Source organism: Xenopus laevis, chromosome 7L (assembly GCF_017654675.1).
Source record: "Xenopus laevis strain J_2021 chromosome 7L, Xenopus_laevis_v10.1, whole genome shotgun sequence".
Lineage (NCBI taxonomy): Eukaryota > Metazoa > Chordata > Amphibia > Anura > Pipidae > Xenopus > Xenopus laevis.
Window position 1 is genome coordinate 36916972 of NC_054383.1, and position 118955 is coordinate 37035926.

The 118955-nt window shown below is 39.1% G+C and overlaps 2 protein-coding genes across 11 annotated transcripts; one reads left to right on the forward strand and one right to left on the reverse strand.

The window, feature by feature from the left end:
- The first annotated feature begins 17365 nt into the window (after nucleotides 1-17365).
- On the forward strand, nucleotides 17366-51264 carry anxa7.L (annexin A7 L homeolog). 3 transcript variants are annotated; one of them, NM_001096991.1, is given in 13 exon segments: nucleotides 17366-17437; nucleotides 31814-31865; nucleotides 32604-32820; nucleotides 32937-33224; nucleotides 33886-33923; nucleotides 37158-37263; nucleotides 37356-37450; nucleotides 38836-38949; nucleotides 40624-40794; nucleotides 40950-41120; nucleotides 41682-41757; nucleotides 49151-49263; nucleotides 50763-51264. In NM_001096991.1, coding segments are annotated over 12 exon segments (1563 nt in total). In that variant the 5' UTR covers nucleotides 17366-17437; nucleotide 31814; the 3' UTR covers nucleotides 50886-51264.
- Nucleotides 51265-58860: 7596 nt separating this feature from the next.
- On the reverse strand, nucleotides 58861-105862 carry ppp3cc.L (protein phosphatase 3, catalytic subunit, gamma isozyme L homeolog). Of its 8 annotated transcripts, XM_041568795.1 has the most exons (16): nucleotides 105298-105861; nucleotides 96654-96842; nucleotides 96143-96343; nucleotides 95096-95220; nucleotides 94179-94290; nucleotides 89367-89512; nucleotides 87013-87152; nucleotides 86854-86931; nucleotides 86685-86779; nucleotides 86103-86228; nucleotides 84598-84675; nucleotides 82941-82967; nucleotides 78285-78369; nucleotides 73992-74089; nucleotides 64178-64207; nucleotides 58861-60824 (listed from the first exon to the last, which is right to left on the reverse strand). In XM_041568795.1, the coding sequence occupies exons 3-16, from the start codon at nucleotides 96168-96170 to the stop codon at nucleotides 60649-60651; spliced, it is 1344 nt and encodes a 447-aa protein (XP_041424729.1). In that variant the 5' UTR covers nucleotides 96171-96343; nucleotides 96654-96842; nucleotides 105298-105861; the 3' UTR covers nucleotides 58861-60648. The 8 variants fall into 8 exon arrangements, with proteins under 8 accessions (XP_041424729.1, XP_018080855.1, XP_018080851.1 ...); XM_018225366.2 differs by lacking the exon at nucleotides 96654-96842 and having other exon boundaries at nucleotides 105331-105862; XM_018225362.2 differs by lacking the exon at nucleotides 96654-96842.
- Nucleotides 105863-118955: the final 13093 nt, after the last annotated feature.

Here is a 118955-nt window from a genome sequence, read left to right on the forward strand (position 1 = left end):
GCATCTACAAATTAAAGGGTTTCCACTCTTCTCAGATACCCATTAGCCAACAAAGTAATGTGCAATGGAGAAAGGGGGAAAGAGGAAAAAAAAGGGAGCTGAGGAATGGGAGAACAAACGTGCAATGGGGAGATTGGAAATGGATACAGGAAAATGTAAAGTGTGTCTAGATGATATTGCAATTAGTGTGGTAACATGGGAACTGATGAAATTGTGATGTATGAATATATATATAGAAGGGCACGGTGCAAGGACTTTAAGGACTACTACTAAGCCCAATTGTTGGGTTGGAGAGCTGTGGTAATTAGACACAATGCAGAAGGTAAGAAGTCTTGATGTGAAGTAGCCTGGTATACCAAGTTCATATTAAAGGAGACTAAAGCTTAACTAAAGAAGTAGGACAGAAATGTTGTACATTATGTTTTGGGCTTCTGTACCAGCCCAAGACAACCACGGCCCTTTAGCTGTAAAGATCTGTGTCTCCAAAGATGCCCGGTAGCTCCCCATCTTCTTTTCTGCTGATTCACTACATATGCTCTGCGCTTCTGTCAATTACTAAGCTTAGGAACCAATGCACAATTTACTGAACATACTGTATATAAATATTATAAATGTCACTATATAAGGCTGATTAGAAAATAATTCAGATTATTGGTACATTACAGCTCTTTATTTATCACAGGTAGAGTTTTAGAGGTTTGTGAGGCTTTTTATAACTCAAATGAACTCACAACTGGAATGTTTTCCGATTTATGTTTTCAGTGAAGTCATGGTGGTCATGGTGAACAACCTGAAAACTCAAATTAGTCGAGTTGTGGCTGAGCTATTTCCAGGTTTGGGGTATAATAAATCTTAAAAAAAAAATTACAGTTTTTAAAAAAAAAATTGAGTTTGCATAGAGTTGCATAATGGTAGATTTACCCCAGGAAAATGTATATTTTCAGAACTTACACATTCAGCTGAATACCAAACTATCTGGTAAGACCTCAAAATGAAATTAGTGAATACAAATTGCATATCTCACACCAGTCCCGATTTTGACAGCTCAGTCCGTAACATTTGGCACCCCAAGTACAAATAGAATCAGGGGCGATCCTGGCCCCTCCGCCGCCTGAGGCAGCAGTAGTTGCTGCTGCCCTCCCTCCCCTGGAAATTTGCTCTTAAAGTACCAGGAGCAGCATTTTTGCTGCCCCTGGTACCTAGTGGGGCGCTGCTGCCTGAGGCGACAGCCTCAACTCGCCTCATTGGCGAAGCACCCCTGAATAGAATTCCTTCTCCTTTAAGGCCAGTGGTGAAAGCAAGAATAAAAAGCATATTCCAGAATACAAGGCAGTGGTTAGGAACTCAAGAGTGAATCAGAAAAAGTGTAAAATCTTAGAAACTTGTTCAGGAATATCAGCATTGACCATTGTGATTAGGAATTTAAGGCAGGTTGGCTTATACAGGCCATGGATTAGACAATTGTTGGAGCTGGTCTTAACTGGACCAATTTAGACTTATCTGAGCTACAGATTGTAGAGGAAATATATCAGGATGCCATACTTAAAGGGATCCTGTCATCGGAAAACATGTTTTTTTCAAAACACCTCACTTAATAGTGCTTTTATATTCAATTTTGAAATCTGACATGGGGCTAGACATTTTGTCAATTTCCCAGCTGCCCCTGGTCATGTGACTTGTGCCTGCACTTTAGGAGAGAAATGCTTTCTGGCAGGCTGCTGTTTTTCCTTCTCAATGTAACTGAATGTGTCTCAGTGGGACATGGGTTTTTACTATTGAGCATTGTTCTTAGATCTACCAGGCAGCTGTTATCTTGTGTTAGGGAGCTGCTATCTGGTTACCTTCCCATTGTTCTTTTGTTTGGTGGCTGGGGGGGAAAAGGGAGGGGGTGATATCATCCAACTTTCAGTACAGCAGTAAAGAGTGATTGAAGTTTATCAGAGCATAAGTCACATGACTTGGGGCAGCTGGGAAATTGACAATATGTCTAGCCCCATGTCAGATTTCAAAATTGAATATAAAAAAATCTGTTTGCTCTTTTGAGAAATGGATTTCAGTACAGAATTCTGCTGGAGCAGCACTATTAACTGAATCATTTTGAAAAAAAATGTTTTCCCATGACAGTATCCCTTTAAAAAACTTCCAGGACAGGACACTGACACATATTCAAAAGATCAAGGGTTCTTGTCATTGTAGGTCCTGACAAGGAGAGGCAGAGGAGAAAAGAAGGAAAATGGGTAAAGTAAAGAGTACAAATGAAAGGCACATCCTGGGAAACAGAAAGTAGGATAGAAAGGGGGAATATAAAATTAAATTTACTGTAAAGGAGTGAGCAGAATTGTAACTGGAGACCAGGAAATTGTTATAAACTGACTACAGAACAATAGCCATCCTCATACCTTTTCCTTCAATAAAATAATCTACAAAACTATAACTATAAATCTAAAAGAAGAAGTATGCATACTTACTTACTTACTATATAAACAGTTTTTTTTTCCATTTTCTAACCACATTAGCCAAAAAACAAACATGTCACTGAAAGATCCATGTAGGCCCAGGCGGTCCCCTCGGCTCCTAACCATGTGGCCTATATCATGGTCATTCCTCAGTTCTGTATGGGAACAAAGTGGAGAAATAGATGAAAGGAGAGATAATAGTATGTAAAGAGAAGAGACTAGGGGGCAAATTCACTAAGCCAGGCGCAACTTCGCCGCACTTCGCCGCACTTCGCCGCACTTCGCCAGGCGTAGTTTCACCAGCGGTTCGCAAATTCACTAAAATCCGAAGTTGCGCACAGGGGTAGCGTAAGGTTGCAGAGTTGCGCTAGCGTTGTTTCGCTATATAAAGCGAAGTTGCGCTAGCGAAGGCTAATTTGCATACGGCGCGAAATTCAAATTTCAATGGAGGAACACGAATCAGCACTACAAATGCCTAGAAAACCTTCAAATCTGCAAATAAAAATTTTATTTTGCCCTACACATGTGCCCACTGTCTAGGTAAGTTGCCATGAGTCAGGAAATGTAGGGGGGAGGAAGGGGAGCCCCAAAATTTTTTCGATCTTCTTAAGCCTATCACCCGTCATGTAGAAAACACGCCAGCGTTTTTTGGGACTTAGAAAAAATGTTGACTTTTTTTGAAACAATCCCTATCTACTCTATTGCGCTTCGCCAGGTCTGAGGTGGCGAAGGAAGTCCAGCGTAAAAGGTAGCGTTCACTACACTGCGCAAGTTAGTGAATTTGCGTAGTTTCGTCGCTAGCGAAGATTCGCCTGGCGTAAGGTTGCGAAGTAACACTAGCGAAACTACGCCAGCATTCGTTAGTGAATTTGCGCAGTAGCGAAAATGGCCAACGCTAGCGAATTAACGCTAGCGTTCGGCGCTTCGCGCTTTAGTGAATTTGCCCCATGGAGAATAAAGAGATTAGGTGATAGGGGAGTAAAAACTGTTTGCAGTGTGGACATACAGTTTTCTGGTGGGCCCCTGTCATTGCAGTCGGACACTCATTTTATTGGTTTATAAAACTTTCTCACATTAAATACACAGTCCAGTTCATCTGAAGAATATTACTGGAACTGGAAAATGAGCAAAATTAAATATAGCTCACACATGGAATGCAAGTCTAAACAAAATTCCTAACAAAATACCAACTCTCCTTGTTATGTGTCCTTTTTGGCCTGGGTTTCTTTAGGGCTATGTCTAACATTTTGGATGTTAAGCAACCACTGGCTAATGTCAAACTTCAGAATTTCATTGCGAAAAATATCTGGCTCAGTATAACTGGGTCTCCTAGATGAAGCATATGAAGAACTATGGTTGGCCTATAGGTGTTTTCCTGGTTGTTGTATGGAAAGGAATTATTTCAAAATCCTGCAGTAATGTGATAAAACAGAAATAAATGTAGATGCTAACCTAAAAATACAGTGTTTGAAAAACAACTCTATTAATATATACATAAGTGTGATGAATAGTTATCAAAGCTGCTGGTAATGATGTTAAAGGGGATTTTGGCATGATGTAGTTATAGTGGAGTTATTTAGCTTTGGATTCAGTAGGTCCTCAGGATCAGTCTCAGCAATCTGGTTGCTAGGGTCCAAATAACCCTAGCAACCATGCATTTATTTGAATAAGAGACTAGAATATGACTAAGAGAGCAGGCCCGGACTGGCAATCTGTGGGTTCTGGCAAATGCCAGAGGGGCTGCTATAAGGTGCCATAGAAAGTCAGTATTTAGTGGGCTGGTGGGACTGATTGGGCCTATGTGTACCTGAAATGCCAGGGCCTATTTTAATTCTCAGTCCGGACCTGTAAGAGAGGGCCTGATGGCTAATATTCTAAATGTTGTAGCATCTAGAGCTACAAACTATAATTAGGCACTGCCTTTATAATAGCAATAGCACACAATTTGTCGGCAACTATAATGCAGGCGACACATGATTATGCATTTCAAATGTAATACTATTGCCAATTCAGATTGACTTCAATGGAAAGGTATTTCCAAACGTTTTGTTGCCTGTGCTGGAGGAGATATTAGTGTAGGTGGCAAATTGTCCCTTTGCCATCACCCTAAAATGCTGGTTGGTTAATCATGAATAAAGAGAGCAAAATATTAGTAAATCACTTGGAAATTATCAGAATTTGAGTTATTCAGTTGTAGTACATTACTTAGACGTCTGTGAGAGCAAAGCCATGCCCAACCTGAAACCCTAACCCACTTCCCAATGCTAAGGTTTTGCTCACATTATACCGAATGGGAGGAGATACACTTGTAACTTTAATAAGCTGGTTTGCAACACAGTTTCAGAAGTCAGAGAAGCCAGAAGTAAACAGCCAAAAACAACAATTTTGCCAGAGACACTGGCACGAAGCAAACAGATGATTAACACGGCTTTCCCTATATATACGACTCGGTAAGTTGCTATTACCCCCATAAGCATTATCGAGCTCATATTGTATTGCACTATTGCGGATCCCTTTTTCAGGTGTACCAATACCGGCTCGGTTTCTCCTACTGTGCGGCGTCAAGCCTATGACAAGCGATTAGCCAAGAGACCCTGTGTGAGTAGATCCGGTAATTTTGTATCTATTCCTGAAGGGAACGTACTTCACTATACAATATCTTTTACATCTAGGTATCTGGGGATTTACATACCAATTACTAGCGCACCGATCCTATTAAATATTTGTACCTACCTGGTGGACGAGTGGATCCACAACAACCAGGTGCTGCTGATTATTCAATCCTGAAGGACCTTTGCGCAGAGCACACATCAAGACTGCGACCTTTACTGAGATCAGGTATAATGTATATACTTATTTGTATGGGATTCCTAAGGCACATTCTAATATACATTACACTGAATTTGTTATGATAGACCGCAGTGAACAGTTGCTAGTTTTTTTTTAAAAATACACAGTTGTGCAATAAAAAGTACAGTAGAAATACTGTATTCCTGTTCCATCTTGTACATCCAGTTTCCTAAACATTTTACACAGAAAAATGAATTGGCTTCCTATCATTTTTGCTGTAATTGTAGTTGGTATAAAGGTCTGTTACAAACAAATGTGCATTTTATATGCTCTCTCCCTCCGCTCCCTCCCCCCCTCGCCGACTTACCAACTTACCGTCGGGAGGGGAGGCAGGATCACTAATGCGGAGAGCGCAATTGCGCTCTCTTGCATTAGTAAAGCTGAATTTCCGGTTTAAAACCCGGAAATTCGGCTCTTAAAGGTGCAGGAGCGGCTTTTTGCCGCCCCTGGAAACCTCTCCGGCGTTACAAGCCTGGGAAACCTTTAAAACAGCAAATTCAATTTTTATTTTGCCCTACACATGTGCCAATAAGGAAATGAGTGCTGCTCACCAAAAGTCCTTATTGGTTTGATTCCACGGGTTATCCTGTGTTCGATATCCCAAATCAATGTATCAAAAATGTAAATTGTTGTGGAACAAATCCAGGGCAGCAAACTCAACTGCAATATTCTTTATTGGGAAGCAGAGTTACACAACATGTTTCGGGCTATGCCCTTTGTCAAGTGTCGACTTGACAAAGGGCATAGCCCGAAACATGTTGTGTAACTCTGCTTCCCAATAAAGAATATTGCAATCGAGTTTGCTGCCCTGGATTTGTTCCACAACAACCTACACATGTGCCCACTGTATAGTTAAGGTGCCATGAGTTAGGAAATGTAGGGGGGAAGGAGGGTAGCCCCAAAAAAATTTTTGATCTTTTTCAGCCTATCACCCCTAAAAAAAAAGAAAAAACGCCAGCGTTTTTTGGGACTTAGAAAAATGTTAAACTTTTTTTGGAAGCAATCCCTATCTACTCTATTGCACTTCGCCTGGTCTGAGGTGGCAAAGGAAGTCTGGCATAAAAGGTAGCGTTCAGAAAAATGCGCACGTCAGTGAATTTGCATAGTTACGTCCGTTGCGCAAATTCGCCAGGCGTAAGGGTGCAAAGTAACACTAGCGAATTTATGCCAGTGTCCGTTAGTGAATCAGTGAATTAACGAAAATGCGATACGCTAGTGAATTAACGCTGGCGTTAGGCGCTTCGTCCTTTAGTGAATTTGCCCCTTGGTATTGCAGTTCGGGTTGCCAACTGGCCGGTATTTTACCGGCCATTTCCGGTAAAAATGATTGTTGATCCCAATCTTATTATTAGGGAAAAAGATAAATATTTATGAAGGCTGGTATTTTTTTCCAGAAAAAGTGGCAACCCTAATTGCAGTGCAGTGTTTCCATTTTCTCCTTGCCCAGTGCTGCTTGTGTGTGCCATTCTCTGCTTGCCCAGTGCTGCTTGTGTGTGCCATTCTCTGCTTACTCGGTGCTGCTTGTGTGTGTCATTCTCTGCTTGCCCAGTGCTGCTTGTGTGTGCCATTCTCTGCTTGCTTAGTGCTGCTTGGGTGTGCCATTCTCTGCTTACTCAGTGCTGCTTGTGTGTGCCATTCTCTGCTTGCACAGTGCTGCTTGTGTATGCCATTCTCTGCTTGCCCAGTGCTGCTTGTGTGTGCCATTCTCTGCTTGCCCAGTGCTGCTTGTGTGTGCCATTCTCTGCTTGCCCAGTGCTGCTTGTGTGTACCATTTTCTGCTTTCCCAGTGCTGCTTGTGTGTGCCATTTTCTGCTTTACCAGTGTTACTTGTGTGTGCCATTCTCTGCTTACTCAGTGCTGCTTGGGTGTGCCATTCTCTGCTTGCCCATTGCTGCTTGTGTGTGCCATTCTCTGCTTGTGCAGTGCTGCTTGTGCGTGCTATTCTCTGCTTGCCCAGTGCTGCTTCTGCTTGCCATTCTCTGCTTGCCCAGTGCTGCTTGTGTGTGCCATTCTCTGCTTACTCAGTGCTGCTTGTGTGTGCCATTCTCTGCTTGCCCAGTGCTGCTTGTGTGTGCCATTCTCTGCTTGCTTAGTGCTGCTTGGGTGTGCCATTCTCTGCTTACTCAGTGCTGCTTGTGTGTGCCATTCTCTGCTTGCCCAGTGCTGCTTGTGTATGCCATTCTCTGCTTGCCCAGTGCTGCTTGTGTGTGCCATTCTCTGCTTGCCCAGTGCTGCTTGGGTGTGCCATTCTCTGTTTGCCCAGTGCTGCTTGGGTGTGCCATTCTCTGCTTGCCCAGTGCTGCCTGTGTGTGCCATTCTCTCTGCTTGCCCAGTGCTGCTTGGAAGTGCCATTCTCTGCTTGTGCAGTGCTGCTTGTGTGTACCATTCTCTGCTTGCCCAGTGCTGCTTGTGTGTGCCATTCTCTGCTTGCCCTTTGCTACCTGTGGGATGTAAGCCTGTTAGGGGTTTGTTCTTGGGGTTTGTTAGCATTTGGAAATTGTTGTTAAAGGACAAGGAAAGGCAAAAAAATAAAATCCAATTTTTACTTTCTTTAATGAAAAAGAAACATATCTCCAATATACTTTAATTAAAAAATGTGTACCTTTTTTATAAGAAACCTGACTGTATGCAGTGAAATTCTCCCTTCATTTACTGCTGTGGATAGGAATTGTCAGATGGTCCCTAACTGCTGAGCAGGGAAACAATCATATTCATGAACAGCAGGGGGAGCCCCCACCTTACTTACCAGCCATGCAGAATTCAAGGAGCTTTGTTTATGACAATCCCTAAGCAGCCCCGACCACACTGAGCATGTGCAGGGTCAGGCAATGATGTTTAACAAAGTAACAAGATGACAGCCCCCTGTGGCCAACTTTGAAAGCATACATCATATGTTTTGATTAGGCTTTGTGGTGCAGTAAGTTCATGCTTATGTTTAGTATACAAAATACAGCATTTCTAGCCTTATTCTATTTTAGACTTTCCTTGTCCTTTAAGGGCCCCTAAGGATCATGTGTTGGGGGGTTGTTGTATTATCCACAGGGGAGGATGAGGCATATGGATTTAAGGGTATGTTTTAACATGACTTCAATTTTTCACATATGAGTGATGAGGGATTTCCCTGCAGTGAGCACCAACCATTTGGTTTTTTGGTGTGCTACCACCCTTAATGTGGATATGATCTTAAAAGTTCTTGTGGTAACATGGGTGTGGTTTACAGTGGGTGTGGTTTAAAAAGGGGAGTGGCCAACACTGACATCCATTATCGGCCCTCCACCACATAGGCCAGTAAAATGTTGGCCCTCAGTACCACAGAAGTTGGACAGCAATAGTCTATGCAATAGCCTGTGCAATTTATCTGTCACAAATCTGTCCCACATACTATCCTTCATACACAGTATTATCTTGACTATTTCTTCAAACTTCCTTTTTCTGCTGGTCTTACACCAGAACTGTGACCCTGATTGTCATGAAATACATATATATTGTCAAAGGCCAATAATGAGATGAATTATTTATGGGCTCTCACATACTATAAGGATTGTGGCACTTCTAAGCCTGGCATGTTTCTGCCCTTTGAAAACTGCCTCTTGAGGATTTTTCTGATTACAAATATCAGTTGCAGTCAACGGTGCTGGTTGGTTTGTTTGTGGGCTGAGAAGTGCTATTAGCCATAAGCTGCCCATTTATGCCCAGATTTGGTCAGGTTTTTTGTCTGATTTTGTTCCAAACGGTTCATCTGAGCATATAAATCACATCTGGGGTCAGTTTAGACAGTTTTGTTATTCCAGTTGCTCAAAGATTATCTAACCTGATTTCTATTTGTTGACCAAAAGGAAGTGAAGGGGAGTCACAGCTCTTCTTAACTGCCAGAGGTTCCGATCATTCGGGTGGTCAGCCCCAACCAACAGAACAATACATTCTCCAGTCCATAATGAACACTGCTGCGAGGCTCATATATCTCAGCAACCGCTCCTCCTCTGCCTCGCCATTCTGTCAATCCCTGCATTGGCTTCCGCTACCTTTCAGAATAAAATTCAAATTAATGACACTGACTTTTCAAAGCTCTTCATAACTCTGCCAAACCCTACATCTATGAACTCATCTCTATATACTCACCCAACCGCTTACTACGCTCCTCTGCTGACCTGCTACTCAACTCTTCTCTCATTACCTCCTCACATGTTTGCATTCAAGACTTTGCAAGGGCTGCACCCTCTCTCCCACAGTCTGTCCGACTTTCTCCCAACCTTTCTGCTTTCAAGAGATCTCTTAAAACGCACTTCTTTCGAGAAGCCTACCCTCACTCTGCTTAACTACCAAACGCAACACCACATACAGTACCACATTTCTCACCCACTTAATTCGATCTTACCCACTCCCACACCTTGTGTATTACTCCCCTCCCTTTAGACTGTATGCCTATGCATAGGACCTTCCTCACCTTTTGTACCTGTATTGATTGTGATGTATGTAACTCCATATGTTCTATGTATATAATTCATGTGATGTAGTTGTATAATCACATTTACTTTACAGTGCTACGCAATATGTTGGCGCTATATAAATACATGTTAATAATAATAACAATAATAATAATAATACTAATAGGGGGCTGTACATGTCTATGGCCCCTTGTACATCATTTATAACATTGGCCTGTTTGTTTGCTATTAAGTTGTTGGTGGTGCTAGTAACTTTCCCCTTTTTGTTTTGGCTCGTATCAGATTGCTATATGAAAAAAAGCATTTAATTCCTGAACATTCATGCCTAATACGGTTTTCCAGCATAGCTTAAATCATTTATCCTTGTAGAATAACTCCCTCTAGTGGTCATTATTATAATGATTCTTTTTTGTTAGTTATTTCTTTGCTTTGTAAAAAAAAAACAATGTCCCTATTTATAAGGTGTTAACATGATAAATACTTCAGGGAACTTAAATGGTTTCAAGGTAATAACTATTGCAGTGCATTGTAATGATTTCTTCCACTAAAGTTGGCTGTATTGTAAAATACCTTACCTGCTAATGATGAACAGGAATCAGGGAGATTTGGGGGGTGGGATAAAGATATACGGTTTTAATAATAATATAACTTTTAATAATTCTGTTATTAAAAGTTAATAATTCTATTAAGACATGTCATAGTTCACTGAGTGTTTTGTACTCCCCCTGCCTGATTTATATTCTCTTTTATTGATTATTGTTAGTCCCTGCAGGCTGCAGCAGCTTACATTCACACACATTGTGGTCAATATTCTCAAGAATCGGGAAAATGTTAGAATCAGGCTAAACACTGCTATACATTTATTTGTGACTGCAAGTGTTTTTAATTTAGGACACAGTTGCCATGTTTTTTCCCACAGTGAAACATTCCCCCTGCATTTTCAGGAAAATTGTGATCGCCATGGGTATTCACACCCCCCTACGGGGGGAGGGCAATGTGTCAAAACGGACACAAATGCATTATATTTTGATGTAAATTGGACGCAATTATGCTGAAAAGTTTTATGACTCTCACTTTACTGTTTCTTAACAATATCCAAATGGAACAGTGTAACTATTTTTGGAGACATTTTGTATATGTTAAGCAGTCAGTCTTGTATTTGTATCCCTTGCTATGTGAAATGATGGCACTATAATAAAAATATTAATAAAATATGTCCATTTGAAATCATATCTGGTGTGAGTGGGATGTGTCAAAGAAACTGGTGTAATATCGCCCTTAGTCGAATGAATTTCAGGTATCTTACACCCTTGCTCCCATCCAGAGCTTAAATCAGGAAAAAAGGATTGTGTAGGGGTAATGATACCAAGAAGCACAGAAAAACTGCTGCTCAAGTCTCCTAAAGGACACTTGAGCAGCAGTTTTTCTGTGCTTCTTGGTATCATTACCCCTACACAATCCTTTTTTTCTGAGTGGGATGTGTGTTCCCTATTCTTTTGGAGCAAGGGCACTACAGCGAATTGACCAAGGCTTCTGTGGGAGCTCTGGAGATACTGCCTGGTTTGGAGGTGACCAAGCTCCAGGGTTCCCTGCATCGATAACTGCTCATAATTCAGAACAGGAGGAAGGCAGCGGTGCCAAGTGTAACTATAAAGAAGTGTAAGAAGCACCTGTTTATGCAAGTACCTTTAATGAATAGGATTTTTCACAAAAGTGACTGCTGTCACTGACTGAGCTTAGGGACCAACTCATAATACACTGTATATACAGAATAGAAATGACACAATATAAGGCAGATCAGCAGAAAACTGCAACGGCCCAGGGTCAGGGCCGATCGTGCGCATTTCGCCGCCTGAGGCTGGCTTCGTTTTGCCGCCCCCCCCTTCCCCACGGTACTCACTTTTCCTGACCGAGACGGGGTAGGGGGGGGGTCCACGTCGCTAATGCAGAGCGCGCAGTTGCGCGCTCTGCACTAGAAGAGCCGGAAATTCGTCTCTTAGTTACCAGGAGCGGCATTTTTGCCGCCCCTGGTAACAAGGGGGGCGCTGCCGCCTGAGGCGAGTGCCTCAACTCGCCTCATTGGCGGAGCGCCCCTGCCCAGGGTTATACCAGTGATCACGACAGAGCGATCCTCTTCTTCTGCTTCGTGTTTCTTCAAATTTCCCAGGGCAGACGCATGTGCAGTTGAACAAAATAGCCCACTTTTTAGTTAAAGTTCAGCATTACGTTCTACTGCGCATGTGCAGCCGCACAAAGGAAAGAGGAAGAGTATCTCTCCGTGGTGCTCACTGGTATAACCCCAGGTTATGATTTTTGATGGACTCTAGTCCCCTGAGGTAAAAATATGTTCGAATGATATCCAAAATGGGGAGCTGCTATAAGAAAACTCTGAAGGCATGGCTTATTACTGTAATAGGGCTGCTGAACCTCTGGGCTGGTACCCTAAGTCTGGAACATAAATTACAGTTTTCTATCCACATTCCACTTTTTTGGGCTTTAGAGCTCTTTTAAAGGAGAGGGAAAGGTATATTAACTGGGGGTGCCAAATGAGACACTGGGCCGTTGCTCCTGTTAGCTGAAAATTGCACTCGCAAAGTTACTGGGCATGACATTGGTACAAACTGGGTGAATATATAATGTAGAGACGATGTGAGCTGTAGTCTAACAATACTTAGAGAACCACTGCATTCCTATGAGGATTTTGTCTGAATATTATTTATAATTTAGACAAATGCATATTGATTAGCACTAGGTGGCAGTATAGACTATGAAACGCAAATATTGAATCCTCAAAGGAACCTTTTTTAGGTTAAATAAAGCTTGCAATGTACTTTTATTGTTAGCCAATATAGGTATTTTTTTGCATGATTAATGGTTAGCAATGCTTTACTGGAATCCTAGTTAACATACTTACCACCACCTGCATGGAATTTGTATATTCTCCCTATGGTTTCCTCAAAGAGCTCCAAATACATCCCAAAGCCTAAAATCATACTGATTGGTTACCTGACTGAAACATGAAATCCATTTCACAGCCTACAACATACTGATTGGTTAATTGGCTGAACCATAATTCTGCCAAATTTTCTAAATGAAATCCAGGGACACCTACAAAAGTCTGGAGTTCATAGCATGTTGCACAAATGTTTATTTCTGTTATGCTCACCATTAGTTATATAGTGGGGCATTCTGACACATTGGTCCCTGTAACAAAATACACTGCTTGCATTTAATTTGTTCTTTAAGTGCTTCAACACAACATTAACCCAAGAAAAATTTATATTTTTGGACTATGCACCACTACACATTGCAAAATATTTGGGAAATTTTGCAATTTAAAAAAAAAATATTCCAGGAAACTGCCCTTATATCGAATTGGATGTAAATATGTAGCTATTTTTCTCAGCTTTTTAAAATAGTATTTTGCAAGTGACCACAACATGTATACTGAATTATTGCCGCAATTACCTTTGTGAGTGAATAGTTTAATTTCTTTTGTGAGTAAATATTTCAGTGATGTTGAAATGTCAACATCCAAAGGAAAAAAAAAATATTAGGACATAGAAGGAAGGCCTATCTTCTATGTCCTAATACATTTTTTTAGCTTTTATATTCATTTGATTGGAACCCTTTTTCTTGAAGTTTCTTAGTATACAATAGTAATTTTGCCCTTTATTGGACCACAAGTTTCTGTTTCCCTTTTCTCTTTACTATTTGATTATTTATTATCATTCTTTTTTTCTGCACTGTTTCAACACCTTATACACTTTTACAGGTATGGGACCCGTTATCCAGAATGCTAAGGACATGGCGTTTTCTGGATACCAGATCTCTCTGTAATCATTTTAAGTCTACTAGAAAATCATCTAAACATTAAATAATGGCTTGTTTGTTTCCAATAAGGATTAATTATATTTCAGTGTGGATCAAGTACAGGGTAATGTTTTATTATTACGGAGAAATAATAAAAAATATTTGGATTATTTGGGAGGCAGCCTTCTTGTAATTTGGAGCTTTGTGAATAACGTTTTTACAGATAATGGATCCCATGCTTATAGTTCTTTTCAAAGATTTAGTACCTCCAGGTTTTTCCTTAAATTATGGTGTATTCTAGTTTGTAGGTGTCACAGACCCTGTCAGCTATATAACATTTCATGTTATTAATACTGGCAGTATTAAACCTCATATTTTGTTTTATTTTTCAGTAGGTTTCATTTATATTTTTGGAAAAATGTTTTATACCATTTATATTGGGAAAACAAATTTCCACATTAACATGAATGTGAAAAAATTTGATAATTACAAAAACAAAAACCTTTGTAGTAAAACATGAACAGCGGAATGATATATTACTTTTTGAGAAATATACATATACAGCATAAAGAACAGTCTGAAAGATGAACTTCTTTACATATATAAAAACTGCAAAGTATCTGTCTCCACTAGTGTATGGTTGGGATTTATTAAGGATGTGGCCAAATATCTCCCAAAGGAAGAAATGTCGATGTCTCTGTAGAGACTGGTGGAATTACCTGAGCCTCTGAAAAAACTTCAAACTGTTCTTCATTAATAAGTGCTAATAACTTCCAGGTCTATGTAGAAAGCCAACGTCATCTGCCATTTGTTTCTTTTTGAAATGAAGAAGCAAACCTCCTCTCTTATCCAAAAGCTCTGTGATGAACCTCAATCATGAAAAGATAAAGCCACAATTCTAGGGGGATTTAAGGCACATGGGTAACACCCATAACCACATGGAGGGAAACAACATAAAACCTGCAAGACAGCAGCCATCATGCAGAAGGTTCATCATATCCATATATACAGTATTTAGAGCATAAAGTAAATGTGGTGAGAGCAAGCTGGAGATGTAGCAAACTGTCGCTACATCATGTCATTAGGAATATAGTACTAAAAATAAATAGTTTGCAGAGCAACTCACTTCAAGCATTTATCAGTACAAAATAATCACAGCAAACTACATCAAAAAGACATCATATTGTATTAAACATACAAGATAGTGTTCTACCTCTGTCAGCATACCTCATTGATATACAGCATCTGTAATGGGTTATATTGTTACGTGTGTGGAGGATGTCACTATCAACAAGCATATTGCTATAAGAGCAAATCAGGAGCCATGACTAACAGGTAGGGATGCACCAAATCCAGGATTTCGTTCGGGATTCGGCCAGGATTTGGCTTTTTTCAGCAGGATTCTGCCCAGCCGAACCAGATCCGAATACTAATTTGCATGTGCAAATTATGGGCGGGGAGGGAAATCGCGTAACTTTTTGTCAGAAAACAAGGAAGTAAAAAATGGTTTCTCCTTCCCACCCCTAATTTGCATATGCAAAGGAATCGGGGGTTCAGCTTAATCCAAAATAGTGAACACATCAGTTAATAGGGCTAATCCATCAGAATTCTGCACTGAAATCCATTTCTCAAAAGAGCAAACAGATTTTTTTATATTCAATTTTGAAATCTGACATGTGGCTAGACATTTTGTCAATTTCCCAGCTGCCCCTGGTCATGTGACTTGTGCCTGCACTTTAGGAGAGAAATGCTTTCTGGCAGGCTGCTGTTTTTCCTTCTCAATGTAACTGAATGTGTCTCAGTGGGACATGGGTTTTTACTACTGAGTGTTGTTCTTAGATCTACCAGACAGTTGTTATTTTGTGTTAGGGAGATGCTATCTGGTTACCTTCCCGTTGTTCTTTTTTTTGGCTGCTGGGGGGGGGGAGGGAGGGGGGTGATATCAATCCAACTTGCAGTACAGCAGTAAAGAGTGATTAAAGTTTATCAGAGCACAAGTCACATGACTTGGGGCAGCTGGGAAATTGACAATATGTCTAGCCCCATGTCAGATTTCAAAATTGAATATAAAAAAATCTGTTTGCTCTTTTGAGAAATGGATTTCAGTGCAGAATTCTGCTGGAGCAGCACTATTAACTGATTCATTTTGAAAAAATGTTTTTATCCCTTCAAGAGCAAATCTTTAAAAGGCCATTAAGGCAGCAAAACAAGCATATTCAGAAAAAATACAAAGCTATTTTGCTGATAATCGAGATGCCAGGCGTATGTGGTAGGGAGTATATGAGAAAAAGAAAAGTAGTAAAACCCCCTGTCATGATACAGGCCTGTAATAGTTAATAAAACAGGCCAAGGTATCATGAGAAATATTTCTGCCAACATCTAAATCAGACATATAACAGGCCTCTTTTCACTATGGTCAGAGGGGTCAGAGCTGTAATGCCCTCCTCCATGCCCTGGCTGATAAGAGCCATTCCATGGGGAGGGGGAAGCCCAAGGAGTGAGAACTTAAAGTTCCCAGCAAGACCCTCAAAGGTGAAGTGAAGGTCACATATAATGTATCCTTAAATATATTTATCCTCACAGAACCCATACCTGTTGTACCAACAGTATAAAAAACTGGTGATGGGTTCAAGGCAATTTCAGATTTCAAACGAGTCCAAACATGACTAAGTTTGGTACTCTGTGTATTAGATGTGGATATCTGGGCAGGGGCAGGTCACACAGTATTGATGTTTAGTATCTATGGAATCCCTGAGAGAATTAATAACCAATGAATATAATATCATCTCTCTCCTATGTTCCAATGGAGAGTTATGGTCATTATATTCTTGGTCCAGTTCCTACTCACAGGAGGTCATAAAAACTCAAGCTGTGTCCTGCTAGGCCACGCCCCTTGCATTCCTGAGGGAGGGGGGAATCTTTAAAATTTAACGTTTTTTTGTTAAATATTCATAGTTAACATCTATTGAATGAAATTGAGGGTTTATTTATTTGTTAATTCATTTGTTTGTTCATCTTGGTATTTTCCTTGGCTTTTCTCATAACTTGCTTTCAAACAACATTTCCACTTATGTTTTAACAACCAAGTGTGGTTCTACACGGCAGAATTTTAATTAACTCATAGCAACGCTAAAGGCATCGCTAACATCTGTTTTTTATTCCAAATGATTGAATTAAATTAGTGATGTCATTTCCTTTGAGAATTGTTTCAAAAAGCCGTTGAGAGTTTGTGTGAACTTGTGCCTATGACTACGTATCGCATGGATACGAAACGCGTCAGGACAGTTTGGTTTTAATGTTTTGAAATAAAAGCTGTATTTTACCCATTCGAAGTGACGTCCGGCAGTGCTTGCCTATTTTCCTATACTTGACAGTGCACACACCCCCTGCTACGGGTTCGGGGCGACGCACCCGGACCACTAAAGACTACGGGTGAGTGCTTTCCCATTTATACATCAGCGACTTTTCTTTTGACTCTTCGTTTAAGTGCTGGACCTGGGGTTTCTACACCCAGGTCAAGTTTGTTGCTGGGTGAGCAAGATTCTCTTTTCTCATCCAATGAGATTCCATTCATTTGTTCACATATGACCCTTTGCGAGACTGTGCAGCTATAAATTTTCTCGTACATTATATTCTTGGTCCAGTTCCTACTCACAGGAGGTCATAAAAACTCAAGCTGTGTCCTGCTAGGCCACGCCCCTTGCATTCCTGAGGGAGGGGGGAGTGTGCAGTTACCTGATGCCCTGAAATCACTAATAAATAGTCAGCTCTTCTGACTAAACTTTGGATTTACTTTGGAGGACCAATTGCGATTGGAAGTTATCCCGTTTGTTTCCCCTTGCCTCCAGGACCAGGAATTCTATATCTTTGGAGTTAAGTATAGGTTTTCCATGTTTTCCCTTTTATTTTACAACTGTTTGTAATTGTATTATTGAATGTATGTCTCTTTTTGTAACATATTTTTGTATATTGCACTGTTATACCTTTTATAATATTAAAGAGAATTTAATAAGATTGTCTTTGGTGCTCTAAACGAACCTAGCCTGAAAGAGTGTAACTGTGAGCCTTAACCCTCTGAATGCTGAAGTACTTGTTGAGTCAGTAGGAACTAACTGACTATAGTGAGAGAGTATTTAATGCATTGGTGTTGTGAGTTATTATCTGTTAGAGAGAACAGGGGAATAGTCACATTAGGTTTCTATCACCTGTGAATGATAGATGGTGGCAGCGAATGAGTTTTGTTGGTGTTTGGGGTGCTTTTGTGTTAGTCTAACCTGTGTGCAAGGTGGGTGAGAGACTGAGTGAGTGACTCCTGATAGCCACACCTAAAGTCACGTGCGGTTGGAAGTACCGTCTCCGTGACACCCCCACACTCTAAAGCACAATTAAATCTAATTTGCTTATGATTGATTGAATAACGTGCACCAATTAATATATTCCACAAGAGAAACACTTGAAATGGTTGTGTGTTTTATTTTGTATTTCACAACAATTGTTAATTCAAAATTGCGCAGTAAGGAGTACTTAAAGTGCCAGTGCTTAATTCTGAAGTATATATGTGTATAACTGCTGCTACAGTCAATTCATTATGTACCATATGAGAATCAATCAATCCATTTAAAAAGAAGGTATATATAACATCCACCAATGAATTCATACAAATGTATTATCATTATAAAGTGCTAGTGCCAAAACTAGTTGCAGTCCTTAAACGTGTGCGCAGAAAAACTCTCTCACTGCTTAAGCTGGCCATAGACGCAAAGATCCGATCGTACGAATCGTGGATTCGTACGATTTTCGGACCATGTGTGGAGAGTCCCGACATTTTTCGTCCGGCGGAGATCGGTCGTTTGGTCGATCGGACAGGTTAGAAAATTTGTCGCCTGCCGATAATATCTCTGCGTGTATTGCCGATCGTACGATTTTCAGTGGGAGACTGTCACTAGTGTTGTCAGACATAAGTATCGTACGATTGCTGTCAGGGGCAGAACATTGGGTGATCTGTTCTTATTTGATCGGAATGGTAAGGACTTTGATCTGAATGGTTAGTGGAGGGTCGGGAGATGGGAAAGTCCGATCGTACGTTGATTCGTACGATCGGATCTTTGCGTCTATGGCCAGCTTAATTGTCCGTTTAGTAGAGATTTTTTCCGCAAAATAATAGAGCCTGCCTTGTGTTGCTTAGCAACCATGTGGAGCAGCTGCCGGGACAATGTTTTGTATTTATAGTTGGCAATAATACAATTCAGCGTGCAGTGCTGGAGACTTGCATTCCAGAAAGCAGAATTTGCCAAAATAACATCCCCCAAACAATGCTTTGCAAATTTAATTTCTTATTACGCCCACTTCCCCAGAGAGTTCCCCCCCAGCCTTATGATCAATATAGCCCCGCCCACCCCTATTTACCGTCTTTCATTTGGAATGACGTAGTAAAAGAACACGCCCATTTTTCTTTCCGGGTTCTTTTGAGTCTCCGCCTTTCTCCTCCTGAGGGAGATTTAATTGTGTGAGCTCCATTTTGTCAGCGGCAGGCCTCTGTAATCTCGTCCTTCTCATACAGTTCCTGGAATCATCTAAACAAGGTGAGGGAAAGGGGGTCACGGCGGCTGAAGTGTAAACCTTAGTGTCCAAATGTCTCGTAGGGTTCTGTGAGTTGTAGTTTATTGAGTTACAGGCAGCGTTACTGTAGGTTAGGAATATGGCAGCGTTACAAGCAATATAGTGTATATATGTGTCTGTAATTAGGCTGTAGTTAGTTGTTGGAATGTTGCTGGGCAGGGAACTAGGAGCCTGAGGCTAGTGCCTATCACTAATGCAGGGCTGGCTGTTGGGTGTGTCCCACGCTGATCCTAAACAGTTAATCAGCTGAAACTACACACAGGAGGCTGTTTCCCCTTTACTTAATGTGATGCAACCAACTCTTGAATACACTTGCATTAAAGGGCACCTAAATATGCATTATGAAAGAAAATATACATTAGTTAACCTTGTTGGATTTAGAAGACGTCCGTTCTCTGCCAGGATTGTTAATAATCTGGTTTCTGCTACATTCTATCCTTAAGGTGGCCATACACGGGCCGATAATGGCTTCCCCGATCGAGATCTGGCCAAAGTCGGCCAGTCGGCCAGATCTCGATCAGATGGGACTAAAAATCCCGTCAGATCGCGGGCGCATCTGTTCGTTGATGCGGTCCCGAGATCCGACCGTCCATTACTATTCGTTAGGATCCGATCGTTGGGCCCTAAGGCCCATGATCGGATCAGCCCGATATTGCCCACCTCAAGGTGGGCATATCAGGTAAAGATCCGCTCGTTTGGCGACATCGCCAAACCAGCGGATCTCCGTGTATGGCTTGGGCTTTCTGGATAACGGGTCTTTCAGGAATGTGGATCGTCAAACCTTAAGACTACTAGAAAAACGTAAAGATTAAATAAACCCAATTGGCTGGTTTTGCCTCCAATAAGGATTCATTATATCTTAGTTGGGATCAAGTACAAGCTACTGCTTAATTAGTACAGAGAAAAGGGAAATCATTTTTAAAAAATTTGGATTATTTGATTATAATGGAGTCTATGGGAGATGGCCTTTCCGTAATTCGGAACTTTGTGGATAATGGGTTTCCGGATAACGGATCCCATACCTGTAGTAGTATATAAACAAGCTGCTGTGTAGTCCTAAGGCAGCCATTCCAAGGGCACAGGTTACATAGCAGATATCAGGAAAGCTTTATAAAATATAATGGCATTCTAGAGAGCTTATCCCCAGCAGAATTCTGCACTGGAATCTGTTTCTCAAAAGAGCAAAGAGATGATTTAATTTTGAAATCTGACATGGGGCTAGACATATTGTCAGATTCCCAGCTGCCCCCAGTCATGTGCTTTGAAAAACTTCAGTCATTCTTTACTGCTGTACTGCAAGTTGGAGTGATAACACCCCAAATTGGTGCACCCCAACTCAAAAAAAGTTATATTATACCAATGCCAGTTAAGAGAGTCAGGAGCTACATTGTTGCCTGCTATTCTGCTTATCAAGAAGCACAATATGCTAATAAATAATAATTCCACGTATCACACCCTAACAAATCAATTATAATAACATTAATATTCTTTATAAACCAATAATAAAATTCAGGAGTGGAGGAGTCCACCTTCTTTAGGGCAACAGGCAGCATTAAGTGGGCATTATAAAATCAAAGGGTTTGCCAATCATCTACTTCCAAACTATCTTTGTTATTTGCATGATGGAAACATTTGATGTTTTAAGGGATCATTGCTGGAGGGGTGCCCTTTCCTTGTTCTTTAAATAGCATGTTGCCGGCAGGAAATAATTTAAGGGCATTTGCTGGACAAACCATTACAACATTCATATTTAAATAGAATAGTTTTGCTTCATGTGTTACTGGCCCCTTTAATATTGCTTTCCTTGAGTTAATCAAAACCAGATATTTTCTGAATCTCTTTATTCGGCATAGATTTTAATTATGTCAGAGCGAGTGCTGGGAATTCAATTACAACAACTTCCGGGATTGGGAATGGTGCAACGGATGCTGCCCTGCCTCCAGTTGTTTACATTCTCAATCATTTCGCCAGTGTGCATAATCATTAGTGTACCGAGTGCTTTCATTGTGTAGCCTAGACACATTATCTGCCATGTGCTCCAGAAGTAGTAGGATACTGTGTTTAGAGGGGCTATAATATGACATTTTGGAGGGGCCCAGTTTAAATACAGCTTACGGTAACAGTGTAAATTTAATTTAAATGCTTTAAAGCAGCAGGGCTGTCAAACTGTAAGGTTTAAAGGCTGCATGTAGTACTTGAGGGAATATTTCTGTCGCTAGTAGTCTGCCCAGGGGATTTATAGACCTCTTTGTAGATGAAACCACAATAATGTACTATATAGTATAAAGGTGGATCTAATTTTTATTGATGCCTTCATACATTCATATACAAACTAGATAAGGGTCATAATCACAGAAAGAAGTGTTTGTGTATGCTTATTGGCTCGCAGAGACATTTGGCTGATTTCTTTAGTAGAATATCTGCATATATATATATATATATATATATATATATATATATATATATATATATATATATATATATATATATATATATATATATATATATATATATATATATATATATATATATATATATATATATATATATATTTATAATTTCTCCCATTTAGATTGTAAGCTCTTCAGGACCTCTATCCTTCTGTCTTCTTGACACTGAGCTCTTAATCTTTATTGTAACTGTACTTTATATTTGTATTGTATTTTGTACTTATTTGTATTTATTATTGAAATAACCCCCTGTTTGTTCTACTAATGTATTGTTCTGCTGTACAGTGCTTTGCTCTCAAGTAGCGCTATACAAATAAAAATATACATACATACATACATACATACATACATACATACACATTTAAAATTGGCAACCAGTTGGTAGTAGCCTATAGGAAGTCTGGGGGCTATGATACACTAGTATTAAAAATGGTGGCAAAAGTCCTGTATTTGTGTGTGATATTGTCAGTGAACACATTTTTTAAGGAATCTATTGCCTGTGAGGTGCTGGCATAAGCACTTTTAATGCAATTTTAATTTAGGTCTATGGGGGGCTGTTTCAAACATGATGGCACCATGGTTTTTAGCTGCTTAATGGAATAGTAACACCAAAAACTGAAAGTGTATAAAAGTAATACAAATATAATGTAGTGTTGATCTGCGCTGGTAAAAGCTTTGTGTTTGCTTCAGAACACACAACTATAGTTTATATAAACAGCCATTCAAGCTGGAGAAAAGGCACAGGTTACATAGCAGATAACAGATACATTGCCATTGTATTGGACAGGGTTTTATCTGTTATGCGCCATTTAAGCTGTTCCTTTTTTTCCAGCTTGAATATCTGTCCCCATGGCTACACAGCCGCTTGTTTATATAAACTATAGTTGTGTTTCTGAAGCAAACACACAGCTTTTACCAATGCATGCTATCAGTATATTATATGTTAGTTACTTTTTAATAATGAGACAGACTGCTTGAAACAGCCTCTTGGTTCTTAAATCATGTAAGAACTCGTGCTGCTTTTCTCCAAGTCTAAATACAGACACCAAGAGAGGATATTAGTGATGAGTGGGTTTCCTCACCTGCAACCACCCATTCTTAAACAGGTCCAGACAGTGATTGAAAATAAATAGTGACTGTGACATCTTTCAGCAGCCCCTCTGGAATTTACAGATTGCCAGTCCGGGCCTGTCCTAAACCCAGGCCCAACCCGTCCCAAAGTTGTGGTAATACTATCCCACTGGTATTAAAGTAAGTAACGAGAAGCACAGCTATAGAACATTGTTTTTCAACCCAATGTTTTGGGCTAACCCATACATATCTAGAGGTCATTTGGACATGCTAAATCTTCTCTGAATTTGTCGGAGACCTGCTGATTGTAACCTTCAGTGTTATTATCTATACACAGCCGCTACGAAGGGAAATACAACTGAGGAACTAATAATTCAGTATGAAATAGATATATCTAAACAGTTGTGCACCCACCTGCATCAATAAGATTATACTTAGCCATCTGACTTCTGGCAGTGCGTGAGACTAAAGCTGGCCATAGATGTAAAGATTTTTAAAAGATCCGATCGTCAACGTGAGACCACGATTATCTCGAAACGATCGTACGAATTGTCCATCAACTAAAAAGACCATTTGCCAGGAAAACAAAGGGGAGCTGCCTGCTTGTCCCTGCAGACATAGATAGAGTGCACTGGGACCGACAAAGATTTTTTAACCTGGCCGATCAATTTCCTGACCGATGTCTGCCGAAAAATCGTAAGATGTACGATCGTTCGAATCCCACTCACCGCACGATAATTTGGAAGGATTGGTCGGACTTCACTAAAATCGGTCGTTTGGCAAGAAAAATCTTTGCGTCTATGGGGACCTTAAAACTTGAATAATCTAAATTTAAAGCAAAAGTGTCTCGAATATCTTAATTCATTCAATTTTATTTGCTGAACTCCCAAATTAAATTCAAACCTTATAAAGAATTCATAAATACGATAAATGAATCCTAGAAAAACCAAACAAATTGTATATACATGATTTCATAAATAGTCCAATTAAATTCATTAATCTTGCAGAAATCGCAATAAGTTAATTAGCAGAATGTCCATGAAAATTGATTGTCTGTAAAATTGACTATTAATTCAACAATTTGTTTTAATAAGGTGCCGAGTTGGCACTGTTAGGTAGTCACAATTGTAGTTTCAGTGGATATCACACTCGCATCTGGTTTTGTGTTTGTGCCCTGCAGAACAGGTTTACAGAACAACAGGCAACATTCCTGAATGCTGCATCATTTAGTTGTACAGTACATCCAGATTTTTGGCAAAATACATTTTCAACTGTAAGCAATTTCTGATTTCTTTAAAGGGTTAGTTCACCTTCTAATTAGCTTTTAGTAAGCTATAGAATGGCTAATTCTAAGCAACTTTTCAATTGGCCCTCATTTTTTCTTATTTATATTTTTTTAATAATGCTTTGCCTTCTTCTGACTTTTTCCACCTTTCAAATAGGGGTCACTGACTCCCAACTAAAAACAAATGCTCTGTAAGGCTACTAATGTATTGTTATCGCTTCTTTTTATTATTCATCTTTCTATTCAGGCCCTTTCCTATTCCAGTCTCTTATTCAAATCAATGGATGGTTGCTAGGGTAATTTGGACCCTAGCAACCAGATTGCTGCAAATGCAAATCGGAGAGCCGCTAAATAACTCGTTAATAAAAAAATTAAAGCAAATTGTCTCAATATAACTCTCTACAATACATGATACTAAAAGTTAATTTAAAGGCAGACCCCCCCTTTAAAGGCAACATGTAAGGTCTCTTTCAGGCTGCCATTCTCAGTGTGTGTGATCTGAATCAGACTAACAAATAATGGATATGACAGCAGCTCCACTTCAACCCATGCCCTGTGGCTAATATCACACTCCTCTGCTGGTGGAAAATCACATGACGACGCCCTGTATGTTCAGGCGCTGACAGGATCCGTGTTCACCTATTACACCCGTGGATTTTGGCCAGAGAATGCTTTTGGGACTTAAAAGTTTGCACAAAATTTGAGCCATAAAAAGCTTTGATGTGACTGCTGGGAAGCAATAGGCTACACTTGCCTAGGTATTAGTCTGTTAAATTCTACCCCACCAAGTTTTGGTGGGGTAGAAATACATCTGCGAGTGCCCATGTAGTTCACAAGCTCTGGAATGTAAAAACAACAGCCATAATTATTGTGCAGTTTGTTTCATGTTTTGTGTTTGACTTTGGTGTCATGCAGGAGGGAGATTTCATTGCGTAATTCAAAAAGGAGATATTCATTTATATTAATACTCTCTACTTGAATTATGAAGGCAGGATTAAATTATATATAAAACAATATTTTAGTATGCAATGTTTGCAACATGTCCGCATTTCTTTAGAGCCAACGTGGAAATGTCTCTCATGTCTGTTTCAATTAGTTTGACCCTGCAGGTCAGCAATGACACGCACATAAGTGATCATTGCCTGGAATCCTGGTATTTTAGCTCTGACTCATGTAGACCTGCAGGGACTGTAGGAAACCACAACCTACACATTACCATTCGGAATTTTGTTTGCAACCAATATCCTTCAGAAAAGATGGCAAAAAGCATTTACTTGACTAGTACCCCTTCAGTTCCTTGTACTGTATTTTAACTTTAAGTATGCTGTAGAGCATGATATTCTCAGACAATTTGCAATTTCTTCATCATTTGTGGATTTTGATTGATTTAGCTTTTTATTCAGCCGCTCTCCAGCCCCATGCTAAAAGTTAATGTCAAGGCGAATCACAACTTTAAATGGGGACAACAGTTTGTTACATAGGCCCCACCTCTCTTGTTAGACATAACTGACTGCAGCCATGTGAGCTGGGAGGGCTGATAATAACTTTCAAGTTATGTATTTTCTCAAGCAGATATCTGCATGTGTTACTGATATTTATTATAAACTTGATTAAACCAAGGATAGAAAAACAATATATTTTATCATACCTCCCAACCTGTCCTTTTCATGGGACAGTCCTGACTTTTGTCAGCTCAGCCCAAAGTCTCAGATTGTTATTGAAATGTCCCAACTTTCTCTTGGATCTCCTGCACTGAACAGCCAGGAAAAGATACAAATTTTCTGAAATGTAATTAAATGAGATGCTCTTGGCAGAGAGCTCAGGACACTCATTGCCTGCACTTTGATACATTTGTAACAATTTTACATAAGCAAAAATACAATTGTAACTATTTAAGATAAGCCGATCTCTTGGGAGAACAACTTAAGGGTAAGGCCACACTAAGCGATAGCGCGGCGATTTGACTCGCCGCGACTATTCGCCGCGACTTTTAATCCTCAATCGCTGGCGAAACTTTGACGCTGGCGTCTATGGGGAATCGCTGCGTAAAAACACACGCGGCGATCTTTTTTCTATTGTCGCTCGAAATCGCCTCGCTAGGCGATTTCGAGCGACTATAGAAAAAAGATCGCCGCGTGTGTTTTTACGCTGGCGATTTTGCGCGATTTCCCATAGACGCCAGCGCCAAAGTTTCGCCAGCGATTGAGGATTAAAAGTCGCGGCGAATAGTCGCGGCGAGTCAAATCGCCGCGCTATCGCTTAGTGTGGCCTTACCCTAAAGGGGTTGTTCACATTTAAATTAACTTTTAGTATGGTGTAGAGAGTGATATTCTGAGACAATTTACAATTGGTTTTCATTTTTTGTTTTTGAGTTATTTAGCTTTTTATTCAGCAGCTCTTCAATTTGCATCTTAACCGATCTGGTAACTTAAAAAATGTCAGTAGCTCTTTAAGCATTGCATTACTTTGAGTGCATAGCTCCCCCTCCCCCGCAAATGCCCCTAACTTGTTAGTCACCCCTCCGTGCAGGCCCTCTCTTGCCAAGTTGCTGACCACATTCCAAAACTGTTTAATCAATGGACAGGACCATAAACAATGATAAATGTCAGCTTTCAAGGACTGACACTTTGCACAGGCATCGGACCAACCACCTTTTTTTCGTATTTCAGGAGAGAAGTACCCCCTGTGCAATATGGAAGTGACTTGAATTTAGAAATAATGATTTAACATGTAAAGTAAATAGTTCGTCTCTTGTGAGATATGGAATTTGTTGTAGCCATTTCCCTATAACTCGGTCAAAATCTCTTTCTGACATTGGGACTTTTAAAGGGGACATATACAATAATTGTTTACTCCTCATTAATCCATTCCTCGTACCATAAAATTGAAGGGAACATGTTTTATTATATATCTTTAGGGTCAACTTTAGGGTTAATTGTTTGAAAACTGATGTCTCCCCTCCCTCTCTCAAGACTCCCTGTGCTGCTGTCGGCCCTCTCTTTCTTTTCCCCACAATCCCCAGCTATCCACAGCCACTGAGAAGGACAGGGTGTGCAGGTATGGGCAGGGCTAGTTTCTGATGCTTTGCATGTTCACCCCTCCCTTGAAAGAAAAAAAAAAAACAACAAATTCATCTAATCCAATAGTCTGCAGATTCCGGACCAGTGCCTTCCCTTCTCTTACCAGCTCTCGCTCCTCTCTCTGTTACTGGCATTTGCTTCCTCTCCCTTACCAGCTTTCTCGCTCCCCCCTCCCCCGCCGGCTCTCACTCCCCAGTTTGCTAATTCTATGGCTCCCCTCCTCCTTAAAGCACAGATAACTAGATAGAAGAAACGCTTGACAGGTCTTTATTTTATGTTGCCTTTTCTCGTGTGTGCGTGAGAGTCTTTTGAAGCAGGCAGGCAACAAAAATCAAGATAGCGTTCCTGCTATGTAGTTATCTGTGCTGTAAGGAGGAGGGGGAGCTGTAGAATGAGCAAACTGGGGAGTGAGAGAGCCGGTCACGGTTACCCGGTGTAATTTTCAAAACCAGCCAAAGTCAGCCACACAACCAGCCCAAAACTAGCCAAGAGGCACATCAAAAGTAGCCCAAAAATAGCACAATATGTGCAGTGAAAAAAAGTGAGAGAGACCAAATTTTTCCATGAAGCAAAATGGGACAGATGGGGGGCCTAGGAGGTATAGGGTTCCCATAAGGCCCTAATACATGTATAATTTCAATAAATAAAACAGTTCAAACTTTTTATGTGGCCAGCAGATTTTTTTCCCAAAATTGTCTGAAATTGAGGAAAGTCACCAGAAAATGTGTGAATGCTTAAGAAGACTAGTGTACAGGGCCCAAAATCTGGTAACTCCCATTGCATGCTGGGCATTTTAGTCTTACATTGAACTTGGCAAATTGGTAAACAAAGCTACATTACCCAACATGCATTGGGAGATGCAGGCTTTTCACATTAGGGCAAGAAAAAACCTTGGCTGGTTTCCAAAGTACAAACCAGCCAAAGGCTGAAAAAGTAGCCCAAAGCTGTACCTTGGCTAGTTTGTACTTTCAAAACTGGCCTGGGCTTTAAATTAGTAGCCCAATTTGGCTGGAAAACTGCCAACCTGGCAACCCTGGAGCTGTTGAGGGAGTCGGAGCGAGAGCCAGGGAGAGAGAAAGCTGCTAAGTGAGAGGAGAGAGAGATAAGGGAGAAGGACTGAGAGCAGTAAGAGAAGGGGAGGGAGAGTCAAAGAGGGAGGAAGATACCGCAGGCAATACATTTTTTTTAAATTTTTATAACAACCCTCTGCAACCAATTGTCTGTCTATATTGGTATCAAGTAGTGGAATTCCACATTTTTTTAGTAACAACTTCCTGCGTCCACTTATTTCAGCACTGCTGATGATTTTTTAGTTACAACTAGATCAGGCAGCAGCAAAGTCAGCTATGTCCAGCTGGGGACAGGCAGTGAGAGGGGAGGGGTTCTCCCAGCCACAGCGGATTTCAGCCTGTCAGTCAGTGTTGTGACCATTTCCTGTTAGAGAATGAACAGACACTCCCACAAACACTCATTTCAGTCTAGACTCTCAGCTGTGAGGATCTCTACAGCTCAGATATAGTCACAGTTTTAGGAGGTAAATTGCTTTCAAAATGCTTTTCTTTCTACATCATTTGGGGGGATGGGTGACTACTATATATGAATATGAAGATTATATGAAATGTCTCCTTTTAAGATTTTATACAAGAGGGAGGTGGAGGGTCATATTGTGTCTGATAGAAATAGGAGATCCATTGGGTTGTCTACGTGCTGAGCTGGAATAGTGTGAGTCACTGCTTGCGCATAGTGTCTGACTTGTAAATATGAGAAGAAATCCCAAGTTAGTGAGGGGTGTATTGTTCTGAGAGGGAGTGAGGATCTGTGGAGTGCGCATTGTAATGTTTTTTTCAGACTTCAGCAGAACAGCACAGTGTGTGGCATAATGTGGAGCTAGTGGACAGTTTATTGGGAGGGACTGGAGAAATCCAAGCAGCCGGTTAGAGGGGCTGATTTATAAACATAGGTGCTAAATTGCATCACTACAGTTGCTCATACCAAGCAATAAAAGCTTTGCTTAACATGTAGTAAGCTGTTTAAAGTGAATTGCCATTTGGTTGCTTTTTGCAATCAGCCAGCATATCTAGTTGCTTAAAGAAACCGTAACAAAAATATTTTTTAATGCTTAATTCCCCCCCCCCCCAACAGCTATAATTAGTGTTGCCACCCAGCCAGTTTTTTTTTTTTAAAGCAAAGGAGCACCAGCTTGGGGTGACAGGTAAGTAATTAGAATCATTAGGGTTAGCTAAAAAGGTAGCCTTGCATATTAATTATCAGAGCTTTCTCTGAACCAATTTCCATGTTAGTGACAAGGCGTGTACCTGTGCTACCTGCTTGCTCAACAAATAGCCTGGAGGCAACAGTATCTGCTGTTCAAGCATAGTAACACCAAGGATCAGGTTGTAGTTTCCGAGTAGTCCAACCGGTAGTTCCAGTTCAGTGACCGGGCCACTGTAGATTTCTAATATCAAGAACTGGCCAGTTTAAACATAAGTTACGGGTCCTTAATCACACCTTTTGTCTATATGTAGTGGTGAGGTGGCTGCACATGTGCTTCTAACCTTACAAACTACTCACCTAGTTGCCACTCCCCTAGCCAACTGCTCTGGCTCATGTTTTAGGCCAAAAAGACAGGTAGAAGAGTTCTGGCTCTTGGGCTGATGTTCTTCTACTCATGTCAGTCACTGACTGCAAAGGTTGTCCATCCAAGAAGACATAGCCCCATGTATAGCCAGATTTAATCTCCTTTTCCCTTATAGAGCGGATTTATATTAAAGGGGTTTTTCACCTTTAAACAACTAGTTGGTTTCAGATAGATCACCAGAAATAACGACTTTTTCCAATGACTTTTGTATTTTCTATGTGTGACGGTTTTTCTAATATTGAAGTGTATTTTCTCTCCTGAAGCAGCCCTGGGAGGGGGGGTCGCCGATCCTGTAAACTGTTCTAAATGGATACATTTCTTATCTTTGTCCCTGCTGAGCAGAATCTCTGGGTTTCATTAGGCAGCTGTTAGAATTGATACAATAGTTGCTAATACTCCAGAGATGCTTTTGAGAAATGTATCAACTCAATGTTGCAAAATTGTAACAGTTTAGAGTCTGTGCCTGAATTACTGAGCTGCCAGACTCAAACACCAGAGACACGAACATTCAACTTTAAATTTAGATTTTGGAAAAACAGTAAAAAATAAATAATGGAAAGTAATTGAAAAAAGTCTTTATTTCTGGGGAACAATCTAAATACAACTGAATTGAAAAAAGTGTTTGGAAGGTGAACAACCCCTTTTAAATATGTTGGTAAACTAACAGCTTATCTAAAATGGAGAGTTTCAGAGCTCAGTAATTTGTAGCCTTTAAAGGGGCTGTTCACCTTTAAATTAATGATGTAGAGAGTGATATTCTGAGACAATTTGCAATTGGTTATCATTTTTTTTTTTATTTGTGGCTTTTGAGTCCTTTAACTTTTTAATCCGCAGTTTGCAATTTCAGCAATCTGGTTGCTAGGTCCAAAATTACCCTAGCAACCATACATGAATTTGAATAAGACTAGAATATGAATAGGAGAGGGCCTAAATAGAAAGTAATAAAAAGTAGCAATAACAATAAATCTGTATTCGTTAAAACAATAAATATGTAGCCTAACCGAGCAGTTGCATTTTAGATGGGGTCAGTGACCAGCTTTTGAAAGCTGGAAAGAGTCAGAAGAAGAAGAAAGCAAATCATTAAAAAAAACTATAGAAATGCATAATGAAGACCAAATGAAAAGTTACTTAGAACTAGCCATTCTATAGCATACATGTATGGGATCCGTTATCTGGAAACCTGTTATCCAGAAAGCTCTGAATTATGGAAAGGCTGTCTACCATAGACTCATCTAAATATTCAAAATTTTTAAAAATTATTTCCTTTTTCTTTGTAATAATAAAACAGTACATTGTACTCGATCCAAACTAAGTTATAATGAATCCTTATTGGAAGCAAAACCAGCCTATTGGGTTTATTTAATGTTTACATGATTTTCTAGTAGACTGAAGATCCAAATTATGGAAAGATCCGTTATCTGGAAAACCCCTTTTCCCAAGCATTCTGGATAACCGGTCACATACCTATACTAAAAGTTAAGGATTGTAAGGATAGATGTATTGCAGGAAGAGCAGAACCTCTAAATTTTCTTTCAAATATTACTTAAATTATTGTTTTTTATAGTTTGAACTATAGTTTATTATTACAAACTTGTTTTTTGTTATCTATTAAAGTTTCTTGTGAGAATTTATAAAGTGCAAGCATACAAATACTGGCTGATCCACATTAAAGTCACGCTGTACCACTTTTTTTATGTGACCCACCAGAAACAGTATGGAGACCCATTGTTTTGGAACCCATTCTGTTTATAAAACCATTGATTGAGCAGGAGACAATTCTATGCAGTTTAATTAACTGCTATGCAAATACTTTAGTCATGTTGTCACCTGAGAGGGAAGTGATGTCATGAGGGTGACAAAAGGCCTGGTGCGTTGACTTTACTAAGTATATTTGAATTTGTATGAGCATAGGCGCAAATGGATATCAAGGAGAGCTAGCCTCCCCACGTGGGGGTACCAGTATTAGCCCAGGGAATCTCTTTCATTAAAGTTATTTAAAAAAAAACAAAAAACAATGTGCACAGCATTGTGGGTACTTTATCCATTCAATCACAATTATGTTATTTTAATGTTTCCTATCTAATTGTTTTTTATTTATTTTTTTAGAATGTCGTACCAGTATCCTTCAGGCGGCTTCCCAGGATATCCAGGCTATCCTGTAAGTATCACAAATTCAGCTTTTAGCTTTTAATGGCTGTGACCTGCTCTCTACAGACTTAGGTTAGCTTTGCAAATACATATCATGCCCCCTGGACATGTTGTATACACCACACAGTTTCCACCCTGGGAATGGATGAAGATAGTGTGGATAATCATTTGAAAATAAAAATGCCATAGGCATGTGAGAAGCTCCACGAAGGCTGACCTAACTTGTGGTCTGAACTTATAAAACTACTTTCAGCAAACCGCCCTTGTTTGGGACATTGCAGGTTGAATATCAGTTGTTGACTTTCTGATTTATATCAAAAGCTTCCTTATTAATTCTGATAACCAAACCATTAACTGCTACAACTCCCAGCATCACCAAAAATGCCAAGCATTGTTGTAAGTTTAGAAAACGGTCGTTTTACATATGAATTACCAGCTCACTTTAGCTAGTTTTTATTTGTCATTGCTTGACGCATGTGATGTTCAGGAACCAGTGAAAATCTTAAGGCTTTCAGTCGACTAGATATCTTATAAGGGGGCTCCTTTTGCCTAGAAGATGTATTGGAGCTCATTCTATTAAAATCACCAGAAATCCTGTCTCTCTACATGCAGAATTTGTGCAAAATGCAATGATTTTGTTTGTACTGGAATCAGTTATTTGAGTGAGCTCTAATACATCTGCTAGGAAAGGGAAGCTTATATTAAATGTTCATTTTCACGATCGTAACCCTCGTTTTTTTTTCTCTAGGGAGGGGACCCATCATATCCACCTGGAGTACAACAGGGTTTTCCTGGGGGACAGTTCCCCCCTGCTGGGGGACAGTTCCCCCCTGCTGCAGGAGGAGGTGCATTCCCACCAGCATCTGGTGGGGGTTTCCCACCTGCTCCTGGCGGAGGGTATCCTCAGGCAGGAGGATACCCAGCTCCTGGTGGCTATCCTGGAGGCATGCCATCTTACCCTGGAGGTAAGTTATTAATCTAGTTTTTATTTTGTGATATTTTTGCTTTTATAGCCGACTGTAATTGTGGAATATGTGTATGCAACCTTTTGCAATTTAACTGTATTTTTGCTTATTTTCAGCACCAGGCTTTGGAGCACCTGCTGGTGGCCAAGGTTATGGTGCCCCTCCTGGTGCACCTGCTTATGGAGTCCCTGGGTATGGCGGGCCTGGTTTTAATGCTCCAGCTGGTGGATATGGGGCTCCTAATGCAGGGGGTTTCGGGGTACCCCCAGCTGGTGGATATGGAGCACCTGGAGGTGCACCAGGCTATGGTGGTTTTTCACAACCTTCATCTCAGAGCTATGGAGCAGGAGGGCCAGGACAAATGCCAGGACAAATGCCAGGACAAATGCCAGGCCAAGCGCCAAGTAAGTTAATAAATACTGTGAAAGTATCCTGCACGCTGCTCCTGTTGCTCAGTGGATCAGTGCTTATGCAGTAAGATTCTCCCATCAGAAAACGATAAGTCACTATTAACAGTCCTGTATAAGTCACATGCACCCAAACCCACTGTGCAGAAATATATAATTATGTTGTTGTATGCTTGGGACCTGGGGTTTTCAAATGTAATGTAATGGATCTTCATACCTTAAGTCTACGAGAAAATCATGTAAGCATTAAATAAACCCAATAGACTGGTTTTTCGTCTAAGTATTCATTATGTCTTAGTTTGGATCAAGTACAAAGTACTGTTTTATTATTACAGAGAAATAAGAATTCATTTTTAAAAATTTTGATTTGGGTAAAATGGAGATGGCCATTCTGAATTTCTGAGCTTTCTGCTTAATGGGTTTCCAGATAACCGATCCCATACCTATAAAATAAATAAATATATATACATCTCTTTTTTTTTTTTTTTTTTTTTTTTTTCATGTTTAAGGATGCATTTGTGCTATTTTAGGTAACACTGTATGTTTGTTTTAGTGGATTCATTTAATGATGCATAAAGCATAAACCTTTATTTCTTGATGCGTGGTGATGGAAAGACTGAGAATTTACTGTGACTTTCTTCCATTTCTGTACATATAGGTGGATATCCAAGTGGCCCGGCACCTGCACAACCTACGGTAAGAGCATGTGTTTTTTTTTTTAAATTTATTTATTTTTTACATTTCAGCTGTTTTCACAGAGGCTTGCAAATGTTTAGTTGAATATATTCCCAATCGTGTAATCTTAACAAAGCATATGATGTTAAAATGCAAAAATAGAATTATTGTGATGGTAGACATGTTTAATATTTTTAATATTTTATGCAGTGATTGAAGGGATGTTTTTGATAACTGGTACATTTTTTAAAAACAAAAATAGTTTTTGACCAATTTACTTATTTTCTAATTTACTTTTCACTGATATCTGATAAATTGGCACAAATCTAACCTTGCCCACTATTCATTTTGATTACTCCTTTAATTTCTGAGTTTCATTGCTTTGAAATACCAGTAACACAGATTATGGTATGTCAGAGTGGAAATTCTGAGTATTTAGAATGTCAGGAGTCAAAAATATTTCTCCAAGACAAAGCAACATTTTAACGCCAGGTACAGGGGAAGGGGGCAGCCCCTAGGAAAACTTTGCAGGGCTGCTAAGTCAAAATGGATGGGGATTTTTTTGTATTTTAAAGTGGACCAGTCACCCAGACACGAAAAGGTCTGACTTTAAGTGCTGTTTTTTTGTGTTCAAAATGTAACTTCTGTTCCTCACGATGTTCTCATCTGTACTTTAATGTCTTGGCACTTGGTGTAAAAAAGGCTGGCGAAACAAGGTGACTGCATGTGTGTTTTTTTTTTTTTTTTTTGTGATGTTCAGATTTACATTTTGCTTGCAGTGAATTCATTTTCGGGTGTAACGAGTTGTTCTTAAACAGTGGGACTAGGTGGGCTCAGGGCATCAAAGGGATGAATGTTTATTTGATGTCTTGGATACCCCTAGAACTATTTGCAGGGTGTCTATTCATGTAGTTGTAACCTTTGTGGTCTAAAGGGAGTACCCCCAAACTCTACATTACGACTAAAGGCGGAATGTATTGGTTGGGGGTGTCCAACATATATAGTATCAATCCAACAGTTGTTTATCTCCAAGTCATGTTCCTCCAGCTGTCAAGAGCTGTTGGGATGTACAAGGGTAAGTATGCTGAAAATATTTGTCCTGTACTATTTATATGTATGGGAAAAAGTTAACGTTAAAATTCACCTTGAGTGTAGAAAAAAAGTATATATATTGGTAGTATACCTTTTTTTTTTTTAAAACTAAACCAAGACATCATTTTACACAGTGAGGGGCCGAGTGAAGGATTCGAAGTAAAAAAACTTCGAATTTCGAAGTGTTTTTTGGGCTACTTCAGCCATCGAATGGGCTACTTCGACCTTCGACTACGACTTCGAATCGAAGGATTCAAACTAAAAACTGTTTGACTACTCGACCATTCGACCATTCGATAGTCGAAGTACTGTCTCTTTAAGAAAAAACTTCGACCCCCTAAAAAACCTACCGAACTCAATGTTAGCCTATGGGGAAGGTCCCCGTAGGCTTGCCTAAGTTTTTTTGGTCAAAGGATACTCCTTCGATCGTTGGATTAAAATCCTTCGTTTCGAAGGATTTAATCGTTCGATCGAAGGATTATTCCTTCGATCAAACTATTTGCGCTAAAATCCTTCGACTTCGAGATTCGAAGTTGAAGGATTTTAATTCCCAGTCGAATATCGAGGGTTAATTAACCCTCTATATTCAACCCTTGTTGAATCGGCCCCTTAGTCTTTTTCTGGATGATCACTGATAAAAAAAATATATCAGTCTTTACTGATGCCAGGCCAGAAGTTCATTCCATGCCTCAATCTTTGAGTTAAATTTTAGTATAATATAGAACGGCCAAGCCTAGACAACTTTTTCGATTTGGTCTTCATTATATTTTTTTCTTTTATAGTTGAATTATTTGCCTTCTTCTTTTGACTCTTTCCAGATTTCAAATAGGGCTCACTGACCACATCTATAAGGCTACAAAAATACATTTATTGCTACTGCTGATTACACATCTTTCTAACCGGGTCATCTTCAATTCACATTACAGTCACTTATTTAAATCCGTGTATTAGGGTAATCTTGACCCTAGCACATTAACCATATTTGGAGCGCACTCGGGAACCACCTTGAAGAACCGCACTATTCCAGATCACAGGCAAAACTTTTACCTGTGATCTGGAATAGTGCAGTTCTTCAAGGTAGTTCCGGAGTGCGCTCCCAATATGGTTAATGTGCTGATTGTGTTGTTCTTGGTGACTGACTCGGGGCAGCGGCACCCGGGTCACAGTGGCATTGGGGTAAGACTCTTATTTATATCTATTTTATACATTTGTCCCGTGTGTGGGGAGATCGGGTTGATTATACCGGCTCCAAGGTTCAAACGTGGTGTCTGGGGCGGGAGGCACCCGGACTAAAAGTTCCGAATGGTGAGCAGCGCACAGGCTCTGACGGCCATTTAGAAAATTGGAGTCTTACCCCATCTTTTGTATTTACATAGCCATAGTGAAGCCTGGAAGTAGCACTGGATGTATTTGCTCTGTAGCATAAGTATTTGCATAACTTGGACCCCAGCAACCAGATTTGCAAATTGATGAGCTGCAGAATAAAAAGCTAAACTCACAAACCACAAATAATAAAAAATGAAAACCAATTGCAGATTGTCTCAGAATATCACTCTCTACATCATGTCAAAATTTAACTCAAAGGTGAACAACCCATTTTTACACGGTCTGCCCTTCTTTATAGTGAGACCAATAACGGCAAAGTTACTAGCTAAAATAATCCTGAAAACCAGTCCAACAGACCAATTGAAGTATCAGTACAAGAATCACAGCATTGTATAACACTGATAACTGTTTAAGAAAAAATTCAAATAAGTATAATTGTATAATGAGGTCTTTTATATAATGTATGGCTAAAACTATGTAGATACATCTTCTAATTATTGGAATTGACTATTAAAGTCACACTCATCATTAGCAAAACAGGTGCCACTACACCATACAATGACATTGTAGACAATTCTGTGCTTTTCACATTTTGCCAGTTGAAGAACAACTTTGTTACTACTACTGGTTTAACATTGGTAGGGAGGTGTCCACATACTTTTATTTATATTTATACTTCATTATAAAACTGACTTAATAATCTGCATATGCAATGGGTAAACTCTCTTACTTGCAACATTGCTCCATGTCTCTGTCTCTAGGCAAATGTTATTACCTGATTCAGATTAAATGTGGGTAGTTTCACCAATATGATTTGTTTTTTGGTCTGTTTTTAAGCCTTATGCAGCAGCGATGACGGCCACTCAGGGCACAATTAAAGCAGCACCTAACTTTGATGCCCTATCTGACGCTGAAAAACTAAGAAAAGCAATGAAAGGATTTGGTATGAAAATTAAAAATGTTTTTTTTTTTAAATTACTTTTTACATTCATCATCTGTACCTACTTTATTAAAGCTGATCTCTTCTTCTCTTAGGAACCGACGAGCAAACCATTATTGACGTTGTTGCTAACCGTTCCAATGACCAGAGACAAAAGATCAAGGCCGCATTCAAGACCGCTTATGGCAAAGTAAGTCACTTGTTATGTGATCAAGAAATATCACTGAAAATACTGTTTCAAAAACTGGGTATAAATTAAATTCTCTCATAGCTGACCATGTTGCAGTTAAAAAAGCTTTTGGTTGGCTATATACTAAAATCAAGGGGCGGGTTAGTGGAAGCACTCTTAAGGCTAAATCAAAATATATTCAAGTATAATGGAAGTGCTACTTACAATGCACTTCCCTGGTCCCCTGTCTCATAGGTTATTCAATATAAATGCAAATGCATATGTTTACAAAACAGGGGTTTTTAGTTACAAAGTTATGATCATAAAGTTGAAAAGCCACCATACCACGTCAAGGTAAACCCCATATGGCGGTTCCTAACTTACTTAACTCAGGTCATAATATAAAAAGATACTTCTCTGCATAATAGCATTACCTGTACACTGTGTGTGTTGAGCATCGGTTTCAATCTGAAAGCGAAATCCTCCCCCGCCAGTAAGGGCTTTTAAGTGAGAGAGATTGCTCAAACCAACGCCCATATTTAAAAGCATAGGACCACCATTAGTATAAAGGGGTGGGTATGGGGTGCTATTAAAAACCACATAGAGCTGAGCCACAGCTTCAGGCGAATATACAAAAATCAAGGGGTGGGGGTTAGTGGAAGCACTCTTAAGGCTAAATCAAAATATATTCAAGTATAATGGAAGTGCTACTTACAATGCACTTCCCTTGGCTATATACTAACCGGTCTTTAAAGGGATAACATGTTTTCCGATGACAGGATCCCTTTAAGTCATTTAATTTTGATCACACGTACTTCAGCTACCTGTGTATACAATCATTCACTGACTGCATAGAGGGAAGCCAGCATATTATTTAACCCTTTATGTTCCAGGGTTCATAGAATCTACATAGTTGACTCTAAATTCTGCCTGTTCTGTAGATTCTACATATCCTGGTTTCTTCTTTTTATCGGTGTTGCATCAAGAGTTATTTTTATTTTATTTTATTTGAGAACTAGTTTTCTGCTGTAGGCCTTGTGCTCTAGGGTGGTCTGACCTGTTGGTTACTTATCACCTATGGATTACTGTACAATGCTTCTTCCTAAACCCAGTTGTACAACATTCTTAAAATCTTAACGCAAATAACAAGACTTGTGTTGTGCATATGAATGCATTTATTGCTGTCTGCTCCCCTCCAAACACATCTACAGTCACATATTTAAAAGAAAAATCCATCCTTCAAATTGTAGCCTTTATTTGATTTTCATTCCACTTTTAATTAGTTTAGCAGAAAATATCCACGTGGCACATAATCCTGAAGGTAGGAATGTTTTCTAGTGCTTGGTAAACTCAACAAGTCAAAATGACAAAGTATAGCTCTTATTTATTTAATTATTTTTTTTTAGGATTTAATAAAAGATCTGAAGTCAGAATTAAGTGGTAATGTGGAAGAACTCATTATTGCTCTTTTTATGCCTTCCACATATTATGATGCCTGGAGTTTATATAATGCAATGAAGGTAAGTGCCCATGTTTATTTTGATCTTAAGTGTAACTACTATTTTATTTTACCTGAAGTTAACAGGACTACCACTATGCCTCAGGTTATGTCTGTATATCTGTGGCCAGTAACTGTGCTCTACTGTACAACTGTCATTGAACCAGGTTTTACTAAAGGAGAACTAAACCCCCAAACTTATGAAAATCCCTATCCTCCATAGTACCCCCTCCCTGCCCCCCCGCACAGATGTTAATACCTGTAAATGCCCCTAAGTCTTTAATTACCCCTCGATGCAGAGTCAGCGCAGCAGAGCTCACAGGCTTTAAAGAAGAACTAAACCCTTAAAATGAACATGGTTAAAATTGCTATAGTTTATATTCTAAACTTACTGCACCAGCTATGATCCAGGTCTTTATAGTTATCACAGGAGCTCCAGATCTTGGATTACGTTAGAAGTGTCTGTGAAACACGCACATGCTTAGGGGTCGTCACAAATATCAAACAGAAAATGAAGCTGATCTGTCATGTAAGCTGATGATACAGGGCTGATGATTAAATTCTCACCCTAATTACACTGGTTTCAGAGCACAGGGCTGATGATTAAATTCTCACCCTAATTACACTGGTTTCAGAGCTGTCATGTGAACCTGAATAAATCACTGTTCAACCTTATATTGTGACATTTCTATTCTATGTGTACTGTATTTTATGAGTTGGTTCCTAAGCCCAGTAAGTGACAGCAGCACAGAGCATGTGCAGTGAATCGATTTTCGTTAATACAAGTATTTTAAGTTTTTTTTACCAGCTGGTTTTTCCCGCTCTTATGTATATTTAAGGCGGTTTTATGTTTGGTTTGTTACTTTGAGAAAGGCCTTGGGAAGGCCAAAACATTTAGTCCCATACAATAAATTTCTTTATTTTTTTATAAGTCCTGAGAGTGCGGACCTTCTTGCAGTTGTTACAGATAATTTATTGGCTCTGCACTCAGGCATAATCAACGACTTTATCGAGATACACACAGCCACACACACACACACAGCCACACACACACACACACACACACACAGCCACACACACACACACAGCCACACACACACACAGCCACAGGATGCTGATAGACAGTTGGTAACTGCTCGCTGCATAAGCCTAACAAGATGGTTTCTTTGTGATAATAGAAAGAAATCTGTTTATAAAATCTTTTTCCGTTTGTTAGGTGGAAATACTGTACTTTCCCCATCTAACATTAAGTTCGAATGGAAAAAATTCAGAAAATTTGAGGTTTTTTTTTTAACTATAAAATCAAGAATTTTTTGAAAAAACCCACATTTTTCGTGATTTATTATTCCCACAAGGATAAAAAAAATAAATCCAAAACGGAAAATCCGGCATCTCAGACCTACCGAGGTTGTATATAAGTCAATGGGAGAAGTCCCGAAGATATCTGAAAATGTTGTGGTTTTCAGGCAAAAATACAAAAAAAAATATTTGTTTTGGGGGGGAAAATCTGAAAAATTTGTTTTTTCCCGCCCTGGAATTTTGATAAAATGCGTTGATAAATAAGGGGAAATAACCCATGCAGAGTTGGTCAAAGTATATTTCAAAAAACAATGAGATAAATTTGGACTTTAATAAATAACCTTTAAAAGTACATTTACTACATTTTTTTTTTTTCTTCAATTGTCCATTTTTGTAGGGAGCAGGAACACAAGAGCGAGTACTCATTGAGATTCTATGCACAAGGACAAACAGTGAAATCAGGAACATCGTTGCCTGTTACAAACAAGAGTTTGGCAGAGAAATTGAGAAGGACATTCGATCAGACACTTCTGGGCATTTTGAAAGACTGCTGGTGTCCATGTGCCAGGTCAGCCATTGGTTCACTTCTTCCTTTAGGTTGTTCTTTGGGAAATGGGAAAAACTTCCTAGATAACAAAGTTCTGTAGAGATGTTTCAAAGACTAAAGACACTTTTTGGTTTTTCTTACTTTATTTTACATTTGATTTTGTTTCCTATCCTTAGGGGAACCGCGATGAAAACCAAAATGTTAACGCGCAGCAGGCCGAGCAGGATGCCCAGCGCCTTTACCAAGCGGGGGAAGGGAAGCTTGGAACAGACGAGTCCTCCTTCAATTTGGTGTTAGCAAGTCGAAGTTTCCCCCAGTTGAAAGCTGTGGCTGAAGCATATGCGAGGGTAATTTCAGTAGAATCCATTTCTGTCCAAATATCCTCTGTCTTTGAATTAGAGCCTTTTAAATTTTATAACACTGGGAGTTCAATATGTGTTTCCCAAACGATCCAATCCTGGTGTATTTTTGATTGGTGCTTGTATCACACAAGGTCCTGATGTTAATAACCATACCAGGAGTACACCGGCTGTTACACGGCAACATTTTGTTATAGGAATGATCAGTAACTCAGGGTAGTTTCCTCTGACATTCATCCCTTTCACTTTTGAATTGGGAAGTCCCAGGTACAGGGGCGATCCTGGCCCCTTCGCCGCCCGAGGCAGCAGCAGTTGCTACTGCCCCCCCTCCCCCGGAAATTCACTCTTAAAGTACCAGGAGCAGCATTTTTGCTGCCCCTGGTACCTAGTGGGGTGCTGCCGCCTGAGGCAACAGCCCCAACTCGCCTCATTGGCGAAGCACCCCATCCCAGGTTTTTCCATTCAATTTTGGGCGTATGTTGTACACCATATATCTCTAGCAAGCTTCAATAATGAACACTATACATTTTGTTTTGCTTCCCTGTACAGATATCCAAACGTGACCTGCTTAGTGTCATTGGCAGAGAATTTTCTGGATATATAGAAGATGGCCTGAAAGCAGTTTGTAAGTAAATGTTTAGAAATCTACAAGCAGTATCTTCAGTACAATTTGTAAGAGGGGCGTTATAGACTTGTGTTTAACATGGGGGTTGTGCTGATCAATGTACTGCAAATTTATTTAATACAAACATGAAATTATGTTTATTTTTTTTAACTTGTTTGGAGTTAAGTTAGAGTAAAACTGGCCATACACTGGAAATTGTGCCTTTATTTGATGAGGTTCCTAAATTATTTATTTGGCCACCCAATGGTTTCCCAATTCATTTGTCCTCTGTTGCGACGATTGAATGATATGTAGGACTAAACAGATCCACAAGGAGAGGACCTTTCTCCTGATGGAATATTTTAGCCTTCCCAGTCAATATCTGATTAAAGTTTGATCTGGAAATTTTTGACACTATTCAGTAATCGAAAGCCAATATTGGACAATGGAGAGCTTTAGTAAAAGAGTTTTATACACAGAGGTCCTACACAAAATTTCTGGTTGGCCCACCTCCTCAGTGATTCCTTTTCTTTTTAAAGGGGTGCACGCAACATCATGTGTTCACCTTCACATGCTTGTCATTCTGGATACAAGGAATTTGCAGCACTCCCAATGGTAGTATAAAACCGCCTTTATTCTTTTACATATTGCATAACAGCAGGAGCGACGTTTCGAACCTGAACTGGTCCTTTTTAAGCTGACAAACTCCATTGGGAATGCTGCAAGTTCCTTGAATACAGATAGGGTTGCCACCTTTTATAAAAAAAATTACCGGCTGCTGGGGGCGGGGCCTCAAAAGGGCGTGGCGTGACGTCAAAAGGGCGTGGTGTTACGTCAAAGGGGGCGGGGCCACGCAACGGAGACCCGCAGCTGCTAGAAGAGGCAAAAAACAGGATTTTTTGATACTCACCGTTAAATCTGTTTCTTTGTAGTCATAAGGGGGACACAGGGAACCATGGGGTTAAGCTCCATCCTCCAGGAGGCAGGACACTTGAATAATTAAATAAGGGGCGTGCCCATCAGGCTTTACCCCATACACTGTACATTCCTCTTCAGTTTGTTCCAAAAGCTACTATCGTAGTTAACTTCAAAAAAACTCTCCTAATAGGCAGAAAGTAATCAGTGAAACTGAACAAAAAACTCGACCAAACCGGTCAAAGCTCGTCAAGGGCGGGAAGCCCTGTGTCCCCCTTATGACTACAGAGAAACAGATTTAACGGTGAGTATCAAAAAATCCTGTTTTCTCTGTCGTCTTAGGGGGACACAGGGAACCATGGGGACTTAACAAAGCAGTCCCAAACAGCAGGGTGGGAACGATCTAACAGTAAAGTACGTGGTTGCAGAGTTAGGAAATCACTGACTGCAACACCTTACGTCCGAGGGCAGCCTCGGCGGAAGAAAATGTATCGACTTTGTAAAATTTAGAGAATGTGTGAGCGGAGGACCAGGTAGCCGCCCTACAGATCTGTTCCAAGGAAGCAGAGTTTCGCCATGCCCAGGAGGCTCCCACCGCTCTGGTGGAGTGAGCCCTGAGTCCTTCAGGCGGTGATCTTCCCTTTGCGGAATATGCTTGTTTTATGGATTCTCTAATCCACCTTGATATAGTCAACTTGGAAGCTGCCTGACCCCGACGGGGGCCGGATGGGATGACGAACAGAGCTTGAGACTTTCGGAAAGGTTTTGATCGTTCCACATACCATCTTAGTGCTCTAACAACATCCAGATTATGGATTCTACGTTCCTTATCATTCTTAGGGTCTGGGCATAGAGACGGAAGAACAATTTCTTGGTTTACATGAAACGCCGATACTACCTTGGGTAGAAATTCAGGAATCGTGCGGAGAACGGCCTTATCCTTGTGGAAAATTAAGTAAGGAGGAACACACGACAGGGCGCTAATCTCAGACACTCTTCTAGTCGATGATATTGCTACTAGAAACACCACCTTGTAGGTTATCCATGTATCAGATATTGCATGCATTGGCTCAAATGGAGGATCCAGCATTGCCTCCAGCACTACATTGAGGTCCCAGCTAGCAACCGGTGGCTTGAAAGGCGGCATGATATGAGCCACTCCTTGTAGAAACGTGCGGATCAAGTCTTCATTCGCTAACCGAGATTGAAACAGAATTGACAGGGCCGACACCTGGACTTTAAGAGAACTGAGCTTGAGACCCAGTTGTAGCCCCTGTTGTAGAAAGGATAATATCCTAGGCAATTGCAGTTCCAGAAACGGAAAATGTGATTCTTCGCACCACTTGGAGTAGGACTGCCAAACCCTGTGATATGACTTGGCCGATGAAGCTTTTCGAGCCTTCAGCATAGTGGTTATGACCTTCTCATCTAATCCTTGTCTCTGCCAAACGGACCTCTCAATAGCCATCCCGTCAAAGCGAAGAGACCCGGGTTGTGGTGAGCTATGGGACCCTGCTGAAGCAGGTCTGGCCTGCATTTTAGCCGAAGTGGTTGCGCTACGGACATCTCCTGCAGGTTGGTGAACCAAGTTCTCCGAGGCCAGTATGGGGCCACTGTTATTACTGTTGTTAGAGATTGCTTGATCTTCTTCAGAACCCTTGGCAGCATGGGGAGCGGCGGAAAGACATATGCGAGTTTGAACTGCCAGTGCTGCGTCATGGCATCCACCCCCACTGCTAATGGGTCTCTACAGCGGGCGAAAAACCTTGTTACTTTTCGATTGTCTCTTGATGCCATTAGATCTATGCTGGGAGTCCCCCATTGATCTACAAGCTCTTGGAATGTCTCTGGATGTAGTTCCCATTCCCCGGGGTCCAGCTGATTCCGACTGAGAAAGTCCGCTTTTGTGTTGGACACTCCCGGAATATGTATTGCAGACAACTTTACTGAATTGATTTCTGCCCATAGCAGAATCTGCCTGGCTTCCGTCAGCGCGGCCCGACTTCTTGTTCCTCCCTGACGATTTATGTACGCCACTGTTGTCGCGTTGTCGCTTTGAATGCGTATTGGGCATGCTCTGAGGTGATCTTCCCATTGAATTAGGGCCAGCTTCACTGCTCTCAGTTCCAGAATGTTTATTGGTAGTCTGGCTTCCTCTGGAGACCATCGACCTTGTGCTGACTGCTTGTCCCATGTCGCCCCCCATCCCTTGAGGCTGGCATCCGTGGTTATCACCACCCATTCCGGAATTGCCCATGATTGACCCCTGGCTAGGTTCTCGGGGCTCAACCACCATTGAAGTGCCGTCCTTGTCTGCTGCGACAGCGACAGGAGTCGAGAAAGAGATCCCCCTTTCCATGTTGCTAGGATACTGGCTTGAAGAGGTCGCAGGTGTATTTGTGCAAATGGAACTGCTTCTATGGCTGAGACCATTGTTCCCAACACTTGCATTGCTTTGTGTATCGTCGTGGTTTGACTGGTGATTAAAAAGCGAACTTGGTCTCTGATTCTGGTCTGCTTGTCTGTGGGTAAGCTCACAGTTTGCTCTATCGTGTCGAACTCCAGGCCTAGAAACATCATTCTGTGACTGGGCTCCGTGTTGGACTTGGACCAGTTGACAGTCCATCCGAAGCTCTGGAGTAATCGCACCGCCTTGTTCAGGTCCTCTTTGGCCCTCATCACTGAACTGGCTTTTAGAAGGAGATCGTCCAGATAAGGTGTCACTGAAATCCCCTGTAGCCTTAAGGTGGCCGCTGTTGCTGCCATCAACTTTGTAAAGACTCTGGGGGCGGACGACAGACCGAACGGAAGTGCCACAAATTGGAAGTGCTTGTTCTTGAAGGCAAAACGTAAATAACGATGATGGGGCGGCCATATCGGGACATGAAGGTATGCATCCTTTATATCCAGGGACATCAACAGTTGCCCCTGTTCCATCCCCCGAATGACTGATCTCAATGTTTCCATCTTGAACTTTACCGATCGGATGAATTTGTTGAGACCCTTGAGATCGAGCACTGGTCTGACCGATCCATCCCTCTTTGGCACTGTAAAAAGGTTTGAGTAGAAACCTGAGAATCTCTCCGTAGGTGGTACTGGACTGATTACTCCGGACCGCTCTAGTCTTTCTATACATTCTAGGAAAGCTAGTGCCTTCTGCGGACTGTGAGGAACCCTGGACATGAAAAATCTTTTGGGGGGCATGGTTTTGAAATCTAGGTGATGTCCTTCTGTCACAATTTCTTTTACCCATACATCCGAAGAATGATGTATCCATTCCTCCCGGAATCGAAGTAACTTGCCCCCTATTTTTTCCAACGATTCCGGAGGGAGTGCCCCGTCAGGCTGAGGCGGGCTTCTCTCCTGTGGGTTTGATGTGTGGCCTGTTGGTCTTCCATGTGGACCGACTTTTGTCTCCCGTCTTTGACCGAAAGTGAGATCGCTGTGGGGAGTTGCTTCGTCTATTAAATCTGCCACTTTGGCCACGAAAAAATTTTCCCCTTCTATTTGAGGTGGTTGCTCTACTTCTGGCCTGCGGTAGGAAGGTACTCTTACCCCCCGTCGCTTGGGAGATAATTTTCTCTAACTCCTCCCCGAACAGTCTTTGCCCCTTAAAGGGAAGTGAAGTCAGCGACTTCTTGGAGCTGACATCCGCCGACCAATTCTTGAGCCATAAAGTTCTGCGTGCTGCAACGGACAAGGCCGACGTCCGGGCCGTGACTTGTGAAGTGTCCAGAGTGGCATCACAAAGATAGCTAGATGCCTCAGCAATAGCCTGTGCCGATTCTAACAGCTCCTGTCGCGAGGTACCACTCTGAATGTCTTTAACCAGAGCTTCTGACCATGCCTGAACAGCTCTGGACACCCATGCTGACGCCAGACATGGACGCAGCGACGAACCTGCAGATGAGTAAATTGCACGTAAAAACCCCTCCAGCCGTCTGTCTGAGGAATCTTTAAAAGCTGCTGCATCTGTGACTGGCAGTGTGGTGGACTTTGAAAGTCTAGACACAGGAGCATCAACTACTGGTGGGTTAGACCAAACATTCACTAGTTCTTTAGGAAATGGATATAGTTTATTAAACTTTTTATTCGTCTGAAATTTGTGTTCAGGTGAGTCCCACTCGTTCTGAATCAAACTTTGGAGTTGGTCATTCTCCGGAAAACAAACAGAAGACTTGTGTTGTCTCTTGAATAAGTTTGACACTTCTGCAGTGTGTTTAGGCTTCTGAGAAATATTAAGCACCTCAAGAACCCCTTTGATTATGCCGTCTATGTCATGTAGACTGTCACGATCCTTTCCTTCATCCTGAATCTCTTCCTCATCAGCAGAGACAGACCCAGGAGACTCAATTTCCCCCTCTGACTGAGATGAAAGCAGCTCAGGAGATGAGTCGTCAGACGCATTAGGATTCCTAACATCCACACTAGCATCCTCCATTCGTCTACGTTTGCCACTAGTCCTGTGGTTTAGCCTCACTAGTGTTTTGCCTAGATTCTCCGCAATAGCAGGTAAACCTTGTAGCGCTGCCAATGACTGTGAGAGCTGTACTGCCCATAGGGGCGCAGGAGGCTCTGCTGCCGCTCCTAAGTCTTCCTGGGACATAACTGTTACCCCAGTTGCTTCTGCTGGAAGCCCCCCTGAAGCAGTGGTTTCCCCCTGCCCCTTGTTGCAGGACCTGCACAGCGGCTCCCCCTGTCCCCCTGGAATTTTTTGTTGGCATACAGAACAAGCTAGGTAAGTCACCTGTGCTGTTAAGGACCCCTTCCGTCCAGCCCTCGTGAACAGTCCCACTGACTTACCTTCTGCCATAAGGAAAGGTAGAGTGTATTGGGTACTGCCTGATAACACCTATGAGACTTTAAGCTGAGTCGCTTCTGTCTCTCTCTCTCTGCTGCTCTGTGCTGCTGCTGCTGCTGCTATGCTTTTCGCGACTCAAAATGGCCGCTGGAACGCATATGCGTTCCATTGCGTGCGCGCGCATGCGCACATGCGCTCCGGTTCGCGCCAAACCAAGATGGCCGCCGAACAGACTGGAGATGGAACGCAATGCGTTCCACTTCCTGCGCAACACGGAGATGGCTGCCAGCAGCGTCGCAGCCTGCAGCAGCCTCTCCCCTTCCAGCAGCCTGCCTCAATGCGCCTGCTACAGCGCACATCCTAGGAGCTGCCCCATTTTGCAGGGAACAAAAAAACGGACCAGGTAGGAGCCAATTCAAGCCCAATGATAGCCAGGCAGGGAGAGCTATAGGAGGGAGGACTAGGGTCAAGAGAGGGGGGGGGGGGAGAGGGGTAGTTCCTAAGAACTCTTAGGCAGACAGACCTGCTACAGTGCAGACATTGTGCCACTTACCCCCCCACACCGGCCAGACCCTCTGCTCTGAGACATTCAGGCAGGCAACGTCTAGGTGGTCTTAGCTAATGCTATTGTTGACCCCGGTGTGTAGCTCCTCGTAGGGGGCTGCCTCTATGAAAACAGGTAACCCTGCTTTTCAGGCCTCACCCCGGGTATCAGCTCAAGACTGAACGTAGAGACATGCGACGGTCCATCCTCCTGGGAGCAGGACACTTAAAAAACTGAAGAGGAATGTACAGTGTATGGGGTAAAGCCTGATGGGCACGCCCCTTATTTAATTATTCAAGTGTCCTGCCTCCTGGAGGATGGAGCTTAACCCCATGGTTCCCTGTGTCCCCCTAAGACGACAGAGAAAAAAAGGTAAGTTTCAGGGGATTGGGGGCAGGCCGAGGGCTCCTTTTGATCGTATTACAAATTTACCGGCAGCTACATTGCCGGTAAATTTGTAATACCGGCCCCAGCCTTGGTAAAATACCGGCCAGGTGGCAACCCTAAATACAGAGGTCCTATCCCACAATGACTTTGTGAGATACGATCGTATACTATAGCTAATGATACACCTTTTCCTCCACCAACAATTGCTCTGAAGAACCATAGAGGTGGGATCTACTGAACGTTATTTATTATTCTTACATAGACAGCAGGAGTCTCTTAACTTCAACTTTATTTGGTGATGTAGATACCTTGATAAAACGACGCAAGCATTTCACTGCCATTGTCCTTGTAATTTTACCCATTTGTCTATACGTTTTACTGAACGTTTATAGGAAAATAAAAGCTACTTTGAAACTTAGTTTGTCAGGGGTGTAAAATGTTGGCACAGGGGCTTGTTCACTTGTAAGCCAAAAGTTTGGCTTGGTTCGTGCATTGCATTCCACATTTTTACATTTTGTGGGACGGCAACACTGTTCAATTCTACTGAATCCAGTTTCCTGTCTTAGTGTTGTTTTATTCCTTTATTTAATTTACATATAGATCTACTCACACACCTGAATGGCTTACGCACAGTGAATGGTATAATAAAACTGCCTAACAAATCCTATAGTGTTTTTCATTGTTAAAGACTTGGGTTTGGTCTGAGACATTTAATCTCATCTGGATGGAATGCCTAATAGTACTAATGTCATTATTTCATTTTACAGTGCAGTGCGCTATCAACCGTCCTGTTTTCTTTGCTGATAGACTTTGCCGCTCTATGAAGGGAGCCGGCACTGATGATTCCACCCTGATAAGGATTATTGTCACCAGAAGCGAGGTAACTGCTTTGTTTTGCACCCAGTCCTAGGCCCATCAAACTGAAACTACTCCCATTTGGAATTGTTTTCACAGCCCAGCTTTTTGGAATACCTCTTTATTGAGATCAAACTAGCGATGCACCGAATCCAGGATTCGGGTTCATGATTCGACCAGGATTCTGCCTTTCTCAGCAGGATTCGAATTTGGCCCAGCCACACCCAATCCTAATTTGCATATGTCAATTAGGGAGGAGGAGGAAAATTGCGGGAATTTTTGTTGCAAAACAAGGAAGTAAAAAATGTTTCCCCCTTCCCACCCCTTATTTGCATATGCAAATTCGGTTCGGTATTCGGCTGAATCTTTCACGAAGGATTCGGGGGTTTGGCCGAATCCAAAATATTGCATTCGGTGCATCCCTGCTCCAAACACAAATCTAGTCTAAAGGAACAGGCAGTTGTCTGTCTGCCAGGATGCACAGATACAGAGTGGATTTATTCCATGTTTCTTTCCCAATACAGCAGCTGTTGATGTCTCTTTAGTTAGTGAGAGCATCAGGCTTGAAGTGTCCACTCTTCAGTTGGGGGGCATGTAGTTTGCTATATTGTAGCCCCCCTTTCCAGCCCCTCCAACCTTTAACTTGCTGCCTGTGAATTTGTGGGGGTGGGGTTGATCTTACTTTATGCCACTCTGTCCTTGCTAAATAGCCATGTAAAGGATACAAGATGATGGTTAAACATTGCGCTTGTTCAGTATTAGCCAGGAGAACAGTGGTCATAGCCCTGAACCTTCAGCCAAGGGAGTGGATCCAAATCGTAAAACAATTAGGCAGGCACTGAATGGAACAATCCTCCACACAGATGTGTAAACAAAATATACGTTTATTCGGTGTTCATGGCGCGTTTCGTATCATCACAGATGATTAAGTATCTATGAAAATACGAAACGCGTAAGGCTGTGCCATGAACACCGAATAAACTTATATTTCATTTACATACATGTGTGGAGGATTGTTCCATTGCGTACCTGCCTATATTATAAAATGCTAGTAATCCCAGGTCTTGTGTTTGTTTCACCAGCTAGTCAGAGGTACTGGGGCAGAATACATTTTTTTTTTTTTGTAGCCAATGTGTCCACTGATCATAGGAACATATTGCATGTGCTTCTTTATTGGACCCTATTCACAAAGTTGTTATGAATTCAGTCATAACTCAGTGGGGCTCATTTATCAACACTGGGCAAATTTGCCCATGGGCGGTTACCCATCGCAACCAATCAGTGATTAGCTTTTTAAAGCCAGCTGCAAGTAGAACAATGAATGCAGCAATTTGGTTGCTATGGGTTACTGCCCATGGGCTAATTTGCCCAGTGTTGTTTATAAGTGAGCCCCAGTGACTTTAAAATATACGAAAATACAGATTTCTGCTGTTTAACACATATCTGCATATGAATATATTTGAATGAAATGTTTATTAAACAGTGTTTGTTCCTAAATATTGCTTCTCTCTTTGCATTTTCCAGATTGATCTTGTGCAGATCAAACAGGCTTATGTACAGATGTACCAGAAATCTCTTTCTGCAGCAATCTCGAGCGATACCTCCGGGGACTACAAGCGCATGCTGTTAGCAATTTCTGGCCACTAGGATCTATCCTGTGAATGAAATATATGTCAGATAAATACTATATGTCCATATCTATATATAGATGCAAATGATATACTGCACTCTTCTAGGAAATGATCATGTCATTTATACCATAAACGTAATGTTTGTCTGTTACAGATTTTGTGCATATTTTTACACACATGCCGTATATATAAATATAAACTATAGAACTGCGTTTTCACTTCAACCAAAAATGTCGGCATAATATACACCCAGTGCCTTTGTTACTCGACAAATCTAAATCGTGGAAGAAAAAAAAACCTGATGTGACCAGTTCAGGAAGTTAAGGAATTTCTTCCTCTTTGCAATAATTGCATTTCATGTTACAATTTTGTTCAGTAAAAAAACCTCAAGCCTATAATGCATCAACTTGTTATTTTTCCCAGCTGATCAGACTACAAAGGACATCTTTTTAATCCTAAGGGCTCTTACACATGAGCGTTTTTACCTGCGCTCCCCTGCGTTCCGTTTTTCGGCGTTCAGCCGCAGGGGAGCGCAGAAATAGACGCATTTAATTATTTCAAATGGGGCTGTACTCACACAGGCGCATGTAGGCGCCGAACGCAAGAAAAATGCAGCATGTTGCGTCTCAACCTGCTTTCGGCGCCTACATGCGCCTGTGTGAGTACAGCCCCATTTGAAATAATTAAATGCGTCTATTCCTGCGCTCCCCTGCGGCTGAACGCCGAAAAACGGAACGCAGGGGAGCGCAGGTAAAAACGCTCGTGTGTAAGAGCCCTTAAGGTCTTTCACATCTGCTATTTTGTAGGAAAGCAAATGTGTTCAGCATAGATAATAATGAGGCTCTGTATAAACACCTGACAATGGTAACAGATGAGAAACAAATAAATATGGCAGCATGTCACGTGTAGTTTTGTAATGGATTTTTCCACACTGCTCTTTTATATTCTTTTAGTTTTTGTTTGAGGAACCTGACCCCACCCAGTCCATCTCACTATTTACACTTTATGATAGACCGTTGGATCAGTAAGGGAGAGAGAGATTAATGATAAGGTGGGAGAATTCTTTCATGGTGGGGACTGACAATAATGGACACAATATGGAGGTGGGGTGGGCCAAATACTGATGGACAGTAGAGATTATATAAAGTTGTGCTCCTCCTTTGAGATAGATGGAGAGATATTGATATAGAGATATTGATATTGATCTATATATAGAGGGAGGGAGAGATAGATTGAGAGCGAGATATAGATTGAGAGCGAGATAGATTGAGAGAGAGAGAGATAGATTGAGAGAGATAGAAAGATCGATCGAGAGAGATAGAAGTATCGATCGAGAGAGATGGAAATATCGATCGAGAGAGATAGAAAGATCGAACGAGAGAGATAGAAAGATCGATCGAGAGAGATAGAAAGATCGATCGAGAGAGATAGAAAGATCGATCGAGAGAGATAGAAAGATCGATCGAGAGAGATAGAAAGATCGATCGAGAGAGATAGAAAGATCGATCGAGAGAGATATATAAATCTAGAGCTATATGTATATTGGTATATCTAATATTGGTATATGTCTCAATCAGCCATGTTGAACTGGATGACTGCAGGCGTGGCCCTTGTGACTACCAGCATGGATCCTGGGCCTCATCACAGGGGCCAATAGGAATGGATAATCCCAATGTCCGTATCAGTTCTGTAAATACAAACCCAAGGGGCTTATTAATGGAAAGGTAAATAAGATCTTGGCACGTTGCATCTCAGGGAAATTTCAAACACTCTCAATTCGTTTGTGGAATTTGTAGGGACAAATTTATCAAAGGGTGAACTCACTTTTATCTTTGCTAATTATGCCCCTAAAAATAACCATACAAGTGAATAGAGGAAGGAAGAATAACCCCTTGTTCAACTTGAGTGCAATGAATAGGGCTTGTGCTGAACATAATTTGTGGCCTAAAGATTAAGTGATCACCCGTTGATGTAGGATCTTATGGTAGAGACCCTGGTTTGATTCCATTTTGGCAACTCCTTGTGACTCTGGACAAGTCAAAATAAACATTTGCGGTGTTCTGGCATGTGAGTCCTGGCTCTGCCCGATTCTTTAGGCGCAATTGATGCAGGGTGCTAAGGGAACCCTACAGCTGCCTCCTGGTCATGTGATGTTGGCTCCAGAGTTTGCACAGCTCCAAGATCAGCGGTTATCCATTCGGAACAGAAGGCGGGAAGGACTGATCAGTGCTGAGGGTAACTATACAGACGTTTGCATATGGACACAAGTATCTTTAATGAAAGTGGCTGTAGGTGTAACTCACTGCGGCGAAAAGCACAAGTTCCCTACTGTGTCTGCGGATGTAAATGATGGACCTTGAGAGATCTATAATTCAATGTACACTCCCCTTCTTTCACTCAGTTGTGACTGTTAACAGGAGTCCTTTATGTAGAAGGAGTATCTGTGCACTGGGAATCTAAATATTACTCTCACAAGCACCAACCATGGGGCAAATTTACTAAAGGGCGAAGTGACTAACGCTGGCGAATTTTCGCTCTGGCAAATGGACGTAACTGTGCAAATTCACTAAGATGCGGATTTACTGAACTTTACCTCTTGCGCCAGACTTGCCTTCACCACCTCAGACCAGCCGAAGTGCAATAGAGTAGATAGGAGTTCCATAAAGTCCCAAAATACGCTGGCGACTTTTCAGTTTTTCAGGGTGATAGGCTGCAATAGATTGTAATTTCTTTTTTGGGATAACCGGCTTTCCCCCTACATTTCCTAACATATGGCACAAAAAACTATACAGTGGGCTCATGTGTAGGGCAATATAACTTTATTAAGCTTCCCTGGCCTTGTGTAATGTATTTGCTGATTATTTGCTAATTAGCCAACGCTAGCGCAACTTCACTTTGCTTGCTGAATTAATGCTAGCGCAACTTCGCCATTGTTCGGTGCTCTGGACGCAACTTTGCATTTTAGTGAATTAGAGTTGTCCTGTCGATTTTTTTGGCATGCCGATGGGAGCGAAGCTGTCGTGAATTTCCGCAGGTTAGTGGATTTGCCCCCATGAGTAGCTCTGATTTCCCTGTTAAGCTCAAGGAATAAGAAAAACCATTGATTTTTAAGTGAGAGATGAAACTTTTACCCGCTCACCATGACTGACATAGCGCTATTTAATCAGACAATGGGGAAACTTTAGATTTCCAGGACCATTGTGGGTAGGGTTGCCACCTTTCCCTGTGGCTCCAGCCGGACAGGGGGCGTTCCCGTGACGTCAGTGGGCGGTCCCGTGATGTCACGGGGCGGAGCTATGACGTCGCGATCGCCGATTGGCCGATCGCGGTGTCAATCAAGCTAATCCCGCCCGGTTTTCCTTATTTGGAAAACCGGGCAGGAAGCATTGAACCGGGCAGCCCTTCAAAATACCGGGCTGTCCGGTTCAAAACCGGACAGGTGGCAACCCTACTTGTGGGTGGGGGGCATTAAATTGTTTTAACATAAGTTCACATTATTATAGTTGGGCAGCAAGGAATTGTTCTAATGTATCCACTACAGCAGGGATCCCCCACCTTTTTCAACTGTGAGCAACATTGAGATGTAAAAAGAGTTGGGGAGCAACACAAGCATGAAGAATGTTGCTGGGGTGCCAAATAAGGGCCATGATTGGCTATTGGTAGCCCCTATGTGGACTAGCAGCCTACAGGAGACTGCATCTCTTTTTTTTATGCATCAAAACTTGCCTCCAAGCCAGGAATTAAAGAAAAAAACACCTGCTTTGAGGCCACTGAGAGCAACATCCAAGGGGTTGGGGAGCAACATGTTGCTCACGAGCTTCTGGTTGGGGATCACTGCACTACAGGGATCATGAAATGGAATGTGGGTTTCCTTGGTTGCAACAATCTGGATTTAGGATACATACACAATTGTCCCGCAGACTTACAACCCCACCTGACCCCTGCACTGTCCCACTCCCCAACCCTAACATCACTACTGGTTACTTTGGCCCGACCCGGGAACCCACGGAACTTGAAGTAATATCATTGCTGGGTGGAAGTGACCACTCCAGAGGAGGATGGACCAGTTCTGGGGAAATATAAGGTTAGGACCAGATGATGTAGAGACTTTTATTGATTCTCCGCCTAGCTGCTCCCCTTAACTTCTGAAGGCTGGGCGGTCGGGTGAGGATCACAAATATGTCTACCTGCTGTACATCACAACTCTAAATGATAGAATGCTTGGATAATAACACTGATGTCCCTGCACTGTAAAACTTCTCTTCTACCCCAATTATCAGCTAGGCACCCACTTGAGAAAGGCTGCTCTAAGTGCTTAAAGGACAGGCAACAACATAGAGCGATTAAAATAAAAAGTTTGTATCTGTCCAACTAGCACCTACAAAGGAACTATATCTTGACAACAAACTTTCCATTTTAAATATTCATTTTTTTTTTTAATTCTGTAGTTTTGTAGAAAGCCATTTGACCCCCTCTCTCTCTGCGGAAGATCCAAGACCAATTTTTTTCTATTTGTAGCTCATTTATATCATCTGCATTTGAGATTCTTAAGCGTATTGGTACAGATTGGAAAAATGTCATATTGTGTGGTGCACAGAAGGAGGTGGGTGGCTGCAGAAATCTAAGAATTATTAAAGCAGGTAAAGCAGAGGATATTTTCCCCAACACCCACAGCCTTCAGCACCAAAAGCTTCATGAAGTCAACAGCTATCACTGTTTTGGGTTCTTACACCAGCACTGACGCAGATATCTGGGTGGGGCGGAAGGGAGCCAGCTACTTTGGACTTAAAGTAAGTTAGTCTCAGAGCCCCCCAAAAAACATAAAAATCAGGGGAAAGTGTGGGCCAATGCATAGTTTGCCCATTAATACAGTCAGGCTTGGTCAATGAGTTGTCTAATCTCTCACCCCCACCTGGATAACTGCAACTGTGTTCTGTTGGAAAAATCTGGAACTAGGCAGGGACTCCTGTGGTTAAGGGGTGGTTAATATAGAAGTTAATTTATAGTATGTTATAGAATTATGCAGCAATTTTGCAATTGGTCTTCATTATTTATTTGTGATGGGCAATTAAACCCACCAGGCACGGAGAATTTCCGTGTGTCAGCACTGGCGAATGTTTTCAAGAAACTGTGAAAAATCCGCCGCAACCAAAAAAAAATAAAAATAAAATACTGTTGCGCGTCAAAATTGTTGTGCGTAGAAAAATTGTTGCGCGTCAAAATAATTCAGACGCCCATTGACTTTAATGCATTTGGACAAAATTGTCGCACGTCAGAATTATTTTGACGCCCATTGACTTCAATGTGTTTGCAAAATTTTTTGCCATATGGCAAATTTTTTCGCTGTTTCCTGAATTATTCACCGAAATGGGACAGATTCACTCATCACTACTTGAACTGTTAAATTTTCTGTGGTCAGCCCAGGTTTTCTCTTCCCTTGACCAAGTCCTTTAGACTGTGATGTAGGTGACATTTGCTTTTTTCTCTTTCTCTCCTTCATTTTTGGTGACCTGGAAGCCTTACCATATAACTAGGGTGTTCGAATCCCATCCTTGCACTTAGACATATGCAAATTAACCTATTCCATAAAACCAGAGCCACTTTAAAAACACCAGTGGGCCCAGGGCAAAGGGGGCACTGATGGTCCCCAACAGCAGTCCTCTTAAACTGATGGCAGTGCTGCCTTAATTGTACTTAAGACATGTATTTTCATTAATAATAGATCCTCAACTACCAAGCAGGTATGCGGAGACCATAGCAAACTCAAGTAGATTTAATGGAAATCATTTCTGTTGGATGTGCCCATACAGTGCCTGCATTTTCTAGCACTAAGAATGAATATGTACCTGCTCTGCAAGTGCTTTGTGCTCCAGGGGAAAAAGCAGGGCTAGAGCTCTTAGGAAGTTATTTTCCAAAAGAAAGTAAATATAATAAAGAAATGAAATAATAGTAGCAATAATAAGCTCCTTATTAAAAGGGGCATAGAGTCAAGGGAGGAGGGGGTAATTCTTCCACTGTATAGAGCACTTGTAAGGCCCCATCTAGAATATGCCATACAGTTTTGGTCTCCATCACTCAAACAGGACATTATTGTATTAGAGAGGGTACAGAGAAGGGCAACTAAGCTGGTAAAAGGTATGGAAAATCTTAGCTGTGAGGAAAGACTGGCCAAATTGGGGATGTTCACACTGCACAAGAAGCACTTAAGGGGTATTATGAAAACTATGTATAAATATATAAGGGGATCATATAATAATCTCTCTAATGTTTTATTTACCAGTAGGTCTTTCCAGCTGACACGAGGTCACCCATTCCGATTAGAAGAAAAGAGGTTCCGCCTAAATATTCGGAAGGGGTTTTTTACAGTAAGAGCTGTGATGATGTGGAATTCTCAGTTGTACAGGCTGATACATTAGATAGCTTTAAGTAGGGGTTGGATGGCTTTTTAGCAAGAGAGGGAATACAGGGTTATGGGAGATAGCTCATAGTACAAGATGATCCAGGGACTAGTCCGATTGCCATTTTGGAGTCAGGAAAGAGTTTGTTCCCCCTCTGAGGCAAATTAGAGAGGCTTCAGATGGGTTTTTTGTCTTACTCAGGATCAACTGGCAGTTAGACAGGTTAAAAAAAAGTTAAAAGGTTGAACTTGATGGATGTGTGTCTTTTTTCAACCTAATTTACTATGTTACTATGTATTACAGGGCTTCCAAGCTGATTAAATTGAGGGGTCAGCCATTGCTTATGAACTTATACTCATTTTGCCATTTATTAAAGCAGCCCTGCATACAATATACAACAGGCAGTGGGATTACACAGCTCTCTGGGCACATGAATGTTCGGTACAACTATTGATCTTCTGGTACAATCCTAGATTTGCTTCCTTTGTTTCATTGTCTGGTCTTCGCCTTTTGTACGTCACTCTCGCCTCATGCACATCATCGGATGGCACTTTTTCACAGAATGGAAGTACCTTGGGGAAAGGGTATTTAATTCATTTTCTCTCTTGGTGCGCTTAACTGCCGTCTCATACTTATTAACCCGATATTTGATCTCACTCAGGAGCTCCGCAGTGTCCACTTTGGCTTCATATTTTAGTAATTCTAGCTGTACCTCTTCAACATCCGATTGTATAAGATGGTGTTTTTTGGTGTGAAAATCGATGATCAATTCCATTAATTTGGAGGAACAAGCGGAGAGTGTATTGTTCCAAGACTCAACAAAGTCTCTGGATATGTCTGAAAAGGCTGGGAACTTCCTTATACGTAACCCCTGGGTATACGTCCCACCTCAAGATCATTTTCAAGAGTAGATATGTGCCACCAGCACTAGCACCCAAAAATTCAACCCTGCCCGCATTAAATGAATTGGTTCCACCTTCCATGATATATGCAGTATAATAGTCAATAGAGTAAACGGAACAAGAGAATAAGTAAGATAAATGGCAGAATACTCACTCTCCTGTTCAGAACGCTCCTAAAGCCAGACAACATGCAGACAATTGAGAAGTTTTGGTGAATGCCCTAGCATTCATATTTAGGGTGTGATATCACCCCCTGCCTTTCCCCCAGCAGCCTAACAACAGATCAATGGGAAGGTAACCAGATAGCAGCTCCCTGGTAGATATAAGAACAGCACTCATAGTAAAAATCCAGGTCCCACTGCAACACCTTCAGTTACATTAAATAGGAGAAACAGTAGCCTGTCAGAAAGCAGTTCCATTGTGCAGCACTGACTTTCTGAAAGCACATGACCAAGAAAAATGACCCGAGTTGGCTGCCTACACACCAATATTACAACAACACCACGGAAATACACTTATTGGTCCAGGAACTACCGTAAATTTTATATCGTAGGAGTGAATAATTTGCAGTGTGAACAGTAACAGTGTAATTTAGAAATAAGAATAACACCATTAAAATCATGACAGAAACCCTTTAAGCTGGTATTAAAGTACTTCACGTCTACATATTCTATAAACAACGCAAGCCACGTTTATTTTTTAAATACATCTTCGTTTTATTGGGAAAACATCATACATTATCGCCGGAAATAGGTTGCATATTGTAAAGGAAGAAGTTTGGCAGTATAGAAGAAACATACATTTTGTCATAAAGGGCTTTAACACCTATAGAAGTTTCTTGGTGAAAAATTATGCTAAAAGATCTGAATATATTTTGCTGCATGATTGACTTTTTTTTTTAAATTTTTTTTTACAGAGAGGGAAATTTCATTTTTTTCTTTTTTTTAATTCTTGATTATATTAAAAAGCAAAAGGGAAAAAAACCATACAAAATTGACACACTGCTCAGAGCAGCGGCCCATGCACAAAATTTATTGTGTGCTACAGTTTATAAAATTCTTTAACAGTTCGGAAACATGCATAAAATCTCTGACCTGGACAAGGAGCTATGTACAGTTTGCAGTTGGTGGAAATGAAAAGGGACATGACCTGAACAGACTTAAGTTGCAAGTGATGTTGCAAACAACAAAAAAAAAAAGTGCAAAAATTTATACCAAAAATACAATGGAAATCAGTACTTTCATTATTTCTAGAACAAGAAAATCATTGGAATTTCAAATTCCGCAGTCTGGTTCTGGTAACTATCAAATGAAAAAAAAAGAAAAAGGGGAAGAAAAAAAGAAACAAATCCATGCAGTCTTTATTTTACAGAGGTTGGACAAAGCAATTCCTTATGTTTTCACAAAACATACGCTCGGAACATATTTTTTTTAGTCTTTACAGAATTCAAGATAATAAAAATTCTTGCAGCTATTCAGTCGTGATCAGCCATTGAAGCAACTTTAATAATCACAATAAACTAAAAAGTATCAATAACATCTATGTTCCCTATAGATGCGCTTCCTGTACATCATAGGTTTATATATTAAATATCTGCAAAAAAAGAAAACATGCATACACAAAATACAATGTCAAGCTTTACAGACTTGATATGAATCAAAAATGTACTTCAACATAATATACAAAGCTCAATTAAAGTACCCAAGAAGGAACAATCCTGATTTGCTTTTTTTTTTTTAGGTGGAAAAAGGGTAGGGGGGAATCTCAGAAAATATTGGGTGCGTAAGAAATAAAATATTTGTTTGATCTCCGTTCAAGTAATAAATGTTCCTATGTAGAAATCGTTCCAATATTAAGAGATTTGGTGCAATTAAATATGATCTCCTCGCCACCCTATATATAATAATAATAATAAAAAAAAATGACAGCATATAATACATAGATCGCAACATCGAATTCATACAACTATACACCTGAGATTACAAAAAGCCATTTGCCTGGCGTTGGTTTGCAGGTTTTTTTCGAATAAATTTTGCAACCTCGGCATGTTTAAGACAATCCTTTTAAATAAATAGCTTTAAGGGATGCACATTTCTGATCAGAAAAGGGGGGAAAAAAAATCTAGTGAACGAAAACAAGATTTCCATTTGTAAACTTAAGTGTCAACAATGATAAGCGTGAGATGCAACACTAGAAGTGCTTTCATGAAAACAGCCCCATACTTTCCCATGATCCACACACACGTGCGCTTGGTAGCGGCAAGTTCGGAACATGCCCAATGAATGTCCAAATCGTACAAAGAAATGTTGTAGTCTCATGGAAAGCACTGAAATGTACACATAGGGATCGCTGCATATTCCACGACCTTTCACAGTCTGTAGGTATTTTGGATCCCAGTGGCTATTGAAGCTGTTCTCGGACAAAGCTTGAATCTAGGGACTTCTCAGGCAGGGTGGGAGTAAGCGCTTACCTAGAGCAGTCATTGGACATTGTTGTTGCCAGTCCCGTTATTTTCCTTGGCGTTTACGTTTACTGAATTAATACCGTCTTGCTGCCTCGCATCTTTTCTCGGGGGCATCCTTTCATTGATCCTATCCAATCCCTTTGCTTCTTCAAAACTGCAGATTTTATGCTGCGGCGAGAATCCTCGTATTGCTTAAAATGCAAATGGAAAACGTTAGAAGCCTGGAAGAGTCCGAGCAATAACTACATATGTAAGTAAGAAGTGGATGCTTCCTGAATCTGATCTTCCCAAGTCTTGTATTGTAAATGAAACCCAAGTAATCTGTAGCTTTCTTTTCATTGGCTGAGCTGACTCTACTACTCTTAACTGGTCTCCTCAAATGTTTTTTCTCCAATTTTCCTTTGGGACTAGTGTATAGAAATACATTAACCAGATACTTTTCCCTGGAGAAAAAGCAAGGAAAAGACATTTCTCATAAAGACCGTGGATTCAGAACTGCTGTGTAGCAGGAGGTCCAATCTGTAGTCTTCACAAAGGAAACTTCTGAAACTCAACAGATGGAGGGCTGCAGGTTGTATAAGAGAATAACATATAAAGCTGCATATGAGGCAGCTGACAGATAATGTTGCACTTTGTCACCAGGAAAAGCAAAGAAATGCCGCGAATTGCTTCCCAATAATAACCAAAGCTGTGCATAGACAACAGTATCAACTCAAACACAAGGGGGGGCATTTATCAATACTGGGCAAATTTGCCCATGGGCAGTAATACATGGCAACCAATCAAATTGCTGCATTCATTGTTCTACTTGCAGCTGGCTTTAAAAAACTATTAGTTAATTGGTTGCTATGGGTAACTGCCCATGGGCAAATTTGCCTAGTGTTGATAAATGAGTCCCAATGAAAGTCCTTGAGATGATGATGCTGCCCCTATGCTATAGTCCTAGGTTAGACCATTGTGAGAGGCAATCTATGACAATTCTCCTTGCTTTTGAGTGAACGTGTTACATGTGACATTTGGCACAGATAAGGGTGGAGCTCTGCACACTGTACATCAATAGTTTTTTTGTGTTGATATGGAATAGAAAGTTAATGCATTTTAAGAGGCCATACAAAAATGTGTCTATATAGTAGACCTTTCAATGCATCACTGGGGTTGATTCAATTGGGTTGTAAAAGACATACATTGTGTGATTTGCCATCACGCTGTCCCACCTGATCTGAATGGTAAAGGAGAAGGAAACGTTAAAGTTAGCCTTATCAGAAAGGTCCACCTAAATATACCAGTGAACCCTCAAAGTAGTGCTGCTCTAAATCCTTTGTCAAAAGAGACACTGCATTTCTTTCCTTCTATTGTGTACACATGGGCTTCTGTATCAGACTTCCTGCCTTTAGCTTAAGCCTCTTTCCCCCGGGCATGAGCATGCTCAGTTTGCTCCTCTCCCCCTCCCCTTCTCTGCTGTAATCTGAGCCCAGAGCTATGAGTGAGCAGGGAGAGACTCAGGCAGGAAGTGATGTCACACCACATTAATACTGCAGCTCCTATCCTAAACAAACAGAGAGCTTCTAGAGCTGTTTACTTGGGTATGGTAAAACATTCTACAGAATAAATATAGCATTCTAGCTTGCACTATTGCAGCTAATCTATTGGCAATAAAATGTCTCCGTAGCTTTCCTTCTCCTTTAAAGGGGTGGTTTTTTAAACATTTGCCTTATTCTAACACTTGCCAGCTTTCACATGGGGTCACTGACCCCATCTAAAAAAAAATTCTCCATAAGGTTATAAAAATGTATTATTACTACTTTTTTTTTTTTTATCATTAACCTTTCTACTCAGGCCTCTCCTATTCATATTCCAGTCTCTTATTCAAATCAATTGGGTAATTTGCTAGGGTAATTTGGACCCTATCAACCAGATTGCTAAAACTGCAAACTGGAGAGCTGCTGAATAAAATGCTAAATAACTGAAATACGACACAATAAAAAAATGAAAACCAAGTGCAAATTGTCAGAATATCACTCTCTACACATACTAAAAGTTAACGCAATGGTGAACAGCCACTTTAAGTCTTGATCAATGACATGGTTTCTCAGTCACTTTTTTCTCCCTTCAAAAAGCCACATTTCCCTGAATATTTGCGTTTACTATATACAAATCTTTAAAAGGAAATCCTACTCAAGAGTCTAATTCGGATTAACTGATGAATAACCAAAACAATGTAAAACGTGGGTTTACTCCTGTTCTACAGCAGCAGCATCACACAGAGCACATCTCAAACCCTTCTATTAGTCACAGTAACGTCACTTTTCTCCAGTGTTTCACAACCTATTTGGATGGGGCTCCCATCATGCCTGGGAGTCGGCTTTCCACCAGCATCTAGTTCAGATTTAATGGTTTCATCGCATTTCAATCGCTCTCTTCTGTTTGTTGTTGAGGAAGTTAGCTAACAACATGCCTAGCCTAAGGTGTCTGACTAGTTAAAGGGCGATCAGGGCCCGCGATTGGATCAGCCTGATATCGCCCACTTCAATGTGATGCATATCAGGGAGAAATCCGCTCGTTTGGCGACAAGGCCAAACAAGCAGATCTCTATAACTATGAACACCTTGATGGAGTTCATTCCCTCTTAACTTGGCCCCTTATATCCACTAAATCTGCCTTTTAAAACATGGAAAATACAAAACACCTCAATCTTAAACGCACAAGTAACTTTTAATTAATAAATCGTCACTGACGTCTACATGTAGTGCAAAAACGAATTCTGTATTCAAAAGCTGCTTTACACAAACTATCGACATGAGTGTAGAACTGGGCCTCCTGGGTCCCACAAGAGAGCCTGACATTGATGGAACCTCTCTCACAACAATAAGCTGTAGATGGTGCTAAGTGTGATATTGCGAAGTCTAACAGTGTAAAATTACAAAGAGCTGATGGAAATTATTCTGTTCTGGTTCCATCGGGCACCTGAATTTGTACTATGTCCAAATGAATCAACCCCAATGAAAGGCGAGGAATAAATTACAAATACACAGTCCTTATTGGAAATCTAGAAGCAGCTTAAATGGGACATGGGTAAAGAGTTGTTGATTATTTGTGCCAAAGTCTGATTTTTTTTTTTGTTTACATCATGTCAGAATGAAGGCAAATCTTGCACTACCAGGTAGTATGTACAACCAGTGAAAGAGCAACACAGCAGAGGGTACAATTTGGATCATGCACAAATCATATTTCAAGATGACTGTACGGACTAGAAGTAGATATTCTCTGTACAAACACATAACACCAGACATTCTACTTAAATGTAAAATAAAAAGGTCACAGACTGTTGGCAAGAAAAGGAAAACCACTTATGACTCTACAATACCATGCTACAGGCAAGTGCTGAAACACAAACGGTTACAAGAGTTAGGGTTTTACATAGAGGGGACAGAGGGATCCATCTCTGGTTGTGCAAGTTTGAACCTTGTCACAGTTACACATAATTCAATTCCCAACCCCCAAAAAAACACAGATCTCTGCCAAAAGGCAAAGACTCTAATCATACCTTTATCAGCCTCAATTGCCTCAACTGTGGCTGTACAGAAGTGAGCAGATGCATGCAAAATGAATGAGAAAGATGAGAAGTGTAATATTGCATAACAAAAAAAAAACCCCGCAGTGACCAACTTAATATACAAGGCTGCCCAAGTCATTATTATCCACCCACATTCTTACAAGGCAAAACATTTGTTTGGGCTGCAAATACAGAGAGAAAAATATGAAGGCATCAAATCTGTAGTATTAAAGCAAGCAAAATGAATTCTTAGTAATGTTTAAGCTGAGAAATGGAGAGTTGCACACAATCTACCCCAGGGTTATTTGACAGAAGTTGCTGGCAATGAAAATTATATGCAGAACAGATTTTATAGGTAGTCATAATGTTTTATGTATTTATAGTTTGGAGTACAAAAGATTAAATGACAAATCTTATACAAAACCGCTAAAAAGTTAAAAACAGGTTTCAGTAACAGTCAGTGTGGTTTCTAACAAATTAACAATTAACAAAATACAGACTACAAAATGTATTTACAAGCAATAAACATGAAACTTCAGCTATTTCTTATGGAGAAAATTAGGGATTGGAGCTGGCATTGCAGGTTAAATTAAAATGGAAATCTCCCCCATGGATGCATGTATCTTAAGTACAAATTTTTGTACACGCTTGTATGTATATACAGCTGAACTGACTTTAAATTTGAGAAGATTCTGTCTGCTTCCTATTCCAGTGTCAGAAGAAGAATATTCTCTGCCGGCAGACACACAACCTACTCTCCAATAAGTATAATAAACTTATCACTGTGGCCATAAAACTGCATCAGTTCATATGTATCATGCACAGATAATATTGTAAGAAACTAATTTTTGTACGATATTCGGTGCATGTATGGTGGGAAAAGAGCCAACCGAAGACTTGGATATCGGTTGGCTCATCGATAGGGCTGGACTGAAAATTCTGATCAGGTGCCTTTGAATGCACCCAAACATCGGCTATTATTAGTGCTGAATTGTCAGATACAGGCAGAATTCTATTGTTTCTACCAGTATATCTGATGATTCAGCTCTGCATGTGTGTATTGAAACGAAAGATTGTAATTGTTACGTCTATGGCCACCTTAAGTGAAAACTGCAAGCATGAATGTTAGCTAATCAGTAATGGAATCTGCAGTCTGAGCATGTCATGTGATCCTTTTTAGGGTATTGGCAAGTTGGACTGTTCTGTGCCCAGGCGGGTGTTAACACACTCAAAACCGACCCCCGGCTTGGAGGCAAGTTTTGGTTGTATAAAAACTAGGTGTACTGCCAAACAGAGTCTCCTGTAGGCTGCAAGTCCCCATAGGGGCTAGCAAACAGCCAATAACAGCCTTTATTTGACATCCCCATGGACTTTTCCATGCTTGTGTTGCTCTCCAACTCATTTTTACATTTAAATGTGGCTCACGAATAAAAAAAAAAAAAAGGCTGAGGTCCCCTGGTCTACATGGTCATGGAAGTCTGAGGGGACTTCTAAAATTCTTATGTACAATAGCAGCTGCATTATTCCCTATTTAACAATACAGGGAGTCCTCGAGTTACATACACCCGACATACATACAACTCACACTTACAGACGGGGCTGTTACAGTAACATACTATGGTTTGCTTGACTTTTATTAGCATTTAGCTTTAATAAACACCTGCCCCAATCCCTTCTGGTGTGTGTTGTCTACTGCAGAGCACAGAAAGGTAAAAATAAATACTATGTTAAGACAGACATCTGTCTTGTTGCATTTAATAAGTTAATTAATATAATATATATATATATATATATATATATATATATATATATATATATATATATATATATATATATATATATATATATATATATATATATATATATATATATATATATATATATATATATATATATATATTCCAAGGGATGCCAGCACTCACGATAAAGCAAAATAAACGTGCCTGGGTGCGCGATCAGTAAATAAACTATACAAAGCAAAAAAGATCAGCACTCACAGGTCTTAGAAAAATAAAATAAAAATGATTTATTAAAGAGCATGGACTAACGTTTCGGCTCTTCCAGAGCCTTTCTCAAAGTAGCAAAACAGACAATGAACATTGTTTAAATACATACACTGGCGGGAAACACACAGCACTGATTACGTATATGTATCGTCATATGTTCAGCGACTATAATTAACCCATCACACTGATGTTGCAAACTTTAATCCATAAGGAATTAAAACTTACCCATATGTACCTAAATTGTATCATAACGAGTAAGAATAAAAACAACCATATGTAACATTCTTATCTCTAGTAATTAGTAACTTTGTATCATTTTTGCAGAAAAATCATTCTTTACAAATAAACTCCATAACCTGTGTTACAATATGTTAAAATGAGAAAAAAGATCTAATACATGGCCCATGGGTATTCCTCTCCCATTCCTCGAGTTCTCTACTCTCCAAAACTACTTTTTGTAGCCCAACTAAACCACTTATAAAAGCCCTGTCCGTATAGATACTGCATATCTTTATTTTTTATTATTTATTATTTATTTAATTAATGCCCTTGTCCTACTACCCTGATGGTTACCTACAGTCTTATAAATTGATTTATACTTAGTTGCCTTTATGCTATTAAATGACCGTACTTGTCATTGATTTATTTACAAAGTTGTATTTATGCTACTAAATGACAATATTTATACTATCATACCACTAGGGGTCTGCCTCTGAGGAATGCGCTCATATTACAAAAGCTCCTCTGTCCTGTGTACTTTTAGGTAATAAACCATTATAACTGTTCCATGATAAGCCCATAAGTGATGAATCATTCCATTTAAGTGTAAAGCTAAAAACGCACTCATGTTATAATCACTCCTCTGCCTTGTGTGTTGTTAGGTGATAGACCATTTACCAATTCCATAATAAGGTTACCCCATATATCATTAATCAATCATTCCATTTAAATGTGAAGCTATATCCCTAAAATATCTCGTCTATATATACATAATAGGAAGATCGTGTAGACAAATCAAATACTACAGAAAATTTGCATCCATACCTACAGATAAAAATATTATCCCCATAGTATCAATTATTGTAGTACTAAGTCAAACACCTAAATAAGTGAAAAATTAGAAAAAATGTTAGAAAAAATGAAAAAGAGGATTTACACCTGATCCGGAATGTGTACTGATAACAGACAATTGTATAACAACTGATTGACAATCACGATTACACCAATGGTAATCATTAATGGTTTTTGACACATACAAAAGGGTTAAAAAAAATTTTGTTTTTCTTTTCTTTCTTTTTCATTTTTTCTAACATTTTTTCTAATTTTTCACTTATTTAGGTGTTTGACTTAGTACTACAATAATTGATACTATGGAGATAATATTTTTATCTGTAGGTATGGATGCAAATTTTCTGTAGTATTTGATTTGTCTACACGATCTTCATATTATGTATATATAGACGAGATATTTTAGGGATATAGCTTCACATTTAAATGGAATGATTGATTAATGATATATGGGGTAACCTTATTATGGAATTGGTAAATGGTCTATCACCTAACAACACACAAGGCAGAGGAGTGATTATAACATGAGTGCGTTTTTAGCTTTACACTTAAATGGAATGATTCATCACTTATGGGCTTATCATGGAACAGTTATAATGGTTTATTACCTAAAAGTACACAGGACAGAGGAGCTTTTGTAATATGAGCGCATTCCTCAGAGGCAGACCCCTAGTGGTATGATAGCATAAATATTGTCATTTAGTAGCATAAATACAACTTTGTAAATAAATCAATGACAAGTACGGTCATTTAATAGCATAAAGGCAACTAAGTATAAATCAATTTATAAGACTGTAGGTAACCATCAGGGTAGTAGGACAAGGGCATTAATTAAATAAATAATAAATAATAAAAAATAAAGATATGCAGTATCTATACGGACAGGGCTTTTTTATAAGTGGTTTAGTTGGGCTACAAAAAGTAGTTTTGGAGAGTAGAGAACTCGAGGAATACCCATGGGCCATGTATTAGATCTTTTTTCTCATTTTAACATATTGTAACACATGTTATGGAGTTTATTTGTAAAGAATGATTTTTCTGCGAGAATGATACAAAGTTACTAATTACTAGAGATAAGAATGTTACATATGGTTGTTTTTATTCTTACTCTTTATGATACAATTTAGGTACATATGGGTAAGTTTTAATTCCTTATGGATTAAAGTTTGCAACATCAGTGTGATGGGTTAATTATAGTCGCTGAACATATGACGATACATATACGTAATCAGTGCTGTGTGTTTCCCGCCAGTGTATCTATTTAAACAATGTTCATTGTCTGTTTTGCTACTTTGAGAAAGGCTCTGGAAGAGCCGAAACGTTAGTCCATGCTCTTTAATAAATCATTTTTATTTTATTTTTCTAAGACCTGTGAGTGCTGATCTTTTTTGCTTTGTATGCTTTATATATATATATATATATATATATATATATATATATATATATATATATATATATATATATATATATATATATATATACATATATATACATATATATATAGATATATAGATATATAGATAGAGATATAGAGATATAGAGATATAGAGATATATATATCTATATCTATATATATATGTGTGTGTGTCTCAACTTACATACTAATTCAGCTAAAGAACAAACCTACAGACCCTATCTTGTACGTAACCTGGGACTTCCTATACTGCAAACAGAGTTGTTTGATGTTTTTAAAGGGGGAGACCAAGTATCGAGGGTTAATTAACCCTCGATATTCGACTAGGAATTAAAATCCTTCGACTTCGAATATCGAAGTCGAAGGATTTAGCGCAGATAGTTCGATCGAACGATCGAAGGATAATTCCTTCGATCGAACGATTAAATCCTTCGAATGGAACGATTTGAAGGATTTAAATCCAACGATCAAAGGAATATCCTTTGATCAAAAAAAGTTAGCCAAGCCTATGGGGACCTTCCCCATAGGCTAACATTGACTTTGGTAGCTTTTAGATGGCGAACTAGGGGGTCGAAGTTTTTTTTAAAGAGACTGTACTTCGACTATCGAATGGTCGAATGATTTTTAGTCCGAATCCTTCGATTCGTAGTCGAAGGTCGAAGTAGCCCATTCGATGGTCGAAGTAGCCCAAAAAAAACTTCGAAATTCGAAGTTTTTTAACTTCAAATCCTTCACTCAAAGTTAGTGAATCGGCCCCTAAGTGTGTTATAGAATGGAAAGTTCTAAGTAACCTTACAATTGGTCTTCGGTCTATTTTTTTTAGTTTTTATTTGCCCTTTCCTTTTGACTCTTTCAAGCTTTCACAGCCCATCTAATGAACAGATGCTCTGTAAAGCTAAAAATGTTTTATTATTGCTACTTCTTATTACTCCTCTTTCTATTCAGATCCTCTTCTATTCATATTGCAGTCAATTATTTAAATCAGTGCATGGTTGCTAGGATCATTTAGACCCTAGCAACCAGATTGTTTAAACAGCAAACTGGAGAGCTGCTGAATAAAAAGCTAAAAAAAACTCAATAACCTCCTCCCCTAAGATGAAGATCAGAGGCACGAACACCCAGACTCCCACTAACTTTGGTAAGTTAACCCAAGTTTTGATCTCTAATACTGGATACCCTTCTTAAAAAAATGTTTTCAAAAACCACAAGTACTAAAAAATTAAAACCGATTGCAAATTGTCTCAGAATATAACTCTCTACATCATACTAAAAGTTCATTCAAGATGAGCAAGTCTCATGCATATTTTTTAGCTGACAAATTTAGCAATTATAGTGTATTCCACCAATCAATGAGTTAATAATTAAAACAAAGCTATTTGTAACTGCACTTTTTGGAATGCCTAAAAACTATAGCTTTAGAGATACAGGTATTGGCTCCATTATCCAGAATTGTGTGCGACTGAGGTTTTCCAGATAAGAGAAATTGCATGATGTAAAAAAGGTACTAAACCCCAAATAAACATGAACAAATCCCCAATACAACTTCTTTGTCATAAACATAGATTAATGTTGGGTTGCTTAAAGGAAAACTATACCCCCCAAATAATGTAGGTCTCTATTAAAAGATACTGAGTAAAACCGCTCATGTGTAAAATCCTGCTTCATGTAAATGAACCATTATCATAATAATATCCTTTTTTAGTTGTATGTGCCATTGGGTAATGATAAATAGAAAATTACCATTTTAAAAAATAAGGGCCGCCCCCTGAGATCGTAAGATTCACTGTGTACACATACAAACCACATGTAAGGTCACATGAGCCAATTAACAGACAGAGTTCTGCCTTTTGCTTCCTCACTTCTTCCTGTTACAGTTAGTGTTGTAGTATTTCTGGTCAGGTGATCTCTGAGGCAGCACAGATAGAGTCACGAAATGGTGGTTCAAGGCAAGAGATGTAAAAGGGCAATATTTATGTAAATATATATTCCAGTTTGGTAAGATTCTTTAATATGTCATTCAATTTGATATAAACTGTTGCGTAAGTATTCATTTTGGGGGTATAGTTTTCCTTTAAGACCAGTGATAATGCTATCACAGAGGAACAGCAAATGTGGGAAGAATAAAAAGTTATTTATGTTATGCATAAAAAGTTAATTTCAGAGATTTCTGGATAATGGATTCCACACCTGTAGTACAGTTTTAAGGTTTTAGTTTATCTGCTTGACTGCATATGCTGATTTTAGGCACTGGGGTTTACTGGCGCTTACTCTTCCTGATAAAACAGACACCATGTTTATACACCACCTCATGCGGAGAAGCGGAACAGTTTGTATTTCAGTGTGGAACAGAAAAAGACTATTACCTGAGTTGAAAACTTAAAATGCCAAACACCATAACATGTACATATATCTTAAAGGGCTGTTCAGTCTAGCTGAATAGGGCATATTTGCAAATGCTTGATATTTTTGTTTGCATGAAATGAACTTAAAAGAATCAAATTCTTCTTAATTTGTTTTTTAGGGCTGCTTCTTCAGATCAGCAGGCAGGGCCGATTAGAACTGTTCTGATTTACAGCCCTTTTGCATCCTTTGTTAAAGGGTGAACAACCGCGCAAATGAAAATTGAATCTAAGCTTCAGCATACTGAAATAAGAAGTTTTCTAAATATAACCAATTTAAAATTCTGTACTGTTTATGAAATATTGTAATGTATCTTCACTATTCCTCTCTCATCATCTGTTTCTCTTTATTCTCTCTTCATGCAGCAATTGGGTGTCATATATTTATCGACAGTTAGATCCAATATATCTTAAAGGGAGGCTCCTTTTGCCTAGAAGTTGTATTAGAGTTCACTCTATTAAAGGGATACTGTCATGGGAATTTTTTTTTCCCCCCAAAATGAATCAGTTAATAGTGCTGCTCCAGTAGAATTCTGCACTAAAATCCATTTCTCAAAAGAGCAAACAGAATTTTTATATTCAATTTTGAGATCTGACATGGGGCTAGAGTTAGACACATTGTCAATTTCCCAGCAGCCCCAAGTCATGTGACTGATAAACTTCAATCACTCTTTACTGCTGTACTGCAAGTTGGAGTCATATCACCCCCCTCCTCCCCCCCAGCAGCCAAACAAAAGAACAACGGGAAGGTAACCAGATAGCAGCTCCCTAACACAAGATAACAGCTGCCTGGTAGAGCTAAGAACAACACTCAATAGTAAAAACCTGTGTCTCACTGAGACACATTCAGTTACATTGAGAAGGAAAAACAGCAGCCTGCCAGAAAGCATTTCTCTCCTTAAGTGCAGGCACAAGTCACATGACTGGGGGCAGCTGGGAAAATGACAAAATGTCTAGCCCCATGTCAGATTTCAAAATTGAATATAAAAAAATCTGTGTGCTCTTTTGAGAAATGGATTTCAGTGCAGAATTCTGCTGGAGTAGCACTATAAACTGATGCGTTTTGAAAAAAAAATGTTTTCCGATGACAGGATCCCTTTAAAATCACCAGACATCCTATCTCTCTACATGCAGAATTTGTGCAAGAGGCAGTTATTTTGTTTGTACTGAATACATCTGCTAGGAAAGGAACTTCTGCATAAGATATATTAGATCTACCTGTCAATAAATATCGGACACCCAACTGCTGCATGAAGACAGAATGAAGAGAAACAGATGCTGAGAGGAATAGTGAAGATGAACTTGATTATTTCAGAAACAGTGCAGACTATTTAATTCATTGTATTTAGAAAAGTTTCTGATTTCATTATGATGAAGCTTATATTAAATTTTCATTTCCGCGATAGTTCCCCTTTTAAAAACACAACAAAGCAGTTTCTGAATGATGCCCACCTGTCACAGCCAAGGCATTTCATCGGCAGAAAGCAGCTATGTTTGTTTTATTATCCAGGTTACAACTGATCAGGAATATTTGAATGCTGGGTTCCCTGGAGGGCAACATGAGAATAATTCAAGTCTCTGGGTACATGACATGCAAACTAAAAACAAAAATGTTTGTTGACAATGTGCATGAACAAACCCATGCGGACAATTTTCAGACTTTCTTTTGGGGACCTGAACTGCTCCTTAAAATTATGTGCAATAAAGTACAATTACAGTACAATATATTTTTCTGAGAAACACTATTCAATTAACAGGTATAATCAATAAGCAAAATACATTAATTTAAAGTTTATTTTTATGTGAAATATATTACTATGGTGAATATACCCTAATGTGGTTTTAGAATACATTTTGTACATACTGTATTAGTACAGGTAAAAGCCGATACAACATAATGCAGAACAGAATGCGAACACCAGACACACTCTTTGCGGTTATAGCATAAGACAGACACAAACAAGAAAGACAAGATTTACAAAGGAACCTGCTGGAAGTGTAGAGGAAGAAGATTAAGATGTTAATTACACACATTACATTAAACAGAGGGTATGGCTACCAGGGTACAAAATATTGAAGAGGCTAGAATAGTAAGCTAGTCTGTTAAATACTAAGTTTTCTATACAAAGGGATACATCATTTTGTATATCTTTTTAGTTATAACCAGATTAAAGGAAGACTATACCCCCAAAATGAATACTTAAGTAACATATAGTTTATATCAGATTAAGAAGCATATGAAAGAATCTTACCAAACTGGAATATAAATTTAAGTAAAAACTGCCCTTTTACATCTCTTGCTTTGAACCACCAGTTCGTGATGGTCTGTGTGCTGCCTCAGAGATCACCTGACCAGAAATAACACAACTCTAACTGTAACAGGAAGAAGTGTGGAAGCAAAAGACACAACTCTGCCTGTTAATTGGCTCATGTGACCTAAGAAGTATAGTTTATATGGTGTGTATGTGTGCACAGTGAATAGTACAATCCCAGGGGGCGGCCCTTATTCTTTAAAATGGCAATAATCTATTTATGATTACCCAATGGCACATACTACTAAAAAAGTATATTATTATTAAAATGGTTTACTTACATGAAGCAGTGTTTCACATATGAGCTGTTTTATGCAATATCTTTTTATACAGACCTACATTGTTTGGAGGGTATAGTTTTCCTTTAAGACATTGATACTAAAGCTTTAAGAAACAGCATCAATATAACGTACTTTACACATTTGTACCCTGGTATACATTTTCAGCTCCCGCAGAGTAACCGGACAAGATACTACACCACTATCACAATCACCAAGACAAGAGCTGAAAAGCTAAGAAATTCCCAGCATGCATGAGTTGTAGAATTAGCAAAGGGATAAGATGTGCCCCAGTCCATCTGGGGTACTGCAAGCTGCGTATCATTACCACTTTGTAGAGTCTGTCGTCCTCCAGCCAGTACTCCGCTAGGTAGCATTCCGGTGGGTGTTAAACCCTTCAGTGTCAACACACTTTCACTTTCTTCCCTGTTAAAAATGAAATATAAAAAAAATACAAAACGCATTAAAATATATTTAAGGGTTATGGCTGGATTACACAAAACAAAACCCAGAAAAATAAATGATGAATGTAAAAAGTCCAGGATAACAAGCAATGCATTCTCCTTAAAACAAAAACTGGAATACCTGGAAACTGTAGAATACCACTAACACACCATGCTAAAAGAGTTTAAGAACCAAGTACATCAGTCAAGTGAAAAACACATATACATATGGCAATATTTAAAAGCTTTTATTTGTTGAATACACTATAAATATGTGGAAACAATTGACTACAGTTTAAGAATAGAAACCGATAGATCATCTAACATTTATACATAAAAAAAGGTTTCCTACACTTAAATGCTGCTCAGTCTCAATAAGTTGGTAACAAATTGCAAAAAAACATAAAACAAATGCCCAGTATAAATACTTAAAGGGGAACTCCAGCTTCTAAACCAAAATTTGATAAAGAGGCCCACATAACATAGAAACCCTAATATACCCATCACAGTTTCCGGTTTCTTCATAAAGTATGAATAAATGGCATTTTCTATGCTGAAATCAACTTGTTTAACAATTCTTTTCTTTCTGCATAATTTGAAATCCTGGCAGCGAAGGAGGGACTTAAACACTGATGTTACAAATTCTAACAACTTCTCCACAGCTTACAGACAGCATGCAGGAACTACATAACCCACAATCCATTGCACTATGATGTTCCGTTCATTATTGAAATCACATGTGCTGGGAATTGTGGGGTTTGGAGGATGCAGGCTGAGGACAGATGGTTGCGGATACAAAGTAACAGTTGTCAGCCAGCTCAGCAAAGTAGTCAGACAGATCAGCAGGGGGCTAGACTTGGGGAACTGTTCCAAACCCAAACCATTAAAAATCATGAAAAGTCTGCACATTTATAATTGATGCATATTGCAAAGTTGCTTGAAATTATGTTAACTTTTCAAAAAGCTTACGTTATGTTTGTGTAGAGTTCCCCTTTAATTGACAACTATCAGAAAAGTAGTTTGTAGGATTCATGCCAGAATGTCTTAATGTACACGGAAAGCATTAACAGTTCATGGAATGTAGAAGTAAAATCAAAAAATCAAATATGCAAAAAGGATCCAAAAGAAACACAAGCATGCACAGCAAGAGTTCAGGATATGCTCCTAATACTTCTATTTTAAGCATTTCTGAACTTTGTACCCACCAAAATGCTGCATAGCTGGTAACTGCTGATAATAACAGCGACCGCATGCTGTAAAGAATCCATCGATGGCATCCCGCACAAATTCAATTCTCAACAAACTCCAATGTAAGTACCCAAGGAAAAATACATTATTTTTGTGTTAACTACGCTATATTATTCAAAATATACTTCCGCCAAGAATTTGTGGGGGGAAAAAAAACATAAAAGCAAGCAGAGACTGTTCAAATATTTTTAGGACAGGATTTTGAATTGGATCAACTAGCAGTTAGGCAGGTTAAAATTGATGGGCGTGTCTTTTTTTTAAACCTATGTTACTATGTTACCCAGGAGCTATTAGCTGGCCACTCACCTGGCATTTTTTTGAAAGACATGGTTCTGCTCCTACCTAGCTACCATATCACTTGCTGAATGTAACAGTACTGTGCTTAATGTTGAATATAATATGGGGCTCAAAACCTGCCCTTACCTAATCTGCCATAAAAGAAGACTTTTTAGAGAATGTGTTAGGACTGAACTGTTAATTTCACATTCACTGTATTTTCAGAGGTGCACAGTCATACTAGAAGGTTTCTATAAGAGCAGGTAAGGTTGGGCAGGCTTTGAGGTACACGGTATTCATCATTCATGCTGCACAGTGGCCAGATGTCAACTGCAAAATATATGGTGTGTCTTGAAGATGAACTAATCTCCTCTTCTGTTTTATCATATGTGGAATCCCTATCCTACATGTTGCTGAATACATGGTGCTGGAAAAGAAGTAGAGTATTAGGATTTACTCTCCATAGGAAATCATTTTAGGAGGAATATCACCTGATGAAAGGAGTTACCTTACTAGTTAATGGACCATACACTTTGTCAAGCACCTCAAATTATTGTTCCCTCTAAATCTGCAGATTTGGACAACCAAAATTAGTAAATCTTAACATAAATATGAAAATTTAGCACGTGTGGCTGAACCTGTGGCATGGAAAAATCTTTAAACTTGCAGAAAACACAATGGTAGAAAAACATAGGGCCACGGAATTGCATTGATCAAATGTGTACAGGTATGGGATCTGTTATCCGGAAACCAGTTATCCTGAAACCTCCAAATGAAAGAAAAGCCATCACCCTTAAGTAGGGTTGCCACCTTTTCTGCAAAAAAATACCGGGCTTTCTTTATATTTATCTTTTTTCCCTATTGCCGTAATAACATTGGGATCAGCTATCATTTTTACTGGCCAGGCCGGTAAAATACCGGCCAGGTGGCAACCCTACCCTTAAGAGGGAATGTAATATGCTTTGTTATCGACAAAAAAGCTTGCAATGACGATTGCGCCTGTTACCGACCATGTTTGCTCCATTTTAAGAAATCAATGACTTCCTTGCAAAGTCTGCCACCAAACTGCTTTTGTGAATGTTCACAGTGTATGCGATAAAATTTCAAAATCGCAAAACGTTTGTTTGCAACAAAAAATTTAACGAAAACTCCAGAGCAAGTGTTTAAGGTTCAAAATCGCAATTAAGATTCGCAATGAATAAAAGCCTAACAAATTACATTGCAAATTTTTTTGCAATACCCCCCATAGACTCCATTATGATTAAATAACCCAATTTTTTTTTTTTTTAAAAAAAAAAAAGGATTTTCTCTGTAATAATAAAAAAGAAGCTTGTACTTTATCCCAACTATACATCATCCTTATTGGAAGCAAGCAATTTGAATTGGTTTATTTAATTTATTTTTAAATATAAGGCATGGATATACCCATTATGTCCAGAACATTCTGGCTAACAGGTCCCATACCTGTATTATTGCAATGATGACATTTTAAAATTTGCATTTCCATATACACTATGCCCAACTATGTCAGTGATCAAATAATGGGCCTAAATGGAGTGAAATGAGCAACTAAGGGCAAGTGCTGCACTTTAACCAAGACAGGTGAACTTGCAAACTAATGGTTACTGGTGTGACAATGATCCAAATTAAGCATCAACTCATGGCTACCTGGTGCAAAACTTTGAAAACATATTTACCACTTGCAATTTAAAACCATATATATTCACAATGCCTTCGTGGGCACAGCATTGGCTACACTGGTGTTCTATTAAACCAGCAAATAACCGCTGTGTTGGAGATACCTGAAAAAAAATGCTTGTGTTTTTAAAAAAAATGTATCCTGTCCTTTCTAGGTTAAAGAAAGAGCTACAATACAATATACTGGGTAACACATTACAGAATAAAGACTAAAGCTGGCCATACAGGGGAAGATCCACACGTTTGGTGAGGCTGATCTGCTTGATTATTTCACCCAAACGGACCAAAAAAACCTGATCATTAGAGTCCTGTACAGCGAAGACCCAAGTCCACATCTCAATATGATCTTTGGCCGACAAGATTGTCTAGTCTATATTTGTACAAACCATCACTTTGCATTGTCTTTATTGGCCGATCTTCACATTAAGTGTGTCCAAAGGTATTAAAATGCCTCCACCTATATAGAAAATAACTAATGTAATTTCCAACTAGCCAGTTTGTGTTGGCCCAGAAGTTGCCCAACACCTGGACAGTATTGAGATTGAGCCAAACAGGTCAATGATTCAGTCATTGCGGGGATCCTAACTGTGTACTTCTTCAGCTTTCCACTGTATCTGGCTGCCATGGCTACTAATCGGAGTTATTTAAAACACTTAATACAAACGTATAAATAAAATAGCCATTAATAGGCTGATGTGCCTGATGGAGAATTTGAGATGGACAAGAAATACAGATCCATTAATTCACGTGATTGGATGAATGAACAGATCTCAATAGAAATGTAGGCAATATTGTCTTAGGGAAGCCCTGTCTGCCCATGTTCCAGATAACGGCTTTTGAGGACTAGTTTCTCCATCTGGACAAAAATAAGGTCTATACCATTCTGCAAGAACTCATTAAGCTTACTGTATGTAAGAAATATATAAAACACATACAAGAGAAGAAAAAACGGTTACCTAAGCACAGAGAAGACTCTTGCCATCTTGCCAATAGCCCGAATTTTATTCCTGATAATTTCTTTTCTAGCTGCTGCTGTACCTACTTTCAATGGAAGAAAAAGAATCTCAAGCTCAGGGATAAAGAAAACCATCCTATAAACAAATGGCAAAGACATGTAATCACGCACTTAAAACGTCTTCATAATAAAGTGGAAAAAACACAAGTTTGAAAATTAAGAAACATAACATAAGAAAACAAATGCAAAGAAACACCTTGGGAATACATAAACTTTAAGTGAAATTGTACATAGCGGTTATATATAAATATATATATATATATATATATATATATATATCTTAAGTAGCCTTTTCGCTACGGCGTGGGGGTGACAGAGCGAAAAGGCTACTTAAGAAGGAAGCCTCTTGGATTCGTCGCCTTGAAACCCTCACGCCTAATGGCCTAAATAGAGAGTATGAGTTACATACTATTTTATGAAAAAAAGATATCTAGTTGGTTTTTATAGTATTTTTTTATTGTTGTGTTTTTACAGGTAATTGACCCCAGCACATACTATTGAAGAAAAGCTGAATAGCTTTTTTTCCAAGTGGCTACATTTAAAATGGATACAAGTATGCTTCATATTATATACAAATTGCTGTTACTTTGTTGCTACTATGTCAACAGATGGCGCTGTTTTTACTTGCTTAAAAGGAAATCTCTGTGACCAGGTGTGTTAGCTTGATAAAGAGCCAGAGATGGCTTGAAACGTTGCTACTATTGGTCTGTGCCATGTTTGAATAAAGGCCTTTTTATCATATTAAGAAGGTGCTGTTCTCGTTTATACTGAATTGTCTACGATGTGGGGTGGCCACCATTGAACGTGCACCAGAAACAGTAGAGGAGTTGTGTGCTGACACAGAATCACTAACTGAAATTTGAGAGCACAACTTTAAACTCGTGTTCCTAGATGTTGCTGGACTATCATACTAAGGTAAAAGCAGATAGAGCGTTGTAGTCCAGCAACATGTGGGTTTCAGTGATTCAAGTGTACCAACACAGCTTTAACTATACTTAGCATCAAGGATATCATATATAATAGGTTCCAAGGCCCTTGGGATACATACATGCTACATTTATACAGAACTACTGATTTGAATCTGGAAATTCAAACTGCAGGTGTCAATTTGACAAAGACATACTTACCAACATCATTTGGAGGGGTTGAACTTGATGGACTTTGTCTTTTTTCAACCCAAATTAACTATGTAACTATGTAACTATGTAACATTTCCCAAAGACAGGCCCTTCTACAGTTATGAGATCCAGAATCAAGTCTGAGTGATATTCTTTGTGCAAAACAGCTTACGGTAAACTATAATATATTCATATATTACACACACACACAGTGGTAAACATTCCTCAGTCTTATTCAGTGAATTAACATAAATTTGGTAGGAGCAGACTCTGAAGGTGAACCCACATTCTAAATAACACTGCATTTTTCATGGCAAATAGGATAGCAAATACAAAAATAAAATAAGATTTTGGACACTGACTTCACAGATGAATCAACTAAATGCTATAAGCAGTATTTTTTTTATTTTCTTAACATATGCATTTGTATATAAGTGGACTTCCTTTATTTTTTGGTTTAGCTATTATTTGTGATTAAGACCTTTAAGAGAGAAATAGGCTGAAGAATTAATGGGAATTTAAGTTTTTTGTAGAGTTAACCTTGCAGGTTATTTCCACTTGAATACACTGTAAAGCACAGGTTCAACATTGTAAAGCATGCACAAAGTATATAATCTTTGTATATTTGCAAATATACAAATTATTTATTTAAAGCTCACTAAAAACCAAATGCTTTGAGACTGAATAGATGACGAGTATAAGACAGATGAAAGGTGGCTGCAATTACAGAAACACATTAGCAAACATTCTTAAGTAAAAACTTAATTAATTTAGATTTTACAGGTCCGTTAAAAACCTTAAGATTGTACTAGAGAACATGGGTTCTGATTCACATACAGTCACACATACAGTGAATAAAGCTGTATCAAAGCTTGATACTGAATTTATCATAACTGTACTGTATATGCATACAACAAATGCATGTATGTTTCATCCCAGAATTAGAGCTAAAAACTAAAATTTATATATATTTCAGAAAGTACCCGCACTCTTTCGTAGTCCAGTGGTGGGTGCTTGGCCAAGAGTTTAGCATACAAAGTTCAGATTGGACTAGCACTCCAATTGTGTTTTAATTGATTTTATTAAATCGTCACTCGTATTTTCCAACGTTTCGGCCCCCCCTTTGGGGCCTTTATCAAAGATACATATATAAATTGGCAGAATGGAGTGCACAACCATAAGTTTATAGAAAGCCTGGGTGCTAGTCCATAGGGTATATAGAAGACTGCAGGAATTGACAGCACTCCAAGGAAATAATTCACCGCTGTGAATTATTGCATTGGAGTGCTGTCAATCCCTGCAGTCTTATATTAAAAAAGGAGAAAAGGAACAAGCTACTTAAAGTAGGGGTCCCCAACTGCCGGGCCGTGGCCAGTCTTGAAGTGGACCACTGAGCCTAGGGGACAATTAACGCGGTGCGCCGAATTGGACGCAGGCACTCCAGAATTGGATGTCGGCCTCTCCCGACCCCCGGGCCAAAAAAGGTTGGGGACCACTGACTTATAGGACCAGTAACACTAAAAATTATTCAAAATGTATTCTATACCCCTCTAACAATGCATCTACCCTGCACAATGTTTCCTATTTCAAGTGCTTTATGTACAATTACCATTAAAACATTTTTCTTCCTGTTCTCTATAAAGGCGATAGGGCGACTTCAGTTGTGCCAGACAACTACATGAGCTCTCCGCAGCAGCTCCCGACATCACCTCCTCAAACCGGAAGTAAGTTGCTAAAACTTTAGAAAGGATTTTCTTTTCCCTGCATTCCTGCAAATTACGTTCAGAGGGGAGGGTGTACATTGGCGTTGTTACTTTCATATTGCTGTGCTGTGAGTTAAAGGGGTGGTTCACCTTTAAGGTAAATTTTAGTATGTTATTGAATGGTTAATTCTAAGCAACTTTTCATTTGGTTTTCATTATTTATTTTTATAGTTATTTGCCCTTTTCTTCTGACTCTTTGCAGCTTTCAAATGGGCGTCGCTGACCCCTTCTAAAAAGAAAATGCTCTGTAAGGCTACAAATGTATTGTTATTGCTACATTGTATTGCTCATCTTTCTATTCAGGCCTATCTTATTCACATTGCAGTCTCAATGCATGGTTGCTAGGGTACCTTGGAATTAAAATGCAAATTAAAGAACTGCTGCATAAAAAGCTAAATAACTCAAAAACCTTAAATAATAAAAAATGAAAACCAATTGCACATTGTGTCAGACTATCACTCTCTACAATAGCAACTGGCTTCCGGTTTGAGGAGATGTCAGGAGCTGCTGTGGAGCACGCACGCACGTGTCTGACACAATTGAAGTCGCCCTATCGCCTTTTTTAGAAAACAAGAAGAGAACTTTTTTAATGGTAATTGTACATAAAGCACTTGAAATACGAAACATTGCACAAGGTAGATGCATGGTTAGAGGGGTATAGAATACTGGTCCTTTAACAGATAACAGATACACTCTGTAACAAAGTAAATCTGTTATCTTATACGTAAGCTGAGCCTTGAATGGCTGTTCTCATGGCTACACAGCATCTTGTTAATATAAACTATAGTAGTGTTTCTAAAGCAACCATACTAGTTGTACCAGTACAGGGAAACTACATTATATTTAAACTATTTCATTTTTTGGTGTTACTGTTACTTTAAGGGGCACTGGCAAGCAAGAAGATTTTTCACCTGGGGTAAATATGTGCTACTAAGACAATAAATTTCATAAAAATGCCTTCCTATTGCAAAATCTTAGGGTCGCTACAAGTAAAACACATTACGGCGTTCAGCTTAATTGAAGGAAAATGTGAAGACAGTTTACCACCATTAAGCTGGATGGTTACAAGTATTGTAATGTGTTTTAATTGCGGCAATCTGAAGCTTTCACAAATTAGCAAATATAAAGTAGGATCCAAAAGGTATCTCAAAATGTATACAATTTGCTGTAATCTTGTAAGGATTTAACAAGTTTAGCCCACACCATTGATTTGGGGGTGCAAGTTTCACTATTACTTTAAGCAGAAAACTCCCATAGCACAAAAAATGAATGGTTCAACATGAGTCTATAATCATGTTAACAGTTACAACACTTCACATGCACAACTTGAAAATAAAATTACCAACAACCACCATTGAACATTAGACAGACAAATGAAAATGCCCCCTAGTCATGCAGGTCCAGATATATATATATATATACGGAATGTTAGAAACAAATAACGAGAATGGAAATTTACTCATGAAAAGAATGGGAGGAAAATAGAAAAATGCCATGCACAGAAAGACAGATGTCTAGAAATATGACTTCTGAAAAATGCATAACGCAAATAGTTTTTAAATGCTCATGGGAAAAGTAAGAGCAATAAAAAAACAAATACAAATGAAAAGAAATTTGCTACATGGAATATTCACATGTAACATTCCTTAAATAGATTGTAATCCCCCAAAATTGGAAGTCATATTTCAAAACAATGGTGCTCTGTCTGGTCTGTACCTTTTTTATTGCCATATATGAGTCGTTCTTCAGATGGAGAGTCCAGAAAAAAGGAAGTGAATGATGGAGAAATAGGTGAGTGAGACAAATAAAAAAAAATAGATATTTTACTTGGCAGTGGCAAGAATGAAGGTGGATACTCTATAAATAAAATAAAAAAAATAAGGGATGGGCAAATTCTGCAACTAGATCTTTAAAGGCGGATTTAATTTGCCTTAAACCGGAATGCTAAACAGATTGGGACAATTCCATGTGATGAGCGAAGAAAGGACCTAGTCATTTTAACTAACAGATTGCCCTACGATGCACTTTAAAAGTGAAAGAATGAAAAAAGACAGAATAGTAAATGTGAGGCAGAGAGTTACAAAGGTTAAGTAATTCACATGCCATCAGCAAGACAATGCACTGGGTTACAGATAATGCAATGTATGTGTTGAAAAAGTATGTGTGCAGTCTGTCAGTCTCTCATACAATCTCTAGATACTACATGAAAGACATATGGCAAAGTTACACAGTGTAAACTAAATGCTTGGAAAACATGGACAACAATGGAAAATGAAATATCTACTGCTGCTTTCTGTAGTTTGAGAATTGTACAAAAGTTCAACAATGTACACAGAGCAGGAGAAAGTCACCATGATAATGTATATATTCTTAATAAAACTTGGAACTTGTGTGTTTAAAATCACTCTAAAATTGGCAAATGCAGGTGTCTCCACTGAATGAATAGAAAGCAGCCCCTGATCACTAATGTTTCCAGTTCAATTTTACTGCAAAACCACAATACATATTCCTGTTTGGAGAGCTGCAGACAGGTCCACGAGGAGTGTATAGAAATTTGCACGACTTATGAATGCACTTTGGGAATGTTATATGAAGTGTGTGTTAAGAGAAAAAAATGTTGTACATAAAATGTATAGTTTGCAAATTTAATTGTACGCCTATTTTTCTATTCCATGTGCAATGTCTATTTCTTCAAATGTATAAGACTATTTGTAACAAAACCTAAATACACATCGTAGTTCAAACAAAGACTGTTGCTAATCTAATCTAACCCAAATAGCCCTGGACATGATTGCTACTTTTTTTAATGCTAATATGCCTTTTTAAATGCTATATGTTAACTTCATAATCTTTAGCAAAGTAGACTAGTCTACTAAAAATGTTTGTACAGGTATAAAGAAGGAATGTCTCTCACAAAGCAATGGTAGCATTATGGTTTGTGGCAGGTTCTCGCTTTAAATAATTCTGTAAAAGCATTTAAAATACATTAGCAATAGGCTATAAATTTTAAGTACAACATTGATATGATCTACAAGGCACCTATTTTATTTTCTTAATATTGCCCAGGACTGAATAGAATGCAGTCCAAGATATCACAAGCCTTGTGAGTAGAGCATGGCAAAACAAAGTTAGAAAATGTAAATTGGTTAGGGTGCTATGCAGTCAAAATAAGAGAGGATTCATAATGAAACTTTCTCTGCCGGTCTATATATTTTTTTTGGAAGTTATTTGAACTGTAAATGACTTAACTAATTGACCTGAATAATTATGTACACACTTTGTTACATCTCCACTAGAAAATGTGTATTAAAACTAAATGGTATCACGAAATGTCTAACATGAAACAGAATTAGCAATATTAAAATAATCCTACCGTCAAACTGGTCTTCACCCTCTGTCATAAGCTCATCATCGGAGCAAATACTCAGAACATTCACCAACATTTCTGTAACTGTTCACAACAGAAAAAGTGTTAAAAATTACATAACATTATATAATATACAGTATATAAGACTGCATTGGCACGTAGATGCATTCTTCTCCCGACGGGTTTCCACAGCATAATTTAGTGATGACCTTGCTAAAACAAATCTTACCACAAATGCCCAATGAATTAAATTATTCTCTGAATTTACTGCAATTTAACTTAACTTATTACTTATAATGTATTTTAAACAATTTTAAAGTTGTCAGTGCCATTTCTATCAAAAGAAAAAAGTCTGTCCCTACCTTGCTATTCTCTGGATTTACTGCTATTTTCCAGGCTTTAAAAAACCATACCACAGCAAAATGCCATAAAGTTTGTGAATTCTTTGGACACCAATCAGGGCAAATATTTTTTGCCTCTTTTAAATAGGTATCCTTAAGGATACCTATCGCAAACTCTTTAAAGGGGTTGTTCACCTTCCAAACAATTTTTTAAATTCAGTTGTTTTTAGATTGTTCCCCAGAAATAAAGACTTTTTTCAATTACTTTCCATTATTTATTTCTTACTGTTTTTCCAAAATCTAAGTTTAAAGTTGAATGTTCATGTCTCTGGTGTCGAGTCTGGCAGCTCAGTAATTCAGGGGCAGACTCTAAACTTACAATTTTGCAACATTTAGTTGATACATTTCTCAGCAGCATCTCTGGAGTATTAGCAACTATTGTATCAATTCTAACAGCTGTCTGTAATGAAACCCAGAGATTCTGCTCAGTAGGGACAAAGTTAAGAAATTGATCAACTAAATGTATCCATTTAGAACAGTTCACAGGGTCAGTGACCCCCCTTTCCCAGAGCTGCTTCAGAAGGTGAAAAATGACACTTCAAACTTCAATATTAGAAAAACGGTCACATATGCAAGATAGAAAGTCATTGGAAAAAGTCTGTTTCTAGTGATCTATCTGAAAACAACAACAAACAGTTGTTTGAAGGTGAACCGCCCCTTTAACAATGTTAGATGTATGGTCTTAATATATATTGTATACCAATCGTAAGTACTTAATTCCAGTTACATTTTTTCCCACAATTTATTGGGAACTGGCTGTGCATGTTAATGGAAGCATTGGAATTGTTTGTAGGTGTAAATATTACAAGCATGAGAGATAGTAATCTGGTATATTCGCTTAGGTTAGGTGTAGTAACGTTACTTGGAGATGGGATGTTCAGAATGGCCACTTTTTTTTTTTTAGAGAGAGTTTTAGGTCTTCCATATTTTCAAGGTTCTACTTTCTTTCTGGGTGCCAGTTTTGAACATGTTTAAATGATTTTATGAATGAGAATTGGTGGCAGCCTTTGTTTATGCATTTTACTTCAGAGAAAATGCACGTACGCTACAGTTGCAACACAGAAACGAGCAGCTCAGCAAATAATAAAACTTCAAGGATTTAAACAGTACCTTTTTCACCAACAAATGGCAATGACCACGTAAAGACGTCCATAAAATTTGGTAGCCAGTATGGATGTGGTGAGCAGTTGAACTGTCTGATATTCATGACATTGTTTTCATACTTTAATACAGCAGCTGGAAAGTTAAGTTTGAAAATTAGAAATATTTTATCCCTTAAAATTCAAAACACTTATTCAAGTATTAATGAAACATTATCAAGCATCACGCTGGATAGAACTGAAAGCTTCTAGAAAATTTGGGAACCACTGCTGACAAACCAACACTCAAAACCAACACACAGTGGGTGTGGACTGGGCACTCCTCTCTTCTTAAAATAAGTTGCTCATATTCTTAAACCGCTATAGCATTGTGTAAACCTTCCTTTGTCAGACCCTCTTAAATGAATGATTGCCAATCATTATGCACTGGTCACTACAGAGTTCTGGTAAACAAGTACAGACTACAGTTCTGTGACAAGAATGTGATATTCTCAGAACTTTTACATTTTTAAAAAGAAGTAAAATATTTGCTTATTTGCACAAAGCGTAAATAAATAGATAAATAAGCACAAACATATAATTAACTCATTACCTTTATTGTTGTACACATCTAAGTAATTGGGTGCTGAAAATATTGTTATTAAAGAAGGAAACCCTGTAGTTTGACTTTTTCTGTACATTCGGTAACTAAAAGAAAAAACAAACCAGTAAGTACTACTGAAAAATTGTATCTCAATTGATAGGAGTGTATTTATTCTTACCCTGCATCTTGGGCTTCATGTGCTCTGATGATTGACAACAAGTTGTTATTTTGTAGAAACTCACAAACTGCTGGGTAGCTGTTAAAAATAAAATAGAGTGAAAACATTATGCGTGTTCTACATGGATGATACACAAGAGATTTGTTTATATCAACTCACCTATAGAAGTAAGAGCAACCTCTAACTGTATTGTGACTGAAATGTTCCTGTGATTTTTCATTACCAAAATCTTCTGAAGGATCGGACCATAATAGGTCACACATAGGGCCAAAAGCAGGAGGCTCTTTAAACCTGTCTAACTGTATTAAAGAAAAACAGCAGGATTTAATAAAAAAGATGCAAAAATATGCATTTGCATAATTTGTTGCACAGATGTTTTTACTAGAGGATTATGAACACCCTGGTCTACCAACTATGCACTCATTTTGTAAACCAATAAATTACTATGAATTGTATAGACATGATCAAAAGGTAGTGAAGACAGAAAAGTCGAACAGGTGATATAGTACAGGTATGGGATCTATTATGCAAAATGCTTAGAACCCGGTGTTATCAAGATAAGGGATTATCTTAATAAATAAATAATTAAAAAAAACTATTTTAGTAATCACATCAACATTCAATAATCCCAACTGGATTATTTTGCCACCAATAAGGACTCATGCATTTTAGCTACCATCAGGTACAAGGCACGGTCATTGTTAAAAATTAAAATGATTTGCTTGCTATGGACTCTATGGGAGATGGTCTTCCTGTTATTCAGAGCTATCATGATAACAGGTTAGGGGATACCATATCTGTAGTTTAAGGGTCAGGGCATATGCTCATATTTGGAGAAAAGAATCTGCCCGAACTGCCTCCCGCCGGGCGACGAATCTCCCCGAATCTGAGCGTGTGCCCTGACCCTTAAATAGTTTTACATCCTGCATAGGGCTGAATAGCAAAGATTACCCATTCATTTGTACCATCTTTTTCATTTATCTTATTTATCCACCATTTTTTTGTGGTCCCACATATATATTATGCATTTCCCCAATATTGCATTATCCCAGATTTTACAGCATCTTTTCTGGTCCCCTGAAAAAAACGTAAAATTTGAGTTTTAATGTAAGTATTTTTAAAGAACACTTTACAGAATGTTAGGCTGCTAAAAGTGGAGTAGAATTAACATAAATAGTAAAAGTAAAAAGTGTCCGTCTCTGTGTGTGGAGAATTTACTGGCATGTTATCAGTGGATTATTGCAGAACTAAATAAACAGGGGAGGGTGCAGTGGATTTTTCTTTGGATGTGAAAGATAAGCAAGAGGCTGAGAAAGTACTATGGCAGGAGTGTCCATACTTTAGTAATCGTATTGCCGATCATACGATTCTCAGAGGGAGACTGTCACTAGTTTTGGTTGGACATAACTTTCGTTCGATTGCTGTCAGGGGCAGAACATTGGCTGATCTGTTCTTTTGTACTTTATTTGATCGAAATGGTTAGTGGCAGGTCGGGAGATGGGGAAGTCTTTGCGTCTATGGCCAGCTTTAAGGTATGAAGATCAGAATTATGGAAAGATCAGTTATCTGGAAAAGCCCTGGTCCCGAGCATTCTGGATAACAGGTCCAATACCTGTAGTTGCAAAACTACCATCAATGAGGAATAGATGAAGCTCTTACATAAATGCTGCAGAGATAGAGTTTAAAAATGGTTCAGAATTAATTCTTGTAATTGTATTTTTAATCAAGTTAATCAAGGGGCCAATCGGATTATACTCTTACTGTCTTCTCTCACTTTGGTCCTCCTTAAGCAGACTGCTGCATTAAATAATTACAAATTCCAGAGCGCAGCAATGCTTCAAGTGGCTGCTAAGACTGAGTTCTTAGTATGACCAGTGCTTAGAGAAGGAAACATGAAACAGGTAAGACCTATGTTGTGACTATTTGCAAGCAGGTCAGCCATTTTTCACTAAATTAAACTTTATACACTGGTACAAAATCATCTAGGCCTTCCAAGATGACAATGCAATGGGAACTTTTGCTATAAAACAGCAAAGGTTTGGTAAACACTTATATTTGATTAGCTTATTATATGCTATAATTTAAGATGCATGTTTGGATTTACACACAAGAGGAACACCTAGCCACTGGCATCAGAATTCTCCGTAGACTTCTAGAACTGATCCATCTAGCTACCAATCTGATGGTTGTGTTAAATATTACAAAAACTACATAGAGGTATAATGTAAGTCAGTTTACAAGAAACTATATACCGACAAAATAATACTTAATCAGATATGCCTTCACAATACTCTATGCATTTAGAAGAACAAATGGAAGAATAGCACTAGTTATAAACTGTAAGTTTTCCGTTTAACAGATTCTATTATAAAAAAAAGCAAGAATATTTAAAAAAAAAAAAAAAAAAAAAATGTTTAAAATATTACATTACCATAAGATATACAGTATATGAACCCAACAACCAATCCTGCAAACACAAGAAGAGGCAACATTAAAACCAAATATATACTCACTCTTTTAATGTCATCTAAGGTATGTATTTCTGGGGACAGTCCACCATGAACACACAGAAATTGTTGGTTTAAAAGTGCAGCTAACGGAAGACAATCAAAAGCTTCCATACAGGCCTCATACACTCTTTCCGAATATTTTATTTTACCTAGACAAGAAAGAGTCAAGTTTTAACATTGGTGTTTGAACAGAACTATCACTCCAATCATGATTTGCAGAGTCCATCCATGAGCTGCAAGTGTTTGTTATCTCACAGAGACCACCACATAGGATTCGACTTTGACTTACATAATACAGTTGAATTAACTATAATTGAAGGTTTCTATTAGGAATGCACCGAATCCACTATTTTGGATTCAGCGAATGCCCGAATCATCCACGAAAGATTCGGCCTAATACGGAACCAAATCCTAATTTGCATATGCAAATTAGGGGTGGGTAGGGGAAAATTTTTTACCTTCCTTGTTTTGTGACAAAAAGTCACACGATTTCCCTCACCACCCCTAATTTGCATATGCAAATTACGATTCAAATTTAGTTCAGCTGGACAGAAGGATTCAGCCGAATCCGAATCCTGCTGAAAAAGGCCGAAACCCGGTAGTTGAACATATGGCCACAGGTTTTCTGACAAGGCAAGTACTTTATCTGCCTATTACTTGGCAGCTTACTTTGATCATATACAATAAAAACGCAAAAAGAACTGTGCACTCCTGCAAACTGCTTTGGATTAAGATACAGCTTCCACTAAATATAGCAAAAACACCTATTTACTTAAAGAAAATCTGCATAGTCTATGTTTTTAAAAGCAAATATTGATTTTGAATTACTTTTCCTATTCGCCATTTTTGGTTTACAAAAGATTCAACATGGCCTAGTGTTGAAAAACACGTTAGCAAGTATAAGTCTGTCCCTCTCTTTTTTTAGTTCTGTTATTGCAAAGCTACCAAAAACCCCATCTTGGCACCAAAGGGCAGAGATGTCAGCCAAGATAGACTGTAGGTTTATTTTTCAAACCTCAACAAAAATGGTGTGAATTAAAAATGCTTATGCTTTTAAAATTAACAGGTTAAAGGAGAACCGACATGACCCTTAAATGTCAGAAATTATTCCATTCAAGTCTCTGAACAAAGTAAAGTAACAGCCATAACTGGTGTTAAAGCACCTATGCAGATATAAAATGGAAAGAGGAGGTCAGAATGCCTTGAGTGCTACTAGGTTTAAGTGGCTTGCAGTTTTACCTGCCATTAGCTAAAGCAAAATTCGGCTATAAAATATTAAGTTGAGTGTAACATGAAAAGGAAGAGCAAACATAACAAAAATCATTGGAACAATAAAGATTTGGAGTTTTCATATTCTACGATCTCAGTTCTGTAGACTACGGTGGGCATGTTTTTGATTAGGCACTGAAAATATAACTTTAAGCGAAAACTCCATTACATATATGTAAATATCCAAACTAGGCTTGCCAATTTTTTTTGTGCCATTCCAGCGTCATCAGAAAACAAGGCTTGCGTAAAAACAATGCACAGTATGTGTAAAGTGTCATTTGCTTCACTGCTGTTAAAGCTCTGGAACTGTATGTCTGCATGGAGGAGTTCAATACCAGGTACTGGTGTCACCATTTCTTTTTCTAACAAGTTTTTGCACTTTGACAGGACTGTTTAGGATATACACTTAGGATCAGAGCCTAAATTCCACAGAATAAAGCGGTATGAAACACAAAAATCTGAAATTATGTCTCGACCTATTTTAAAAGTCAAAATAAATTTTTGCCTGAGAAAATATATAATTTTAAATATTAATATAATAATAATATACTAAGAAAATGTAAACACTGAATATTTATTTGTAACTGCAATTGCTATAATCAGTAACTTGCTATTTTGCACATCAAAAAGTGAACGTTTTTTACGGAACATGAAGTGCTTATAGACCTTCGATATTTACCTCCACCCAGGACATTATGGTTGAAAGTTCCTCGATCAACGGACGACTCTTGGTGCCTCCTTGTCTGTGTACATAAGCCATGGCCGTGGCATTGTCTGAACGGATCCTCACTCATTTGTGGGCAATTATTTCTGCAAATGCCAAAAGAGCTAATCTTATGGCCCTCAGCTCCAAGACATTGGATGGAAGAGGAGACAACTCCCACTGCCCTTTGACAGCCATATCTTCTAATTGCTCCCCAACCTCTTTGAGAGGCATCCGTCGTTATTGTCACATAATCGGGTTCTGTTAGTGGCATCTCCCGGGATAAATTCTCCGGAACTAGCAACCAGTCCAAACTCGCTAGAACTTGTTCTGGAATCTGCAGGAGCTTTTTCAGATTCAATGGATTGGTTGCCCCTGATCTCAGAAAGAAAATCTGAAGAGGTCTCATGTGCCACCTCACCCAACGCACCACTTGAATGGTGGAGGAGAACACCCCCCACAAGAGACATACAATCCTTGACCGAATGACGGAAGGGATTTACTCTGTCTATATCTTGAGAGACCTTTTGCTCTGGAAGCGACACGGTCCCTTGAAGAGTGTCCAGGTTGGCACCCAGAAAGATTATGTTTTGTGTTGGAACTAAATGACTTTTCTGCCAATTCACTATCCAACCAAAGTGTTGCAGAATTACCACAGCCTTGTTTCTGTTTTTTACTGCTTCTTCTACTGAATTGGACACTAGCAGGATGTCGTCTAGATAGTGGAAGGCTGCCACCCCCTCCACACTCAGAAAGGCTATCACCGTCACCAACACTTTTGAGAAGGTACTGGGAGAGGTGGATAGGCTGAATGGGAGGCAAGTAAACTGCACATGCTGACCCTAGAACATGATCCGCAGATATTTCATGTGTGGCTTGTATACTGGCACATGGAAGTATGCATCTTTTAGGTCGAGGTTCACCAACCAAGCACGTGGTGGAATCACCACGACAATAGAGGTCAGGGACTCCATCTTGAATTTCCTGCAACGAATAAATCGGTTTAAGGGACGAAGATCCAACACTGGTCTGAACATTCCAGAGGCCTTTTTGACCAGAAAAAGCTTGGAGTAGAACCCCTGCCTCTGTTGCTCTAAGGGTACGCGTTCGACCGCACCTATCCTCAGCAAACTGATCTATGTATTCTTGAAATATTTATTTTGCACCTTGAACGATTTCGAATATCTTCGGCCCAAGCCTCCCTGAAGAGTGCTAGACGCGCCCCCACTTCGTCGGTTTGATCTCATTGTAGTTTGTTTGAAGAGGAGGAGGAGGAGGAGGCGGCACCAAAGAAGGATGTTTTCCTTGCTGACTGACGTGTTTCCCCTTTAGTGGATCTCCAGGAGGACTGTCTATCCTGTGATCTACCTGGCTTGTATTGCCTTGAGTTTCGAAAATTCCTATTCCCTGGAGAATGAGGTCTGGAGCCTTGACGTCAAAACCTTCTTTCCTGTGGAAGAAAGACGCTCTTTCCACCGGATGCCTTCTTGATTATCGAGTCAAGATTTTCCCCAAATAGTCCTTCAAAAGGAAGTTGACACAGATTTATCTTAGATGCAGAATCTGCTAGCCACGGCCTCAGCCATAAGGCTTTTCTCGCTGAAACAGAGCGCGATAGACCTAGCTGACAATTGTATAAGATCCAGTGAGGCTTCAGCCACAAAATCCGCAGCTATCTTGAGGTCAGACAACATCTCTTTCAAAAGTGATCTTTTAACATTTGTAGAAATGGCTTCCTCTATGTTATTGACCCAAATCTTTATTGCTGTCGAAGTCTAAGTCAATGCCATAGCCGGCCTACAAGATGCCCCAGCAGGCACAAAAGATTTCTTAAGATCGAACTCTATAAGTTTCTCCATTGGGTCTTTAAGTGCTACTGTGTCATCGACCAGTAAAGTAGTCTTACGAGCCAAGCGTACTACTGCTACATCAACCTTAGGTGGATTATCCCACAACTTCGCATTGGTTTCATCCATCGGATATTTCTTTGCAAATTTCCCTTGAACAATAACCCTCTTTTCAGTCTTTTTCCACTCTGAATTAATCATCTCTTTGATTGAACTATGTACCGGAAAAGTACACAGACGGAAATAATTTATCAGCTTTTCAGCAATTCTTCCGTTAGATTAAGCATCTTCCTCACTGCCTTAATCAGTCCATCTATAGCTGAAGAATCAAAGGCAGATTCATCATCTGAAAGGACTTCACCTTCTTCCGATAGATCAGACTGAACATCTACAGGGTCATAGAATTCCTCCTCAGATATTTCAGAAAGAGAATCATAATGCACTTCCTGTGACGCATATCCGAGTATTGAAGCTTATTGGCACAATTACCATTGCAGCCCACGCGTCCGGAAGCCAGCAGTGCATAGGACCGCACTATACCACCATAGATTAAGGCTGGATGTTAGTGTGTGGGGAGTTAACCCTTTCCTGTCCAGTGACCTGAGAGGCAGGGAATTCTCATGTTGGTGAAGAGCTGCCATGGGTGGCTTGGGAAATATGCATCAGTTTATATCATCTTTAAACATATAACTCATACTCAATGTTTCTGTCATGAGGTCTACAATTGAAAGGGTTGCAAGTTTCCAAAAACAGTGTCTTTTTGCAATAAATTTAAAAAAAAGCCTGTGTCTATATGTATAGTGTACTTTTTTTCATTTCATCCATGTTACTGTGTAAAACCTCTGGGATTTAGTCTTTATAAATTTAGATCTCCAGCTAAAATTATGCTAAAGTCATTTCTTTGGCATAAAGGGATTATTAGCATTTCTTTCAAATATGCAAATATAAACATTTTCAGAAATTAGTTATGAATAGTTTTTGTTCGATATTACTTACATTCTTGCTTAAAAGTGAAGTATTCTGTAAGGTGCCTGCATTCATGATTGCCTCTTAAAAGAAAAAGCGTGTTGGGGTACAGAATCTTTAAAACCCATAAATACAAAACACACTGTTGAAAGATAAAAGCAAATAAAATAAACAATGCAGCAAATCAAACATTTTCCTTTTTAAATTGGTAACAAACCTGGGTTTACAGGAGAACTGAATCTTAAAAAGCAATATGGCCAAAAATGGCATTTTATATGCTGCACCTGCCTAAAGGTTTAGCAATGGTCCAGGTCTCCCAGACAGCTTATTTGCAGGAATGTAACTCATGAGGGTGAAACTGGTGGTTTTTCACCTAGATCTGGGGTTTGATGCTTGAAATTATATTCAATGTATGTAGCCAATTAATTTTTTAAAAGTTTAATACACATTACACTATTATTGTCTCCCTTTGTTTCTAAAATCATACTGATTGATTGTGAAGCATCAACTTTTATTAAGAAGTATAGTGAAACAAGAAGTGTTTCTTGTGAGTACCCATCTAAATATGTTTGTGAACATGGAGGACTAGGATGGTCCCTCACCTTCCTTATTTTTCTTTGATCACTTGTGTTGTGCTATTGGCCCTGTTTCTTGTTATCAGTGGGTTACTCATTTTTTGCTCAAAATTGAAAGTCAGTGTTTTCATATTGTTTTTCTTGGTAGTACAGTGGTAAGAAAATTGCAGCAAACAAAACACCCTGTGTGCCATTGGCCTTAGGGTAATGGCACACTTGGAAAACTGTAGTGTTCTGTTGCCTCAGTGATTTATCGCTCCAAGAAAGGAGGGCAAAAGCCCAGTTAACTTTAAGTTACAAAACTATTAAAACGATGTAAGGCATTCTTAAAAACATTAAGCAAATAGATGTATTCATATAGTATTTCTTTACCTCTATACTAAAATAACCTCTGTCTACATAGTCCCCTAGAAAGAGGTATCTTGTGTTAGCTGGTGATCCACCCACTTCAAACAATTTCATCAAGTCAAAGAACTGCCCGTGTATATCTCCACAAACTGTAACAAAAGAAAAAAAAAAAGAAAACAGTATAAACATATACAGTTATAGGATCTGTTATCCGGAAAGCTCCGAATTATGGAAAGGTCATCTCTCATAGACTCCATTTTATCCAAATCAAAATGTTTTAAAAATTATTTCCTTTTTCTCTGTAATAATAAAACACTACCTTGTACTTGATCCAAACTAAGATGTAATGCATCCTTACTGGAAGCAAAACCAGCCTGTTGGGTTTATTTAATGTTTACATGATTTTCTAGTAGACAATGTATGAGGGTCCAAACTACGGAAAGATCCATTATCCAGAAACCCCAGGCTCCGAGCATCTGGATAGCAGGCCCCATACCTGTATACACTTTTTTTCAACAAAAGCAAAAAATAAACAATGCTGAAATACTTAATGCTTCCTTTTAACTAGAAATAATATGAACAACCTGCTCTCTTCGTCCTTTTGTTGTGGTTTACAGGTAAACAGAAATCTATTATTCACTGAGGTTATCTCTGCCCTGGTAATCTACCTTGCAAGAATGCAGAAACGGGGTTTCTTTGTTTGGCTCCAGAAATAGAAAAATTATAGATTTTAATTAAAGCCATAGGCAAAAAGAATGTTCGCTATAAGACCCACTAAACTGATGTTAAACATGGGGGGGTTTACAACTTTAAAGGGATCCTGCCATCAGAAAACGTGTTTTTTTTCAAAAAGCATCAGTTAATAGTAAAGGATTTTATGTTACACTGTGGTTAAGCTTGATAAAGGGCTGGTTACACCCAAAACGTTGCTTCACTTGTTGTACAAATAAATTATATTTTCACTAAACCGGAGTGCTGCTGAAATATGCTTTGGTGTTTCAAAAACAACAACTACTGAGAGCAGAGGGAAAGCATGTGTCCACTGGACAGGACATCTAAAATTAGTTTTACCTGTAATTGGAGCTTCTACTTCTATCATAGTCTTTTCATGCCGCAAAATTGCAGCTCCTTCGTTTATAATCCTTAGTGCAATTTCTTCATCTACACGACCTTCTTTTATTAAATGGTTCTTCAGAATATCTACCCTGGGCTTTCCATCAGTGTCAAACACGTCTTCAGATGTTAATCGATTAGTTGGGGGGAAAGGTACAGCTGCCATAACAAAATAAAGAAATTGTTAAATGCTTATAAACACTAAACATATAACATAAAACATATTTTTACATACAAACATTTTACAAAACAATGTATTGCCCCTCCTAAAAAAAACAAAACAAAACATAAATCAACCATTAATATTTGGTATTGCTGTGAAAGCTATGCAGCAAAATATGGAATTGCATGCAAAACAGTTTTGGAACCATACAGACTTTTGCAACAGCTAAAAGAAGAAATGTAATAATATGTCAAGCAACGTGGCTGCTGGGGCCTGTCCAGCCATAACTTACAAAATCATTATTACCCTTTCTTATAAAAGGCTTGTGTTTAAAGCAGCAAGAATTCAGCCGATACGGAATCTTTCTTGATTTGTCAGTATCCAAAATCAAGACTCTGCTCAGACTCTGGTTGCTTAGGCACGAATCTTACTGAACATGACTAGGATTCCCCGGAATCCTGAACCCAATCAGGGTTTAGTCACATTTAGGCTATTCTAAAAAAAAAACAAAAAAAAACAGGATTTAAACTGTTCTTAAACGTAAATCTCAGGCACACTTGCTATTGCAATGACTTTATGCACCTCACCTGTAGACAAACCCAAAATCTGTTTACAAAATATGTGGCAGGCACTCAAAGAGATCACTTCAAACCAGGCTGGTAAAAACAAAACAAAAATTCCTTAAGTGTAATGTGTTTTTAGTGCTGCATCTAACACTTATTTATAGGCAAGACTTATTGAGATTTTCAGCTTGGACGACTAGAGTACTCTTCACCTCTTGCATTGGTTATAAAGTAACTTATATGTCTGATGTATACAACCTTGTATTGTACAGCAATGTAGAACATGTTACTGCTTTAGAAATCTGTTAATACAGGAGAACCATCATCTTTCAAACACACCTTGGCCACTAGCACAAACCAAACAAACAACTGTTCATTTTTTTTTTATCTACTTTTTCACTGTCCTAGTAGACCTTGAACTTTATTTTATTTTTACAGAAAAAAAAATCCATGTTGGTTGATTTTGCTGATGTCCTAGGCATTCTGTATAATTAATCCCACACCTGAAACTAATTTCAACACGCACACTGTATACCAGATTGCAGATAAGCATATACTGCCCCTTTAAAGCTTAAGTGCTCTTAGCTTTGGTCTTCAGTTAATCTTATTTCCTCAAAATAACGGACCAGATCAGTGATCTTAAACCTTTTCTTCTAGATTAGCAGTAAATCCCAATAAAGCGGTTAGAAGAGTTAAAATTAATTTACCCAACAGTAAACAACAGTTTTTTTGTATTAAAAGTGATGGCTTTCAATTGTGTGAAATAAAGTAACTGAGGAATTTCATAACCATACAAAAGCATGAGAGCAGGACGCTTATTATCCAGTCACTCAGTGTTATGTTGTCCATGTAGTCAGAGACATTTACATGTAATTAATATAACTTGGAAATTGCAATTGCCCAAGTGTAAAAGCCTTATTTTCTATAAAATACAGGTATAAGAATATCCAGAAAGTATGTGGTTTTCCGGATGAGGGATCTTTCCATCAACACAATGGCCATCCTGTAATATATGGATAAAAGGATTCCAGGCATCCCATAACTGTACTGCACTTATCACAGAGCATCTCAAGAGAACATTAATACTATGGACAATTGCACCTGAACCTAACCTGCCTTAAAGGGGATGTAAAAAGGGAGGCAAAAATATAAAATCCCATTTTTACTTTCTTTAATGAAAAAGAAAATCTATCTTCAATATACTTCAAAAAATGTCTACTGTTTTTATAATAAACCTGACTGTATGCAGTGAAATTCCCCCGTCTTTTACTGCTGTGGATAGGAATTGTCGGTCCCCAACTGCTGTGCAGGTAAACGATCATACTTTCAAATGGCAGGGGGACCCACCCACCTTACTTCCCAGAACTCGAGCAGCCTTGCTGGATTCACTTTAGAGATTTGTATCCAGAGACTCAGTGCAGTCTTTATATTCTGATTATTTATCAGTCTTGCTGTATTGGCTTCTATTTCAGATATTATTTGACTTGTGCTGTTTTGATAAATTATGACGATCCCTAAGCTTAACCTCCCAACCGAAGCCCAGACCACACTGAGCATGTACAAGTCTTGATATTGCAAAAATGTCTAACAAAGTTACAAGATGACAGCCCCCTTCGCCAACCTTGAAAGCATAAATCATTTGTCTTATTAGGCTGCTGGTGCAGTAAGTTCATGTTTATATTTACTATAGAAAATACAGCATTTCTAACATTCTATTTTAGACTTTAGTTGGCCTTTAAGCAAATGCACACTTGCCACTGGCTTCCATTTATATAACTGTGGCTGGCCTGCTCCATCTTTGGCATCATTGGAGGGAGCAGGACAAGCGCTAGTGTAAAAGCCAGTATATAAGCCAGTCCCGCTCATCACTTGTTGGGCCTGACTCATTGAAGAAAGGACGTAAGAGCGGCAAACCTGCTATCACTACTTTTTTTCCTGAAAAAAAGGGGAACTGAACTGGGCCCATTAATACACCATATACAATGCAACTGTACAAGTGATGGATACATTTGCTGCTTGTGCCTTCTGTGGTGCAGAGCGCTGGTACATGGGAGCACGGCAATAAACACCTACCTTAACCATGAAGTAAGCACAGGGCTCATAAAACATCTGTGTGTTGCACCTCTAGGTGCTTGTTATGTCATCTAAATTACATGCATTCGAAAGGTACTGAAACATGCACACAGTCATGTGTCATTGTTCGGACATGCACACTCATCTATCAATTTCTCTTCTTTTCCATTATAGTTATTTTACGATTGTTGTATTTTTTTGCCTCTAAAATAGAATGTGTTACACCAAAGGGATTCTTGAACGAAAGTTCCATCATCCTCTCCCATTGACTTATACAGGACGTCAACAGATCTGAGCTGGCAGATTTTTGCAGCATCTCGAAAAGTTCAAGCAAATTCATGTTTGGCATCATTTAACAAAAGCAGGCACTTGAGAGAATCACACGAACACAGAAACATGAGTGCACAATATATGACCCAAGTCTGAAACCGCTGATTACAAGAGAGCAGCAAGCGTGAAAACATCAGGCCATAAATTAATTTTTAAATATTTCCTTTTTTAAAAATCTAATTTGTGCTGGACAGGCTTTATGTTATGGTATAGGACACCTTTTTCTGGAAACCCCTTATCCAGAAAGCCCCAAATTATTGCTTTCCTGTAATAAAAACCTTGTACTTGATGGAAACGAAGTTGCAAACGTGGCAAAACAATCCTGGTGGGTTTAAGGTTTCAAAATTTTATTTAGGTCAACTTAATATATGGAGATCCAAATTACAGAAAGATTTCTTATTTTAAAACTCCAGGTTCCAAGCATTCTTATAGATCCCATTCCTATACCACATAGGCAGATTTAATAAAATTAGTTGGAAAGTTCTCTCCCTCACTCTACTTAATAAAGATTCTAGCACATCATTCTTTTTGATCATTGTCACTTGTAGCAGTGACCAGAATGTATTTTGTGCCACAGGACTAATCCTTTTAAATACTCTAAATCATGCCGTGATTATAAGCCTCAGATAAGATCTTTGACTGTACTGACAGGATGACCTGTTGTAATGGCCACTAGAATCTAAGCCATAAAACAGAATTAAATGGTTTGGGTTTTTTTGTTTTTTTTTAGAGAAATTAGGATGAAGCCCTAGAATTACGACTCCCTATGCAAGCATAAATGTTTTTCAATTTTATTGTATTATCACTGCTACTTCACGAAGCATTAAAGGAACAGTTACATAAAAAAGTGTTTCAAAGTAATAAAAATATAATACAGTGTTACCCTTGCACTGCTAAAAAACTACCATTGTTTATATAAATAAGCTGCTGTGCCAAGGGTGCAGCCATTAAAAAGAGAAAATGCTCAAGTTACACAGCAGATAGATAAACTCTGTAGAACATAATGGTGTTATCTGTTTTCCACTATTTAACCTGTGTCATGTTCCTTTAAACAATGTTTCAGGAAAAAATGCCTTTTTTTGATTCCAAGACAGGGGAAAAGTGGTATGGGGGCAAAAAAAAGTAATCTACTGAAAAGAATGGAGAAATTGTAAATGCATAAAAGAAAAGTCTGAATTCCAGAAAATAATTAAGGATTTAAAGATAATTTGTACGAGTATGCACCAAATATTTTTAGACTTTCTACTCTCAGGCCTGCTTTGGATGGCAACATTAAGTCAGGTCTTCCTTAAATTATAAGAAAGGCACAAGAATTGAGCTGTAACAATCTCTCCTGGCATATTTCAGGCAAAGAAATAAAAATTCACCTGCAAATTTCACTGACTAGCCTTCAACTTGATGCTTGACAAGTTATGATGCTTGACAAGGTATAGAAACGTTGATTTTCTGCAAATAAAGACGCAAGGGTGCCAGTGTATTTGTACAATTGACTCTTGGGGAGGGTGCTGATCCCTCTAACACCGAGCACCAGGCTTCTACTCTTGAAGGCCAGGGTGTGTGAGCAAGCCATATTGTCTAATATAGCCTTCAACCGGGCCACCCCCACATTGGGGGTAATTACGAGGGATAGCTGCATGTAATGTACACAGGATCCCTTAGGTAATCTGTAAACAAATTCAAAGTGGTTCCGGTGATAGGTGCATGTTTCATTTACTAAAAATATGTCGATCACATGACAGCGGAAGTCATCCTTAAATGGCCAGTTTCCATGGCACAGTTACCATAAGGTATTGAAGCAAACAGCTGAGCAAAGCTGGCCATAGAAGCAAAGATTTGATCGTACGAATGTCAGTTTTGTACGATTTTCGGCCAGTGTGTAGAGTGTCCCGACATTTTTCGATAGATGGCATCCGGTCGTTCAGTTGATCAGACAGGTTAAAAAATTTCTGTTGGCTACGGATATCTCAGCATGTATTGCCGATCTGACGATATCAGTGGGAGACACAAACTTTTTTCGGACGTAGATCTGGATCTACCAGTAGACCTTTAGGTGGTAGATATCAGTAGATCTCAAGACTTGTCTAAATCATTTTATGCTTTTCATTCAGATATTTATTTTGTTATGGTTACATAAGAAATAGTGGTTTGTCAAATAAAGCAATATACTGTATATTATCTCATAAATCAATATTTAAGTCATTCTCCATTTATTTTCCATGGAAGAGATTGCCAACAATGCTTTTATGGATGTACATCATAATGGGACAACATCACGAAAAGTAGACCTTGCATTAAGTATGGGCACTCCTGATCTGAATGGTTAGTAGCAGGTCGGGCGATGGCACTGAATGATCTGTCGTCCAATATGAAGGTAAATCTACACGTCTATGGCATAAGGGGTGCCAAGACTTTACCAACTTATGGTTGGTAACATAGACCTCCTGGATAAAGGGGCTGTATACTTTTTCAACACAAGATCAATGAATAGGGTGTACTGAACACAATATGTGCCTATTGTTTTAATTTAGAAATGTTATTTACTGAACTAAGCAGAGCAACCGAACTGAAAGCAGTTTTACTTTCCAACTTCCTGTGGTACTTCGGAATAAAGGGAAACTAATCAAAATTTCAGCCCTCTGCATAAAGAGCTCCTCCTTATCCAATATAAAGGGATGAGTTTGTGTATGGAGAATGTATTATTACTAAAAACATCTATTGATTTTATTATTTATTATATATAACAAACAGGTAGAAAATGTTTTTGTTGAAATAAGTTCTGTTTATTGTGTTTATTTTCTCTAGGTGTATACTGCACCTTTAAAGGAGAACTAAAGCCTAAGAATTAGGCTAGAAATAGTTATGTTTTGGGCTTCTGTACCAGCCCAAAGCAACCATAACCCTTTAGCATGGAAGATCTGTGGCTCCAAATATGCCCCAGTAGCTCCCCATCTTCTTTTCTGCAGATATGGAGAAATAAATATAAGACAAAAAGAAACCTGTAAAGTTCGATGTGCTCAAAGAGGTAGAACAGGACATCAGAAATGTGATACTCTTAAAAAAACAATTAAATAGCTCAAAATAAAGTACAGCCCAGATTTTAGATTTCCCATGGGACAGTGGCAAAAGTGTAAATTCCAGGTAAACACAAGATCGGGAAAAGAAGATGCCTGTATGGGACCATGAAAAACTGGCGTCAATTCTGAGAAAGCCTAAAATCCAGATACATAGAATGCTGCATTGCACAATGAATGCACATCAATAGCTAGAACATTTTAATTCTGAAGAATTCAGGGTCCAGCTTAAAAACTTATAATTAATAGGTTTACAAAGGCAGAAACCCACCCTATGGCAATGTTACTTTAAACTACTGTGAACCAAAACATTAGAGTTCTCTCATTCAAATGGATGCTGAATGCATCAAAACCATATTGCGTTCAATATTATTACATCAAAAACGTTACATCAAAAGCACAAAAATAAAATCCCCATTTGAAAGGCCGTATCAGTGGTCTTCTGTCTCCACTCTACAAGGTGGCATGAACCAGGATGCTTCAATACTAAAACAATGCTGATATTTGCACATCCATACTTTGCACAGTAAAACATACATGCCATAGACCACCAGTAATCAATTCCTTATACCATTACTATTTATAGCTCAATCTGGTTTTGATGGTCTACAAAAAAAAACAGTCAAAGCAAATGAATCTGCTAAGCATTTCTAGCGGACAACATGCTATTATTTTAGTTTAGTATCACAGACAGCGACAGTGGTTGCTCTTTTTAAAGGAAAACTATACCCCCAAAATGAACACTTAAGCAACAGATAGTTCATATAATATTAAGTGACATATTAAAGAATCTTACCAAACTGGAATATATATTTAAGTAGATATTGCCCTTTTACATCTCTTGCCTTGAGCCACCATTTCGTGATGGTCTCTGTGCTGTCTCAGAGATCACCTGACCAGAAATACTACAACTCTAACTGTAACAGGAAGAAGCGTGGAAGCAAAAGACACAACTCTGTCTGTTAATTGGCTCATGTGACCTAACATGTATGGTTTGTTGGTATGCTTGTGAGTACAGTGAATCCTACGATACCAGGGGGCGGCCCTTATTTTTTAAAATGGCAATTTTCTATTTATGATTACCCAATGGCACATACTACTAGAAAAGTATATTATTATGCAAATGGTTTATTTACATGAAGCAGGATTTTACATATGAGCTGTTTTATGCAATATCTTTTTATAGAGACCTACATTGTTTGGGGGGTATAGTTTTCCTTTAACAAGTGCTTCACGTTTCAAATGTTTACTCAACAAGGCTCATTTGAGTATGTATGTTTATATACACATGTACTGGATTAACTGCATTTGTGTTTATTGATCTGTTCAGGAACACACCTTAACTTGTTTCTGTTGATAGATAATAAATAAGAGTCCAAGGTGGTGCACTCCACGACGATGAACTGTTGTGCCTGTGTGCTGGCATAAAGGAACGCAACAATCTAAAACAGTTTGGCACAACACTGGGTAATAGATTATACAGAAAGCTATGAATAATGGAAAGTAGTGGTGTGGGCCGACCCGATAACCGCGGATGGCGAGCGGATGCGGGTTGAGCTCTTTTCCTGCTCTCCCCACCACCTTCAAATGCCGGCTTCCGGTTTTATAGTCTCGCGTCTGCTCACCCCGCCCCTTTTGTGACGTCATCGGTGGGGCGGGGCGGCACGGGTCTATAAAAGGACGCCGGAACCACGGGTGCGGGTCAGGAAAACCCTGACCCGCACATCACTAATTGAAAGGTCATCTTCCAGTAGACTGCATTTTATAATCAGTGCATCATGAAAGAGACCAGTATTTTCGCAACAATGTTACACGTATAGTTGACAGACCATCCAGATGCCAATAATCACATCTTTAAAGTTGGACGCTGAATCTAAGCGTGGTTTTAGTATCTATACAGCACTGCAGGGTTGGTGGGTTTGTAGCCAAATTGGGCTAGTTTTAAAAATTAGTGGTGGGTTTTAAAAGTAAAAATCCGCCAATGTATTTGGATTTGGGCTAGTTTATAAAGTTGCCACGGGTTTGGACTTTCAAAACCTGCCCAATTTTTTTAATGCAAATTAAGCGTGTAAGCCTGCTGCTAGAGAGGTGGGTGTGTGTGTAAATAAATAATAAATAGATATCTGTGCCAACTTACAGGGAAAATGTTAACTGTCCTCTAATGTAGAAAAATGTAAGGAAAATTGATTTAATAACCTTACTGTTTTACTTTATACACTAATTCCGTTTTTTCAGTGTACAAATTAAGCTATTTTTGGGCTACTTTTTTGATAGCCTTTGGCTGGTTTTGAAATATAAGCAACCCTGCTCACCGGTGCATAAAAGCCTCTGTATGAGGGTTAGTGATTTGCTTAAAAATCTTGGTCGTTTATAAAGTTACAAATCAGTTACAAAGACTGCCCAGAATAAACAGGTGCCACAGGTAAACATAAACCCCCTCCCCTCAAGGGGCAACGTATATGACATGGATTACATCACAAGTAAACAGCACACAAGACAGACATTCTGTATAACGTTGTACTCGTTCCAAAACTACAATTCCCAGAATTCCAGTGGAATGAACAGCTGCCTATATATAAGCAGTAGGCACTTCGCCACCACCAAGAGAGAACTTTGCTCTGACAGCTGGTTGACAGAGAAGAGCGGGGTTGTACTGGGGCTGTGGGTATAATACGGTGTGGGCACGGGAAAGCACAGAGAACCGACCAAAGCTGCAGGCCAAGGCATCAAACGCTGAGTGCAGCTTCAAGCCGCCATTTTTATTATCGCAGGAGAGAAGCTAAAGGAAGGAGGAGGAAACACCGAGAGCTGTCACACAGAAAGGCTGGCAGGGGAGGCCGGACTTCCAGCAAGAAGGGAATGTTAGAAGCTAAGCTGCTCACAAGGGAGTCAGACCGACATAAACAGACTCACATTTAACCGCCCGCTCGGTGGTGGAGTGTTTACCGTCCTTGGTGGACATGGCTCGGCTGCAAACAAGCGGGACTGCTCCCTGCTTTCGCCGCGGCTGCCTCCTCCTTCTTGCGACTCCGCACCTGGCCCACGGGAAAGGAGAAGGCGGAGGGAAGGGGGTCGGGGAAGACACAATTACAGAATGTTGGTATCGGCTGCAAGCAACATGGCGGCTACAGCGCAGACTCTGCTACAGCTCACTCGGCGCGGGAAAGGGGTTGTCCCGACCCAGTGTGCACCGCGCCGGCTCTCCCAGTCACACACTGTGGGGGCGGCTCTAGCTGGCAGAGAAGTCTTCGATGTGATTGTCACGAACCAATAAACCTGACTGAATCTCTAGCTCCTTGTGTTGTGTACTGAACCAATAAACCTGACTGAATCTCTAGCTCCCTGTGTTGTGTGCTGAACCAATAAACCTGACTGAATCTCTAGCTCCCTGTGTTGTGTGCTGAACCAATAAACCTGACTGAATCTCTAGCTCCCTGTGTTGTGTGCTGAACCAATAAACCTGACTGAATCTCTAGCTCCCTGTGTTGTGTGCTGAATTTCAGCGGAGAGTAGCTGAATCTTTTTCCTGATACATTATAGGGCATGGCAGTTGTATGAGTCAGTAAACCTGTGAGTTTTAGGATCAGCAACATTTATCTGACTTTTATAGGGCAGTTAAAATAAAGTAAAAACGTATTTCTCTTTCTGATTGGTGTATACAGGGCCGGAACTAGGGGTAGGCAGAATAGGCACGTGCCTAGGGCGCAAAGCTGAGGGGGCACCAGGCACGTACCTGCTCTGTCGCCTACCCCGTGTCCGATCCTGTGTCTCCCTGACTGGTGTCGATAATTTGTTTTAAATGAGCTTGCGCGCATGCGCGTAGTTTCACGCATGCGCGCCGGTGCGGATTTTCGCGCATGCACACCAGCACACACTAAGCCGGCGCGGCGCCATGCCCGGCCAGGTTGCCTAGGGCGCCTGGCCGGGTTGGCCCGGCTCTGGGTGTATATAACTAGGTCTGTACTGAGAAGCAAAATTGGCACAGTATTTCAAGTACACCGAATCTCTAACAGCCGCTCAGGCCTAATTCATAGCAACTGTCCATGGCACCTTACAGCAGCCCCTCTCGCACTTGCCACTTGCCTTGCTAGTCTAGGTCTGTATATAGGGTTGTCACCTGACCGGCATTGATGGTTGATCCCAATGTTATAGGGAAAAAAGTTAAATATATAGGAAAAGGTGGCAACCCTATCTGTATACAGGGCCGCCTTTAAAAATCACAGGGCCGTACAACAAATTTTTAGGGGAGCCTGGGCCCCACCCATCCTAAGACCCACAACCAAGCCCCACCCCAGATCCCGCCTACCCTACACCACAGTTAAAAGACCACACAGACATAAGCGCTAAAATCGGTACCCCCCCATACACACAAGTTATAAAAAGCCATTTAAAAAAAACACTGTCGCGCCAGGCCCCCCGCCATAAACGTTTTTAAAAAAAGAAAAGTAAAAAAGAAATGGGGCCCCAGAGAATATTCTTTAAAAAAAACATTGGTGGCAGGGGCCTATAGAGTATTAAAATAATACATTGGTGGCTAGGGGTTTAAAAAAAACATACACACATTGGTGTTCAGCAGAACTGAACTCGTGGCTTCAGGACGTCAACTCCTTTCGTGGCTTTGGGTCTTTTTGCTGCTTCAGGACTTCAATTTTGGCTCTTTTCATGACTTCAGCTCTTTTCACGGCTTTTGGACTTTGGCTTTTCGGCTATTCGGGACTTCGGAAGAGGCGGCACAGCTTCAGCGCTGTTAAGGGGGCCGGGCTATTTAGAAGAGTGCAGCACAGCCGGGCCCCTCTTTAGGCCCGGGCCGGTACAGGAGTACCCCCTGTGCCCCCCTAATGGCGGCCCTGCCTGTATATACCTGTTGTGCTGGAGCGATCCCCCCATGTTAATCTTTTCAGCATCGAAGGGGGGGCAAGGCCACAAAGGCCCGGACCAAGGCGGCAAAACTTTAGGGGCGGCATGCCTCCCAGCTGTATTCTAAGGAGCACTGGGGATGCACAGTTCTTTTACACACCTGTATGTGTAATCCCCAGTGCTCCAGCAAATGTCAGCGCATGTGCTAGCGAGGCGTTGCATACTTGTGACAGCAGGCACCAGGGCCCTGTGGCCTAGGACAGCACAAAATTGGAAATCTGGGCCTGCTTGAGGAATATTTCTCACGGCGCCCCTGTTGGGGCTCCTGTGTTGGGACCACCCTTTACTAAAAACTAGAACGTCAGCAGTGGCATAACTATAGAGGAAGCAGACCCCGCAGTCTTCTATAGCTAAAAAAAAAATGTTCTCTCTTACCTTTGAGGAAGGGGGAAGCAAGTTGGGCGGGAGTGAGCAGAAGCGGGTCATGGGCTGGACTTCCTAAGGCCCACCAGAGAACCTTTCTTCCAAAGCCCACTTATGCAAAAATAAGGTGAAGACAGTGCCAAAGTTCATAGGTTTTTTTATACACAGAATGCCTATAGGCCAGTAAAATACCAGCCAGGTGGCATCCCTATTGGTGGGTAGTGACCTATGAGATCCTCTAAGGTTCAGGCTCTGACTCTGTTGGTGGCTGCCCCAGGGTCCTCCATAAAACAACAAAACATTTTACAATTTTTCTAATTTAGAACGGTTATGTTAAAGGGCACCTGTTGGGCGACTAATGTAGATAAAGCAATTTTCTGTAGTGCAGAGGTCAAAGGATATAGGGTAAGTATACATGGTATGTTTTATTGCTTAAAATTATATATGAAAATGCTTTCCTATATATTGGACACGGGATGGGAGATGTTTTTGTGCGGACAACAATACATTGGGTTGTTACCCTAAAAGAAGAGCTCAGATGTAACCTCTAGACCAATATACTACAGAACAAATCTCCAGTAAATCACTCTGCCTGCCATTATCATTGCATACTGGAACTATATTACATGTTTTGGATCAGGTCATTCAGAGAAAAGCTTGTAGCTGCAATGTGCAGCAACAGCATTGCTGAAACTACAAGGCTATAATGCTGTTTCCAGTAGCACAATAGTTTTGATTGGACTCAGTGCAGCCCCATCATTTCTGTGTAACATCTCGACTGAAAGAAATAACTTTTTGTCCTCACCCAAGCTTTCTGCTAATCACACAGGATGCAGCACTAGACCCCTGAGTGGGTCCAGCCTATCAACAGAGTGCTGTATCATTTGCATGCAGCGTAGCAGTCAAGCAGAACATTTAAGATTTAAGCTTTTGAAAACCGTTTGGACCAATATTTTCTGATAACATAATGACTAATAAAGTACTACTGATTGCTCTGAATGTTTTCAGATTGTTCAAGAGAAACAGACTTTGTTTTCAATTAGTTTCCATGTTTTATTTTTGACCATTTTATCAAAATTGAAGTTCAAATGTGCAGAATTTGAACTGTTACAATTTGCTACATTCAGTTAATATATTTCTCAGCAGCATCTGTGAAATATTAGCGACTATTGTATCAATTCTAACAGCTGCCTTTAAAAGGGTTGTTCACCTTTAGGGTAGGACTCCACAAGCGATTTTGTCGCAATCTGACGCGCTGCGACAAAACACATGCAACAAAAAAAAGGTAAGAGATAGAATTGTCGCATGGTGTCGCAGCGCGTATCGGATCAACGCTGCGACACCATGCGACAATTCTATATCTTACCTTATTTTTGTCGCAGCAAGTCGGATAGTGGAGTCCTACCCTTAGTATGATGTAGAACAGGGGTGCCCAAAAGGTAAATCAGGGTCTACCAGTAGACCTATAGCTCTTGATAATAGATCTCAAGACAATGTCAACAAACAGCTTGTCTTAATCACCCCCCTGTTTCATGCTTTTTATTCAGATAATTATTAGGTTAAGGTTACATAAGAAATAGTTGTTTCTTAAATAAAATAAATAATTACATTGTTAAATATAGCAAAACATTTAATATTTAAGTAATAGTTTCCATTGAACAGAATGCTAGCAATGCTTTTATGGATGTAGATCATGATGGGACAACATCACTAAAGGTAGACCCCACTTTAGTAAAGTGTGGGCACTCCTGATGTAGAGAGTGATATTCTAAAACAATTTGCAATTGGTTTTCATTTCTTATTATTTGTGGTTTTTGAGTTATTTAACTTTATATTCAGCAGCTCGTTAGTTTGCAGTTTCAGCAATCTGGTTGCTAGGGTTCAAATTACCCTAGCAACCATGCAGTGATTTGAATATGAGAATGCAATATGAATGGGAGAGGGTCTGAATAGAATGATGAGTAATAAAAAGTAGCAATAATAATTAATGTGTAGCCTTACAAAGCATTTGCAATTTATATGTGGTCAGTGACCCCCATTTGAAGGCCGGGAAAAGTCAGTAGAAGAAGGCAAATATTTAAAAACCTATACAATATAAATTATGAAGAACAATTGAACAATTAAAAGGTTGCATAGAATGGACCATTCTATAGCATACTCAATAGCAGCAATATTTCATAGGGGGTCACCATCTTGGAAAGTGTCTACAACATTCACAGGCTCAGTGAGTTCTGACAAGCTGTTGAGAAGCTAAGCTTAGGGGTCACAAATTATCAAACAGAAAATTAGGGCTGCCTGTAATATAAACTGATGCTACAGGGCTGATTATTAAATACTGATGCTAGTTGCACTGGTTTCCTGTGCTGCCATGTAGTAACTATCTGTATTAATTACTAATCAGCCTTATATTATGACATTTATATTCTATGTTTACTGTATATTGTGAGTGGGCCCCTAAGCTCAGTAAGTAACAGCAGCACAGAGCATGTGCAGTGAATCAGCAGAAAAGAAGATGGGGAAATACAGGGGCATCTTTGGACTGTGGTTGCCTTGGCTGGTACAGAAGCCCAAATATAATATACAACATTTTAAGCCTACTTCTTTAGTTCAATTTTAGTTCTCCTTTAAAATGGAGTCTATGGCAGATGGCCTTCCTGTAATTTGGAGTTTTCTGGATAACAGGCTTGCAGATAATGGATCCCATATCTGTACTACTGACTATTATGCACTCCTTGGTTACCAGATAAAGAGCACAGTCATCAGTTAGTTTAAGGAAAAGGAAATTTCAATACCCCCTTTGAAAAAGTAGTATTCCTGCATAGGTTGAATTCAAGGTATTTCCAGGTTTGGGGTATAATTAATCATGAAAAATCTGAGTTTTTTTAATTAAAAAAAACGTGTAAAATATGAGTTTTTTGTTTTAACCGACAAATTTGATTTTTGACTGAAAAATACCATCAAAAACTCCCATTTTTCAGGTACAAATTACCTCAAATTTGTTAAATAACTCCCTAAATATTAGCAACTGCCCAAATTTGCTATGGATTGTCCTGAATGTATTTTTTATTTTTCCCTCAAAGCTCCACAAAGCAATTACTGTCTCAGATGTGTAGTCCTCATGGCTTGCCATATAAGCCAATCTCCATGCAAACAGGTTTACAAGATTCCTTATAATATTCCGTGGCATCCTATTTTTTTTAAAGCCAGAAAAGGCCTGACATTTACCTCTTTTATCATTAAAGGTCAGAGTTTTGTAACCTGCTCACTTGTCATTGCTGCTATTAAATTTTTTGGGCACTGCAGTTTGATGTTTGGTCAGTAGATGGTGATGTCTTTGTTCTTCTGCTTGCATTTGTTGCTATCTATTTCAGGGGTGTCCAACCTTTTGGCTTCCCTGAGCCACATTGGAAAAAGAAAAATTGTCTGGGGCCACACATGAAATACACAAACACTTTTGATTTGTAACAGTAAAGAAATTACACAAAAAAGAACTACAATACCAGTTGGATAACCAAATGGAGCTATACACTGGACTAAGGGACACCTGGATATTAAATAGACTTATTATTATATTATTATGACATTTCCTCATGAACTGAGCATTTCAAGCTGGGCCGCATTCATATCCATCCTGAGCCGCATGCAGACACCCCTGATCTATATAAAATGCCACAATTATATATTTATTATTTATGTTTGATCGCTGTGGTGAACTGTCAAGTTGACAGATAGTTTTACTTGCAACGTTACATTTTTTTTTATTACAATACTAATGTTTAACCTGATGATCTATAATGTACTGCTCTTATGCCACCTTTCTTCCTCTTTCATGCATGGTTAACTTATTAAAGGTTTGCATAGTTTTCAGGTGAAGCAGCCATAGTTTCAAACACACATGACTACAGGAATTTCATTACTTTGATTTAAAACTTTTTCTTATGAAGCACATATACAATTTTTGTGTCATGATTGTTCACCTCCAACATTTATCTAAAGTATATCCCAACTAATAAATACATTCTGTAATGTTACTTTGAATAAAACCCAACAAAGCAGTGGTGCAAATTTAACCATGTCTCAATAATTTTTGTGGGAGACCAATCTGCATATATAACCACAGACTGAAGGTGAAGGTAATTAAAGACATTTTGTAGACAGATTCCGACACAGTATGCCAGGAACAATTCCATGTGCTATACCCCAGAATACATGGCAAATACATTGTTAGTTATATGTCTAATATTGTCAAAACACATGACAAATGCACTGACAGTTTCATGTAAATTACCCAAAGATAAAAGCAGTTCTAATGTCATTGTTAGAAACCAAACCCCCAGAGCTTGTTGGAGGACAAATGCACTGTAAAAATAATGACTAATATTTCTACAGAAAACTATAGGCAAATGAAGCCACAACTGCGAAGAAAGATGTGTAGGTGACTTGCCTGTGCTTAATTGGAGTCCACATACATATATTTCTGAGTGCTAATCCAGTAACAACCTCTTTTTAGTTAACCAATTATTCATTAAATTGTACATTCATTGAGTGAACCCTAACAAAGAAATTTCAACATGATAAGCTTTCTTAGCGCATTAACACTCTAATCAGTCGAAAAGTGTAAAAATGTATGCTCATGGCATTAAAGGGTTAGTTCACCTTTAAATTAACTTTTAGTATGAAGTAGACATTGATGCAATTTTCAATTGGTTTTTATTTTTTATGGTTTTCAGTTACTTAGCTTTTTTTAGTTCAGGGTTAACCCGAATACTCAAATTCATTGAGTTTTTGGCAAAAAAAACACATAAAAACCACAAATCGCTCAAACTGATCAGGTTTTCAGGCAGAACCCTCCGAAATAAACTCAAACATCATGAAGGCTATAATAACATTGGGGTCAAGTATTATTTTTACCGGTCAGGCCGGTAAAATACTAGCCAGATGGCAACCCTATCTGCCACCTTTGTGAATAAATTAAGAACAAATCATTAAGAAAGCAGGTGAGACTGTAATGCTTATTCAAACCACCTTGTTTTAGGGTTCATGATCTCCAAATCCAATATGTTTAACAGCAATTTTTCTGTACATTTTCTTTCCCTCTGATCAATAACTTATTATGTTCTGTCTCCTAAAGAGTATCTTATATAATATCTTTATTACTAATACTCTTTCACATTTCCATGCAAACGCAAGAGGCATATCAAACAGTTTACCATAAAGAGGGTCTTTTTGCAAAATGTGGAGGGCACATTAACATATGGGTAGACACCTAGGAGGAAGCTGAGCTGGGAAACTAGCAGTTGGGTATTCGGCACAGCATCCGCACCCAGCAGTAACCTAGAAGGGGGCCCTGTGGATGTAGCCTAGGGCTCCTACTTGTCATGAATCTGCCAATGGCTCATTGACATCATTGCTGAGTGCCCAGTGGGGGCAGTGGGGGCAATCACTCCAAGATAATTTGCAAACTGTATAAAAATTGCACAAAAAAGATTTTTTTAGAACAGGACCAAAAACAAATTAGAGGACGGAACATTGTTTCAGGGATTTTTTATGTAAACTTCAATTCAAAATATTATACAAAAGTGAATACACAAAAAAAAAAAATGGCATTTATCCAACTAAGGTGGACTTAAGGTGTCACTAGAAGTTACTAAGCCCCACAGCAGATAATTTTAGGGCCCACTAAGCTTTTGGAATAAAACATTTATCATAAACTGAAATTTCTTACTAGTTAGTGCCTTCCCAGGGCCCCTATACCTCCTAAGAACTAACCTAAGACGTTGCAGTGCCTTCTACCATTATAGGTACACACCTGGGGACATTCTTAAACAATTGCTGAACTATCTACTGTTCCCTGTACCCAATATTCTCTCTAAGCTGTGTGCTTGGACACAAATATTGAAGCTAGCGCACATAACAAATTGTGGTTCGCACAAAGAATATTGTGCGCATTTATTCTGACCCGAGAGAACAATGTTTAAAAAAATGCACACACAAGTTTAAAATGTGCACACAAAATTATATTTTTGCGTGCATAGACAAGGAGAAATTAGAGGGAACATTGCCTGTACCCTATCAAAAAAATAGCATGTGCAACCTGTGTTTGTGGACATCTATATAAAAGTGTGTATTTTACACCAAATTTTATTGGCTGGGGCAAGTATCTGCATTTCTTTGCTGACTGAAATAAAGCAGCAGAGAAAAAAAATATGTTTGCCAGAAGCCTTCAGGTTTCACTTGGTTTTTAGGCTATTTGATAGCACAGAATGCTACATACAAAAGTGAGCCAGGCCTTTTGAGCTTTGAAAACTGAGCTAGGGAACAAATATTTTTCATAATGAGGAAATACTCAAAATCTCCTTACGTAAACACTTGAGTGTATCACTATGCAAGATATTATGTTTCTATCAAAAGGGAAATAAATATACAGCATTAGGAAAAACCCAATGGATGTTGCATGTTATTGATCATAATTTATTGTGTTTTTTCTCATAGATGTATTAGGTACACATGTTACAGTTTCATGTTTCAGTACGTATTTACCTATTTAAGTTGCCCATAGAATATGTATTGTATTGTATCAGTGAGATGTACAGCTGTAGCAAATACAGGCATATATAAATTTACACTTTGCTTCATGTGTATGCATAAAACCAAATAATTCTGAAATTTCAGTTCTTTGTTACATGAAAACTAAACATGTACACTTAATATATTATTGTTTTGTGTATGTTCATGGTATAAACCCCTTTATTTCATAGCTCTGCAAAATATGTTGGAGTTTCAGAAATAAATGTTAATAATAACAATAATAATACCGTATGTTAATTTCTAGTTAAATCTCTGTGTGTGGTGTGGGCTGCAGGCATTTACAAAATGCACGTTTTCGCTTGTGAAGAATGGATATTTTTTTATGTCATACACATTCTCTCTCTGTTTTATAGGCTTTTGCAGATCACAAACTTCCTCACTGTGTGAAAAATATTTACATTTCACATGCTTTTTCTCTTTGTGTGGAACAAACATTTACAAATGGAGAACTTCCTTTCCTCTACTCCAACTGAGTTGGCCAAAAGATGGATAAGGTAAGAGTGGCCATACATGCAAATGTATATACTGTATGTATAACTTTATTTATAAAGCACTGTAACGAAACGCAGCACTGTACAATCTTATAATATATAAAAATACACACAGGGAGGACACGTAACATTATAAATACAATATACATTTAGAAATACACAGAACTTAAAGGGATTCTGATGATTTTATGATGTAGTTTTTAGTTCTAAATTACACTATTTACACTGCAAATAATTCACTGTACCATGTAAAATTTAATTCCTCAACCAATACGTTGGTGTAGGCACCATCTCAGGTAATTTTGCCTGGTCATGTGCTTTCAGAAAAAGTGCTGCACTATGGAACTGCTTTCTGACAGGCTATTGTTTCTCCTACTCAATGTAACTGAAGGTGTTGCAGTGGGACATGGATTTTTACTATTGCATGCTGTTCTTACATCTACCAGGGAGCTGCTATCTGGTTACATTCCCATTGTTCTGTTGTTAGGTTGCTGGAGGGGAAAAAGAGGGGGTGATATCACTCAAATTTGCAGTACAGCAGTAATGAGTGGCTGAAGTTTATCAGAGCACAAGTCATGATTGGGGGCTCCTGGGAAACTGACAATATGTCTAGACCCATGTCAGATTTCAAAATCAAATATAAAAAAAAACAGTTTGCTTTTTTGATAAATGGATTTCATTGAAGAATTCTGCTGGAGCAGCACTGTTAACTGATGTGTTTTGAAAAAACATCCATGACATCTCTTTAAGTGCCATGTGTTAAGAGAGATAGTAGGAAGTAGGTCCCTGTCCCATAGAGCTTACAGCCCTACTTTACTTCCTTTCAGCAAAACAAGGAACATTTTCCCACAGAACAGATAATCTTGATCCACTAGGATCACAAGATTATCTGTTGAAATGTTCCCCTCTCAACTTTCCATGTAGGCCCAGATGATCAGCTGTTTCGAAGTGCAGATTTCTGCAGCCACCTAATAAATATATTACTGTCTTCGTTTGACAACTCGTTATTTATGGGTGTAGGAAAGAGAAGCGCATACAGTATGTGTTCCCATCGTGCAAGCTATGGAATGCTGCACATGATGCAGAGTACAGCCAGTTCCCTGAGCAGAAGTGCTTTGTGCATGAGCTCTAAGGGGCGCACTCTTGTGCTCTTTCACTTCTGCTCATAGGCATAGTAAATGCCCCCACTGTAGGTGGCCTCCCCAGCTATTCAAGGGGTTTGTAATACATTTTGGCTAGGAAATGTATATAAAGGTCACTTTGAGGATGAGAGAGAATACAATTCTGTGCATGCAGTTTCTACTGCACCAGTAGTCTACAAGGTGAGGAAGAGACTAAACTAGTGACCCCCTTATAGCCACACCTAAAGTCAAGTGCAGCTTGAAGTGCCATTATCGTAAAAGTAAAATTAATCTGAGAAAAACCCTAAAGTTATAGAAAAGTTACAAAAAGACAATGTTACCTTATTTCATTTGAAATTTGTACTAAACACTTGAAAAAATGAGAAAAAGAACTTAAAAATTTATAATTAACGCCTTTCACAGAACCATGCTCATAATATTTTCCTGCTTCTGTTACAAATGCATTCATCTACACCCAACAATATTTATACAGATGAAGCAAATATAGCAGTATTATGGTTCCAGCAATTAGACCTGGTCCACAAGAGCATTTTGTGACTATACCATACTCTACGCCTGGCTCTACAGTAAGTCAAAAACCTTAACCCACTAACCTCCTCTGGAATTCTCTCCCACGGTCTGTCCGATTTCCTCCCAACCTTTCTGCTTTCAAAAGATCTCTTAAAACACACTTCTTGAGAGAAGCCTACCCTCACTCTGCTCAACTACCAAATGCAATACCACAAAAATGAAAAGACGCTGGCGTTTTTTGGGACAAAAAAATTGAGGAAGTCCTATACACTGCATTGCACTTCGACTGGTCTGAGCTGGCGAAGTCAAGTCTGGCAGAATAGCTAACGTTCAGTAAAATCCGCATCTTAGTGAATTAGTGAATCTCCTTCGCTAGTGAAGTTACGCCTGCGCCTGTTAGTAAATCTGCGATGTACCGAAATTATGTCACGCTGGCGAATTTTTGTTAGTGTTAGTCACTTCGCCCTTTAGTAAATTTGCTTATTCCCTTCCCTTTAGATTTAAGCTCCTTTGAACAGGGCCTTCCTGTACCGGTATTGGTTGTGATGTATGTAACTCCATATGTTCTAAGTATGTAATTAATGTGATTTAGTTGTATAAACACATTTACTTTACAGCGCTGTGTAATATGCTGGCACTATATAATAAAAAGTTAATAATAATGAATAATAATAATAACTAACAAGTATTTTAGAAAGCTAAAATAGCTCTGTAGCTAAGTGAAACAAGATGACCAGTGTGTAAACAAATAATTCAATGAACTGATAACCTAAAAAAATGCCATCAAGCGACTTGGATTTCAATTACTTTATTTTAAAAAGTTAGCCAAAAATGCCTTTAGTGCTTAAAGGGATACTGTCATGAATCAGTTAATAGTGCTGCTACAGCAGAATTCTGCACTGAAATCCATTTCTCAAAAGAGCAAACAGATTTTTTTATATTCAATTTTGAAATCTGACATGGGGCTAGACATATTGTCAATTTCCCAGCTGCCCCAAGTCATGTGACTTGTGCTCTGATAAACTTCAATCACTCTTTACTGCTGTACTGCAAGTTGGAGTGATATCACCCCCCTCCCCTCCCCCCCCAGCAGCCAAACAAAAGAACAATGGGAAGGTAACCAGATATCAGCTCCCTAACACAAGATAACAGCTGCCTGGTAGATCTAAGAACAACACTCAATAGTAAAAACCCATGTCCCACTGAGACACATTCAGTTACATTGAGAAGGAAAAACAGCAGCCTGCCAGAAAGCATTTCTCTCCTAAAGTGCAGGCACAAGTCACATGACCAGGGACAGCTGGGAAATTGACAAAATGTCTAGCCCCATGTTAGATTTCAAAATTGAATATAAAAAAATCTGTTTGCTCTTTTGAGAAATGGATTTCAGTGCAGAAGTCTGCTGGAGTAGCACTATTAACGGATGCGTTTTGAAAAAACATGTTTTCTGATGACAGGATTCCTTTAAATATAATCCCAGTAGCTATACACAGAATATATATGATATATGATACTCTGGAGACAAGAAGATGAGTGGGAGGGAAATGGTTTCCCACAGTAGGGCTAAACTAACTAATGATCTAAAGAATATCTTGGAAACGAAAGAACCAGAGTGCTGCAGTAAAAACTAGAACTTCCCCATTGCTATTGAAAAGCAAGTCAGCTCAATTGGACCACAGAAACAAAAAGAGCTGATGGAAAATACTTACAATTAAAAATTAAGATAAAAGATTGAACTATTATTAATTGCAATTGAACTGATGTTTAATTATATCTTCCCTAAGGAGAATTGTTTTGCTGAAGGCATAGTGCTACAGTAATTCAAAACATCTCGGGAAGAGAATTAATTAGGCACTATCTGATCGAAAGGGTATTTGTGACAGGAAAGAATGAAACCAGTTTTCTGCAGTCAAAACACTTCCTTATAACTGTTAAAAAGTTATGCTAAATTAAAAACTACAACCACTGGCCCAGAAACAGATTTCCAAATTACGGAAAGACCCCCTTATCCAAAAAATCCCATGTCCCCAGCATTCTGGATATCAGGTCATATACCTGTACTTAGTTTCATAAAGGACATCCATGAAAATACCAGCTTTGTTCATAATCTGCAGCATGTATATTTCAGAGGTGGATGAACACCATTTAACACAGATTGCACATATTTTGGGTCTCTCTAATCTGTTCTAGAATAAAGTATGCTGTCCATCTGAGCGCCAGATGGCATTGTTTCTTCTCAACATATTCATCTTTATTCTTTTTTTTTTTTTTATAAAACCAATGGAGCTGAGAAAATGTTAACCAAAACACAGAAATTGCTTTTAATAGAATCTACATTTTAGCCACAAGCGCCTTTATTTTCTCACTAGTCCACCTCCCACACTCAATACATCTTCCTCTCACTTGCTCTCTTTTTTGCTGCAAAGGATGCTTCCTTCCTCCCATACCTGTCCCTGTGTATTTATTGCAACTTTCTGCCTCTGTAACTGGCATTACATCCTTCAATTCCAATTCCTCCCTGCTGCCTTCATTTGTCCCATCATCTGCCTTACATTCTTTC

What these genes read in the sequence shown, in the direction of transcription:
- anxa7.L (XM_018224659.2), top strand. Translation starts at nt 31,815, where the DNA reads ATGTCGTACCAGTATCCTTCAGGCGGCTTCCCAGGATATCCAGGCTAT. An exon ending in AAAAGCAATGAAAGGATTTG is followed by an intron (nt 37,264 to 37,355) that starts GTATGAAAATTA and finishes TTCTTCTCTTAG; the next exon opens with GAACCGACGAGCAAACCATT. An exon ending in TGGCTGAAGCATATGCGAGG is followed by an intron (nt 41,121 to 41,681) that starts GTAATTTCAGTA and finishes TTCCCTGTACAG; the next exon opens with ATATCCAAACGTGACCTGCT.
- ppp3cc.L (XM_018225362.2), bottom strand. Translation starts at nt 105,346, where the DNA reads ATGTCCACCAAGGACGGTAAACACTCCACCACCGAGCGGGCGGTTAAA. An exon ending in CATGAAGCCCAAGATGCAGG is followed by an intron (nt 86,780 to 86,853) that starts GTAAGAATAAAT and finishes TTTTTCTTTTAG; the next exon opens with TTACCGAATGTACAGAAAAA. An exon ending in AGATGTGTACAACAATAAAG is followed by an intron (nt 86,229 to 86,684) that starts GTAATGAGTTAA and finishes TTAACTTTCCAG; the next exon opens with CTGCTGTATTAAAGTATGAA.